General features: G+C 43.5%; 2 protein-coding genes across 7 annotated transcripts in view; both read right to left on the bottom strand.

The window, feature by feature from the left end:
• ITGA9 (integrin subunit alpha 9) overlaps nucleotides 1-37,257 on the bottom strand; it is a 247,024-nt gene extending 209,767 nt beyond the window's left edge. The window contains exons 1-5 of the mRNA XM_084902785.1: nucleotides 36,788-37,257; nucleotides 21,807-21,934; nucleotides 20,320-20,426; nucleotides 14,541-14,664; nucleotides 521-588 (exon numbers count right to left, since the gene is read on the bottom strand). Of these exons, the coding sequence (XP_084758911.1) occupies nucleotides 521-588; nucleotides 14,541-14,664; nucleotides 20,320-20,426; nucleotides 21,807-21,934; nucleotides 36,788-36,978 (618 nt within the window). The 5' untranslated portion in view covers nucleotides 36,979-37,257. The remainder of the gene's footprint in view (nucleotides 1-520; nucleotides 589-14,540; nucleotides 14,665-20,319; nucleotides 20,427-21,806; nucleotides 21,935-36,787) is intronic.
• Nucleotides 37,258-69,140: 31,883 nt separating this feature from the next.
• On the bottom strand, nucleotides 69,141-143,194 carry GOLGA4 (golgin A4). 6 transcript variants are annotated; one of them, XM_084902764.1, is made up of 26 exons: nucleotides 142,151-143,194; nucleotides 135,355-135,444; nucleotides 131,320-131,418; nucleotides 127,156-127,221; nucleotides 123,592-123,906; nucleotides 121,381-121,428; nucleotides 118,979-119,035; nucleotides 116,250-116,348; nucleotides 115,773-115,902; nucleotides 114,675-114,862; nucleotides 114,301-114,384; nucleotides 112,110-112,257; nucleotides 102,494-102,672; nucleotides 99,790-99,918; nucleotides 98,640-98,795; nucleotides 92,476-96,698; nucleotides 91,872-91,993; nucleotides 91,207-91,337; nucleotides 88,708-88,821; nucleotides 86,450-86,470; nucleotides 86,199-86,267; nucleotides 83,910-83,985; nucleotides 81,226-81,329; nucleotides 76,287-76,373; nucleotides 72,891-72,953; nucleotides 69,144-69,826 (listed from the first exon to the last, which is right to left on the bottom strand). In XM_084902764.1, the coding sequence occupies exons 1-25, from the start codon at nucleotides 142,220-142,222 to the stop codon at nucleotides 72,924-72,926; spliced, it is 6,837 nt and encodes a 2,278-aa protein (XP_084758890.1). In that variant the 5' UTR covers nucleotides 142,223-143,194; the 3' UTR covers nucleotides 69,144-69,826; nucleotides 72,891-72,923. The 6 variants fall into 6 exon arrangements, with proteins under 6 accessions (XP_084758891.1, XP_084758894.1, XP_084758890.1 ...); XM_084902765.1 differs by lacking the exon at nucleotides 72,891-72,953 and having other exon boundaries at nucleotides 69,141-69,826; XM_084902766.1 differs by lacking the exon at nucleotides 114,301-114,384.
• Nucleotides 143,195-144,179: the final 985 nt, after the last annotated feature.

Genomic DNA, 144,179 nt, shown 5'->3' with positions numbered 1-144,179 from the left:
AAGTAGCGACGAAAATAATTTTATGGTTGGGGGTCAGCACAACATGAGGAATTGTATGAAAGGGTTGCGGCATTAAAAAGGTTGAGAACCACTGCTCTAGGCCCTCCCACTTCCAAATCCCTGGGCACACCAGCCCACGTAGCCACTCGCACAACAGGACCATCCACGGGTCGTCACCTGCTCCTGAGCGGACAGCGGGTCCCTGACCCCTCCTGGGACACTAGGCCTCCCTGGAGGAGGGACGGACACAGAAGTTGCACCATCCGAGCACTCGCAGGGGCAGAAGAGAGCAGCCCTGGCCCATGGCAGGGTGGCATTTCAAACCAATGGGGACAGGGAACCATGGAGCACACAGTATCAGAACCACCCACTGTGCATTTTGGAGAACAGCGGGGTTCATTTCCACCACGTAGCGTCAGCAAAGAGAAACCCGGGTGCATTCACGATCTGCGATCCTCCCGTCTGTGAAAGTGCTGGGAGGAAATCCAGGCTACAGTCCTCGGACGGGGGCGACACCCACCTCGGTGAAGAAGCCTGCGATCCCGGCCTGGCAGGAGCCGTGCTCTTCCCCGTACTTCTTCTTGTACTCTGGAGGGGGCGGGGGGGAGAGAGAGAGAGAGAGAGCAAACCACAGCCTGGTCAGTGTGTGCCCGTCGTGTGTGGGGCGGCTGAGCTGGCCACTTCCCCGGGTGCTGCCGCGGGCTGGGCCCCGGGCGGCCCTCCAGCCCGAGGCAGGGCAGGGAAGTCTCCGGAATCCGGCCCGACCGCGAAAATCCAGCCTCTGGTGCCATCGGGGAGCACGGCTGCCAATGCCCCAGAGGGTGTCCTCACGTCAGGGGGGGGGGGAGGGGGGGGAGGAGCAGCAGCCATGGGGATGGAGTGGGAGGCGGGTGACAACGACCTCATTAGCTTTAGGAAGGACCCAGAGCCCCAGCAGGAAGGAGGAGCTGGAAACACAGCCCACACTGGAACGATGTCGCCCTCCCGGCGTGCAGACGCCCAGGCCTGGGAGATACAGCTGGAGGCAATATGGTTTCCTCCATCCAACCCAAACGGGCCACAGAGCGCCCAAGTGCAGAAGGAGGGGACCCCGCACCTGCCCCGGGACCTGTTCCGCCGTCACTGGTGGCGTGTGGTGACCCTATACACTGCCAGCCCGCTTCCCTTGTTCCGCACAAGGAGATGGGGGATCTCTCTCTCCATGTCAAAAGAAAACCAAAGGACGAGCGCTTTCCTCCCCACTCCCTCAGTTCCCAGCGCTCCCCCTGCCAAAGGGGGCTGTTTGAGTTCTAAGTTGGCAGGAAAAAGCCTTTAGCATGTTCCCGGCCCTGTGTTCGCTGTGTCGATTCATGCCACGGCCCATACCCTTCATCCCTGAGAGCCCGTATCGCCATTGACCCGCTGACAGGTAAAAACCCCTGAGGCTCAGAGAGGTTGCGTGAACTGCCCGAGGTCCCACAGCAAAGCCAAGATTCCACCCCAGGAGCGGTAGGCTCAGAAAGCCACATGCTTTCATCTCTGCGGACCATCCAAGGTTTTGCCAAGCGAGGGATTGCACAACAGCCAGGAAGCAACCAGCCGTCTGCACTCAGGGCATGTATAAAGATGCAGAGAGATGGAGGGATGTTCAGCTCCGATGACTCACATGAATGACAGGTGACCCTGACGTCGCCGGACACTGGCTCGCCGCGGCCCCTGGGCACCCTCGGGTGGGCGCCATCCAGCAAAATAGCCCAGGGGACACCCCCCTGCCCTTGGGCTCTAAGTCTCTGGTCCCATGAAAAGCAGTATACTTACTTTGGAAACTTTTCTACATAAACACACAATCTCCTTAAATCTGAAACAAAATAAATAATACAAGGGAACAGGGCAGCCGGGATTGCAAAATAGTGCCACTTCCTGCAGCCCAGCTCCGCCGGAGGAGGAGGGGAAGGGCCCTGGGGACACGTCCAGAGTAATTCACTTCCTAACAACACTCACCGCAGCGCCTGGTAACATTTTCCAGTAAGTGGCCATTAACCGCTGCTCAATTACAACGGAATGTCAAGCGAGTTACTCGTCCTCCCTGCAGAGGGCTAAGCATGCTCCTCGCTGGGATCTGGTAACCAGGAGAACTCAGCAGGCCTGCCCTGCCCGAAAGCAGCCCGGGTGGCTCAGCGGTTGACCACTGACCTATGAACCAGGGGCTCGCGGTTTGATTCCCGGACAGGGCATATGCAAGGGCTGCGGGCGGGCTCGATCCCCAGTGTGGGATGTGCAGGAGGCAGTTGATCAATGATCCTCTCTCACCGTTTTTTTAAATTTATTTTTTTATTTTTTTAATTCTCTCTCATCATTGATGCTTCTATTTCTCTCTCCCTCTCACTTCCTCTCTGAAATCAATAAAAATATTTTTTTTAAAAAACGCCAACAAAGTCACAGATAGGTCCTGCATCAAGTTGTAGGATGGCAAGAAACAATAAAAAGTAATCATAATCCCTACACCCTATGGCACAGGGAGCAGAACACCCGAACCTGCAGAGCTGTATGAAATCTAGAAGCTCTGGAAAACGCAAACTCACCCGCCGACGCTGGGGGCGAAACACCCGCTGGTCACTCCCGGACAAATAAAGCAGAGAAGGAAGCTCAGATGCCCCCACATGGAACACAAGGACATGCAGGCCACCAGTTCGGCCTTAGGAGTTGACAATAGGAATAGGGACCACGTGGGAATCTCCCACGATTTAAAGAAGAAACGGGTCTCAGGGGCTCTCCAGCGAGAGACGCTGGAAAGCGGTAGGTAAGAAAACGTCAGCGAATCTTTGCCTCGTCCCCACACTCCGTGCTGGGAGCGGACCCAGGGCTGGTTCCTGACGTGATCACAGACATCCTGGGAGCTGGGAGGACCCCGCTCCTGGCCCCAGAGGAAAGGACATCAAGGAGGCAGCGACCAGGCACCCTCATGAGCCAGCTCCTGGCTCCCCGAATGAGGACGTGGCTCATCAGAGGCCGAGGGCCAGGCTCTCATAGAGAGCAGGCACCATCCCACAGTCTGTGATGGTCTGAAACCCCAGGGACTACACCTGCCCTCTCAGGATGCCGAAAACAAGACTCCAACCACGGGGGCCTCCTGACTGGACCCCATCCTTCTCCATGAGAACACAGGCAATCTTCTGACCTCCCAGAATCCTGTGTGACCCCGGGGTCAGCCCCTTACTTTGGAAGAGGGTCACCCCGTCCAACCCCACAAACTCTGGCAGGGAAAGGGGAAGTTGTAGCAACTCCAGCCTAGGAAGGCTCGACGGATGGGACCCGATTAGACAGCTTCTCAAGCCAAGCCTCCCACAGCCTTCCAGAACCCTCCTCTGCTTCTCTGTCAAGGTGGCCTTGCAGGTAAAGGTACAGGAGACCCTCTCCTCCTCACAAAATGTGTCTCTTCATCTCATGTGTCTATTCAACACAAAGATGAGTCCATTCATCTCAGCGCCCCCAACACCAGCCCTGTGCCAGGCACCTGTGCGTGCTGAGGACGGGGTGCATACGTACCGTTCCGTCCCACCTGACACTAAGCACCTGAACCCCCAACCTGCTTCAATTTGCACCTCTGTCATCTCCCCCTCCCCCACACCCCCCATACACACAATCTTCCAGCCCTGCCTCCTTTTCTCTTCCAACCTGTCAGGCTCCCTGACCTCCACCCCAGCCCTGATTGGAAAGGAACTGCATTCTGGGTACCAGGCACCCTGGGTTCTCCCCCTGGAGCCACAACAACTGCAGAGGTCAAAGCTGAGGGTGGTGGGGGCAAAGCAAGGACCTGCTGGATGGACTGTTCGGAGCTTCCCAAACCTAGCGTGGCTGAGCCCACTGTAGTCCCTGCCCGGCCCCAGGCACGACCCTTCACGGACCCCCAAAACCCAAGAGGAGCCCCCAAGCCACAGCCGGGACGGCCCAGCTAGGGAGACCAGGCCCACGGCGTTGCCTTGCCTGGGCCCAAACCCATCCTCCGTAGGCGAAGTGCTCCCTCTCAAAGCCACACCCTCTGAAGAACTGGCCTGAGCATCCTTCGCAGACTTCAGAGCTGTCCCTCATCCGTCACGTCTGGAGAGGCAGCCTGCTGCCACGTACGGCCGCCCGAGCCCCAAGCTCTGGTCCAGCCCAGCCTGCTCCTTGGCAGTTCAAAAAAAAAAAAAAAAATCTCATTTTTCGAGCCTGCTGGATAGTCAGTAATCCCGAGTAGGTGAGGAGCGGCCTGAGAAAGCGCTTTGGACAGGGAACAAGGCCACACACAACAGGTAAGCGGACCCCTCAGGGTGCCATGGTGACCAGCAGCAGTGGCCGGAGGCACCAGGCACTGGACCGCAGCACACATCAGTCAGTTTCACTTTTCTGAGCGCTACTTCTGTGCATGAAAGATACCACTGTTACCATAACCTGATTCTTTCTTTTAAAAAACGGCATACAGAGGTCAGGTGGAGGTCTCTCCCTCATGCACTTTCCAACTGTCCACGCACAGGCCTGGGATCTGGGCGTGCAGACCCACCTATGGGCTGTGCCCACATCCTGGAAAACTTGCATTTGGCTTGCCTCGCCCCCATGAGGCAGGAAAGCCTCTCCCACAGAACCAGGAGAAGTGGGGGGGAGGGAGGGCATGGAGATAAGGGGCAGCGCGGGCAGGGCGTCTACAAGAGACCCCCCAGGCCACACGCCCTGCCATTGAGAAGTGCAGGAAGTAGGGGTGGAGGGTGGGGTGGGACCTTCAGTCTCTTGTGTTCCCAGGAAGAGTTTTTCCTGCGCACACACAAAGGCTGGGGGCCCCCCCCGGGGGCTGCTCCCTCCGGGGCTCGTCCACTCAGCCTCCACGTGCCCCCAGGACATGGCCGTGGGGAACAGAGCGGGCATCCCCCTCGAAGCTGCGAGGGAGAAGCCAGCTCGGTAGGCCTGCAGCGCACAGACGCTGCAGCAAATCGAAGGCTGTGGGAACTGAACAAAAAACTGAGCAAGTCGGGGGAACTGAACCGAGGAAGCAATAGGTGTGGTTGACCGAGGGGGCCAACGCCTGGGCTGGAGGGGCTGGGACAGATTGGAAGGCGGCTCTCGGCTGTAGCCCGGTCTGAATTACGGGGCCTGCGTCACCTGAGTTGATGCATGAAGTTGTACGTACGGCTCCTCATTCTAAAAACGGCAGAATTCCCGCTTGCGTAGCTGCTGGTTTCACTAAAGCCCTGTCTAAACAGAAGGCAGTTCAGAGAGGGGGGGAAAAAATGCCCGGTTCCAGACATTCACAACCCATACAGCTCTCTGCCAGGAGCTTTTGAATTTTAATTCGGTCAAGAATAAACTTGGGTGGGGTCCCTCCCTGCACTCTTCCCAGATGCGGGTGGGATAAAACCAATCCCTGGAAAGATCAAGATTTATATACGGAGGAATGTATATCCTTCCTACCGATCTCTCTTCTTGCTACCCATCTGAGCACGTTTCATCTTTCAAAGCCAGTCTTTTGAACACACCACACTTTAAAATTATTTTTTCCATGGTTCCTTAGCTTAGCCATGAAATAAAATATCAGATTTTAAAAATATACAGTTTTCCAGTTTTCAATTACTTCTGGGTGGGTTTTTTGTTTTTTGGGTTTGTTTTGTGTGTGTGTGTGTGTGTGTGTGTGTGTGTGTATGTGTTTTTGCTCAACTTGAGAGTGAAAACAAGGTAACTGACAGACAACCATTTAGAAGACAGCGACGCTGGGCAGATAGCTCTCGTACTAAGAAAGGCTAGGCCACCTACAAAACTGAAGAGAACACAGAACGAGCCTCCGCTGGGAGGGACCACCATCTAAATGGAAAAAAAAAAAAAAAAAAGATCTAAATAGCTAGGTTGGAGAGGAAGGGACAGCGTTTTATCCAAATAATTGACCATTAAGCTATGGCGAGCATTAACTGCAAACTGCAATAACGCTGGAAACGTACAATTACGTGAGGAAAAAAGAGGCTTTGCGAGGGGAAGTGATCTTCAGGGGATGTCTCTAATTCTAATCCCAGCCATGCATTTTACAGATGAAATCACCGTGGCTCAGAGACAGCGAGGCGTTTATTTGAAGCCACACAGCTAATTACCTCCGGCGGGGATTACAGAGCAAGGCTCCTGCCGGCCCATCTCTCCTTCAGCCGCACCATCATGCGTCACAGGGCGAGTGTCCGGTGGTAATATTCCTATCTTTAAAAAGAAAAATTTCCCCCCACTGATGAATGGATAAATACCATGTGGGATATACGTGTGTTGGTGTGAGGCCGCTGGGGTGGGGCTAGACCAGACCTCGGTTCTGCAGCCTCAGTACTTGGTACTTGAGTTCTGGGTAGGAACGAAGGGGGTCTAACCAGCCTGAGCAGCACCGTGCCGGGGGAGGGAAGGCCAGGCGGGGGAGGTCCAGCGATAACCTAGAGGAGGAAAGACTGCCCTGGAGGCGGCGGGTTCTTGTTTTACCCAGTTTTGCCCGTTGCTAGGCACCAGGGGCTTCCCACCCTAGTGGACTTCTGTCCCTGCCCAACCGTTCTTGCTCTGATCTTGTCCAACTGCCTACCACACATTCAGGGGAATGTTATTCAGCCTTAAAATGAAAATGCTACCACGTGCTACAGCATGGGTGAACCCTGGGGACATCACGTAAAGAGAAATAAGCCAGGCACGAAAGGATAAAGACGATTCCACCACCAAGAGGAGGTCCCTACTGTAGTCAAGTTCATGGAGACAGAAAACAGAATGGCAGTCGCTGGCGGGAGGGGGATGGGGAATTCTTGTTTAAAGGTTCAGAGCTCCAGCTTGGGAAAACGTCCTGGAGATTAGTGATGGCGGCTGCACAACAATGTGGATGTACGTGACGGCACAGAATCACACTTAACATGGCTACAATGGTAAACTTTAAGGTATTTCAACAGGTAAAAAAAAAAAAAAAGATTGTAGTAATGTTTTATAATCTTTTTTAAAGAGTTCCTTCCACCCAGAATCTAATAACACATTTTGGGCAACACTCTACTTTAGAAGGAGAAACTAGCAACTTTACAGGCACATCATAATATGCCTACATTCAACCTACTGTGTGTTACAGACTGAATGCTTGTGTACCCCCCAAAATTTGTATGTTGAAAGCATGCCCCCCAATATGATGGAATCAGAAGGTGGAGGCCAGGAAGGTAATTGGGCTTAGATGAGATCATGAGGGTGGTGCCCCCGTACATTGAGTTAGTGCCCTTGTAAGAGTCCTGAGTGAGCTTGCTTCTCCCTGCTCTCCACCGGGAAGGTGTGTGTGTGGGAGGGGGGGGGGGGGCGGGGGGGGCGGGGGGGGGCACTCAGATAAGAAGACAACCACCTATGAACCAGGAAAGCGGCCCTCACCAGGCACTTGCCAGAGCCTTGATCTGGGACTTCCCAACATGCAGAACTGGGAGAAATAGTGCTTGTTGTCTAAGTCATCCAGTCTCTGGTATTTCTATCATGCAGCCCAAAGTGACCAAGACTGTGCATTGTGTAATTTTTCATCCCTCCAAAAAAGTGGCCCTGAACATGAGACAGTCCTTTTCAGTGACAACTCCAGCTTTGGGAAGAAAGTAGAATTCACTTCCTTCCCAAAGCTGGAAACCTATGAAATCACTGTCACTAACCCATGGAAAGTCAAATCACTGTTCAGAGATTAGAGCCAAATGTTCAGAGTAGGAAAGATGCAGAACACAGAGCAGACCAGCCTCCCAGGAAAATTTTATCGGGCCCCTCGCACCTGCAGCAAGGCTTGGAAAGTTTTTAACGTAGGATCCTAAACCCTCCTAAAACAAAACGATGGCAAAAGAATAGGAAATTTCTATCTGCCCTCCTCAGTGATCACACAGAAAATCCATGAAAAAAAAAAAATACTTCGAACTTAAAAGCCAGCAACCTTTCCTCTGCTTCAAAAGACCACTGCCTTCTTCCACCTCCCTAACTCTTAGTTTTCTCATCTGTACAATGGGGGTAAGAATATGTACCACAAAATGATGTGACTGCTCAGTAAGAACATACATGTTAAGTACCTAGCACAACACCTGGCACTTGATTAATGATAGGTGAATCTGAATCTATTAGTTTCTCTGAGAGGAATAAAACCTTATACACCCATCACACGGATATGCAAACGTAGAAGAGGCGACTCCTAACATTTGGACAGCCATAGGGAAAGGACTGATGCAGTGTAAGCAACCAGTAATTCTACACAATGTATGGACACATGTTTGACGTATCTTCATACATAAAAGCCTTAGTGACCGTTACCACTGAATGACCAGAAGACCAGTCAACCAGTCGCTATGATGTGACTGACCATTAGGGGGCAGACACTCAATGCAGGAGCAGCCTCCTCGTGGCTGGTCAGTGCGCTCCCCCTAGCTGGGCTCACAGCTGGCAAGCGCAGCTGAGGCAGTGATAGCCTCTTCCAACTCCATGGTAGCACTACCAAGCAGTGGCGGCAGGCAGAGCAGACTCCTTCCTGGCCACCTGCCGCTTGGTGCACTGCTACAGCCCTGTGGGGTCCTGGATTGCAAGAGGGTGCAGGCAGGCTGAGGGACCACGCCCCTTCCCTTGCACAAATCAGTGGCTTATATTTGTATCCAAGATAAAAATTCTTGGCACCAAAGGAAAAGCTCTGATGGGGCTCCCTGGACCCTGAGAGCCACTGCCAGAGACTTGGCCTCCTCCTCCAGACCAGGCTATCCCCGCCAGCCACCCTTCCTCTCTCCCCCTCAGGGTTCTTTTCTGCCTTTACTGGCCCTGATTCAGAACTGAGTCTTTTTCATTATTTTTTAAACGAACTAATAAATATTAAAGATATAAAATGTAAGAAGTAATGGAACATATAAAGTGAATTCCTCTGTTAGCCCAATATTTCTTTTTTTTTTTTGACATGCAGTATTTTATATTAGTCTCTGGTGTACAGACCATCATATAACGTATACAATGACGCCATCCCACCCACAATAATCCTGGTACCCACCGGGCACCACACACAGTTATTATCCTATTGACTATATCCCCTATTCTGTATTGTATGGCCCCCGTGACTGTGTTGTAACTACTGCTTTGTGCTTCTGAGCCCATTCTCTCTTTTCACCCAGCCCCCAAACCACTTCCCCTCCGGCACCCTCAGGCTGTTCTTTGTATCTAGGAGTCTGTGTCTGTTTTGTTTGTTCCTTGTTTTGTTCTTAGGGTTCCACATACGTGAAATCCTACAGCATGTGTCTTTGTCTGACTTATTGGACTTAGCATAATACCTTCTAGGTCCATCCATGTTGTCACTGATGGTAAGATTTCTTTTTTTTTTTTTTAAGGCCAATTAATATTCCATTGTACATAGGTACCACTTCTTCTTCACCCAATGGTCTACTGATTGGCACTTGGGTTGCTCCCATACCTTGGCTATTGTAAATAAAGCTGCAATGAACATAGGGGTCCATCTATCTTTTTGAATTAGCGTTTTGGATGTCTTCAGATATATATCCAGTCGTGAAATTCCTGGGTCATAGGGGGGTTCTATTTTTAATTTTTTGAGGAACCTCCACACTGCTTTCCATAGAGGCTACACCAATCTGCATTCCCACCAGCAGTGCACATCCTCACCAAAACTTGCTGTTTATTGATTTATTGATGACAGCCATTCTGACAGGTGTGAGGTGACAGTTCGTTATAGTGTTAATTTTCATTGCTCTTATGACTAGTGACTTTGAGCTTTTTTTTTTTTTTCATTTGTCTATTGGTCACCTGTATGTCCTCTTTGGAGAAGTGTCTATTCAGGTCCTCGTGAGTCTTTTTTTAAGAAAGACTGGCAAGGAAAGAGTCTCAAAGTGTGACTTGGACGGGGCAGGGCCTCAGGGAGTTGTCAGGATGGAGCTGGTGGAGTTCACTGGGCTAATTGCATCCCTTTTTAAGTGTTTGCTATATTTACTTAAATGAGTTAATGTTTATGAAAACTCTTTGGAAACCATAAAATCCTATGTAAATGTAGAGTTCTTTAATACAAATTTGTGGGGGGCGGGGCGGTTTCCCTTAAATTTTAAATGGATCAACTTAGACTTATCTACAAAACAAACACAACAAAACAAAAACCTCAATTGCTTTTCATTTGTAAATGGACCTTGATTGATTTTTATCCCCTGGGGAGCCAGAGCTTCCAACATTAGAAGGGAGATTTAAAAAGACCTTCACATCTGAATGGTGATCTATTTCCTTCCCAAGAAGGGATCACTGTCCTTGGAGACACAAAATAAATTGGGAATAAAAGGCCAACATGGCCACACCCTGCTAATAAATTGGTACAAAAGCCTTTGGAGACAATGGGATCATTTGAAAGCACAGTAAAATGTGATAAATTCAAACCCCAACAACTCCAAACTTGAGAACATTATATATGTGGCATGAATTAAACTCTAGATTATCTACTAAAAAAAAAAAGAGAGTTTAACAAGCAAATCAATGGTGCAAATATTTAAGGCATGGTCATCTTTTCAAGAAGTCTTAGGATCATTTTATCAATACCCAGCTTTCTAACCTCCATTACCCATGAAAGCAGAATCTGCTAGATTCCTTCTGCGAATGTTTAAGAATACTATTACGGTAGTGAAAAGTCAATTAGAAAATCACATTTACTGAATGCTCACTCTGAGCTAGGAACTGTGTTAAGCACGTTATATGCCTCAAATACCTCTTAAGCAGGGCTTGACTGCTCCCATTTTACAGGCCAAGGCACTGAGGGTCAAGGGCTTTGCCCAAAGTCACCCAGCCAGAGCGTAGGAGCTATGGGCTAAATCACAGGAATAAGTCAGCGATAAAGCCAGATTCTGAAAGTAGGTCTAATATATACTGGCACCCTCATTATGTTTGTCAGGGTTTAATCTGGAACACTTTTTGTTAGTGTAATTGAGCTGCTCTCAAATTATTCCATATTAGTGAAGCCGTTCTATCACCATAAAAAGATGACTTTTTTACAGCCCCACTCTGGCCAACCTCCAGCTTCCTCTCAATAGGTTCAAGGATGAAAGAAATCTCTGTATCTGATTTTATCAATGCACTGACGACCTTTGGGAGTCCTAAAATATCACGACTTGGCTAATAGCGGCTCATACTTTAGAGAGCTTGCTCTTCAACTTACAAGGTTTTCGCCATATATGTCATCCCACCGACCCTCTGGGCTCCTCACAGATTCTGATGAAGCCAACCACAGATGGCGGTGACGATGCTGTGCGTGTATCGACCGTGAACTACATGGTCTGACTTAAAGGGCACGCTCCACGCATATATTTTACTTTGCCCTAAATTCGTTTTTTGTTTCCTATTCCCTCTACATTTCCCGGTTCCAAACAGGATATTCTGATAGCATTTCCCACCAACCCAGAAACAGGAAGCACCTGAAAAGTCATGAGAAAAAGGCCCTTGTGCCAAACCAAAGACCAATTTTTTAAGAATTCCAAAGTCTGAGGCATTTGGACAGGTGCCCACACACTTAGAGGCTTTCCGTAATTAAACCAACCTCGCTGCCCTCCGAGGAGAGCGCAGCGAGCCCTAGCGGGACCCGCAATGAGGCCACAATTACAGAACGACGTGTGGTCTTCCTGGGTCCTTCCACCTGAGCTTCCTCATGATCCTCCCCCCCGCCCGCCCCCTACCCAAGAAGTAAACGCAATGGAGCCATCACAGCACCCACTCCCACCGAGGGTCCAGCCACAGGCCGGTGGCCACGGAGCCAGAAGCAGCGAAGAGCAGGTCTGAACAAGCATCCCACCCCCTTCCGTGGTCTTTCTGCTATTCCACAGGAAGTGCACCTCCCTACCCTGCACCTCCCCCCGCAAGCCATGACCACCATTCTTCTTCTATGCGCCCCACCAGACTGCAGACTCTACATAGGTCTCGGTTTTTCCAGTTGTAAAATAAAATAATTCTGCTCTATTGCCAACTTGAACTTGGATGCAGGGTGAGCCCTTGGGGAGAGGTGCCCGGCATGGGATCCTCCGCCCCGCAAACAGCTGGCTCACTTCTGAAACATCGTGTTCCCTCTCTGTTCTCCCCTGTAGATGGGAAACTTCTTACCAGCTAAGACTAGGGTTTTACCTAGCAGGCACTTAGCACAGAATCCAACTTAATAAGCTTACCTAGACTAATTAAGGTGACAAACTAGTCACCTCATGGTGATTGAACAGACACTTGCTTGGTATAAAAAAAAAAAAATTAGCCTATAATCTATAATAAAAGCACAATATGCTAATTAGACTAGGCCAGCTGACCATCCAGATGAAGCCGGGGCTTTGAGGGAAGCCCGGGTCCCAGGTGCCAGAAGGAAGTGGGTGCCGGCAGCCGGGGGAAAAGAAGGCTTACTCTTGCACGAATTTCGTGCATCGGGCCTCTAGTATGGTATATTAGCACATGTATGCTTAGCATATAGTGTATCGGCATATACATGCCAGGCAGAGTTCCAAGAACTGACAAATATTAACTCAATCCTCTTGACAGCCCTTTGAGGGGGGGGCTACATGCAAAGACGTTAAATGACTCAACTGAAGTCACACCATTCACAAGTGGCAGAGCCCGGGCTTGGACGCTGGCAGCCGGGTCCCACTTCTGTGCCCTTGGCCGCCACAGGGCTACTCTCCATTGTGTGGCACAGGAGTCACGGAATGGAAAGAAAAACTTGGCCTGGAGGAAGCCACCCCACTTCTCTAGACCTCAGCAGAGACGGCTGGCCTAGGCGATATCGGGAGGGTCACGGCGAACTCCACAGCACTTCCGCTGTTCCCGATCGCGCTGCGGTACCCGCCCGGTGAGCAGAGAGCTTGCGTCACCGAGTGTTTCCACATGAAGAGGAAATAACGGTTGCCCTCAGAGCCAACAGAGGTTTGGTGTGGACCACAAAACAGCAAGGAAGATCCCCAAAACCAACAGAGCACAGGCAAGCGCTCTCCATGAGGCCTGCGTGCCCCACCCCGCCGTTCTAGTCTTCTAGAGAAATCTGAGCATCTGCCACCCCTGGCCTCTCATGTTCTGTTCAATCCCCTGTTGTTCTAAGGGGCTGCTCCTCTACCCCAACACTCCCCATCTCAACCCCACCCTCTTACTGCTCCTGGTCTTCCTTCACATATACACATACGTACACACACACACACGCACACACACACACACGCACACACGTGCGATCCCATATCCTAACTCATTCTTTGATCCCAGAGGCATACACTGGGCAGGCAGAACACAGTCTTGACCCATAATTTTTGTATTTATACCACCTATCCCTCCCTCTTGACCCATTATAGGATTATCTATTTTTCAGATAAGGTTTTTCTTCAACAGGGGCAGTACAGAGATAAGTAGGGTCAGAGGTCCGTGTGCCTGCATGGCCCCGCCAACTGATCAAATGCTGGCATTGGGGAGGAGGCTCATCCTCAGGGAAGGAGAGAGTCCGTGCCCCCTGCAGGGGCCCTGCCAGCTGCTCTGCGGAGCCATGTCACAGAACACCCTGCTCGGGCCACCTGAGTCCCGTCAGGGCCTGGAGGGTCCCCGCTGAGGCAGAGAAATGCAGGCGTCCGGTGTTTCTCGGCACTCTCGTTGGTGGCCACGGAATCTGAAACCTGGGGAAACCCAGGGAGGCCCAAAGGAAATGAGGACACAGGTGCATCAAGACTTCTGTCCAAACAAATAAGTTCGGGGGAGAATTTAAAACACAACAGCCGCCGGCCTTAGCGAGGAGACAGGTGCCGGCTCCCTCAGAATGAGGCTACGAAAAACGTGCGTGTGCAAGCTCTAAGACTGAAGGAAATGACAGTGTTTTCTGCATCCCTACAGCCGAATTCAACTCAACTGAATAATAACTGGCCCAATGGGTGCCCAGTGCCCAGCCGTTTGAAGATGCTAAGCAGGGAGCCTGAGGAGGCGCTATTTCCTTCCAAGACCCCCCGCGGCCCTCCAGGGAGCAGCTGTAACACTGGGCTGAGGGTGCGCCTGATTCTCAGGCCTCTGACAGGGTGCCCGGAACAGACAGGAGGCAAGTCAGACTTCGGATGCGATGAAACTGAATCCCAGGAAACCTCTGTCCCCTGCCTCAGGCCGTTTGTCCATGGACATGGCCAGGAGTATGCCAGGAGCCTACGTCCATCTGGGAGTGTGGAGACTCTCTGAGCCAACCTCTGACTTGTCAGGCGAGGAAGCAGAGGCACAGAGGCAGAAAGCGAGTTCCCCAAGGCCACACAGCATCTGGCAGTTCCAGGAATCCAAGAGTTCTCTCTGGCGCCGTGGCTGGGACCGGGTGAATTTTGATCTCAGAGACTTCATGAAGTGTGGCAAGCACCGGGGGCTCCGGGGCAGAGATGGGAAGGCCAGGCACAGCCCGGAACCACAACCCCCTTCTCACTCTCATTCCCTGGGCAGGACCTTGGCACCAAGAGGCCATCTGGGCCAGAGTGCTGCCCTCCTGTTCGAGTTTGGAAAGCTGGGGGACATGCTGGGTGGGAGGGTGTTCGGGGCACCCCATGGGCAGACAGAGAGGGAGAACCCAGAGCGCTCACCTTCATAGCAAGGGATCAGCGTCCTGCCTTTGGCCTGGAGGTTGGACGGGATGATGTAGCAGAAGCCGTGGGGCAGGATGTGGTCTGTCTCGTAGAAGATGTTCTTCCAGCGGTGGGCACAGGCCTGGAGGACAGAGAGGGGTTCAGAGCAGAAAAGGGACTCCCCAGAGCCCAGTTGTAGGTGAGATCGCTCCAGGAAACACCGCTGCCCGCCAGCCTCGCCACGCTTCATCCCTCCAGGCCACCTGCCAGGGGGACCCCGGACAAGGCCATCCTCTGCCCAAAGGCAAACAGGACACACTCAGGGAGACGGGACACCCGAGTTCAGCCACACAGGCCTCTGGCCTTATGACGTGAAACTACGTAAAATGATCTCGTTAGTCCTTGTACCACAAGCCATCCTCCTCCTCCCCACGGGGTACCATTTCATACCCATAGCCCAGTGGTCTGCAAACTGCGGCTCGAGAGCCACATGCGGCTCTTTAGCCCCTTGAGTGTGGCTCTTCCACAAAGTACCATGGCCTGGGCGAGTTTATGTTGAAGAAGTGGCGTTGGAAGATGTTTAAGTTTTAAAAAAATGTGGCTCTCCAAAGAAATGTCAATTGTTGTGCTGTTGATATTAGGCTCTGTGGACACATGAGTTTGCCGACCGCTGCCTCGGACCATCTCTCAATAGACTGAAACGATATGGTCCAAGGAGCTATAAACGTGTATCGTGAAGCTCATCACTCTATTTCCACTCGGTAACTGATTTATTTGTGTGTGTGTGTGTGTGTGTGTGTGTGTATTTTAGTTCTGACTCAATGTGGATGGCTTGCAAACTGAATCCTTTATCATTGTCGAATTCCCCAGTACACCCTTTCCATGTCAGTGTACGGCCGGAGCGGAGCCCGTGGCGGCCAGGGCTGGCCTGTCTCACCGAGTTTCGGGGCCGGAGGGCCTGCGGCGAGGGCGGGTGTTTACTGAGCAGCATGCCCGCGCTCACCGGGAGGGGCTTGCGGCCCTGAGTGTCTAGTTTATGGCCCCCGCGTGTGTTTTTTAAGATCCGTAAACTGTTTATGGAGGGATCTTAGGAAATTCCTCGAAGATCCAAACACTGTGTTTCCCAGTAAACGGAACGAAAATTAAGGCATTCCGTGAGGTCAGCGAGCCAAGAGTCAGAGGCAGTGCGCGTGCAGGAAAAGTGCCTCCGAATATAAATTATGGAGAGGACTGTTTAGCCCCGATTATCATTATATATACACACACGTCAGTCCGACCCCAGCATTTGAAAAAATTCCTAGACTGTCTCCAAAGCATTAATAACTCCATCAATCTCTCCGAACGGGCTCTGCTGGGAGGGAGGCAGGGGCAGAGGCAGGGAACATGAAAGAGCGCTCCCTGCAAACAGCAAGGCTTGACCCACTCGGACCCCCGTGATCCTAGCAAAGTGGGGGAGGGGCTAGCACCCCCCCCCCCCATCTTACAATCTTGCACATTTCAAATTATAAAGATTGTTTTTCCTCCAAAAAAGAATAAGAGGAAGAAGATGAGCATTCTAATGCAAAGGCCTTTTTTAACAGTGCACCCTTGCCGGGTGTGTGTGTGTGTGTGTGTGTGTGTGTGTTTGGGGGGAGGGGTATTGGGAAATGGGGGAGTTACTTGGCTTCCAGGGATGGCTCAGCCACAAAGACACCCAAGTCCCCGCCTCCTGCACATGCATCTGTGATCCCCAGATGGCCAGATTTTGGCCAGGCCCTCAGGTCTTACCCCCGGATCACTGAGAACCATGGCTGAGGGGAACAGGGCCATGATGCCCCAGACCCCCACAAAGACACCCCCAACCCCCTCCGAGGGAAGAAGGTGTGGCCTCGGGGGCACCAGGGTGGGGCCTCTGGGATGCTGGGCACGCCTTCTGAGAACGCCACCAAGTGAAAACGCCTCAAGGTGCACAGATCATCGATGCACTTTCCGGCATTCGGGTTAGAGCTCAATAAAAAGCTCACGTATAAAAGAATCAGGAAATGGTATGACAAAATTAAAAAAAAAAAAATAGCCACCCTGTGGCTTTGAAAAAAGAGACAGATGACACATGGTAAACAGATAGGGGCTGCTCTGGCGTTTGGGAAGGAAATGGCAAAGAGAGAGAGCCGAGAGCAGTGCTTCCACCCAGGAGCCATCTAGACGCTTCCAGTGTGCTGTCTGAGCCCCAGAGACGCCTGGGAAGCAGGTGCCAGCCGTGCACTCTCTGAGCTGCCTCCCAGGCCCAGGGGAAGCGTCCGTGCCTGGGCTGCGTGTGTTGGCAGCTGCAGCAGAAAGGGATTTCCTTCCCTGGGTCTCAAACCGCCATCGGCACCCCGAGTGGGGGGTGAGAGTGGGGGGCGGGAAGGGGCTTGCCTCTGATCCCCAGGCTGTGGTCACACCCGGTCCTGCTTGTCCCTGGGGAAAACTGGCAAGGACAACAACACAACAACACCTGTGAGCTGGGCCTGGCAGATTCTAAGCCAAGGGCCGCCAGCAGCGTGGCCCAACATCCAAGGTCTTGCCAGGGCTGGCCACTTTTCACTGAGACACTGGACTCCCTGTCAGCTTCCAATTCCCCATCTGCTCTTTACCCTGAAATCAGCACTGAAGCCATTACACACACACACACACTCACACACACACACACACACACTCACACTCACACACACACACACTCACACACACACTCTCACACCCACACACACACACTCACACACACACACACTCACACACACACACACACACTCACACACACACTCACACACACTCACAAACACACACACACACTCACACACACTCACACACACTCACACACACTCACAAACACACGCACACTCACACACACTCACAAACACACACACTCGCACACACACTCACACACACACTCACACACACACACTCACACACACACTCACACTCACACACACTCACACACACACACTTCAGCTCTCCCGCCTCAACCCCAACCTCAGAATCCAATATTATGCTCCTTGTCATGGGTGTCAGGCCCGCACCCCCAAGTACCATCTGAGTTCTCCAAACGTGTTTGAATAAAACATAGCTCCCCGATTTCAATTTTGAGATAAATACTTGCCTCCAAGAAAGCTTTGGCAGGTAGACTTGAGACTGGATTAAAGAACGGGCATCGACGTGAGAGAGACATGAATTGGTTGCCTCCCTCCCAGACGCACCCCAAGGATCAAGCCTGCAACCAGAGGTACGTGCCCTTGACAGGAATCAAGCCCAGGAGCCTTCTGTCCCCGGGCTAACGCTCTGTCCACTGAGCCATGCTGGCCGGGGCTGATGCTGTGTTTTTGACAGGAAAAGCCGTAAGGAAAAGGCTGCTGTGGGTGCCCGCTCCTTCCTCAGCACCCGCACACAGTGGCTGGTGGGATGGGAGGTGCGGTCATTGTGTAGATTACAGGGGTCTTCAAACTATGGCCCGCGGGCCACATGCAGCCCCCAGGGGAGTCTGATCCTGCCCGCCAGGTTTTTTGGGCAGTGAGCGCAGCCAAGGTGTTACAGTAGGAATTAGTAGTTCATATAGTCCGGCCCTCCAGCTCTCTGAGGGACCGTGATCTGGCCCCCACTTTAAAAAGTTTGAGGACCCCTGGTAGAACATGAGAGGAACTGCTCCGCGGGCAATGAACTAAGTGGATTCTCAAGGCACAGGGACCACAAACGCCCAGGTCTGCCTTCACCGCCTCCTTTGCTAAATCTTCCCCATAGTCCTCACTGCTGGGCACGGCCACTTCCCAACACTGAGTTGCAGTAACACATATGCCCCTGGCATCAAGCTCTCAGCCCCACAGAGCTCATCCTTCCGTGGGGAGAGTGGATGCCGTCACAGGAGCAGCCTCCGTGGGCTCCGGGCTCCCTCGAGCATTGTGTGCCGTGTGCCATCCGGCCACGCCTCTCTGTCGGAATCTCGACCTCCAGGCCACCCTGAGATGGATCTGCTTCTCCCTCCTTCCCGGAGGAAGGCGACAAGCTCTCTGGCCCTCCTGGGGCCCGGTGGTCCAGCCAGGGTCAGACCGCTGCGGCTGGAGGAATGTAGAGGCCGGGAGAAGGTCCAAGGCGGCCCATGACAGTGATTAAAGGACTAGAAACCAAGACAAACAGCGGGGTTGGGGACCCTCCGCAGGAGCCACGATGCTTTCCGGCGGGGAGGCCTCGCGATGCTGGCGACAGCATCCAGCTGCTCCCCTTGTGCTGAGAGGGAAGGCGGAAGGCAGATGAATGGCCTCGGCCATGGAGAAGTTTAACACGAAAGTGGCCCCAGGAGAGAGGACGGAAACATTCTGCCCAGGTCCTGAGGGAGAGCCTGGTTCCCCTGGGATAAGACATATGTAAAATCACACTGATAGCTTGTGGCCCAGTGGGAGCCCTCCATAACTGGCAGCTAGAGCTATGTCTCCCTCTTGGTAATATGCTTCTAGAACAAAGAGCATTGGCCATGGCCAGGGTGATTAGAGCGTCCTCTCACCATTCCAGGTTGCAAGTTCGATCCCTGGTCAGGGCACATATAAGAATCAACCATGCCCTGACCGGTTTGGCTCAGTGAATAGAGTGTCAGCCTGCGGACTGAAGTATCCCAGGTTCGATTCCAGTCAAGGGCATGTACCTTGGTTGTGGGCCCATCCCCAATAGGGGGTGTGCAGGAAGCAGCTGATCAATGATTCTCTGTCATCAGTGTTTCTAACTCTCTATCCCTCTCCCTTCCTCTCTGTAAAAAAAAATCAATAAAATATATTAAAAAAATAAAAAAAGAATCAACCAAAGAATGCATAAGTAAGTGTAACAACCAATCACTGTATCTCTCTCTTTCAAATCAATAAAATAAACATTTAGAAAATAACATGTATTTCATCCTATATAATAAAAGGGTAATATGCAAATTATCCCTTCCACCGGGAGTTCGATCAGGAGGCGGGGCCAGCCCACCAACTGTCTGGGGCCCCTCCCCCTGACCACCCCCCCACTGATGGGGGCGGGGCCAACCCTCCAACCTCCTGTGTCCCCTCCCCACAGCTGGCCTGGCACGATTGGCCCAGATCAGGGCAGGCTGGCCAGACCCCACCTGTGCACGAATTCATGCACCAGGCCTCTAGTATAAATATAATGCTATGCAGGAATAAAGAGGAGTGAACTCCTGCTAAACATAACACGGATTAATCTCAGAAGTATTATTCTGAGTGAAAGGGGCCTGTAGACACAAAAGAGTGCACATGTGGGGCTCTGTGGATACACAGTGGTAGAAAAAGCAAAAGTAACCCACGGTACCACCGTGCATGACGGTGGCTGCCTCGGGTGGGCAGGAAGCTGACTCGAAGGGAACATGAGAGAACTTCTTGGAAGGACAGAAACCATGTTTGTTGTGCTGCGGGGAGGGGGGTGTTACACGAATGTGTACAATTGTCAAAACCCAAACTGTAATCTTAAGATCTGTGCATTTTATGTACATTATAGTTCAGCTTAAAAAGACACGCACAAATATTTATGAGCAAGATTTACAAAGTACTTTTCCCACACATTTTATTTATGTTTCCGCTGCCACATCTCTGCTCCCTGGGACAGACATTCTTATCGGACAGATGGAAAAAAATAAAAAGATCCGTCATTTCTTCAAACAGCAGTCCAGTGTAGGCAACCTCGGAGCCATGCCCCGGTCGCCATGCCACCCAGCTTTCCTGAGAGATCCAAGTCACTCACACTCAGAGTGCCAGCCCTCCCAGCAGCACCACCCCCCCCCCCCCCCACTCCTGGGAGGTCTTACCAGGATTCGGCCATCAGCCCTGGGCTGCCGGGCCAGGCTCACCCCCATCCACTCATGATCCCGGTCTTCCCGACAGGTCTTTCCGCAGGACATTCCTCGATGGTTCCCTGGAGGAAGAAGAGGAAAACCAGGCCTGGGCGAGGGGAAGACATCTGCTGGCTGCTTTTCCAAGGGCGGTCTACCCCTCAAATGCCTGCCACCAGCTCAGGAGGAAATAAGGGACGCACAATTCCCCCGCTATGCATGCTGGGTGATCCGGCCAAGGCTGTTTGCATGGCAAGATGCTCTTGACGAAGGAGGCGGTGCCCCGACCCATGTTCTGAAGCAAGCTCCACAGTGTGTTATGCCTCAGTAACAAGCAAGCAAGCCCACCAGGCATTTGGAGTGGCCCTAGAGAACACCAAGGACACCTCTCCTTTCCTGCTGAGGAGAATCATGGCAACACTTCATTTAGAAACACCAACAGTCAGAAGCCCTAGATGGGAAAGGACTTCGGAGAAAGTGAGAAGCTGGAGTGATTATAAAAATAAACTAGAGGTCCGATGCGCAAAATTCATGCAAGAATAGGCCTTCCTTCTCCCAGTTTCCGGCACCAACTTCCCTCCAGCACCTGGGACCTGGGCTTCCCTCGCAGCCCCAGCTTCATCTGGAAGGTCATCCAGAGGATGTCCGAAAGGATTAGCATATTACGCTTTTATTATTATAGATAACTCCTACTTATTGAGTGCCTACTGAGTGCCAAGTACAATTCTGGATAGTCGCCTCTATTATCTCACACCATCTTCTCAAGATAATACTGTGAGGTAGGCAGGCCCCTCCGTCCTCGTGAGGAAACCGAGGCCGAAGAGGCTATGGGACAGTCCCAGTAAGTCCCAAGTAGTAACTGGCAGAGCTGAGCTCTGAACCCAGGCCGATCCATCTGATTCCACTGGATCCGAGTGAGCTTTTAAACATATCGACGGATCATAGCTTTCCCTATTTAAACATAAACCCTAAAATGGATTTCAATGGCCTCTCTCTTTATACACGGGATGACACCCTAACCCCTGCCCCCCGCCTGCTGGGCCCTGTGTGAGCAGCCCCAGCCTACCTCTGCCTCTACGCTCTCCTGCTCGCCACTCCAGCCACACACCCCTCTCTGTACCTGAACATGGCACCTGCTCCTCTGCTTGGAGGTTCTGCCTCCCACCTGCCCAGCTGACTGTGTGCATCTTTCTTATCAGGTGTAGATCCAAGACCACCTTCCCTCTGGTCTTCTTGCTCTAAGTCTTGCTTTTTAATGTCTCTTTTGCCCACTAATTTGTAAGCATGGCAGGGTCTTTGTTCTGATGCTTAGAAAGTAATAGGTACTCTCTTCATGAAGGAAGGAAGGAAGAAAGGAAGGAAAGAAGGAAGGAAGGAAGGAAGGCCGGCCAGGCCGCCGGAGAAGAAAGAGGGAAGAATGAGGGTACAGAGCCCATTTCCACTTTGCCATCGATGTCACCCACCTCGAGCCATGTCCAGCTCAGTGCACCTCCGGTCAGGGTTGGTGTGGATGCGGCACTTAAACACAGCCCCCGGGGACTTCACAGACGTGCTGTACTTGGACTCAGCCTTCGGTGCGCCCACAAGGATCCTGCACATCGAGAAGAAAGGGCATTCTGTCAAACCCAGGGCCAGGAAAGAAGAGGCTGACGGTTAAACCCGTATCCGGCCACGGGCGGGCGGTCTGAATGCTCCCTGGAAAGCCATTCCCAGCATTGGGCTGTGCTGGCGGGGCCAGGAGGGAGGGCCTCCCTCAGCGAACCTGGTGGATTGTCTCTCGGCACATTGAGAGCATACGTTTGGTGGGAAACACATATAACCATCCAACAGTGCTTATCCAGAATCCATAAGAATGCCTACAAGTTGAGAAGGAAAATACAAGTATCCAATACCATAACGGACCAAAGACTTGAATAGACACTTGATGAAAGACCATAACCAAGTGGCCAATAAACACATTTTAAGGTGCTCAACTATAGTTGTTATCAGGGGAATAACTAATGAGCTATCACCACACACCTACGAGGAGGCTAAATCCAAAAAGACCAAAAATACCAAGTGCTGGCAAGGAATTGGAGCCACGGAAACCCTTGTACACTGCTGGTGGGAGTGTAAATCGTTAGAGCCATGTCGGAAAAAAATTCAACAGTTTCTAATAACGCCACATATGTGCCCAGCCTGGGACCCAGTCATTCCATGTCTAGGAACATGCCCAAACGAAATGCAGGCACATGCCTACCAGGAGACAGGTACAAATGTGTTCACGGCTGAATATGTAAAGGCCACAATTAAAGAAGCCCAAAGGGCGGGGGGGGGGGGGGGGGGAGAACGACACACAGGAAAGACGTAGGCATAGGGCGGGATGACAAATGCATCCAACTCAAAGCATGGATGCCGTCATCGGCATGCAAACTGGGCAAGAACGAGGCTGTATGTCCTTCGTCTTGAACGGAAAGCTGCCTTGGGAACGGGCCGACCCCCGCAGAGCCCGTCCCTGAGGGAGGAAAAGAAGACAGACGTGCCAAGAAGACGGAAAAGACACATGTGGGCCCACGTGGGCACGGAACGCAGGGGAACAGCAACCAGTTCCCCTCCAGATGTTACAAAAACGATTCTGACCTACGGCTTCATGCGTTGTTTCCGGAAAGCAGTCAACCGAGGAGCGAGGGCAGAGAAGACCAAACAGGCCCCGTCAGGTACGGCCTGTGCTGAGCCACGAGCCACTTGGAAAAAGAACGTGTGCGATGGGACTGCAGACAAAACCCATGCTGATGTTCCAAGAGCAGAACGCTCCAAGCCGCTCCTCGAGGCGAACCCGAGCTGCTCTGTCTCTCTGGCGGCCTGGAAAGGGGGTGCGATCTCCCCAGCAAGCTTGTGGGCACACTGTGAAATGGATCAGCACCGCTCACCTGGGCACAGAGGGCACTACCCACCAGGTCAGTGTCTCCCAAACTTCTGACATATGCGTACCCCTTCTATAATTCTCATAACGCTGAGTACCCCTGGTACTCATGAGATCGTAGAATTAGGCGCAGCTCAGCACAGTGCAGTGCATATCCCCACCAAACTCCGGTGCAACCCATACCCCCACCAAACTCTTCCCGTACCCCTGGGGGTACACGTACCACGCTTTGGGAAACACTGCACTAGGTCATTTGTGGAAAAGGCTGTATAGGGAAGAGTGACCCCCGACAGCCTCCCTAGGGACCCAGCTCCCCTCACAGTGTCATCTTGAGGTGTCGGACACTCATGCTTCACCCCATCCTGGCCTCAAATGGCACTGCCTTCCCCCACCCCCCACCCCGATGAGAAACAGAAGCCGGAGACCCTCAGACGGGCCTTCAGCAAGGCCGGCAGACATCACCAAGGACTCCCACGCCAATAGACTCAGACCCGTGTCATGTTCATGGGAAGGCATGTGGGTCTCATCTTCATTGCCCCTGCCCCGACCCCTCCACACTCAGGGGGTGAAGGACCTCTGAGGAGGCAAGGAGCTGGGGAGACCACCCCCCCAACCCCGCTTCCCAGAGCGCTTCCGTCAGGATCTGTCCGGGACAGGCTGTGTTCTGTTCTGTGCGCAATCAAGTCACACCCAAGCTGCCCCACGGGCCCTCAGTGACACACAGGGGAGCTGCCCCTCCCGCTCACCAGGGTGGGCCACAGCTGCCGAATCTCCAGGCTGAAGCATGTTCCCAAACAGACCACCCCGCCTCTGTCACCCGCGCAGGAGCACTCTGGCCGGCTCTCGGCTGCTCTGGCCGGCTCTCGGCTGCTCTAACACAAATGCAGGATGACACAGGTAGGGATCAATTCCCCACCCCCCCCCTGGCTTCTGGGGCTGAGCTTAGAGCCCTGAGGGCTGCTCTCCATATGGCCGACCCTGTTTGCAAAGGTGAGAAGCATTAGCAGCCTGGATAGGGGGTGCTATAGGGGGTACCTATCCAAGCCGCTGAAACACCCACGCCTTCCCACGCGTCCGCCTGTCGGATCTGGGCAGCATACCCTGCCGCCACCGCTCGGAAACCCCAGGGGGGCGGGGCTGGGTCTAAAAATTCCTACCGACTCCAAATGTACATCCGCGCCCCGTGAATAAACGCCACTTGCAATTCGTTTGGCAAGAATGACAAAAATTAAACACAGGGAGAATTAATCTCCTACAGGGGCGGGCTGTTTCTTAGGCGCCTTCCCCGACCCCCTCCAATGGCACTGGAACCCTGCACATTTCAGACGGTGCCTCTGCTCCCAACGCACAGAGCGAACGGGATCGCAGGCCATCCCAGCGGGAAGGGACCCTGGAGGGCTCGAGCCCAGGCACTGCTGCTCTCTGCCAGGACCAGTGAGGGAGAGGGGCAACGCTTACGTGGAACTCGAAAGTGGAGGATGGACCGGCTATATTATCTTTCCCTTCCAAGTCCGAGGTACGTGATGATTCTAGCAATAGCTGATCAAAAGCACTGAACCTGGCGTGGCTCAGTGGTCGAGCATCGACCTATGGGGAGGTCCCGGTTGGATTCCTAGTCAGGGCCCATGCCTGGGTTGCGGGCTCGATCCCCAGTAGGGGGCATGACGAAGGCAGCCAGTCCACGATTCCCTCTCATCACTGATGTTTCTCTCTCTCTCTCTCTCCCCCCCCCTCACCCTTCCTCTCTGCAATCAATAAAAAACATATTTTAAAAAATAAAGTAAGTTCAATGTATGTGTGTGTTATTTTAAAGCACTGATAACAACCCTCTGGTTCCAACGCCGAATCAGCTGCTCGGATGAGAAAGGTTTCCCCAAGCCCCGTGTCATGGGAAATGAAGCGAGAGATCGGGAGCGTGTGCACGCACACGTGTGCGCCCGGCTCGCAGGGGTGGTGGCACGGTGGAGCGTGAGCCTGTATCTCTGTGTTTACAGAACATCGTGGCTTCCTCCGCCTGGCGCTGCTCTGTACCCAGGCTGCGGGCCAGCAGGGCTGCGGCGGCGGCCGGCCAGCCGATGAGCTTGTCTTTTCTGAAGTGGGTTCAGCTGGCGATCGGCCAGGCTGATCCCGAGAGATAGAGCCAGCGCGATGGCCCAGGATTCGGGGCAAGCCGCTGAGGAGATGCCATGTGCTCTTTCTCATTATCCTACGTTACGGAGAGACATCCCAGACGCTTCCAACATCCCCCCAGACCCTCCTTGGGACTCTGACAAGACAAGACGTTTCTTTCCTGTGTGCGGTCGTCATACGAAAAGGCCGGAGTGTCCCGCACCCGGGAATAAATCATCGGGCTGGCGCTGACCTTTGCCGGAGGCTCCCGGTGTGGTCCCCCGCCCGGCAGCACGGAGAGCATCTGGGAGCCGGATGGGCGTGCGGCCTCTTGGGGCCGCGTTCCCGGCCCGCTCCATGGGAAGGCACTCGGGAACAAGCTCTCCCTGTGACTTCCCGCCTAAGGGGTGCTTTGTACCCAACCCCCACCCCGATGACGCACAATCCTGTCCCCTTGAAGCCGGTCCGAACAGAGGACCCTTGAGAAGCCAGGCTTCCCTCCTATGCCGTCCCCGGGTAAAGATGCACCCAAACTCCAAAGGCACGGTGGTCCCCTCCTTCCCTCAGACGTCTATCACATGTGTCAAACACACGGCCCGCGGGCCAAATCCAGCCCGCCAGGCCTTGCAATGTGACCTGCACCGCGCTGTCATCACTGCACTCCGCTGTCAGTTTATGACATTGTCAGTTTATGACTGTTCAGTAAACCATTCGGCCCGCGATTTAGGCTGGATTTTAGATTTTGGCCCCTTCTCTGATTGAGTTCGACACTAGATCTCTGATCGCGAGGACAATGGGCACGGGTTGGGCACGCGGAGTGCGCAGGTGCTGGGCGAGGCTCCCAACGGCGGAATCTCGCTGAATCTTTCACGGAGACCCTGTGGGCGGCACTGATATTCGCCCCGTTGTACCGACGGGGAAGCAGGTGGCCAGAGACGGTCCCGGGACTTGCCCACGCCCACTTAGCGTGGTGGTAAGACGCCAAGCGGTAGCACGTGCCCTCGCCACGCCCGCTGCCCGATTCTGCCCATCCTATACCAGCCAGGAGGAGGAAAGGGGAAGCCACAGGGGTCACGTGTCCTCTGCGATGCCAGCTGCTCACCCCAGTGACCTGCCTGAGAAAGCCCAGGGGAGGCCCGCAGGTGAGAACTCGGGCGGGGAAGCCTTTTCATGCCCAAGGACAGACTGGCATGGGAACAGAACGAAGGCTTTCTCCTCCCCATCGGGGGGACCTCCCAGCATCTCCTCGGAGGTTCGCACCTCTCTTGGAGTAGTTCACGCACCGATTGAACCATGTGGGCCCGTCTGTCCACCAGCCAGCTCCAGGCATGCTCGCGGGGTGTCTGAGTGTTTGCTCAGGTCAGTCCTGCCGGGCAGGCAGCCCCTGTTAGAAATACTAACCCCATTCACAGGGAGATGGCGGGTGACCGGGCTGGATCTGAACCCGGGGCATTGGTGCCCCCGACTCCCTCCTGTTGCCGTTTCGATGCCCTGGGTTTTTCCAACACGGCAGCTTCCTCAGTCAGCCTGTGTGTGGTCCAGCGGGCAACAAAGGCTCCAGGACGGCCGCCCATCCTGCTCTGAGCCCGTCCGTCCCTCACATCCTGAGGGCGAACTGCAGGTCCGGTGCCTGGAGAGCAGGTGGTGGAGAAGGGCTGAGCCACAGCTGCCTCCTGGGGAGGCTGGGAACCGACAGCGATTCCCTCCCTCCCTTCCTCTCCCCTCCCTCCCTCCCTCTCCCCTCCCTCCCTCCCTCCCCACAATGCCACGGCGGTGCTTCTGCGGGTGAAATCACAGCCAGATCCAGGACAGCAACTGGGGATTCAAAACCTTAAGCCCATTAGGGCTGCTTTCATGCATTTGATCCCAGAGCCAAAGCTTCCCCAGGGACCCACGTGGCAGTGATAATTCCATTGCTGCGCTCACCGCACCACACGGAAACCCCAGGAATCCCTCCGCACCCTCCATCAACGGAAAACAGACAGCCTCAAGCACAGGGAGCACTGCCTCTGAGCGTACAGAACGATTCGCTCCCAGAGGGAGAGACTCCCCTGGGCCAGTGCTTGCCAAATGGAGGCGGGGAAACCTGAGAACCTCAGAGGCGCCTCTTTTTACATCCGAGGACCCTGAGGCTCCGGGTGTAAGCAGGACAGCTGCTTTGAAGTGTTTTATTAGTTTTAAGAGGAAGAGAGAGGGATAGAGAGTTAGAAACATCGATTAGAGAGAGTCATCAATCAGCTGCCTCCTGCACACCCCCCACTGGGGCTGTGCCCGCAACCAAGGTACATGCCCTTGACCAGAATCGAACCTGAGACCTTCCAGTCTGCAGGCCGACGCTCTATCCACTGAGCCAAACTGGTCTCGGCTGCTTTGAAGTGTTTTAAACGAGTAACACCACCTGGATGCTAAGCTCCAAGGACAAGTGACATGTAAGAAGCACCAGGGCAACACAGGATTCCAATGCTGCCTCTGCCACCGACAGGCTGTGTGACCTCAGGCAAGTGTTTTAACCATCCGGGGCCTCCGCCGTCTTCCTCTGTGAACCAGAAGGAAAATGTACCTGATAAGCATTCTTGTAAGGTTTAAGCACCCAGTACTGGGTACCAAGGGTACATTCAAAGAAGGGTTGAGAACGCTGGGCAGGTGGTCAAAAACCTTGGCACCCAACTCATCCCAGCTCCACCGCCTGGCAGCCCCAGGAACCCACAGAGCCTCCATCTCTTTTCTGGGGTGCGAGCAGAAATGTACCCGTTCCGTCCGCTGAGGTCACAGAAATCCAGGAATGGCGAGGGCACATTCACCACTGGCAGCAGATGGTGCCAGTAACCACGATTCTCCACCCTTCCGGTACCCAGGCCCTTCCCAATGTGACTCTGCAGCTTCTTCCATCAAGAGGTGAAGTCTGCCCTGGCCGGTTTGGCTCAGGGGATAAAGTGTCGCCCTGTGGAGTTCAATTCCAGTCAAGGGCACATGCCTGGGTTGCAGGCTCGATTCTCAGGGGGGGAGCGTGCAGAAAGCAGCCAATCGATGATTCTCTCTCATCATGGATGCTTCTCTTTCCCCCTCAGCTGTTAGTTTATATTAATAAAATTAAAAAAAAAATAAAAAAAGAAGAAGAACATGGGCTGGCCCTGCACTTGCACTGGCCAATAGGAAGTGACAGGAGGAACAGCCCGGGCTCCGAGAGACCGGGCACATTTCAAGTGCCCTCCTGGCACCCTGTCCAGCCACCATGGGTACAACAAGCCCAGACTGCTGTGGATGGCACACACAGCCATCCCCGCTGAAGCCTCCCTAGACCCGCCGACAGATCATCCTGCCCAGAAGCTGACAGCAGATGCACAGTGAGCCCAGCGGAGAACGTAAGAACCACCCAGCTGAACCCAGTCTAACCTGCCAATCACAGAATCAGGAGCTAATAAATGGTGACTGGTTTAAGCCGCTGGGTGTTCAGGTGGCCTGTTCTGCAGCAATACTGTGGTAATAGAAAACAGACACACCATCAGGCTAGGCCAGTGGTCGGCAAACTAACTAGTCAATAGAGCCAAGTATCAACAGGACAACGATTGAAATTTCTTTGGAGAGCCAGACTTTTCAACCTTAAACTTCTAACGCCGCTTCTTCAACATAGACTCGCCCAGGCCGTGATATTTTGTGGAAGAGCCACACTCAAGGGACCAAAGAGCCGCATGTGGCTCGCGAGCCGCAGTTTGCCAACCACGGGGCTGGGGCATGCCAACCCCGAAGGGAACTAGACAGTGGTACCTCCATCGCCAACCATTGCTCCTGGGTCCAACCCAAGCATCTGACTCTGCAGCTCAGAGCTGTGGCTAGTGCTCCCCCATCTTCCCAATCGCCTTTCCTTCCCACAAAGGAATCTCACTGCCAGCCGGGACCACAGGTCCACGGGCTCTGACATGAGCAATGCAAAGTGAGGGGGTTGGGGGAGAGAGGGTAGAAACAGCCCCAAAGAGTCTGCCAGCTCCTCTCCAGCTGTGTGACCCTGGGCAAGTCCCCAGACACTCACTCCCTAATCTCTAAAACAAAGATAATAATGAAAGCAGGGACCCCTCCCAGGGCAGTGATGAGGCACAAGAGGCAAAGTGTGGTGGGGAGGGGCCATGCACCCAGGATGCTCTGACTTTAGAGAACGGGGTAGGACCCTTCAGGTGTCAAGGCCAAGAGGCACCTTTTCTCCCCCTTAGGAACCAGATACCTTGGGCAGGGACTTGGTGGGCTGGTGTGTCCTACACGATGCTGACCCTGCTCCCGGGTTTGTGCCCACGGCAGCACATGAATACCAGACGCTAGGACAGGGGTGGGCGGGCCACCCGGGCTCAGATAGAGGAAACCAGATCTTGTAGGTTGATCGCTGGGGCTGGTTGGGCTGTGCACGCCCCCTATAGCTCTGCAAAGCCTCCGACTGGCAAACGGGAGCCATGCCCAAGGTCCTCCCAAAGATCCCATAAGAGACCACCATGCCTGTGGCAGCACTTGGCTCCTCGTCCATGCTCAGCAAATACTATCTGATGGGATCATTCATTTTGACTTTTTTTTTTAAATATATCTTTATTAATTTTTTAAAATATATTTTATTGATTTTTTTACAGAGAGGAGGAGAGAGGGATAGAGAGCTATCGTAGAATCGTCATTGAGAGAGAAACATCGACCAGCTGCCTCTTGCACACCCCTTACCGGGGATGTGCACGCAACCAATGCACATGCCCTTGACCAGAATCGAACCTGAGACGTTTCAGCCCACAGACCGACGCTCTACCACTGAGCTAAACCGGTTTTGGTTCATTTTGACTTCTTAAAAGTCACAGCGCAACGCCCCGGAAAGCAAGTGATTTCTGAGAACACCACGGCTGCTTTGAATAAACGTGAAAACTTCTTCCCGGGACAAATCACAATGGGTGTCATCAGGAGGAGACTGTTTCCAGCCCAGCAGCAGGTCCCCGGAGAACTAGCTGGCCGGAGCCCGGCCCTTCGCACCCTGGCCCTCCGGGCTGGGCAGGACTGGCTGAGAAAAGTCTGTCCTCTGGCCTTGGGAGGGGCCCGCCCAGGCGAGCCCAGTGCCTCTGCCCCAGCTGGTTCAGCACCAGCTCAGAAAACAGCACCCTGGCCAGCTTCGGGATCTTCGGGGAAACTCCCCGGAAACACCACAGGATGCTCTCTGGGTCCTCTTGGCCTTGGGCCTCATGAACCCATCATCCCTTCCTGAGAGCTTGAGACAGCAGGCTCTTGGGGGGCCAGTAAGAACCAGGAACCAGCCCTGGCTGGTTTGGCTCAGTGGATAGAGCATCAGCCTGCGGACTAAAAAGGGTCCCAGGTTTGATTCTGGTCAGGGGCACATGCCTAGATGGCGGGCTTGATCCCCAGTAGGGGACGTGCAGGAGGCAACCCATCGATGATTCTCTCTCATCATTGAGGTTTCTGTCTCTCTTTCCCTCTCCCTTCCTCTCTGAAATCAATAAAGATATATTTTTTAAAAGAAGAACAACAACAACAATCACCAGGGACCAGACCTGAGAGTTTGCTTCCAGCAAACCCAGATGGGGAGGTGGGGCCTCCCCCGAGCCCCAGAGTCAGCAGGCCACAGAGGCTCAGCAAAGAGGCTGTGAGGAGACAGCTGCCAAGCTATTGCTAGCATCTCCTCCATAAAATGGGGCAGAAAGGCCCACAATCCCTCAACGTGTTGCCTTCCCAGGAGTCTCTCTTCTGCGCCCCCCCCCCAACCACCTGTGCCTGCCTGAGGACGAGCCCCTCCCCATCGGAGCCCATAGCTTATATTTTGCCTGAGACGCGAGACTAGAACCCACCACCTTCTCACCCATCAGCCTGGGAGCGGAGTTTTCATTCCTGAAGCCCTGCCCCTTAGCACGGAGCCTGTGCTCCAAGGTCTGATGGCTGGAAAAAGAATTCCGCCACTTTGGCTGCACACTCTACATCAGGGGTCTTCAAACTACGGCCCGCGGGCCACATGCAGCCTCCAGGGGAGTCTGATCCTGCCCGCCAGGTTTTTTGGGCAGTGAGCGCAGCCAAGGTGTTACAGTAGGAATTAGTAGTTCATATAGTCCGGCCCTCCAGCTCTCTGAGGGACCGTGATCTGGCCCCCACTTTAAAAAGTTTGAAGACCCCTGCTACATCTTCACTTAGATTTAATACACAAATACACCAAGTGCTGGTGTTTCTTTTACTTATATCACCTTTGGATCTTTGGCCCTTTAAGACTTAAGTCATTGCTCTAAAGCAGCACCCCACCCCACACCCCACCCCCCCACCCCCAGCGGAACGCTCTGCGGTGATGAATAGACGCTCCCGTGTCCCATCCCAAACGGAGGCCGCCGGCCGCGTGCGGGCACCAAGCCCTTGCCATGTAGCTGGTGCGACGGAGGAACTGGGTTCTTCCTCTTCTTTGGCTGACATTGATTTTACTTTAAAATTGCAATCTATCTGGCGGCTGGCAACTGTGCTGGCACATGGCAGTGTGCCTTTGAATGCCAGTCCTTTGAAGGCTCAGCCCCAAGGCAGAGCGAGGATGTCATGTGCTCCTTGGCTCTGGACTGCCCCCTCGCCCTCTCTGAAGGATGCTCTGACATCCTTCACAAAGCAGAAAGCCGGCCCGTCTGTCTTCCACTTCCAAGCCCTCGCCCTGTGCCCGGGCACAGCCGCCTAGCCGTGTCCCGAGAGATGGGGCAGGAAGCACGTGGCCAGAGAGGAAGCCGGTGCACCCAACCAACTCCAGGGCGTCTGGAGAGGAGGGGAGAGGAGGGGAGGGGAGGGTGGGCGAACCCCACTCTGGGGGCTGGACGCCAGCCGGGCTGCGTTTATTTATATCACAGGGTGTTACAGTTGTCTGTCCTGCAGCTGAGGAGCCCACCCATGTCTGCGGGACAGAAGTCGGCTTTGTCCGTGTCCCTTGGCACCTCACATGGTGTTCAAGGGGTGCAGGAAGATTGGGGGTGGGAGACACGGGGAGTGCACGGGGAGACACCCTAGGGTGACACTGCAAAGGAGGAAACGGAGTTGCCTGCAGGTTTGCATCCAAAACAGATACAAGGGACATCTGTGACACAGCCCGGGATATTCTGGTCCCCTGGCCACTGGGACAGCACCCATGCCTAGAGCATGGCCAGAGGGTCCCCTCAGCCAAGCTTGTGGGGAAAGGAGGGGTCTGGGCTCGGCTCCGATGCGCTGTGACTGCAGAAGCTGGCCTCGGTCCCCAGGGCTGGGAAAAGCGAGGTCACATGGCCTCTCCTACAGAGATTCAGGACCTTCTGGTCGGCGACAGTTTGAAAAGAACTGACAGGACTGTTCTGAGTGAGGAAGCAGGGCTCATTCTGACACACACACACACACACACACACACGCACGCGCGTGCACACATGTGCTCCGTGATATGTATCTAGGAAGGGGCTCTTACCCCCACGATCCCTCAGCTCTGCCCCTGCAGAGGCCTCACTGCCCTGTACCCCTCCACCTCAAACACATTCTTCCCACTCCTCACCCTACACACAGCCAGTCCCGCTCCCTCACCAACATACAACCAATCCTTTCACCCATGAAAAGGTGTTTCATCAGCATGAAGCAAACTTACTGACTCACTAATATTGAATTAAGAGGCTAAGGAGCACCCTCGCTGGTTTGGCTCAGGGGATAGAGCCACAGCCTGCAGACTGAAGGGTCCCAGGTTCGATTCCAGTCAAGGGCACACGCCCAGGTTTCGGCTTGGTCCTCAGTAGGATGCATGCAGAAGGCAGCCGATCAATGATTCTCTCTCATCATTGATGTTTCTATCTCTCCCTCTCCCTTCCTCTCTGAAATCAATAAAACATTTTTTAATATATTTTATTGATTTTTTTACAGAGAGGAAGAGAGAGGGACAGAGAGTTAGAAACATCGATGAGAGAGAATCATCGATCAGCTGCCTCTTGCACACACCCCCATCGGGGATGTGCCCGCAACCAAGATACATGCCCTTGATCGGAATCGAACCCGGGACCTTTCAGTCGGCAGGCCGACGCTCTATCCATCGAGTCAAACCGGTTTCGGCAATAAAACATTTTTTTAAAAAAAACAGCTAAGGAGCAATTTCCTGTCAAGAAGACAGACACTAAATACAAGGCTTAATCAACAGCTGCCTTTCCGTCTCCATGGATTCTTTCCCCTTCCGTGCCCTTTGTGACGATCTGTGACCATTCTAGGCCCCCTTCCACGGGTGGCTGAGCCTGTGCACTGTCCCGAGCAGCCCTCGGGTAAAAACTCCCAAACTCCAGTGCCACGTAAGTGAACGCATTTCTCTCAGGCATTCGCTTTTGCTTCGCTGGCGCTTGGGAGATGCATAGAAAATGGACTTCGCATCTCCCTTCCTCTCTGACCCAGCAAGTCTAAGCCCAGGAAGGCAGTCAGAGGAAGTAATTACGCCGCAAAGCTTTAGTTACAAGGATGTTTACCCCCGCTGTTGTTTATCATCGTGGATAACGGGAAACAACTTACACGGCCCTCACGCGGGGCTGAAAGATGCAGAGCCCAGGGACTGACTACCTGGGAGGAGGTGACCAGCCACCAGTCGCTAAGCCACTCAGCCAACCCCAGGGCTGAACGTTAAGGTAGGGATCTTGGGCCGGTCTCCTGTCTGCAGGGCCTGAATCCTATGCATGGAGGGTGACACCGTTCATTCTGAAGGAAGGACATTCATCCAGAATTATGAGCAAAAAAAGGAGGCCCGGGGCCCTGGCAGGGGCCTGTGAGTGTGAGAGGCCTTCGGTGGGGTTTTCATTCGCCTCCTGGTGAAGTCCAGCCTCTAGGGCCGTGGTCGGCAAATGACGGCTCAAGAGCCACATGCGGGCGGCTCTTTGGCCCCTTGAGTGTGGCTCTTGCACAAAATACCACAGCCTGGACGAGCCTATGTTGAAGAAGTGGCATTAGAAGAGGTTTAAGTTTGAAAAATTTGGCTCTCTGAAGAAATGTTGATCGTTGTCCTGTTGATAGTTGGCTCTGTTGACCAAAGAGTTTGCCGACCACTCGGGCTAAGACAAAGACCATCTAAGACAAACCTAAATCAGTCGGGGGGAGAGGAGGGAGGAAATGAACTGCTTCAAAAAGATCTCGGGCCGAAACCGGTTTGGTTCAGTGGATAGAGCGTCGGCCTGCGGACTGAAAGGTCCCAGGTTCGATTCCGGTCAAGGGCATGTACCTTGGTTGCAGGCACATCCCCAGTAGGGGGCATGCAAGAGGCAGCTGATCGATGTTTCTAACTTATCTCTCTCCCGTCCTCTCTGTAGAATATCAATAAAATACATTTTAAAGAAAAGATCTCGGGTTAGTTGATACCTTAACAGCCTTAGGGATGGCAGTAGCGCCCTTCGGTTTCAGGAGCAGAGAGGGCACTTGAGCGACCAGCAGCCTGGCTGTGGTGGGTTCGCACGGGCCCCTGAAATATCTGGCCCATGCCCCATCTCCACTGGCACCACAGCTGCGCACCAGCGCTCCCGCCCTCTGCCATTCACTCAGGCGCCGAGTTGAAATGTATCCACACCACCCAGCTTTTCTTCCTCCCCTTCTTCAAACAAAGCAGGCTCAGCCCTCTGCATCTGTCAGATCAGCTCTGGGCTCCCCACCCCCTGAGCTGGCTTAGCCCTGTGGCCCATCCAAATGGCAAGAGGGCCTTCGTGCCTCTTCCCCCAACGGAGCCGTTTAAAGAGCTTGAGGAGCTCGGAGCATCCAAGTCCGCACCCACAGATGCCCCAGAGCCCTGGCCCGCCTCTCCCAGGGCCCCCCTGCCTGGAGAAGAAGCCCTTCTATTTTTGACAGCTCTCTCCGCACGCTTTGGTGCCAAGGGCGCACCCAGGAGTCCGTGTGGTATTCTGGGGTGTGTTCGTTCTCGTTCTCTCTCTCTCTCTCTCTCTCTCTCTCTCTCTCTCTCTCTCTCTCTCTCTCTCTCTCTCGGCTTCTGCCTGGGCTGCATTCTCTAGGACAGCCAAGTGCCCCTCTCCGAGTGTGGAGGGGGCCGTGGGGAAGGCGCTCAGCCTGCTTTGCTTAGGGGAGGGGTGTTGGCACAGGCAGGGAAAGGCAGTCTGGCCTTCCATCCCACACCTGGGGCGGGCGGCAGGGAGGGAGACGTGAAACGGGACAGGAGCCACACTCGGACTTAAAAGCACAGCTTCTCTCAGAGGCAGCTCTTGAAACCGCACGCCTGTGAGTGGGCTGGCTGGTCACGGAGTCCCGGCTTTTCCAGGAATTCTGCGGACTTGATCTGCAATCCACTCTTTTCCACCAGCCTCGGACCGATTCGGAGCAGTGATGCTCCGGCAGAACTAACTCTACCTGTGGCGGAGAGCACACGCCACTGACCTTGCCCTCCCAGGCTCCTGCTAAGGATGCTCACACCGGGGGGAGGCCCCCCATTAGGGCATGACCTTGAACAGGGGAGCTATCCCTGGGCCAAACTGGGATGAAGAGGTGCCTCGGACCGCTTCATTCCCTCTTGTGCAGGGAAGATGGTGAGGGAGGGACCAGCCTCTCTTCTGGCCTCGCCCCGGGGGCCTGTACACCCAGGTCTGCACCCCTTAGCTGGTGGTGCTTAACCCGGGAGAGTTCCCACCCCTTGGGACTCTTAGGGGGCAACTGGCCTCCTCAACCTCTCCAGAACCACATCCCTCTGAGACTCCTGGTGCTGTGTCCAAGTCAGAGAACCCATGTGGAATGAGGCCAGCCACCCTGGGACTTACCCACCAGCCCTCCTGTCCCTGTCATCACTGGGGTCCTAGACCCTCCTCCTCCTCCCCTGCACCCGGACCCTGTCAGCTCCCTCTGCAGCGAGCCTTTGTAAGGGAGGAGGGGGCCTCTTGGCTCCTAGATGCCCCTGGGGTCTCAGACACCCAGGCCTCCGGGGACCCCTCCCCACCCCAGCCCCTCACCAATGCGCGCACGACCTGCTGCCCTCCCGTGGCAGGGTTACTCCGCTTTCTGTGCGTGATGTAGCGGGACAGGCTTGACTCCAAGCCGGGGAGAGATGGATGGGGTGTCACCAAGAGTTGCCCGAAACTGTGGTGCCAGAACCGAGCCGGGATGCCTTGGGGATGCGAGCCAGCCAGCGGAGGGCAGAGGAGCCAAGTTCCTTTGCGAGGAGAGAGTGGAGTCTGGCCGGGAGGCCAGGGCGGCTCTCCCGCACCCTCCCGGCTGGGTCCCCGGGGAAGCGCCCGGCCCGGCTCCCTCCGACCCCGGGCGCCCCGGGGAGGTCCAGGGGCCCGGGGGCCGGCGCCCTCCCTCCTCCCCGCCGTCCCCCGCGGCCGCGCGGCGCGCAGCGGAGACATTTAAATCTCCCCCGGGGCGGCGGGCGGCGTGGAGAGGCCGGAAAGGCGGCGGCGGCGGCCGGGACCGGGGCCGGGGCTGGGGCGGCGGCCGGGGGGGAGCCGCGGGGACACTCACCAGCGCGTGCTGTCGTGGACGTGCTCCAGCACCGCGTACCCGAAGAAGGAGCCGGCGGCGCCCTGGAAGCGCACGGGGCGCTGCGGGTCCAGGTTGTAGGCGCCCGCGGGGGTGCCCGCGGCCACCAGCGCCAGGAGCAGCGCGCGGAGCCCCCCGGCGCCCCTCCGCGCCGCCGCCGCCGGGCCGCCCATCCTCAGCGACACCGCCCTCCCGGCGCCCGGCGAGCAGGGCGCGGAGCGGGGCAGCGGGAGCGGGGCGGCGGGGTCCGGACGGCCGGAGGCTCCCGGGGCGGGAGCCGTGCGCTCGGACGCGGGGAGGCGCGGAGCGGCGCGGGGCCGGGGCTGGGCCGGGCGGACGGGGAAGGCGAGAGCACGGGCGGGCGATCGGGGCGGGCGGCGTCCTCGGTCCGGCCGAGAAGTCTGCGCGCTCCACGAGCGGGTCCCGGGCCGGCGGCTCTGACTGCGGAGAGGCGCGCCCGCCGAGTGGGCGGCGGGGCGGCGGGACGGCGCGGCAGCGCCCCCTGCGGGCCGCGGGCGCACTCGCACCTCCGGGCGGAGATGGCCGGGACACCCGCCAGGCGCCTGGGGCTGCCCCACCTCCCCTCCGCGCCCTGGGAGGCCACCCTGATCCTCCCCGCAGCGGGGAGCGGTGCTCCAGCCGCGCTCCTGGGTCCCTGGGGGTGCCCCTCGTCCCCGCTCAGCCTCGCGCTCACCCAGGACCGCAGGAAGCCGGGAAGGATTGAGTGTATTCCAGCCTCGCCCATCTGCTGCCCCTCGCTCAGCGGTGAGATAACCTGCAAGAGGCAAGCACTCCAGAACCGGCAGCTGTTGTGGATAAAACAGTAGCCACGGAGGAGTGAGAAGAGTACTCCCCCCCTCCATACACACACACACACACACACACACACACACACACACACACACAGTTATCTTCACCTGGTCTCCTGTACCTAGAGCCTTGCCTGGGAGCCAGCTGGTCCCACTCCAAAAACTTTGAATCAGAAGCAGAAGTTTGGGGGGAGGAGGTTCAATTTCCACAAAGTTCTTAAAAGGTAAGGTAGTTAAAAAAAAGGTTAAGACCCACTGATCTAAAACACACTCATTTCCACCTAGCAGTGGTATCAGGTGAAAATGGTTCTCCTAGCCCAGTGTTTCCCAAACTTCTCTCATGATGAGAATCACCTGGTGGAGTTGTTAAAACACAGATTCCTGAATCCCAACTAAGAAGTGCTAAACTAGAATTTTTGAGAACATATAGGTAAAATTGCATACCTAACTTAGTGCTCTGTATATAACATCTGTCTTAGTGCACTAGTTAAGTATACAATTTTACCTATATGTTCCCAAAAATTCTAGTTTAGCACTTCTTAGTTGGGATTCAGGAATCTGTGTTTTAACAACTCCACCAGGTGATTCTCATCATGAGAGAAGTTTGGGAAACACTGTCCTAGCCTTTGCTTTAACAAAACAGTAGCTCCCCAAACCGGCTGTAGGTCGGATCCTCAAGCCATCATCATTTAAAAATACAGAGCTAGCCCAACCGGCCTGGCTCGGTGGTGGAAGGGGGACCTGTGACCCAGGAGGTCACGAGGAGGTCACGGTTGGGTGAGGGCACATGTTCCAGTTGCAGGCTCGATCCTCCCGTAGGGGGCGAGCAGGAGGCAGCCAGTCGATGAGTTTCTCATCACTGACGTTTCTAGCTTCCTCTCCCTTCCTCTCTGAAATCAATAAAACATATATTTAAAAATACAGATTTAGCCTTCACCGGTTTGGCTCAGTGGACCGAAGGGTCCCAGATTCGATTCTGGTCAAGGGAGTGTGCAGGAGGCAGCTGATCGATGTTTCTAACTATCACTCTCCCTTCCTCTCTGTAAAAAAAAAATAAATAAATAAATAAATAAATAAATAAAATAAAATATAGTTTTTTAAAAACACAGATTTACAAACACCTCTCTGGGTCAGAATCTCTGAGGCGGGAGCCCGGGAATCTGCATGTCAGATAACTCTCCGCGCCTTGCTGAGCAGCGGGTTTCAGGAGCACTGTCCTCCGGGAGAGATTCCGAGTCCTGCATCGTGTTCCTGGACATGGGACCCCGCAGACATAGGATCTGGCCTCGGGTGGGAAGGATTCATTCCCAGCTCTGACCAGCTGTGTAGTCCTGGGAAGTGCATGACGCAGGGATGCTGATAAACAGATACACCTATGGATGGGCTTTTCTAACGGGAAAACTCTAACCATTTGTTAGTTATTCCCAGAATCTGACCTCAAGTGTGAGCTCCATCTCCCAGTGGCCAGAGTAAGCCTCCTTACAGAAACTCCACCTGAAGTGTGTGTGTGTGTGTGTGTGTGTGTGTGTGTGTGTGATGGAATAATTCAAATCTGACCATACAGAATGCAGACTTGCTTCGTAGGGATGTGCCTTTTTTTTAAAAAAATGAACCTCTTGCCGAAACCGTTTGGCTCAGTGGTAGAGCGTCGGTCTGCGGACTGGGAGGTCCCAGGTTCGATTCCCATCAGGGGCATGTATGTTGGTTGTGGGCACATCCCCAGTAGGGGGTGTGCAGGAGGCAGCTGGTCGATGTTTCTCTCATCGACGTTTCTAGCTCTCTATCTCTCTCTCTTCCTCTCTGTGAAAAAATCAATAAAATGTTTTTGTTTTGTTTTTTTTAATGAACCTCTTGTCCAATTTTCTAACTGAAATGACAACCAACTGCTGGTTCTCCCTTTATTCTCTCATAGAGAACTAAGCTGAAGGTTTTCCCTGAACCCTGGTGGTTGAAGACGAAACAACATGCAGTATCAGCTCACCTATCATTTGCTTTTTCCAGAATCTGCTGTCAGTCTCCCTAAGGCCATGGTCGGCAAACTGCGGCTCTTGAGCCACATGCGGGTCTTTGGCCCCTTGAGTGTGGCTCTTCCGCAAAATACCACGGCCTGGGCGAGTCTATTTTGAAGAAGTGGCGTTAGAAGAAGTTTAAGTTTTAAAAAATGTGGCTCTCGAAAGAAATGTCAATCGTTGTCCTGTTGATAGTTGGCTCTGTGGACTGAGTTTGCCGACCACTGCCCTAAGGCAAACCTGACTTCCCTCCGTGATGGTTGGGAGAACCCTTGCCCTAACAATGCAGAAGGAATGAGAGACTTACCCTCATCCCTCCCCACCCCACTGCACAGAGGAACAGTAAGTAACCAAATGTCCCCACAGACACAATGCTGATTCTTCATAAGTCTTGAAAAAGCCTTTCGGATGAGCTGGTCTGTTTTTTTCCCTTTTCCTTTCTCTACCAACTGTTTTTTCCTTGTCAGTCTGTACATTTCTGTCTGTCTGCCTCGCATTATTTTCTATATGCTTACATCCTAGGTCCAAGCTAGGTACCTTCATAAGGTTCTTCATGCAAGCTGAAGGTCTCGGTAATCTTTATGTGTAGAATATAGCTCTTCACTTCAGAAACCTCAAGTGACAGCAGGAAAATGCACGCAGTTCTTCCAGTTCAGAAGCCAGGGACGAAAGCATTTGCAGGCCCTCGAGGGAGCCGTACCTTTGCCAGAGACGTGTTCCTGGCGTGTCCTCCCCGTTGTGTCCAACAGAAAATGCCGAGACCTCCCTGATGGAGCTTCCCACACATCACTCTCTTGCACCTCCCTCCCTTCCTCCTTGCGAGTGCTCCCCTTTCTGGGCTCTGCCTGAATGTTCTGGGGGGGTGGGGGGAGCACCTCAGTGGCGGTCTTGACCTTAGCAGTGACTAGTGGCACCCAGTCTGCAGAGAGAGCTGTCGAGAGGGCAGCGCCAATGCCGCCGTGAGCTGACCACAGCCCACTGCAAAGCAGGAGCATCGCGATGTGTCTGACACGTTTTACAAGTCATGTATGTCACTTACCCACACCATCTTCCATTAGGGAGCTACAGTAAGGTGACCAGACATCCCGATTTTTAACAATTTGTCCCGCGGCCCGTGGCGTTTTAAAAAAGCCCCGATTTTTGGGAAGAACCTTTTGGACTTTTTTAAAACGCCGCAGGACTCAAGACAAATTGTTAAAAATCAGGGCTGTCCGCCAAAAGCAGGACATCTGGTCACCCTAAGCTATAGGCCGAGGCTTGGTCTCGGTTCATGTGAGGTCCACAATCCTCACCCAAAACTCTCGGGGCCAGATATGTTGCTGAATTCAATTCCCCTCTCCCCCCCCCCACCCCCCACCCCGAGAATTTCAAGAGAGTAGAGCATCATCACCATACATTTTACTACACCCAGCACATGAAATAAACATAGAAAGAGGTGGCAACATGCGTGACAGTTCACGCTTGTGATCAGCAGAATAATGGGTCCCCCCCCTCAAAGATATCCGTGACCTCGTCCCCAGAACTTGTGAATATCTAACCTTACAAAAGGGATGTCAGAGGTGTGATTAAATTCAGGATCTTGAGGCAGGGGGAATGCTCTGAGATATCCAGGTGAATCCAATGTAACCACCAGTGTCCTTCTAAGACAGTGTTTCCCAACCTTCTCTCATGATGAGAATCACCTGGTGGAGTTGTTAAAACACAGATTCCTGAATCCCAACTAAGAAGTGCTAAACTAGAATTTTTGGGAACATATAGGTAAAATTGTATACTTAACTAGTGCTCTAAGACAGATGTTATATACAGAGCAATAAGTTAGGTATGCAATTTTACCTATATGTTCCCAAAAATTCAGGAATCTGTGTTTTAACAACTCCACCAGGTGATTCTCATCATGAGAGAAGGTTGGGAAACACTGTTCTAAGAGAAAGAAGGACAGGTGACAGAGCCCGGGAAGAAGGTGTGAGGGCAGAACGATGGGACCACCAGCCAAGGAAGCAGGCAGCCTCCACACCCTCGGCGTCGGCAAGAAAATGGATTCTTCTGAAGGACCCCAGGGGCTCAGGAAGGAACTCGGCCTTCGCGGCCCATTCTACTCTCCGACCTAAAACTGCAAGATGATAAGTTTGCCCTGTGTGACGCCACTAGGTTTCTGGTAATTTGTTGCCATAGCAACAGGAAACAAATACAACCCTAGAGTAGTGGCCTATCAGTGTGGGTAAGGCCTTACCACGAAATGTTTTTCAGAATCTTTTCTACTTTAGAATTGTGAATCTTGCCTCACTTTTTAAAAAAATTTTTTTTAATTTAAATTCTTTGATGTTTAAAGTATTACCATAATGTCTCCTTTTCCCCCATTGACCTCTCCCCAGCCACTCCCACCCAACACAGGCCCTCACCCCACTACGGTCTGTGTCCATTGATTATGCTTATATACATGCAGATAAGTCCTTTGATTGATCTCTTACCCCGCCCCCCTTACCCTGCCCTACCTACCCTCTGAGGTTTGATGGTCTGTTCCATGCTTCTACGTCTCTGCATCTATTTTTGTTCATCACCATCCTCGCTCTATACTTGGGGAAAATAAGGCACAGAGAAGTTAGGCAAAATATAGATATTAATAGTAAAAACCTCCTAAGTTTTTTTATAAGAGTAAAGTAAGATAAAGGGTATATAGCACAGCACAGTATGTGGCACACAGGAAATATTCTATAAACTAGAGGCCCGATGCACGAAATTCATGCATGGGGAGTATATCCCTCAGCCCAGCCTGCACCCTCTCCAATCTGGGACCCCTTGAGGGATGTCCGACTGCCCATTTAGGCCCAATCCCTTTGGACATGCCTCTCACAATCCAGGATTGCTGGCTACCAACTGCTCACTTTCCTGCCTTCCTGATTGCCCCTAACTGCTTCTGCCTGCCAGCCTGATCACCCCCAAACCACTCCCCTGCCAGCCTGATTGATGCCTAACTTCCCTCCCCTGCCAGCCTGATTGCCCCTAACTTCCCTCCCCTGCAGGCCTGGTCACCCCTAACTGCCCTCCCCTGCAGGCCTGGGTCCCTCCCAACTGCCCTTCCCTGCAGGCCCGGTCGCCCCCAACTTCCCAGCTTCTGCTGGCCTGGTAACCCCTAACAGCCCTCCCTTGCAGGCTTGGTCGCCCCAAACTACCCTCCCTTACAGACCTGGTCCTTCCCAACTGCCCTCCCCTTCTGGCCATCTTGTGGCGGCCATCTTGTGTCCACTTGGGGGCAGCCATATTTGACCACATGAGGGCAGCCATCTTGTGTGTTGGAGTGATGGTCAATTTGCATATTACTCTTTTATTAGATAGGATATTAACTGTTACTCATTCTTTAGAGTACATTCTAAGACTTATTTATTCAGTTTTATTTTCCAGTTCACTAATTCTCTCTTCAGTTGTGTATACTCTCATATTTTACCAGTCCTTTGAATTTGTAATTTTCATCATTTACATTTTTTTAATCTAAAAAATTATTTTAAAAACATGGTCCTTCTTTTAAAAACTTCCTTGTCCATTTTCATAGTGTATTGCTCCTTAATCATACTTCCAACTCTTCCTTAATTTCCTTAAATAAATAAGCTTGTTCATGTTCTGTTCTGCCTCTGCTAATGCCAGTGCCTACAGCCTGAACGATTGCTCCTGCGTTTGCAGTCTCTGCCTATTCTCTCTCCACAGTGGCTTGTTTCCTGTGTGTTATGTAATCTTTGGCTGTGAGCTCATGTTCCTTGGAAATTTATCTTTGTTTAGAATATGCTTCTCAACAAATGACTTGTCGGCCAAATATACTGCCAGTTGCCTGGGGCACTGCTGTTTTACCACAACTTTAACCTAAACTTCTGGCTTGGATTTTCTTCTGCTCACATGTAGCATAGCACACTCATGGTTCAGTATTCTCAAAGGATCCTTTTTCCTTTTATGTTTTCTTCTTTTTCTTTTTCATTCCACCAATTGCCAAGGGGGCCCAGACAAGGAAGATTTTTTTTTTACCACATCTCTCTGTGAGGCAGGTGTTATCCAAGTTCACCCACAAAAGAGGTTCAACTACACCCAGGCTTGGTCTGTTGTCCCCTGCATGTGTCAGAGCCACTTAAATCTAGACATGCCCAAGGTGAATGCACTCACGTTTTCTCCTCGATGAGTGTGTGCTTTTTTCATTATTTCTGGCCTCTGAACATTTACTTATTTCTTGCCAGCCTAATAATCCATTATTCATTTTTATGTTTTATTCAGCAATTTTTAGGTGTTTTGTACCAGGAAAGGTTCCCAGATATCTGGCATTTATTTCACCATATTTCCAGAAAGAAAACCTCGCTGGTTTTCAAGTTACTGAATAGCCTAGCCATGCTCTGGAACCCTTCACTTTACAAGGAGGTTTTATGTTTGTTTTGTTTTGTTTTTAAATATATTTATTGATTTTTAACAGAAAGAAAGGGAGAGAGATAGAGAGCTAGAAACGTCGATGAGAGAGAAACATCGACCAGCTGCCTCTTGCACACCCCCTACCGGGGATGTGCCCGCAACCAACGTACATGCCCTTGACCGGAATCAAACCTGGGACCTTTCAGTCCGCAGACCGACGCTCTACCACTGAGCCAAACCGGCTTCGGCAAGGAGGTTTTATGTGATCTCACATCCCAAAAGAAGAGCCGGAGTGTGTGTGGGCTCTGGGAGGTCAGTGTGATGTAAAGAGAAATCCTTGGACATGTACTCAGAGTCTTTGGAATGGAAGGGTTTATAGCAAGCATGTCAAACTCTTGGCCCACGGGACACATGCAGACCACAAGGAATATTTTTGCGACCTAGCCAATATAACTGTAAGAAATGTTTTTGTTTTTGTTTTGTGTTTTTGTTTTAATATCTTTTATTGATTTTTCACAGGGAGGAAGAGAGGGATAGAGTTAGAAACATTGATGAGAGAGAATCATAGATCAGCTGCCTCTTGCATACCCCCTACTGGGGTTGTGCCGGTAACCAAGGTACATGCCCTTGACCAGAATCAAACCTGGGACCCTTCAGTCCGCAGGCTGATGCTCTATCCACTGAGCCAAACCGGTTTCAGCTGTAAGAAATGTTTTAATAAAAATTTCATAACTTAATTTTTACAATATCCTGTTATACATAACTAGAGGCCCGATGTACAAAGATTCGTGCAAGAATGGGTCTTTCTTCCCTTGGCTGCTGGCATCACCTTCACTCTGGCCCAGAGCCACCTTTCTGCCTTCCCATGCTGCCCAGAGCCCCAGAGCTGCTGGGGCAGTGTGGAACACTTGTGTTGTCACCATGGCAATGACACAAGCGTCCTGCCCCCAGCTGCTTGGCACCTGAGTATCCAAATCAGCCCACCATCTTTGTTAGGTTAGTTTGCATATTCACTCCTGATTGGCTGGTAGGCATCAGAAAGGTACAGTCAATTTGCATACTTCTCTTTTTATTAATGTAGATTATTAATAACGAACTACAATGTTTGCTAGTGACTGATTACTATAATCGTGCTGCATTCATTTCCCTTACACACCTTACAGGCCGATGCATCATTTCTCTCCACTAATACCAGCAGTGAATATTTTAGCAGCCGATGGCATGTCATTAGTCTTATACTGACTTGTTTGGTGTGCACAACAGGAAATATTTTGCTTTGGAGAACAAGAAAAATGGGTTTATTTGCATTACCTTTATTAATTGATGCAGTTCTTCAGTATCTGGTAAGAATGTTCAAGAAAAAAATATAAACTTTAATTAAGATGTTCTATTATTTTATGTTAATGATGACTCCTTTATTTCAGCCCTTTGTATTCAGCATGTCTCTATCGAAATAAAACTACGTTCCTATGAAAATTGAAGCTTTTGTGTTTTTCTGGCCCGCAGACACTTACACCTTGTTTATTTGGCCTGTGTTAGCCCGTGAGTCTGACATGCTTGGTTTATAGGGCATCCTCACTCTTCATGGCCGCAGCTCAGCCACCCAAAGGACACCTGCAGGAGGACTAAGGGTATGGCAGTGAGGTCTTTTCTGTGTTTTTCTTTGTGTGTTTTTTTCACATGCATTAGATTTATTCCCTAGTTTAAACTCTTTCAAGCAGTAAAGATAGTGAAACACAACTATCCCTTCCAATTCCGCTGTTCCTAGAGCCAACATGGTGCAGTTTCTCAGCATGCTTCTAGAAATATTGTGTGTGTGTATTCAAGGAGAGGGCTTCTCTATACACACACTAGCATACACCGCACGTTGTACCTTTTTTTAAAGCACAGCAACATGTTAGAATCACTCTATTCATATGACACGTTGTTCTAATGGCTTCATGGGTCTCCATCACATGGATTGTCACTGATTTAAACAACGCCCCCTCTTCCCCACCTTCCCTTTTCCACCCTTCCCCCCTCCCCCTCCCACACACACACTCCCAGCTAGGAGACACTGTTGACTGTTAGAAATAATGCCCCTGAGAACATTCTGGTACCTGTATCTCATGACCACAGGTAAGTATTCTGTAAAATAAATTCCTAAAGTTGGGATTCCTTAGTCAGGGGAATGCACATTTTTATTGTTATGGAGATCACTAAGGTGCCGTGCATAGAAGTTGAATCAATTTGTAGACCCAATAGTAGTGCATGAGGATGCCTGCTTCTCAGGGCTCTTAAAAAAAAAAAAAAAAAAAAAAAAAAAAAGTCTATTACAGTTGATGTTCAATATTATATTAGTTTCAGTTGTATAACATAGTGGTATGACTTTGTCTTGTTCATTTAAAACTTCAAACTCATTTGTTTCAAAGCTTTCCTCTTATCCCAAGCTCGATGGCTGTTAGGATGGACTTTGGAGGTGGGGTGTGTGTTGAGGGTAACTTCTCTCTCACACACATTCCCTTCCCTGTGCCTACCCCTCTGGTGTTGGGGTGAGGATGAGTGAGCACAAAAAGGATTCATGTAGCTTACATGTGGACTAGAGAAATGGGTGGCCACCTAAGAGATCCTGCTGCCGAGGACTGAGTCCCCCACAGGCCCACAGGCACTAGTAATTCCTTGTAAGACTTGGTCCCTCTGTTGTCACCAAGCTGGTGGCCTCAGTCTACATTTCTCTGATGTACGCAGCCCTGCCCCTATAATATCATCATCTCCCAATAACCCCCCCAATCCATATTCCATCTTCCGTCTGTTACCCCAACCTGGGTCTAGCAATATGGTAGAGATACCCCTAATTCTCAGGGAGTGGAACCTCAAAGGGACAATTACTGCCCTTCTCCAATGGCTGTGCCCCTTTTCAAATTCATTCCTATTCTTTCCTTACCATCGCCCTCATCTCTACACTTAGCATAGCTTAGCATAACTAAGGAACAGTATGTATCACCTTCCTCTTCTTATAGTCACCTAGAAAATGTGTGACCAATTATATTGAGAGTCCCTTCCATAGATTCCAGGGAAGAAAATCCCTCAGTCCTCCCCTGTGGGCCAGGAAGAGAAGAAGATAGACTATCTTCATAGACACTGCACTCCCACTAAATGTTCCAGTCCCCCCCCCCAAAAAAAAAAATTAAAAAAATGTAAGGCCCACTAAGCCAGAACATCCTCTCTAGCTCTTGGGGCACACAGCATCTCTTGCTAACATTTAGGTCTTCTTTGGAGTTAGCCCTAAAGAACTCAACAACTTGATTCTCAACAATGCACAGTCACACGAGCCTGTTACAGAAAGATGGTGTACAACTTAACATGCCAACAAGAAAAGACACCCATAGTATACGAAGCTGGGAAATGGAGGTTCCTTAACAACATGCCCAGATAAACCGAAATATGCACATTTTCATGCCTCTGGGTGTATACATGCACATAAAAAGAAATTTACTGCATAAAATGTTAATAACCATTATGATTGAGATTATAGGCTGTTCTTCCCAATAGATCTATCTATCCACCTATCCTTGTGTACAGTCTGAATTGTCTACAGAGGCCAGCAGGGAATGTAGAAGATGCTCTATCCATAAGGCCAAAGCTCTCATCAAAGTGAAAGCCAGTGAGAAAGAGGGTCATGGATTAAGGGCAGTGCACACAAAGCTGTCTGCCCACCCCCCAAAATTAAACAGGAACTTGACCTTCATGCAACAGGGGAAGAAAGTGGAGCCAAAGGCTCTGGCCAGGTGGCTCAGGTGGTTGGAGTATCGCCCTATACACCAACAGTTCTCGGGTTAGATTCCCAGTCAGGGCACATACCTAGATGATGGGTTTTATCCATGGTTGGGGCATATAGTACGGGAAGCAACTCTCACATTGATGTTTCTCTCTCTCCCTCTCAACCTTCCCCTCTCTAAAAATCAATAAAAATATATCCCTGGGTGAGAATTTATTTTTTTTAAAAAAACAAAGTGGATCCAAAGGCCGCCCACATTATTCATCTATCCTGCCTACAACCCTGTCTTCTGTCGAGGGGCCAACACCCATTTCCGTGGGGGGACTTTGCCAGCAGAGGTAAGGAGGAGACCAGCCAACACGTGGAAAAAGTGGGCACTAGCCAGGCAGCTCCCCCCGTTATTAAAGGAGGGAGAGAAGAAGGAAAAGGGCCAAGAGCATTCACACACCCGATAATCGTGCTGTGAATGGGAGAAGCTTAGCTAAAAGCACTTCTTGATGCCAGTTCTTCAGAAGTTACCTGACCTTATTATTATTTTTTTTTTTATGTGAGACAAACTACATTTCCACATGGTCTTGAAATCCAGGAAGTTCAGGGGGAGGGCAACTGCTATCACCAAACCTTCAACTATAACAGCAGGCAGAGATTTAAGCAAATACTTTCCCCCTGAAGTAGTTCCTAAGCCAAAAGTCCAGCCATTATTACTAGCTGCAACGTTTCCAACCTGCCTCCACGCTCCAAAGAAATGCCCACTCCCTCCTCCCCCACCAAGGTTCAGTGAAAGGGCTTTAAGTAACAACCATCAATGTTAGACTGGGTCTGTACATCACCACACCAAGTTTAAACACACTCCCCACCTCAATGTAAGGACGAAAGCTAGCATGCCACTTGTTGAAACACAGAAATTCCTAAACGGGTGATAAATGTGGACTCTGGCGCTGAGAATCCCAATGCAGGGGGCTGCCAGCTGCCTTCGCTGGCGAGGCCTGCCGTAACAACCACCAGGCAGGCTTACACCACAGAAACGAACTCCCTCACAGCTCTAGAGGTGGAAGTCCAAGACCAAGGTGCCCTCAGGCACTCCCGTTAGGAAGCAGGCAGCTACCTCCTCGCTGTGGACTCACCTGGGCTCTTCCAAGTTCGCACCCCTGGAGAGCCCACTGGTGCTCAGGTGTCTCTCTTCTTAAAAGCCTCACCCAGCCCTAACCAGTTTGGCTCAGTGGATAGAACATTGGCCAGTGGGCTGAAGGGTCCCAGGTTCGGTTCCGGTCAAGGGCATGTCCCTTGGTTGCAGACACATCCCCAGTGGGAGGTGTGCAGGAGGCAGCTGTTTCTAACTCTCTATGCCTCTCCCTTCCTCTTTGTAAAAAAAAAAATGAATTAATTAATTAAAAAAAAGCAATAAAATATATTAAAATAAAAATAAAAGCCTCACCCAAAGACATGCTTAGAGAAAGGGAGAGAGAGGTCCGTTGTCTTCTGTATGTGCCCCAACAGGGGATCGAACCCAGGTACACCCCCTGCTGGGAATCGAACTGGCCACCTTTCAGTGCACAGGATGATGCTCAACCAACTGAGTCACACTGGCGGGGGCTCAGCTGCCTCTTCTTGTAAGAACACTAATCGTATCAGATCAGAAACCCCCCCTCCCTTTGACATCATTTAATCTTAATTACTTCCTTACTCAAAATACTAGCCACACTGGGGATAGGACTTCCACATATGAATTTGGGGGTAGGGGCGGGCCCACATATATGCAGTCCAGGTACTAGTATGTGATCAGAAGTTCCTCAACCTCTCCAAGCCTCCATTTCCTTCTTTGTAAAGAGAAACGGGAGTCTGAGGGCTGCTGGGAGGACTGGATGAGAGGAGCCCTGTGAAGCCACTGGTAAACAGTAGCAATGGAATGCCATCGGTGCTGTGCTATTTATGTCGCTCTTGTTTCCAAACAGCGGCTTCTATTTGGAGTAAACGAGAGGAGAATGCATAACAATGTTCTTCAGGTGGCTTCGTTTTTGAGTCGGCCCTGTCAGAGCCTTCTTTGGCTTACACGTTCAAGGCCAGGTGCGCCATGTGGAGGGCTGAGGATGGAACCATGGCCCAGCGGCCAGGACCTCGTCCTCCTCCTCCTCCTCCGCGGCCACGCCAGCTGGGCTCCTTGGGGCTCTCTCCACAGTCACTTTAGCAAATGCCAAAGCTCACTGCACCAGCTTCCCAGATGTGACCCGTCTGTGGCTTCTCCTGAAGTGTCTCCCTTAAGGACTTCCTTAATTAACTGGTTTCTCGTGGACTTCCTTCTCTGTCCAGAGAACAGTCCAGGGGAGGAAGTGGATGAGAAACCAGTAAATTACAATCTGAAAGACATTGAAACAGGGCGGGAAAGGTGGGGGGAGCGGGGCGGGAAAGTGATTTCAGAGTACAGAAGGAGGGTTCTTGTTTTTTGGTTTTTTGCCCGGGCAGCTGATTGATGTTTCTAACTCTCTATCCCTCTCCCTTCCTCTCCATAAAAAATCAGTGAAATATATTTTTTAAAAAAGAGACTTTGTATCCAATATATATATATATATAAAGAACTCTCAAAACTCAATGAGAGCCGAAACTGGTTTGGCTCAGTGGATAGAGCGTCGGCTTAGGGACTGAAGGGTCCCGGGTTCGATTCTGGTCAAGGGCATGTACCTTGGTTGCGGGCACTTCCCCAGTAGGGGGTGTGCAAGAGGCAGCTAATCGATGACTCTCTCTCTCATCGATGTTTCTAACTTGCTATCTCTCTCCTTCCTCTCTGTACAAAATCAATAAAATATTTTTTAAAAATAAAAATAAAAATAAAACTCAATGATAAAAAATACCTCAATTAAAAAATATGCAAAAGATTTGAACAAACATGTAACAAAAGAAGGCATGCAGATGGTAAACAAGCACAAAACACATACTGAATATTATTGTTTGTGAGAGAAACACAAATTAAAATCATAAGAAAGTCTGATACCACTACTTACCTGTTAAAAAGGCAGAAATTCTTGCAAATGATACCACTGATAAAGGTTTAATCTCCAACATCTACAAACAGCTTATACAACTAAATAAAAGGAAGATAAATAATCCAATTAAAAAATGGGCAATGGACCTAAATAGAACATTTTCAAAAGAAGACAGAAGGAAGGCCAAAAGGCACATGAAAACATGCTCAAAGTTACTAATTGTCCGAGAGATGCAAATCAAAACAACAATGCGGTACCATCTCACACCTGTCAGAATGGCCAACATCAACAAATCAACAAACGACAAGTGTTGGCGAGGTTGCGGAGAAAAAGGAACCCTCGTGCACTGCTGGTGGGAATGTAGACTGGTGCAACCACTGTGGAGAACAGTGTGGAGTTTCCTCAAAAAACTGAAAATGGAACTCCCATTTGACCCAGTAATCCCACTTCTAGGAATATATCCCAAGAAACTAGAAACACCAATCAGAAAGGATATATGCACCCCTATGTTCATAGCAGCACAATCTACAATAGCCAGAATTTGGAAACAGCCTAAGTGTCCGTCAGCAGATGATTGGATCCAAAAACTTTGGTACATCTACACAATGGAATACTATGCGGCCATAAAAAATAAGGAATTCTCATCATTTGCAGCAAACTGGATGGAACTGGAGAACATCATGCTGAGTGAAATAAGCCAATCAATGAAAGAGAAACACCACATGACCTCACTCATTTGTGGATAACAAAGAGCATTATAAACTGATGAACCAAAAGATAGATATAGAGACAGTAAATCAACAAGTAGACTGTCAAATTACAGCGGGGAGGGGAGGAAGATCTGGGGGAGATAATAGATCAACCGAAGGACTTTTATACATGCATATAAGTATAACCAATGGACACAAAACTCTGGGGAGGGAGGGGATGTGTGGGAGGGAGGGTGGGGGGCAAAAATAAAAAAATCAATAAAATATATTAAAAAAAAAAAAAAAAAAAAAAAAAAGGCAGAAATTCGAGAGCCTGGCTAGGAGGAGGGAGAACTCCCATCCCCTGCTGGTGGGAATGGAAATGGTGCAACCGACTTTGGAAAACAGTTTAAAAACTGACACATACCTGGCCTATGATCTAGCCATTCCACTCTTAAGTACTTATCTACATGAAAAGAGAGCATAGGACATACAAACATTTGGTCACCATTGTTCATAGCAACTTCATCTGTAATAGCCCCAAACTGGATAACAACCTAACAGCCCCTCTGCAGATGCATAGAGGAGCAAATTGTGGCCTATTCATACAAGGAGAATTCCACTCAGTAATATAAAACAACAAACATGGAATAACAGGAATAAGTCTCAAAATCAGTATGCTGAGTAAAAGGAGACAGACAAAAAAAAGAGAGTACATATGATTCCATTTATAGAGAACGCTTGAAAATGTAATCTGTAGTGACAGAAAGCACAAGGAAACCCCTTCCAGTTTTCCAACGTTATGATGGATCAAAACCACATTTTGTCTCATTTCTAGAGTGAGAATCAGACACGGTGTCAATGGTTGTCTGAGATCAAGGGTGAGAGGCACGGGGGGGGGAAGAATTGCAAAGGGGCAGGAGGACACTTTTGGGAGTAACGGATATATGTTCACTATCCTCATTGTGGTGATGGTTTCACTGGGTATCGACATATCTCAAAACTTACCAAGTTCATGGCTTAACTACATATAGCTATGGGACAGCAATGCTACTTCAATAAAGCTATTACTGTGTTAATATAATAGGTCAGTGTTTCTGAAATGTATTGGACTATGTCTCTTCTATTTCTTAGCATGTCTTTATTGATTTCAGAGAGAGGGAGAGGGAAAGATAGAAACATCAATGATGAGAGAGAATCATCCATCGGCTGCCCCTTGCACGCCCCCCACGGGGGAACGAGCCTGCTGCTACTTGGGCATGTGCCCTGACCGGGAACTGAACCGGTGGCCTCCCAATTCATAGGTTGATACTCAACCACTCAGCCACACCAGCTGGGCTGACCATGACTCACGTTCCCTGTTCATCTGTTGTCCCCAATTGCAGAACCATGGCACGCATATGCAATGAGGCAGACCTAGCACGGATCCACTGTCAGGCTGGCTGTGTGCCCCTTCAGTAAGCGATTTACACTCTCAGAGCCTAGCCATTCTCATCTGTAAAATGGACCCATGGCCAGGATGAAAGCAATGAATGCCTGCCACAGAGAAGGGTCTTACAATCTTTAGTCCACTCACCACCCTAGGAATCAAATCGGCCACCCCTATTGTTCTCCCCATCACATTCATTTTATTTTTAACAAAGGAGTCCAGCATCCGCTCATCTTGAATCCAAGGGTCCCGGGGGAAAGACATTGACATGCTCAGCACTAACCTGCGGGCCCATCTGCTCTGCATTAGCCGGCCTTCCTGTTTGTTATTCCTGGTGTTACATCTCCTCCGGTTCTTGTGTGAAAAGCTGGACACACAATAACCTCTTTATCACCTCTTCCAAATCCGGGCCTGTTGGGGGACGTTTACACCTTTTGCCGGTTGCCATTGTCTCCTTGCGGATTCGGGTTTCTGCAAAAGGCTGTTGGAGCACTTCCCGGAAAACACTCGTGTGTGATGTGGATGCAGACAAATAGCATCAAAGGATGAACGGAGATGTCGTTGGAATGAGGCCCTCCCCACACAGGCTCTGTGTCAGGCACCGAGGCTCCGGCTGGCCAGCCCCTCCCCTCAACCTCTCCTCTTTGGGGGTAGAAATAAAACAATACCCCCAAAAAGACATACAGAAATACGTCCATGTTGGGGTCTAGAATAAAAAGCACACATACCTCTGTAAAATAAGTACAGCCTAATAACCATATGGGTTACCATTCATTGAGTTCTCTTTGCCAGCCAGGTTCTGCTGAGTGCTATTTCATTTATCCTCCCAGCAAACCTGTGCGCTGGGTATAGAGTCAGGGAGGTCTCTTGTAGTCACAAGTGACCGGCGAGGCACCTCAAACTGATGCAGAATGTAAAAGAGCACAGACCCCGTGCAATTCCTCGGATTCTCTCCTTCAACCACAGGTCCAGGAGCCTACCCTCCAGACAGCCTTCACAGAACACAACCACACACACCTGCACCGCAGCCGCATTTTAATAGCCAAAGACCACAAACAACCCCAGTGGTCACCAGTAGGGGTCTGGTTGCATGAATTACATCAGGCAATGAAATTCCGTTTTAAAACGTTTTGTTGAATTGATTGGGGTGACATCCTCTCTAATAAAAGAGAGACATGCAAATTGACCGTACCTTTGCTACACCCACAAGCCACGCCCACCAGCCAATCAGGGTGAGCATGCAAATTAACCCAAACAAGATGGCGGTTAATTTGCATATCCAGGCCAGAGCGAAGACTGAAGACAGCTTAGAAAGAAGCCACGTGCTGCAGAAGGGAGCGAGGCTGCTGCGGAGAAGGCAGGGAAGCAGGCAGGGCAGCGGAGACCGCAGAAGGAAGCCCTGTTGTAGGAATCTTCCTGTAAGGGGCCTCTTGTTTATTAATGAAGTGATATCGGTTTCAGATGTACAGTTCTATAATACATCATCTGTATATTGAATTGTGTGGTCATCACCCCAAATCAAGTCTCCTTCCATCACTCTTTATCCTCCCTTTACCCTCCTCTACCTCCATCTATCCGCTGGTAGTCACCGTACTGTGGTCTGAATCTATGAGGTTTTTATGTGGGTTTTTTTTTTTTTGTGTGTGTGTGTGTGTGTGTGTGTGTGTGTTTTCTTAATCTGTTTTAAGATAGGAACAATTTAGCAAGCTTGTCTGCCAGTGGTAAAGATCCAGTAAAAAGGGGAAAACGGGTGACGGCAAGAGAGAAGGCCTATTGTATCATTTATAAGATGAGGGACATGACATTTGGGAGGCAGTGAGTGGAGGCTGGAACAGTGACTTGCCAAGGTCACTGGCAGGATGTGACCCGCACCGCCAGGCCGCCGAGCCCTCCTCTGCCCATAGAGGGCTGCAGACCCGGGACCGGCCTCCACCACAGCCGCCTACAGCTGGCTGCCTCAGAGGAACAATAAAGCAATAAACCCCATTCATCAGGCCGAGGGATTAGAGATGAATGGCTAAAGCCTTGCCAACAACTCCAGACCTGACAGCTGACCGGGGAAACCAGGAGCCTCTGAAGCACAACTATGCCTTTGAGGGCTTCCACAAAGCCTGTTTGGAAGGCTGGTCACAGGGCTCACAGCCAGTCCTGGAGCCCAAGGCCAGGGGCGAAGGGACCCTCAGGCCCACCGCTGCCAGAAACCAGATACAGACGAAGAACCCATCACAACCGGAAAATGTGCTGCCCTTGGGTGGAGGCACCTCTGTCCTTTCTTGCTCTCCGCCATGGGATGTGTCCTCTGGCGCGGTGGCAGAGACTCAGTAAAAATGTGGTCTGAGTCTATGAGTTCTTTGTGGGTTTTTCCTACTCCATTACGTGCACCTGATCGAACCTGGTTTACTTGCAGCCTATATCACTCAGACACTTAAGGCCACGTGTTCAGACCAGAGGTTCAAGCTTACAAGTCTAGCTGTTGGATATAACTGTGCTGGGAGGCTCTGCCTTCCAAGCTGGGACATGCGCATGGCCAAGAGAGGAATGGGTCCTCTCATTAGTCCTAGTCTTGACCCTGTCCAAATGCTGTGGCCCTTCTCCACACAGCACCCTCCAAGCTCGTCAAGACCATTAAAAACAAGGACGGCTGGGAGACAATGCACAGACGGCGATAAAAGCAGTGAGGGGTTCAGGGTAGATCCTCCAACAGAAGAAGGGTATCAGTGAAAGACTAGGGAAACACAAGTCCAGTTCAAGCACGGCACATGCATTCATTTGTAACCTGTGACGGCGCCAGGGTTATGGAAGCTGTGAACAACAGGAGAGACTAGCTATGCAGACCTGTGCACAAGAACCCTGTACTCACTATGCAATTGTGCGGTAAATCTACAATTATTACAAAATAAAAAAAATTATTTTGAAAAATGTAATTAACAGCTCTGGCCAAATAGGGTCAGTGGTAAGAGCATCAGCCCAAGGTCTAGTTTGTGGGTCCAACCCGTAAACAACCACTCGGTGAGGGTGGAAGTGGGTACCAACCCTCAACTACCATTGGGTGAGATTGGGAGAGGATTCCACCCCTCAACAACCATTGGTTGATGTTAGAAATGGGACCCACAGCTCAACCACCATTGTGTGAGGTTCAAAGTAAGTCCCACCCCTCAACAAACATTGGGTGAGGTTGGAAGTGGGTCACACCCCTAAACTACCGTTGGGTGAGGTGGGGAGTGGGTGCCAAACCTCAAATACCATTGGGTGAGGTTAGAAGTGGGACGGCCACCTCAAAAACCATTGGGTGAGGTTCAAAATGGGTTACACTACTCCACAACAATTCAGTGACATTGGAAGTTGGTCCCACCCTCAAATATTATTGGCTGTGGTTGAATGTGGATCCCGCCAATCAACAACCATTAGTTGAGGGTGGAAGTGGGTCCCAACCTCGAACCCAATTGGTTGAGGTTGTGAGTGGATACCGTCCCTCAAATACCATTGGGTAAGATTGGCAGTGGATCCAACCCCTCAACAACCGTTGGTTGATGTTGGAAGTGGGACCCACACATCAAACACCATTGGGAAAGATTCAAAGTAAGTCCCACCCCTCAACAACCAATGGGTGAGTTTATAAGTGGGTCACGCCCCTCACCTACCATTGGGTGAGGTTTGGAGTGGGTGCCAACCCTAAATTACCATTGGCTGAGGTTGGGAGTGGGTGATGCCCCCATTAACCATTGGGTGATATTGGATGTGGGAACCACATCTCTACAACCATTGAGTGAGGTAGGACATAGGTCCCGCCCATCAACTATAATTGGCTGAGGTTCAAAGTGGGTCCCACCCCTAAACAACCATTGGCTGAGGTTGGAAGTAGGTCCAAAAGGCAGGGCACAAATTAAATACAGAAATACACATCTTTCTGACCAACCCCAACCTTTAAGGCAGACCTTTTGACCGGACCCACCTCCTCCTCACCCAATCTACATTCAAGAACTGGGGCCAATTGCCTCATCCCAAAGCACTGACCCCCCTTTGCCTTCATCCAATTACCAGGAGGCACTACGTCTTTCTATCCCAAAGATCAGACTGTGAGACGGAAATCACAGCAGACCCTGGCATACACCACAAAATTCCTAGTGACAAACGCCAACATCAACAGGGACACACGGATAAATCGTGTTGGTATCACGTGCCTTACTCTGTCAATGAGCATGCTCCACAAATGTGGTGCTCTTCTCTAATCCCCATTCTAATATAAGGAAAACATCAGAGAATCCAAAAGACATCCTTCAAAACATAGGACCAGCACGGTGCAGCCACGCACGGCCGTTACAGAGGGCGGCTTGAAACGCTTGGAAAAGACAGACAAGAGAATGAAAGCTGGGTCTCAGTGGGATGCGTTTCCTGAGAGACAGCACCCAAGCCCACAAGCCGAGGCTTTCTTTTGTAGCAGATGCCACGAGGCAAAGTAGGGACTTGGCCAAGATGTTTACAACATTCTCAAGTGCTCCCATCCTACTCCATTATATGCACCTCGTCTAACCTGGATTACATGCATCCTACATCACTCAGGCAATTGGGGACACATGTTCAGACCATAGGTTCAAGCTTACAACTACCATTGGGTGAGGTAGGCAGTTGGACCAGCCCCTTAACTCCCATAGGCTGAGGTTGTCAGTGAGTCCCGCCCCACAACCCCCATTGGGCGAAGTTGACAGTGGGTCCCGCCCCTCAACCCCAATTGGGCGAGGTTGAAAGTGGGTTCTGCCCCTTAACCCCCATTGGGCGAGGTTGAAAGTGGGACCCTCCCCTCAACTCTCATTGGCTGAAGCTGGCAGTGGGACTGGCCCCTCAGCTACCATTGGCTGAGGCTGGCCATGGGACCTGCCCCTCAGCTACCATTGGCTGAGATTGGCAGTGGGACCCTCCCCTCAACTCCCATTGGGTGAGGATGGCAGAGGAACCCGCCCCTCTACTACCATTGGCTGAGGTTGGCTGTGGGACCAGCCCCTGTACTACCATTGGCTAAGGTTGGCAGTGGGACGGGCCCCTCAATACCATTGGCTGAGAATGGCAGAGGAACCCGCCCCTCTACTACCATTGGCTGAGGCTGGCAGTGGGACAGGCCCCTCAGCTACCATTGGCTGAGGTTGGCCGTGGGACCCGCCCCTCAATACCATTGGCTGAGAATGGCAGAGGGACCCGCCCCATAACTACCACTGGCTGAGTTTGGCAATGGGACCCGACCCTCAACTACCATTGGGTGAGGTTCAAAGGGGGTCCCACCCCTAAACAACCTTTGGGTGAGCTTGCAAGTAGGTCCACAAGGCAGGACACAAATTAATTACAGAAATACTGATCTCTCTGAACAACCCCCACCTTTAGGCACAGCCCTTTTTTACTGGTCCCGCCTCCTCTTCACTGCTCATGCCCAGTCGACCCTCAAGGAACGGGGCAATTGTGTCATCCCTAAGCACTTTCTCCCCGCATCCCCGCCTTCCTCCCACAATAGGTTCGCACTATGTGTGTCTCTCCCAATGCTCAGACTTTGGGATGGAAATCACAGCAGGTGTACAGTGAAGACTCTGGCAGACACGCCAGGATCCTGGTGACCAAGGCCAACATCAACAGGGACCCACGGATAAATCGTGTTGGTGTCGCGTGCCCAATGAGCATGCTCCACACATGTGGTGCTCTTCCCTAAACCCCAGTCTATTAGAAGGAAAACATCAGAGAATTCAAAAGACATCCTTCAAAACATAGGACCAGCCTGGAGCAGCCATAAATGGCCCAGGGTGGCCCTTAGAGGGGGCGGCTGAAACGCTTGGAAAAGACCGACAAGAGAATGAAAGCTGGGTCTCGAGGGGATGCTGCTTCCTGAGAGACAGCACCCAAGCCCATAAGCCGCGGCTTTCTTTAGTAGCAGATGCCACGAGGCAAAGTAAGGACTTGGCCTAGATGTTTACAGCATTCTCAAGTGCTCCCATCCTACTCCATTCCATGCACCTGATGAAACCTGGGTTACCCGCAGCCTACATCACTCAGTCAAGTGGAGCCACGTGTTCAGACCATGGGTTCAAGTTTACAACTCTAGCTGTTGGAAATACTTGTGCTGGGAGGCTCTGCCTTCCAAGCTGGGACATGTGCATGGCCAAGAGAAAACTGGGTCCTCTCATTAGTTCCGGTCTTGAACCCGTCCAAATGCTGTGGCCCCTCTGCACCCTCCAAGCCCGCGAAGGTCATTAAAAAAAGGATGCCTGGGAGACAATGCACATATGGCACTAGAAGCAGTCCGGGGTTCTAGGTAGATCCTGCAACAGAAGAAGGCTATTAGTGAAAGACCAGGGAAACACAAGTTTATAGTCGGGTTCAAGTTAGGCACCAGCACTCACTTAGCTGTGTCGGCGCCGGGGTTATGGGAGCTGTTAACAACCGGACAGACAGGCAGTGCTGACCTGTGGGCAAGGAACCCTGTACTCACTATGCAATTGTGGGGGGAAATCTAGAATTATTCCAAAATTTAAAAAAATAAAAAAATTACTATTCAAAATGTAATGAACAGCTCTGGCCAATTATTTTCAGTGGGAAGAGCATCAGCCAAGGACTGGTTTCTGAGTCCAACCCCTTAAAAACCATTGGGTGAGGTTGGGAGTGGGTCCCGCCCCTCAGCAACCATTGGTGATGTTGGAAATGGGACCCGCCCTTCAACTCCCATTGGATGGGGTTGGCAGTGGGACCAGCCCCTAAACTGCCATTGGCTGAGGTTGGCCGTGGGACCCGCCCCTACACAGCCATAGGAGGACGTTGACTGTGGGACCCGCCCCTATACTACCATTGGCTGAGGTTGGCAGTGGGACCGACCCCTCAATACCATTGGCTGAGGTTTGCCATGGGACCCACCCCTCAGCTGCCATTGGCTGACGTAGGCAGTGGGACCGGCCCCTCAACTACCATTGGGTGAGGTTGGCAGTTGGATCAGCCCCTTAACTCCCATAGGCTGAGGTTGTCACTGGGTCCTGACCCACAACCCCCATTGGGTGAGGCTGGCAGTGGGTCCGGCCCCTCAGCTCCCATTGGCTGAGGTTGGACATGGGACCCACCCCTCAGCTCCCATTGGGTGAGGATGGCAGAGGGACCCGCCCCTCTACTACCATTGGCTGAGGTTGGCTGTGGGACCAGCCCCTATACTACCATTGGCTGAGGTTGGCAGTGGGACCGGCCCCTCAATACCATTGGCTGAGAATGGCAGAGGGACCCGCCCCTTAACTACCACTGGCTGAGTTTGGCAGTTGGACCAGCCCCTTAACTCCCATAGGCTGAGGCTGGCAGTGGGTCCTGCCTCACAACCCCCATTGGGCAAGGTTGAAAGTGGGTCCCACCCCTCAACCCCCATTGGGTGAGGTTGACAGTGGGACCCTCCCCTCAAGTCCCATTGGCTGAGGCTGGCAGTGGGACTAGCCCCTCAGCTACCATTGGCTGAGGTTGGCCATGGGACCCGCCCTTCAGCTACCATTGGGTGAGATTGGCAGTGGGACCCTCCCCTCAACTCCCATTGGGTGAGGATGGCAGAGGAACCCGCCCCTCTACTACCATTGGCTGAGGTTGACAGTGGGACCGGCCCCTCAATACCATTGGCTGAGAATGGCAGAGGGACCCGCCCCTTAACTACCATTGGCTGAGTTTGGCAATGGGACCCGCCCCTCAACTCCCATTGGGTGAGGATGGCAGAGAAACCCGCCCCTCTACTACGATTGGCTGAGGCTGGCAGTGGGACAGGCCCCTCAGCTACCATTGGCTGAGGTTGGCCATGGGACCCGCCCCTCAACTCCCATTGGCTGAGGTTGGCAGTGGGACCGGCCCCTCAATACCATTGGCTGAGAATGGCAGAGGGACCCGCCCCTTAACTACCACTGGCTGAGTTTGGCAATGGGACCCGACCCTCAACTACCATTGGGTGAGGTTCAAAGGGGGTCCCACCCCTAAACAACCTTTGGGTGAGCTTGCAAGTAGGTCCACAAGGCAGGACACAAATTAATTACAGAAATACTGATCTCTCTGAACAACCCCCACCTTTAGGCACAGCCCTTTTTTACTGGTCCCGCCTCCTCTTCACTGCTCATGCCCAGTCGACCCTCAAGGAACGGGGCAATTGTGTCATCCCTAAGCACTTTCTCCCCGCATCCCCGCCTTCCTCCCACAATAGGTTCGCACTATGTGTGTCTCTCCCAATGCTCAGACTTTGGGATGGAAATCACAGCAGGTGTACAGTGAAGACTCTGGCAGACACGCCAGGATCCTGGTGACCAAGGCCAACATCAACAGGGACCCACGGATAAATCGTGTTGGTGTCGCGTGCCCAATGAGCATGCTCCACACATGTGGTGCTCTTCCCTAAACCCCAGTCTATTAGAAGGAAAACATCAGAGAATTCAAAAGACATCCTTCAAAACACAGGACCAGCCTGGAGCAGCCATACATGGCCCAGGGTGGCCCTTAGAGGGGGCGGCTGAAACGTTTGGAAAAGACAGACAAGAGAATGAAAGCTGGGTCCGGGGGGGGGGGGGGGGGCAGGGCGGGGAATGGTGCTTCCTGAGAGACAGCAACCAAACCCATAAGCCGCGGCTTTCTTTAGTAGCAGATGCCACGAGGCAAAGTAAGGACTTGGCCTAGATGTTTACAGCATTCTCAAGGGTTCCCATCCTACTCCATTCCATGCACCTGATGAAACCTGGGTTACCCGCAGCCTACATCACTCAGTCAAGTGGAGCCACGCGTTCAGACCATGGGTTCAAGTTTACAACTCTAGCTGTTGGAAATACTTGTGCTGGGAGGCTCTGCCTTCCAAGCTGGGACATGTGCATGGCCAAGAGAAGACTGGGTCCTCTCATTAGTTCCGGTCTTGAACCCCTCCAAATGCTGTGGCCCCTCTGCAACCTCCAAACCCAAGAAGGTCATGAAAAAAAGGACGCCTGGGAGACAATGCACATATGGCACTAGAAGCAGTCCGGAGTTCTAGGTAGATCCTGCAACAGAAGAAGGCTATTAGTGAAAGACCAGGAAAACACAAGTCTATAGTCGGGTTCAAGGAAGGAACCAGCACTCACTTAGCTGTGTCGGCGACGGGGTTATGGGAGCTGTTAACAACCGGACAGACAGGCCGTGCCGACCTGTGGGCAAGGAACCCTGTACTCACTATGCAGTTGTGTGGGGAAATCTAGAATTCTTCCAAAATTTAAAAAATAAAAAAATTACTATTCAAAATGTAATGAACAGCTCTGGCCAATTATTTTCAGTGGTAAGCGCATCACCCAAGGACTGGTTTCTGAGTCCAACCCCTTAAAAACCATTGGGTGAGGTTGGGAGTGGGTCCCGCCCCTCAGCAACCATTGGTGATGTTGGAAATGGGACCCGCCCTTCAACTCCCATTGGATGGGGGTGGCAGTGGGACCAGCCCCTAAACTGCCATTGGCTGAGGTTGGCCGTGGGACCCGCCCCTACACAGCCATAGGATGACGTTGACTGTGGGGCCCGCCCCTATACTACCATTGGCTGAGGTTGGCAGTGGGACCGACCCCTCAATACCATTGGCTGAGGTTTGCCATGGGACCCGCCCCTCAGCTGCCATTGGCTGAGATCGGCAGTGGGACCCTCCCCTCAACTCCCATTGGGTGAGGATGGCAGAGGAACCCGCCCCTCTACTACCATTGGCTGAGGTTGGCTGTGGGACCAGCCCCTGTACTACCATTGGCTGAGGTTGGCAGTGGGACAGGCCCCTCAATACCATTGGCTGAGAATGGCAGAGGAACCCGCCCCTTAACTACCATTGGCTGAGTTTGGCAATGGGACCCGCCCCTCAACTCCCATTGGGTGAGGATGGCAGAGGAACCCGCCCCTTAACTACCACTGGCTGAGTTTGGCAATGGGACCCGACCCTCAGCAACCATTGAGTGATGTTGGAAATGTGACCCGCCTCTCAACTGCCATTGGATGAGTTTGGCCATGGGACCAGCCCCTATACTACCATTGGATAAGGTTGACTGTGGGACCAGCCCCTATGCTACCATTGGCTCAGGTTGGCAGTGAGACCGGTCCCTCAATACCATTGGCTGAGAATGGCAGAGGGACCCGCCCCTTAACTACCATTGGCTGAGTTTGGCAATGGGACCCGACCCTCTGCTACCATTGGGTGAGTTTCAAAGTGAGTCCCACCCCTAAACAACCATTGGGTGATATTGCAAGTAGGTCCACATGGCAGTACACAAATTAATTACAGAAATACAGATCTCTCTGACAACCCCCACCTTTAGGCCCAGCCCATTTTTACTGGTCCTGCCTCCTCCTCATTGCTCATGCCCAATCTACCCTCAAGGATTGGGGCCAATTGTGTCTTCTTTAACCACTTTCCTCTCCCTCCCCCACCTTCCTCCCATTACTGTGCGACCCGCCCCTCAGCTACTATTTGCTGAGGTTGGCAGTGGTACTTGCCCCTCAACTCCTATTGGCTGAGGTTGGCCCTGGGACCAGCCCCTCTACTACCATTGGCACTATGTGTCTCTCTCCCATTGCTCAGACTGTGGGATGGAAGTTATAGCAGGTGTACAGTGAAGACCAAGCCAACATCATCACGGACCCACGGATAAATCGTGTTGGTATCACCTGCCCTGACTCTGTGCAATGAGCATGCTCCACAAATGTGGTGCTCTTCCCTACACCCCAGTCTATTATAAGGAAAACATCATAGAATCCAAAAGGCATCCTTCAAAGCACAGAACCAGCACGGTGTAGCCACACACGGCCCAGGTTGGCCCTGAGAGGAGGCAGCTGAAAAGCTCGGAAAAGGCATACAAGACAATTAAAGCTGGGTCTCGGTGAGATGCTGCTTCCTGAGAGACAGCGCCCAAGCCCACAAGCCTTGGCTTTATTTTGTGGCAGATGCCACGAGGCAAAGTAAGAGGTTTATCAAGATGTTTACAACATGCTCAAGGGTTTCGATCCTACTCCATTACATGCACCTGATCAAACTTGGATTACCTGCAGCCAATAGCACTCAGGGAAGTGGGGCCCCTTTCCACACAGCACTCTCCAAGCTTGTTAAGGTCATTAAAAACAAAGTCGGCTGGGAGACAATGCACAGATGGGGCTAAAAGCAGTGTGGGGTTCCGGGTAGATCCTCCAACAGAAAAAGGCTATTAGTGAAAGACTAGGGAAACACAAGTATATAATCCAGTTTAACTCGTTAGCTGTGCCGGCGCCAGGGTTATGGAAGCTGTGAACAACAGAAGAGATTAGCTATGCAGACCTGTGCGCAGGAACCCTGTCCTCCTATGCAATTGTGGGGTAAATCTAGAATTATTTTTTTAAAAAATAAATTCTAAGATAATTAACATCTCTGTCCAATTAAGTTCAGTAGTAAGAGCATCAGTTCAAAGACTGTTTTGTGGGTCTAATCCCTCAACAACCATTGGGTGAGGGTAGAATTGGGTCCCAACCCTCAACAACCATTGGATGATGTTATTAGTGGATTTTGCTCCTCAACAACCTTTGGGTGAAGTTGTCTGTGGGCCCCACTCCTCAACAACCATTGGGTGAGTTTGGAAGTTGGTCACGCCCATCAACTACCATTGGGCAAGGTTAGAAGTGGGACTTGTCCCTCAACAACCATTGGGTGAGGTTGGAAGTGAGTCACGCCTCTCAACTACCATTGGGTGATGTTACAATTGGGATGGGTCCTTCACCAACCATTGGGTGAGGTGGGGAGTGGATTCCACCCCTCAACTACCATTGGGTGAGGTTCAAAGTAAGTCTCACCCCTCAACAACCATTGGGTGAGGTAGGAAGTGGGTCATGAGATGGCACAGGCAGCATGGTTGGCAAGGGCGGACAATACACCACTCCTATAAAATAGGACCATGTGAAAACCAAAGCCCGAAGGCCACTCATCTACTGAGCTGGGACCTAGCGCACTTTCCTGTGGCTGCAAGTCCACAATTCGGGGGGGTGACAGGATAATGTGGGCTGCTCTAGGTTATGTCCCACCAGCATCCCCCCAAGTGGCCTGGTCCTCTGTGCCTGGAACAGAGGTAGGGAAACAACGCCTCCTTTAGGGACTGCTGTGAATGCGCGGACAACTCCTGGGTGGTGTTAGCACCTGGCCTGGGGGGGGGGGGGGTGAGTCCTCCTAGTGGCCCCATGTCACAGGATGGAGTTCTTCAGAGCCTGGACTGTCCCAGGTGTGGACAATTCTGCCGATTCTCCCCTCCGCACTCCCCTCCCCCACCTCAGCCCCAAATCACAGGCCCGGACTTACAACCTGAGAATGGCCCAGCTCTCACAAGCCAGATGCCCGCTGGCGGGGCCGTGGCACAGTGAGGGCATCGCTGGCAGACTCTGGGGGCCGGCTGGCTGTGGTGTGGGCAGAAAGATGCCACCAAGGTGCCTGTGGTTCTGAGCTGACCTGAACCCAGTACATCAGAGGGATCCAGGAGGGAGAAAGGAGTGCATTGGCCGCGGATGCCCCATGGCCGCCGCCCCGGCTCCCCCGCGCATCCCTCTCTGCTCCGTGGCCCCCCGGCAGGGACCCTTTCTCCTGCCCGGCCGGACCCACGCATACTCCCGTCCCCGCAGCCAGGCGGCAGGAGCGCGGGGGCAGAGGGACGGCGGCTCGGTAGGACGGTCGGACCCGCTGGGGGAGTGAGGCCCCCGGGCGGGCAGGCGGTGAATCCCACCTGCATAGACAGCCCAGCTCCACAGGTGCCGGGGGCTCGCCCTCCCGCATGTCCAGTCATCCCCGCAGCCCCTTCCGTCCGCCCGGGAGTCTGCCTGCAGCTCGGGAGCGGCAACAAGAACCAGCATCACCACCTCCGCGCACTTCACGCGCTTCCCACCGCGCAGCCCCGCCCGCCCCGCCCGAGACCACCCCACCCCACCCCACCCCCACCCCCACCCCCGGCCGCGCGGTGCGGGGAGGTGGGCGGCCGGCGCAGTGGAGGGCAGAGCCTCCGGGTCCCCCCGGCTCCTACCTCGCTGGAGTCTGGATTCTGGATTCCGCGTCCTGATTCTGGTGCAATGACCACGCCGGTTCCTGGTCTGGGCGACGGGTACCAAGCGAGGTTCCCCTGGTGCCAGACCGCCGGGTCCCGTTGAACAAGCTCCGCGCCCGCGATCGTGGCTGCAGCCTCCGCAGCGCCGACAGCGAGCTTGGCGAGCCGGGCCGGGCCGCGGCCTCCCGTCTCCGTCCGCCTGGCCCCCGCGGGCTTCTGGACCCTGCTGAAGCCGGGCTCGGGGACTTGGGGACTCCGGGCCCGATGAATAATGGAGCAGCCCTTCCTCCCTGGGTCTTTTTCTGTCCTTTCAATAGGTCATGCATTCCACATTGGTTGAGAAGTTTCATAAAACCTCTGCTTTTTCTGAATCCCGGGCCAAGCTGAGCAAATCAGATGGCTTCATGCATTAGGTCTTAATTAGGTACACACACACACACACACACACGAGCACATCCAGCTTTGCAAGCTGTGCCTTGTGTTCAAGTGAAGGAAAATACCCAGCTATGTCCCGGAGGGCACTGGTTCAGCCAGGCCCCTCGGAGGGGGTTGTTGGAGCTGCCCTGGGGGAACGGGCTGGTGGGGAAGGCCCATGTGACCTGCACCCCCGCCTCCCCAACCCCCCACCCCCGCCCCCAGCAGTTGTATTTTGGTGCGGGGCTTCCTATGGGAGGAGCGTCCTCCTGGCCTATTTGAAGCCAGGCTTGTCCGGAGGGTCTGCTTTGCCCAGTGCAGTATGAGCAGAGGGGCACGCGTCACTCGCAGGTGGAAGTTTTCGGAGCCCCTGAGTTGTTTGCCACCCTCTTTTCTCTGCCTCTGGGGCTCCTCTTTCAGAACAAAGCAGCAGGGCCAGGCTCCAGCCATGCTCCCCGACTCCCAGCCCCCTCCCCTCCCCCCAATTACCTGGCTCCGGATGGAGATGACAGAAAATAGCGACTTAAAGAGCCATTTCCTGGCTTTGAAGTTAACCTTGGGAAGGGCAGTCTGGCCGTGGGATAAAAAGCATTGACAGGGTTAGAACCATTTGACCCAGCAGCCCAGCTTCTATGGATCTAATTATCAGTCTTCATCAAGGCCTTATTTGTGATGCACACAAATTGGAAACTCCCTAAATAGCTACTACATGGGAATCAATTAGGATGTTTGTCATACCCATAGGATGGAATACTATACAGCCACTAAAATCAGGTTTTCAATTTAAAGATATAGAAAAATGCTCATAGTATATAAATAGCATTTGTATTTATTATATCCTTATATGTATTTATTAGAGAATTTGTACCCAAAATATTTATATCATGTGACCCACTTTGGGGGGGGGAGGAAAGAAATAATATACATACACACATACATACAAATAGGGGTTTCCTTCTCAAGACAAATGTAAAACTTTAGACAATAAAAAAAAAGTTCCAGACAGATGAGACCCCAGCACTGAGCACAATGCAAAGCTTTGTCCTTTTCGCTGGAAAAGTAACAGGAGAGAGTGTCAGCCTGCACTGAGGAAAATGAGCAACTCCTGTTCATTCCTGCCCCCACTCCGTGTCTAAAATCCAGCTCGTGCGCTTTCTCCAGGGTTGGCAAACCATAGCCCGCAAGGCAAATCCAGCCTGCCAGCAGGTTTTTGTAAATAGTTTTATTGGAATACCATTTGGAATACAATTAGAACAATTACTCATTCATTTATGTATTATCTGTGACTGCTTTTGTACTGCAGTGGCAGAGGTGAGAGGTTATCACAGAAACTGTATGGCCTATAAAGCTGAAGCCATTTACGATCTGGCCCTTGACAAGGAAAAGTTTGCTGACCTCTGCACTCTCTGATATGCTTGTCTGAAGAAATGGGCTAGGGGAAATTGTTGGAAGTTGTATATGGATTTCACTAAGAGTCCCACCTAGGGAAAGACATTATGTCTGTTGTCAGAAATTCTTCAGTGGGACAAAATTTCGCTTGTAAGAAAATCTTGATTTAAAAAGAAAGGAAAGAAGAAAGAAAAAGAGGGAAGGAACAAAGGAAGAAGAGGAAGAAGAGGGAGGGAGGGAAGGAGGAAGGGGACGGAGGAGAAAGACCCTCTTCCCTTGCTGGAACAATAGCCCTCCAAGCAGTCAGCTGTGGACTATGGAAAGACCCCTGGTCATCCACCGGCTCAAGCCCCCACTCTTTACCACAATACAATACACAGCAAGGCTACGGTCCAGACTGTCTGAAACTGAGGCAGAGGTTAGATAATACCTAGAAACTGAACACTGTATTTGCTAGAATATAAAGGGTGTGTCAAGACCTCTGAACAGTTTCATCTCTTGGTGTCCAGAATGTCTCTCACTAAGTTTAAAAAAACTCAGAGTATGGTCCAGTCCAGAAGAGAAAGTGACTCCAGGTTGGCAGACGCATACCATCTAGTGCAGAGGTTCCCAAACTTGTTTGTGCCGTAGACCCCTTGCCATGTTTTTCGGTTTTGGGTAGACCCCCTACTTACCTGATATTGATTTTTTTGTAAATTTCTAACTGTAGTGAAGTTTAGTGTTAAAATTTAATAAAAAATAATGTACCTACTTTTCTCCGGCATTCTCAAACAAAATAACACTGATTCACTATAATTTGTATGATAAACTACCAGTTTATATTTTTTTAAATATTTTCTCAGCACTTTCCTATTCAAGATTCAGGAAACGAATGAACGTATTTTTCTCACATTCATATTTATAGAGTGACGAATTGAACAAGTCGGTGCAAGTTCGCGAAGCTTTGAGACAAAAATTGGCAAGAATGTTTACTGCGCGTATGCTTGTAACAAGATGATACTGGTATATCATTATGTGCAGGTTTTTATCCTACAACTTACACAATTTTATAAACATATATAATAAATTTTTTACTTCATAGGTACTTTTATAAATAATTTATATGTTTTTATATTACTGTATAAGATAATATGATGTAAGTAAATAGGTACTATCAGTGTATGTTGAGATCCACTATCGTAGACCCCCATTTTCATTTCATGGACCCCCAAATTTTTTTTTCGCTGACGTAGACCCCTTGCAGGTTGTCATAGACCCCTGGGGGTCGATATAGACCACTTTGGGAATCAATGATCTAGTGCATACCATCTGTGGCCACGCTAATTTTGAACATAAAAATACTTTCCAAATACTCATCTTGACAAATAGTTCATTATATTCATCCATGTAGAAAATAAGTTCTTAACTATTTTGAAGATTTCAACATAGGAAAAAAAAACACCACATAATCAGAACATTTTATATAGTAAATAAACTTTATTTATCTGTTCTTCCGAGATGACATTGCCAACAGTCACAGGTTTGCATACAATAGTTATGTGTTGACTATTTACAATTTACAGTAGTATTTTTTCCTCTGAAAAATATAAGTACAAAAGCTAAGTAAACAATGAGGTACTGCAGTTTGGATTTCTCGTATGTCATAACTTAAAGAACTAGTCTTCAGTAAATTTCAACAAATCAAACTGGATAAAATAGTAAATTAAATGCTCTAATTTATCAGGAAAAAAAACCCACTAAGTTTCACCTCCAAATGTATTGCACAAGTCTTTTTTAAAAATCACTCTAAAAATAAATAGGAAAGCAAGCAGATCTTTTCAAGAGAGACAAAAAGACTGGAAGAAAGGAACATTTAGTGAGCCCATAAATCAGGTTACCTAAATTATTTAAAAAGTTTTAAATAACACAAAACTCTTCCCAGGAGAAAAAAGAAGAAAGAAAAAAGCTACCACCATTTCCCACTGATACAACCTATTTTAAAGGCTAAATGTGGGCCAGTGTGAGATTTTTCTTGGTCTTTTGGCTACAGGAAGAGCCCCGAACAACAGCTTTTCTCATAGAGCAGCAATGTGCAGCCTTCCAACTTTGCCCAACATGATTCTCCTCATTTCTTCAAGATGAAGACCGAAGCCATGACTGGAAAAGGAAAAGGAGACGAGGATAAAGAAAAGCACACCTTTAAAGCCAACCCTTTGGGAGATTAGTTGTTTCAAGTTAAACTTAAATTATATTCTATGGCCTGGGATTGAAGTAGAAATTTTCTTAGAATTAAGTCCTACCGAAATCATCTAAAAATTAATGTTCTTGGAATGATCTGACCTAGAGACAGCAATCCTGAGAAACAGTGTTTGTAAGAGTGACACTGAAGCTGCAGCCTTCCGCCTTATATTGAATGCTACCAGGTCATAGATAAAGCCAAGAGTCACCATGCTGACTCAGCAGTCTCTCTGGATGCAGCAATTCAGATTGCATTACAGAGGAAAGAGTACCCCCTGCCCCAATGTGTGGTTTTCCTAGATACTGCAGTTCTCAGGGGTGGCATGTGTGGCAGCAAAGGACAAACAGCATTTTGGTGTAAAAGCTATGCCTCACTTGAAATTAACAACCTTAACTTTAAAAATGTAAAATGTTATGAGAAATAAATGCCAAACCTTCCTAATAAGTTGTCTTAAATGCTAAAATCTCATAGATCAAATATGAGGTTTTTAAAAAAGCCATAAAAATAAATTACTGAATAAGACTAAGTAAATGAAACAAACGTTCATATATATTTACTGAAAAGAGAAACTTTTAAAGTCTTCTCAATTTGTAAATGAACTATATAATCCGCTACTTATGATGTACTTCAAATAGCATCATATTCTTTATGAAACTAGCTCAATTATCATGTTGGCCCTAGAAATCTAGATAAGATAAGAAAAAAAACTTCTATTTAAATTCCCATGTCAATTATTATTTCAAAACCTCACTTAAGCTGTGGCAGGAAAAAATTCATGCATGAACCAAAAACGAATGTCAATATCATGAAAGACAAAATGGCTGGGAGGAGTTCTCCAATTTAAAGAAGAGACTAGAAAAACATGACAATCAACGGCAATATGCAATCTCTGAATGGATCCTGAAATTTAAGAAATTATGGAAGGTATTTTTTCAGACACTGGAAAAATGTAAGTATTACTACATACTAGATAACAGTATTATGTTAATATTAAATTTCCTGAGAGTGATTATTGTATTATGAGTATGTAAGAAAAGCCTTTGTTCTTAAAGATATTTGCTAAAATGTTAGTTTATGTTTGCAAGCAACTGTCAAATGTTATAAAGGGGGAATACACATGGAGAGAAAGAGTGAGAATGAGAGCAAGTGAAAAAATTTGGCAAAGTGTTAGTAATTGGTGAATACAGGTAAGGGTATATAAGTGTATATTATACCATTTTGCAAATCAAACTAAAAGTTGAGGAGACAGTCAATTAATCAATCAATAGAAATGCTACACAGTAATCATTTTCAGTGATTAATGATAGTACTTAAATGCAATAATATAATAAGCATGATGAGATATTTATATTATTAAAAAAGGAAAATTTTCCCTAGCAGGTTTGGCTCAGTGGATAGAGTGTCAGCCTATGGACTGAAGGGCCCAGGGTTCGATTCCAGTCAAGGGCAAATGCCCGAGTTGCGGGCTCAAACCCCAGTGGGGGGCGTGCAGGAGGCAGCCGATCAAGGATCCTCTCTCATCACTGATCTTTCTACCTTTCTCTCCTTCTCCATTCCTCTCTGAAATCAATATATTGATATATATTTCCTTTATATATGAAAATTTAAGACTTACTGAGTTTGATATGAAATTTACATGACCAAGATAATTCTAGGTAATCACTAAGGCAAGTTAATTGATATATATTAAAATCAAAATGAGCCTCAAATGTAAGCAAAAAGAATTTTTAAAGCTAAGCAGTTTTTTTTTTTAAATACTGTATATTGGAATTTTAAACCTTGATACTGTTAGCTGAATACTAACCAAATTAACAATCATAGGAAGTCTTTAATTGTAATTAAGTTTATTAATTGTGATCAGGTTATTTATGATTTGTGAAAATTCTAGCTAAGTTTGAGGTAAAAATGTTCTCTAAATTTTAGGGGCTGCTAAATCAAGCTAATTGCATGAATAATATGTGGAGGTAATTGAAGGAATGTTGAAATAGTGAAGACAGTTAACTTTTGAAATATTTTAGATGCCTCTCCTTCACTATAACAACATGAAATCTATATAATAAAAACCTAAGCGACCATTATAGTGGAAAGATCAGAATGACGGGTCGCTATAATGCTCACTGACCACAAGGGGGCAGATGCTCAACACAGGAGCTGCTCCCTAGTGGTCAGTGCGCTCCCACGGGGTGTGTGTGTGTGTGTGTGTGTGTGTGAAGGTGGGGAGAGAGTGCCGCTCAGCCTGAAACTGGGCTCACGACTAGCAAGCACAGCAGCGGTGACAGGAGCCTCTCCTACCTCCGCAGCAGCGCTAAGGAGCAGTGAGCAGTAAGGAACAAGGGGTCACAGACTGCAAGAGTGTGCAGGCTGGGCTGAGAGACCCCCCCCTCCCAGTGCACAAATTTCATGCACTGGGCCTCTAGTTAGAAATAGCCATCTTCAATTAAAGCAGGCTGCCTAAGGGTCTCCACAGGACAAATGTGTTATTTTGTTGATCCCAAGAAGTAATAAAACTGCATTTATTTTTAAATCAACTTTACTAATTTTCATTATTTCAGACTAGCCTTGACCCTAAGTAAACTTTACAATATTTTAAATTCTGGATTGTGAAATATATCACTTCATTTTTACCTAAAAAATTATTTTTCATTTCTTTCTTATAATCTTTATTGACTTCAAAGAAAATTCTTGGAAATTAAAAAACTAAAATGAATATAGAATGCATAAGTACTTTTTTGGATTCTTTAACAAAATTTCAAAAGAGCAATTCTGAAACTTTCAAGTACTATCTAAAAAACTAAAACTCCCTAAAATTATATAATCTTACTGGTGGAGGTGATTGTTAATCTATTAAAGAGAATTAATGGAAAACACCCAAATTAACCCATAGCAAAATCATATATTCATTAAACAAAAAAGCAAAAGAATTCCAGAGAAATGGTTAGTATCATGCAACACAGAAGACACAAGACATTAATCTTCACTCACCACATGCTAACTAAGCACAGACTGTTGGTTTACTCAGAAGATACCACTGCGAGGTGAAGTATACTACAAAGCCAGGGAAAAAAAGCTTATTGGGTTAGTTTTAAGACTTAATATAAAACATAGGTTATATGTGTATATGAGTTTCAAATGATTAATCAGATTCTACTTAAAATTTTTCTCAAATCAAGGAAGCATAGACTAAGTATAAGGAATCTGTAATACCTCCCCTCCTATTCTAAATATAACAATATGTAACTGATATTTTTACTTGTAACTTTAATTTAAAAATTTAAACAACATAATTAAAAATGTACTTCCCATTTTAAGTACATATTAATATGCTACATTAGAGTATAATTACTTGTTTTATAAAAAGATGTATTTTATAATTTCATTGAAGTACACATTCAAATTTGATTTATATAATCTCAGTTGGCCATCAAAAGGTTATGGGGAAATGTTGATGGATATGACTACAGTATATCTATGTCAAATTGTCATTTCAAATGTATGTCAATTTTATCACTGAGTAGTTCTCTTATAATTCAACAGTACATCAGGAATAGTTTTAGGAAAGATGACCCATCCCAAATTTAAAGAGACCCAATTTCAGCCAAATCTGGTTTGGCTCAGTGGATGGAGCGGACTGAAAGGTCCCGGGTTTGATTCTGGTCAAGGGCATGTACCTTGGTTGCAGGCACATCCCCAGTAGGGGATGTGCAAGAGGCAGCTGATCGATGATTCTCTCTCATCGATGTTTCTAACTTTCTATCCCTCTCTCTTCCTCTCTGTAAAAAATCAATTTAAAATATTTTTTAAAAATTAAAAAAAAAAAATAAAGAGACCCAATTTCAGCCCTTGCTGGTATGGCTCAGTGGATAGAGCGCTGGCCTATGGACTGAAGAGTCCCAGGTTTGAATCCATTAAAGGGCACATGCCCTGATTGTGAGCTCAATCCCTAGTGGGGGAGCATGCAGGTGGCAGCTGATCAATGATTCTCTCTCATCATTGATGTTTCTAACTCTCCTTCTCCCTCTCCATTCCTTTCTGAAATCAATAAAAACATATTTTTTTTAAAAAGGGGGACCTAATTTCAAACATAGTTTTAATGCAGCAACCTTCTGCAGTAAATCCTATGTCCTGTTTTAAGATTGTCATAACCCGCCAAAACCGGTTTGGCTCAGTGGATAGAGCGTCAGGTCTGCGGACTGGGGGGTCCCAGGTTCGATTTCAGTCAAGGGCATGTACATTGGTTGGGGGCACATCCCCGGTAGGGGGTGTGCAGGAGGCAGCTGGTCGATGTTTCTCTCTCATCGATGTTTCTAGCTCGCTCTCTCCATTCCTCTCTGTAAAAATCAGTAAAATCTATTAAAAAAAAAAAAAAAAAGATTGTCATAATCCAAGATTTTTAACTAGCTTCCTGATTTGCTTTAAAAGAGCATCAGGTGTTGTTTATAAAATCTGAGTCTATTCTTGGATAATGTGACCAACCTTAGAAGTACCACTTTACTTATTTATTTATATTTAATGTGAGGTTAGTAAAAAGAAGCAAAATCAAAAGGCAAACTAGAAAATATTTGCAACACATACAACACAATAAGGTTAATATACTATTGGAAAACTTGCAAAATATATGTTATGGATGCTCCCCTGGGTCTATGCTTGTAAGTATTGAAAAACTGGACACCACCTAAGTGTCCATGAATAGGAAACTGGTGAATTAAATTGTAGGACAGCCATATAATCATAAAACCAGCCATTAAAAAGAATGAGGTAGAACTATTTGTAATGAGGTAGCATAATATAAAAATAGAGTAAATGGAAAAAGCAAGCTGCTGCCTACTCTCATTATTATGAAATAATTAGTGATGAAGGAATAATTACTAACATACTAACAAAGGTTAGAAAATCTGGGACAGTCACCACACAATAAACAACAATGGTCGTGGCGTGGTGACACAGCTGGGGGCTGAAGATCAGGAAGGCCTCCCCTCTGTGTAATGCTTCTGAACTGTTTACAATGTGTTTTGACGACAACTTATTACATAATTATTTTAAAAATCAAGAGTAAAACTTTTAAGATTATAAATCAATATTTTACACGTGCAATCTCTTTCACTATGCATTGGTTTTATGGGTTAGAACCAGAACAAATTGCTGACCATTACTGAAAGGGAGATTTGAGCTCAAGATAAGCAAGAACTTTTCTAAGACACACACAGTCTGCCTAGATAAGGTGAAATGCTTTGGGAGATAATTACTTATTGGTTTAGTCCTTCTTTCTGGAATAGTCAAATATAGGCTACCCCATCACTAAGGAGAAGATCTTTTCTTGCTTCAGTGAGGAGAGAAGAAAAAAGAAGTGCAGATCATGACCAGGGCAAAAAAAAGTCAGGCATGGAGAATTTTGCATAACTTATAAAGTGTTTGTTCCAATTTAATCACAGCTGACTTCACACAGGGTTTCTAATAATTTTGTTATTTACATTTCTCTTATAGGATATGTCACAAGCTCAAAAATGCTTAAATTCACACGGCCAGTGTGGTTCAGTAGTTGAGTGTCAACCTATGAACCATGAGGTCATGGTTCCATTCCCAGTTTTGGGCTGAATCCCCAGTATGGGGTGTGCAGAAGGCAGCCAATTGATGATTTTCTCTCATCACTGATATTTTTCTCTCTTCCTCTCCCTTCCTCCCTCTGAAATCAATAAAAACATATTTTTTAAATGCTTAAATTCTTTCACTCAGAATTACTGTATATTTGAAATCAACTAAAATAGAAGAACTGCAATCTATAAAACATCATTATATACTTAATGATTATATCAGAAAAATCCCTTTTCTATCCTTCCTATAAATAGCCCAAATTCTGGAAATCCAATATAGCATATATGGGCGTCAACCTCATATTTGCTATTAAATAAGACAGTTCTTTCCTTAAAGACACCCATTCACATATCTGCCCTAAATTAAACTTTCTTATTGTGGATTTACTCTCATTTTCCAGATTATAGTATAATAAAATAAAATAAAAATTATTTCTTTTACCAACTCAGTCTTTGTAAATAAGACAGAATAGAATATAAGTAGACTAGAGGCCTGGTGCACAAAATTCATGCATGGGTAGGGTCCCTAGGTCTGGCCAGAAATCAGGGGTGATCTGTGGGGCAACCGGCAAGAAGATCGGGGCCCCTGCTGGCACCCGCCTTGGCTGGCATGGGGCCTGCAGGCTGGGGGCAGCTCCTGTGTTAAGCATCTGCCCTGGTGGTCAGTGCACATCATAGCAGCCAGGCATTGTGCCAGTTGTTCTGCCGTTCAGAAAATTTGCAAATTAGGCTTTTATTATATAGAATAAGACAAAGTCATCTTCTATTAGTAACCTCTTTTAAAGCTTACCATTAGTCGAGCATCTTCTCTTTCCAAAATTTTCTGAGTCTGATCATCAGGGAACTTCAGTACAGTGGTTATAACTTTTGCCATGGTCTACAAGAAAAGCAAGAGATGATGACTAATAGATGTTAGAGCAGAAGTCTTGACCCATTCTGACATGTCTGCTGGTGGGATTCTAAGTGCTCTCAATGGAAGCCACGACCAAAGAAGTATGATGTGAAGGTATCAATCAAGGAAATAACAGCCAACACTAGAACTTCAATTTCAAAGGACTCCTCAAAAAGTCTGGCTGACATTATTTTAAGAAGATACAATTACAATAGCATGAAGCTATATAAAGCTCTAACACTGTTGGCCCTTTGTCTTATTAATATACAACTTTATTACTCATTCATTTTATAAGGCTTTTTATTTGTAGAAATCTATCTATTAAGTGATGTATTGCCAATACATATGCTCTAAATAATCAGAATTAGATACTCCCAAGTTCAGCTTTAACTAAATCACATCATATATCTCATAAAAATGGGCTACTGCATGAACATGAACATGCTTAGTAGGTATTTTAAAACATGCAGCACATCAACCTAATAGAAATACAAATTACATTTTAAATAAACACAAGATGTTTTGTTTGGTCGAAAACATGACGAATCAAACAGTACATATGGTGGCTTGCAAAACAAGATAATAAATTGTGCAGATCTAAATAAATATACCGTAAGTCAGACTGTCACCCATAAGCTCGTGGAAAATTCTCCTCAAAGGTTGAAATTCCCTATTTTGTATCAAGATGAGATGTTTTGAGGGAGACAGAGAGGAAAGAAGATACCACTTATGAAATAAGTAGGATAACAAGTTTAGACCTTACATACAGATTCAGGTGCTAGTGCTCTCCTGGGGATTCCTACAGAGAAGGGGAGAATCACCCAGAGAACTGACTCTAACATTTCTTGTTTATTGCTACACAGACTAAGTAAGTGTGTGTATGTGTGTGGAGGGGGCCCAGGAGGGTGGTTGGGGGTGGAGGAGATAGACTAGATTTCAGAGGAAAAGATGATGTAATAGAGTTAACAAAAAATTTGGGGAACTCACATTATTACAAAAAAAAAATTAAAATATTAATTTCTTTCCTTCCTTACAGGAAGGAAAGAAATTAATATTTTAAAACTTCCTATTATGTGCTAAAGCCTAGGCAAGGCACTTTACATATTTCTACATACTTATTTCAACTAAGAGATCAGCTAATAACACAAACCCCAACACAGCAAGATTTTAGTTCCAGCCCCCTTCTTTCTTTTTATTTTTTGTCTCTGCCATTTTGATGATCAAAAAATATACCACTTAAAACAACTTAGTTTTTGGAGAATTCCAAAGGCATTTTACAAAAATCCTTATCCTTTAAATTATATTGGTAAACTGAAGTCTAGAAATGAAGCATAAATGTGGCAGGAAATAGCAAGAGAAATATTAAGTAGTAACTATTTCAATATTCTTTTTATTGACACTCTGAAGCAATGTTAAGTGTTTTCTGGTATATTAACTATAAAGGCTGTTTTTAAGAAATAATAAAAATTTTAAATTCAGTAATTTACAGTTACAAGAATTTAATTTCAATAGCTTATGAAGTTCAAAGTACCCCAAAGTCCATTTATATTCATTATGAAACCACATATACAAGGTACACACACGTCTGTCAAAAAAATAAAAAAGCTTTGGCTAGTGGCCCTTCACATTTCTAAGAAATGGGAAATGGGAAATCCACCTCTAAATTCGTCAGCAATTTCCTCAGAATTTGCAGCTGATCATCCAGTAAAGGCTTTAAGCTCTTCTCTTCAAGCCAGAAAACACTAATGGAGAAGCCCACCTCTCTGCCATATCTCGGGAAAGAAGCCAGACTGTCTACTCTCTGTACAGTATCCTCAGGATCTGGGAATAAAGTTTAAATGAGCCACCTAGTTTGGAAGTGGCCTTAGTCAGATTTGCTTTAGGGAGAGACTCCAATAAAAGTTGGGATGAAAAACAATTTCTATTGAAAAGGAGAACAGGTTGAATTTTAGTATCAGTAGTAGCACAAAGGATCAAACTCAAGAAAATGAAAGTGCAACAACAGAAGAAAGAAAGGGACCATACTTAACTTCATACTATAAGAAAGTGTGTCTTACATGTGGTCTTAAAAAAAAAATCATTTGCCTCATGAAACTAACTAAAGATACTGTGTGCAAAGGCAAATGAAGAAATACATAGGGTGACAGACAGATCCTGCTAGACAAGAAACAACTGCAAATGAGAATCAAATTGCAGAGGCCAAGAGGATTCTGGTTTATTTTAATGTCATAATCTGGTCTCCATTTCAAAATCTTTATTAATGTGTAAAAATTAGAAAAATAGGCCAAAAATATGTCTAAAACAACTTTGATCTTGTCAACCCCTACTCAAAAATTTCCAGGGCTATCCTCCAATATCTCCAGGTAAAATCTGAAAGCATTCTAGGCCTTTCACATTGGGCAGCCTTAATAAGCAAGTTACTTCCACCTCATAGATCCAGTGTTTTAGTTAGACCAGAATACACGTCTTCAAAACCCACCCTCAATTTCCTGCCTTGGACATCCAGTCTAGGCTTTCCCTCCTATCTGAGCTCATTTAAAGCCCAGTAGGCACACCTGCTTCTCCATGACATTTTCCTTGGCCTTCCCACCCTGTGCTTATCTCATTCTGCATCACATTATGCTTCACTGAGAATAGCTCCCCTTTCTTACGACTGAAGGTCCCTGACTTATAATGATTCAACCTAAATTTTTCAGCCTTATGATGGTGCAAAAGCAACATGCATAATAAGTAACATCAAATATTTAACATTTTATTATAAAATAGATTTTGTGTTAGATGATTATGCCTAACTGTAGGCTAATGTAAATGCTCTGAGCATGTTGCTATGACATTCAGTAGGTTAGATGTCTTAAATGCATTTTAGACATGATAATTTTGACTTGTGACAGTATATCAGGAAGTAACCATAAGTCAAGGAGCATCTGTATATGGTAATCTCCTTAAAGTTAGGGATGTCGTCAAATTTCACCTCCCTATCCATCCTGGAGATAAGCTAAGGGCCTCAGATACTAAGTGCTGAATAAATATGCAGTAAACTAAGTTGAAAATCTACTACCAATTTTCAATATTTACCTCTAAAATGTGAATGCAGAATGATAGACTACTCAGCACTTTAGGTGACTAGAAAAACGCCCTGCATGCTGAAGATGAAGAGTAGAGAGAATACTCCTGGACCGGGATTCCCAGCCAGGTACTAATTGGGGCATCCTTGAGGACATCCCTCTCGGCTGTCTCCCAAGTCACAATCTAAAACTACCTGCAAAGCCTTGAAAATACAAGCTTAGACATGGCTGAACTGGCCCTGCCCCAGAATATGCCTTATGTCTGTGCTGGGTCTTTCTTCAGAAGGACTTAAACGCTGTAGAGATTTCATCCCATATATTTGCGCAACCTCCAAAAGAAATAGGCTGGGGCCATCAGTCTCTTCATTCCACAGACCAAGAAAAGGTTAAATAATTTATTTAGCCACAACACTGGGATCATAGTTTTAAATTCACAAATGAACCAAAGTTGCTAAAGTTCTGAGAAACTTTTTTTTTTTTAAAGACATGCCTTTCCCCTTTTCCTGCAATAATAACAAGACAACATAAACTGTCTACCTCACCTCAAACTCAGGCTACAATCCAATGAAGACTTAATAAGAGAAACTTATATTTCACTAGCTTTGTTTTAATAAGTTTAAGAGAAAACTGGTTTTAGCTACCCTTTGAGTTAAAAAAGAGTCCTTAGGAAACAGAGACACTGAATCACTATGAATTAATATATTCCTCCTGTGATAATTTCAGACTCACAAGAGTTATTATTTTACTTTGAAACTATTTGATACAATGAAATGAGATTTCTATAGGTATCAAGGACTCAAAGGACTTCCAGCCCTATATAACTCCTAGTGTTTAGCTGGATCTACAATCCATATATTCATAATATTATTTTAAGAGTTTTTCTTATGCCCTTACATTTCAGGTTTTTAAATATGTTTCAAATCAATCCCTGAACTGGCTTAGCAACCTATGACTCAGTAAACCCCACAGACATAAATTAAAACACTATTGCTTCAAAGAATAGAAAACTCATTGTTTCATTCTCGGCCAAGGTATACAGACAGTGTACAAGTTAATGTAAGTAAAAACTTGAAACAATATCAGAAAAAGAAATTGCTTTAAATGGAAAATTTTGTTTGAGAAAAGACTCAGAAATTTTCCTAAATGCATTCAATTCAATTTAAGATATATTTACCAAAAGTCCAATATAAGGATATTTTAAATGCATTATAGAGGAAATAAATACGCTCAAAGACCTTACAATAAATTTTAACATTCTAAAAATCAAATCAGCCAAGCATTATTACTCATATAATGTGGTAATTTTTAAATGATCAATATTCCTTATATGAAGGAATGATTTTTTTTTACAGTGACTAATGTAAAATATTTGTAAATATCCCTAAGTAGTCAGTCTTAATTATGATCATTTCCAATACTTCCACACTATCTTAAGCTACCCTGAAAATGAAATCTGTTACTCTAACTGTAAGATCCTAAGTAAAAAATAAAAATAGCCACATGTTTCACAAAGTATTAAGTTAATGAAATCCTAAGTTTTAGATTTAATATCATCCAACAGTATTTTTTTAATTAATATCTTATAAACATAAGAAATATAAGCAAAATCTGCCAATTAACTTCTGTGACTTAAGAGCAATAACACAGATACCTGTCACCTACTATTAGCATGTATGTCCTGTTAATAGTAAACATATGGAATTAATATGCATATTAAAAATATATTTCCTTTTAAACTAAAACACATGCCAATCACTAAATATGATTTATACCTTAGTCTCTCGACCCATCATGTACTCAAAAAGCACTTTTCGCAAATACTCAAACTCAGTAGGTTCTCCAAAGAGTGAGACATCAGTACGGTACAAATTGCCACCTGTGAAATAAAAAACAGGTCAAATTGTAAAGACAAAACTAGATAAACTTAGAAAACAGGCAAACTAAAAAAACAACTACACATATTGAATAAAGAGATGCACTTCTTGTATTAATTATATTGTATTGCATGGTATTGTATTGTGTATACATGAAGCATTCCAATTGGTATTCTTCCCTTGTAAGAGAAAACAAAAATTATTATATTTCTCACATTTTTCCTCTTCCATCTCCTCCTTCTCTTTCTTTTGGTATGACAATTTTAAAAGACTATACAAAGATTCCTTAAATCTGACTTATTGTATTATGTGACTTCAGCTATTCTACAATGATGATTAAAATTTAAAATTAACAATCACTTTTATTTTATTAAGAGTTTAGTATCTCAGAATAGTATTCTAGTTTTCCTAATATCCCAAACCAAAAACCACTAAGTTAAAATCAAGTTTTCAAAACTGTTTTTGAAACACAGGGTAAGTAACATAACTTGAAAATGCATGAAACATTAATGCCATTATAATGATTTTCAAATATTTTGATTCAACATCTTAAAAAGACTGCCATAAATAGTTATAGTTCATTTGTATAAGCTCTATTTCAACCTGAAAGAATAGAATACAGTTCAGACAAACTTTAATCTAATAAATTCATAATTATGCATTATGTGAAGTCTATACTTGCATCAACTTCCAATAGTATGGCACCCTAGATAGTCTGAAAAGCACTCTGCTACAAGGAACATCTAAATGCTGCATGAAAACATTCTAAGATCATAGGAAAGCCCTACAGGGATAGAAGAACACAGAAAAATAAAACCACAGAATTAATGGGAAGGCAAACGGGAATCTGGGAATTCCTGGACAGTAAAAGCCCATGTTAAGAGTTTTATCAAGCAGCTGAAGACTAGGGGAAATGTTCTGATGCTTTAATATATAACAGTGGTGCCCTTGGAAAAGAACAGTGAGATAGGAGATTAAAGAGCAGCACAGGGCGCCTCAAAGGTATACAGCAATGTTCTAGATGGCAGATTCCTAGGTGTTAACTACTCTCCCTACTTGATATTTACATTGCATGTATGTGTATGTTTAGAATGCTTCATTTTTTGAATTAAATTTATTGGGGCGACATTGGTTAACAGGATCATATAGGATTCAAGTGTACATTTCTATGACACAAGATCTGTATATTGCACTGTGCGCCAACCACCCAAAGTTAAACCATCTTCCGTTACTATATATTAGACCCCTCACCTCCCCTCCCCACCTTAATTTTTTAAAAGTATATATTTTTAGAAGACCCAATTCACTCAAACCACGCTTTACTCAGGAACCAAATAATGATAATACACTATTTTCTCTTCAAAAAATAATGTGTTTCATCCTTCTAGATCAGTGATTTTCAACCTTTTTTATCTCATGGTATGTATAAACTAATTCCTAAAATTCTGCAGCACAGAATTTTTGCTGATCTGACCCCCAAAAAAGAGTATAATTTTGATTCATTCACACTGGAAAGCTATTGTTGTGTTGGCTGTTGTCATTTTTTTATTCAACAGACTAAGGGAAAAGAGGTAAGTGCTTCCAGCTAAATAGTTAGGTACTGCATGTTTTAAAAATTCTTGCAGCACATGGGTTGAAAATTGCTGCTCTAGATCAACAAAATGCAAGAGTTCACAATGTTTTTCACTTTTCAGAAAATAACTGATTTTATTGTTTTAAATGTTAGATTACTTATTTATATCTATTTTCCTAGAGAAGCAATTAATACTTTTCCCTGCATGGTAGGCACTCATTTTGCTCTTACTCTTCAAAGACCCAGCATGGTGAAGAGATGACTGTGCATATTCAACCAGACGACGTAGGTTGTTGAGAGGATTAAATGAGTTGATACACAAAACCTATTTTATAAAACTGCATGGCACTTAGTGTTATACCTATATGTGTTGCTTATTAAATAAACTATGTATGATCATTTTATAACTTTAACTGAGAAAAAAAATTATGTATGAAATCCTTAAGTTGAAACTACCAAAGAGAAGCAGTCCTGTTTCTCTGCACTGCTGAGCACTGACTCAACAACTCTATGCTAAAAATCACATATGCTGACCTAACTGGAGCAACTGATCTTTGAAGCAGGAGTCTTCTCTGCAGTGAGCTATAGGACACTTCCTAACTGGTTTTCCCTTGTTTTTAAATAGCATTTTGGAAAGAATCCAAGGCAAGTCCTTATTTAATTTAATTAAAAATTGTGTTGTATTTCCTTAAATCCTGGTTTAAATTGTAGTAATTACATCTTTATTGTAATAGTAAAAAACAGAAGCATGTAAAATATATAACTGTGTATGCCTACATGTAGTGGATTAGATAAATGTTTGCACACATACAGAAATCTGGAAAAATATACATAAATTGTCAACGAGGTCCATTTGGGGAATGGAGACTAAAGTAGAAACTTACAGTTTTACTTATACACTAAATTTTAATTTTAAACAACAAATATGCATTAATTTTGTTTTAGACTCTGCTATTCTTTCCTTATGAAAAGAATATGAGAGAGATCATATGAGAGAGATCATTCTTACCTTTGTAAGGTGTCCCCACAGTTGTTGCATATACGTTCTTTTCATATTTCTTCAAACGATCTTCTAAATTGTGAATCTAAAAATAACAAATATTTTCATCGCATCATAAAATTCACATGGAGACCAAATTAAAAAAAAAAAAGGCTGCTGTATCCACTAGATTTTTTTTATCCCCAAAACAGAATATAGAGAGATAAAATACAGATGATTTCTTAGCTATGACACCGAAAGCACTAACAAATATTACTCAGCCATAAAAAGGAATGTAATACTGATACATGCTACAACATGGATGAATCTTAAAAACATCACGCTAATTGAAAGAAGCACAATTCAAAAGACCAAGTATTATATGATTTTATTTATAGTAAACAGAACAGGCAAACACATAGACTCAGAAAGCAGATTAGAGGTTGCTCAAAGGATAAGAGACTTCTTTTTGGGGTGATGAAATGAATGGTGTTGTGAATGAACGAAATGTCAATGAATTGTGTGCTTTTAAAAATGGTTCAAATGGCCCTGGTCAGTTTTTCTCAGTGTTTGGAGCGTCAGCCCTTGGACCAAAGGGTTGTGGATTCAATATCCAGCCAAGGGCATGTATCTCCAACACAGATTCCCTCCCCTTGTTGGGGCAAGTGTGTGAGGCAACCAATCAATGTGTCTCTCTCACATTGACGTCTGTTTTTCTACCCCCCTCTTATCCTCTCTCTCTTTCCCCCACCTTCTTCCTTTCCACTCTCTAGAAATCAATAGAAAAAATGTCCTCGAGTCAGGATTTTTTTAAAAATGGTTCAAATAGTCAATGCTGTTATAGTATTTTATCACTATAAAAATAACTAATATAAAAACTGTTGTTAGGACAGTTTGAAGATTTGAGGATGGTAAAAAAGAAACGTTTAAAGCAATAACCTTGAGAATAGATGAGAAAAGTTATAGTACTGAGAACCAGAAAAAAATAATGTAAAGCTGGAACTTAGTCCTCAAATAGCGTTGTTTTTTTTTTTGGTGTGAATTTTATGATGTGATGAAAATATGAAACAACGTTGTTTCCTTCTTGTTATAGCATTGATGAGGAAAATATTCATTTCCTGGCGGGGCCCACTGTCTGTATGGAGTTGATATATTCTCTCCATGTCTGTGTGGGTTTTCTTTCCTCCCACATCCCAAAGATGTGCACAGTAGGACTGTCTACACTGTCCCAGTCTGAGTAAGGGTGGGTGTGGGTGTGAGTTGTGTCCTGCGATGGAAGGGCATGCCTCAGGTTGGTTCCCGCATTGGGCCCTGAACTGCAAGGGCAGGCTCTGGCCACCCACAACCGTGAACTGGAATAAGAGGGTTGGAAAAGAATTTTACTTGTTTTTATTAATCTATCTTAAATATATATAGCTTACATTTATTTCAGCTTTCACTATTCGAAGTACTTTGGGTCTTTAGAAGTTTGGTAATATTTTTCTGATCAGAAATATGCCACAGCAACTTAACTCTTATTTAATCTTATTTACTAAGATTAAATAAGTAAAACTGATTTCACTAAATGTCATTTTACTTAAAGTTGCACGAAAACCCATTGAAAATGTTAAGTGATAACTTATTATACCTATCTTTATAAATTTAAAAAATGTATATTATGAAAATTTTCAAACATATTCAATACAGGAAGTATAGTACAATTAATGCCCATATATCCATCCATCACCTAGTTCTAATAATTATCAAGATTTTTATATGCTCGAATTTTAAGAAAACTGGAACATCCTTAAAGATTCAGCCTTCAAACTTAGCCTGCTGATCTGACTCACTATTCCTCCAGTTTGGAAAAAGACCACTAAAGACCATGCACCACAGACACACATATAGTGGTATTTCTATGTTCTATGCATCCTTCTAGGTGTACACACATGGTCCTATTTAATTCAAATTACTGGATAACATGTGGACAAATCATAGTGAGTCAAGATAATCTAGCTACTATGAAAAAAGTAATAAAGATTGATGTCAGTGTGTTTTCCCTCTAATAAAAGCAAAAATAACTTTTTCAGAACTTAAGTTATTACAATTTAAACACAAATTTGTATCTGAAATGTTAAGCATTAGAAATAAGATGCAAATGTTCTTGTTTAAGTATATATAATCATTAATTTAGAGAGATATCTTCTATAAATGTAAAACAAAATTGCAAAGCCAACTATTAAATCAGTTCTTTTTTTAATTAGTTAAAAGAGACCCAAGTACATACTAACATAAATTAAGGAAAGTAGTTCAAATAAAAGGCACCAATTAGACCTGTACCTGTTCTCTGAATTCCTGTTCTTTCAACTTTGAGTCACTGATCAGACTAGTCTTCTGTGCTAGTTGTGTCTGAAAGAACAAAAAAATCATATGTGAAATGCATATGGGTTTCATCACTGTCCAGACACTTTTCTGTACTGCTTGGGAATTTGAAAAAATTAAAAATAGTCTCTTCATGTTTTAACTTAAAACACAGAATGCTCCTGAAAATGTACTACCTTCAGTGAAATTCAATGAAGATTTAGTCTTACCTGTAGCTCCAATATTGTTGCCTGAAAATGGAAAAGAAAAAATGAGTGTATACAATGACATTTTTAAGAAACAATAAAATAGAGTAATATGAAATTACAAGGAAAAAAGAATTCAGTGTCATAGGCTTGAGAGAGTGGTCAGATTTGAAATGAGGTTGCCTGATATATTTGCTTTTAAATCTGGTCTATTTTGCTATACAAATTATTATATTGTGAATATACATAAACATTGGTAAACACAAGAAAAAAACCTGAAAGGCCACTCTTGGAACTTCTAACAATGATCACTACTTAGCAGGGGAGGTGTATTATCTGACTCTAACAACAAGAATATATTCAAGTATTTGTTTATATAATTTGTAAAAATTAAACATATTAACATCTATCTGAAGCATATAGGCCCTTTAAGGAAACATCTAAAAAACTATTTATGGGAATCCACTCTGAGCTATAATCACAAATTATTTTTCATTGAACTCAGTACTGATAAGCAATTCAAGATTTCACAGAAACAACAAAAGATGCTCAAGAAGGAAGAGGATAAAAACTTATGAAGATTAAATTTAAAAAGGTATTTCTTAGAGGAGGAATAGAAATTAAGACTATTTTATCTCCTTTCTTATGACACAAGGTAAAGGACTCAGAAAACCTGAATATTAATCTCATAATCTTTACATAATCTATGGCATCCCAACACAAATCAAACTGTCACTATATGTAACATGAATACTTATTTTGATACCAAAGAAAAGAACATGTATTCTTATAAGAAGTAATATTTTATAGCACCTGATTTATTCACATCATGATCAAATGGGGGGGGGGGGACTAAAACAACTCAGTAGCTATTAAAGAAACAGAGAAAAGCCCATTTAGCTTGCTCAGTGCTAATAAATAAGATATAGGTACCAAATGGCTCAAAATAGCAAAGCCCTTTATCCAGGCTTCTTCTTCTCTAGTTTGGGAAGGTTATCCATGTAAATGGTGTGGTAACTAACATTCTGTAATGAATTATCTATAACTTTCAACAATGAAGACATGAATAGCACCTACCTATTTTCTCAAGGCCCTCATGACAGTGCTATGAAAAGACTATGCTGGATGAGAGAATATTTTCGGAAGCAGAATGGTACACTGACAGGATTCTCAAACTCAAGTCTACTTGCCCTGTGAGTGTACATTATTGGGGCGCACAATGGGACAGGAAGCCACAGGGTAAATATGGCTCACCTTTGATAGAATCAACTTCACTTAAAGACAGGGACTGCCCAGCCAGAGTGGCTCGGCTGGTTCACCATTGTCGGTAAACCAAAAGGTTGCAGGTTCGATTCCTGCACAGGGCACATGCCTAGGTTGTGGACTCAATCTCAGTCAGGACATGTGCATGAGGCAGCAGATCAATGTTTCTCTCTTTCCCTCTCCCTTCCTCTCTCTAAGCATGTCCTCAGGAGAGGTTTAAAAAAAAAAAAGATTGGAATTATAAAAATGCTTTGATACACAGTACCAGATCTCTTTGAATTCAGTCCAATATTTCAAAATAATCCTATTACATTTGTATCTGACCCAATAACCAAGGCGAAAAATAGGAAGTGTTGTGCTTTTTTTGTAGAATTCACCCAAGGATATATTGTTATTGATATTTAGAGAGAGAAACAGAAACATCAATGTGAGAAAGAAATAGCAATCAGTTGCCTCCCATACACACCCTAATGGGTATGTGTCCTGACCGGGAATTGAACCTGACATCTTTTTGGTGTACCAGAAGATACTCCAAACAACTGAGCCACTCAGCCAGGGCAGGAATTGTTTTTCTTAGTGGTATATAACTAAAAAAAATTTCTAAGTGACTATAAAGCTATACTATAGAGTAGCATTAAAATTCACATGAATTTTTAACTCAAAAATATAAACACTTAAAATTATCACACTTCCTATAGAGCATTTTAGCTACACCTCTGGACTATGGGGTTCACTTTCCTCTGCTGTTTTTTCCAATGGAACAAGCTGAGAAGTACTAGTATAACCAAAATAGCTAGGCTTTAAGTCTGGCAGGTTGAGTTTAAATTATCAATATAACATTGATTGTGTGAGCGTGGACATTTTATTTAACCCCCTTGAGCCTTAGTCTCACTGTCTATAAAATAAAGGCCAGGTTTTTGTTAGGATTAAATGAGGTAGGTATGTGTGTTAGGAAGGAAGTCAAAAAGTGGAAATGACATTTTCAAGAAATGTGTGACGCCAAGTCCTGTTCCTCTCACTTGATCATTGCCAGGGTTTTCTTCCTGCTGCAGCCTTTGCTGGTATTTCTTCTGCAGCTCCTCAAGTTGAGTCTGCAGGTCCATTACTTTTGCAGTCATTTCTTCTTCACGAGCCTTTAGAATTAAAAAAAAAAATGTTAATAAACATTAAAAAGAACACAGAGAGACAACACAGTATAGAGAAAACTACCTCTTGTAGGAAAAAAAACGCATAAAACACACCTAAACATTTTTGAGTCACATCTGTGCTAAAGAACATTTGGAATTGCAATATTGATCAAATTTAAGTAATGATGACAGGACAAATGTCTGCTAAGTAAGAGTCTAAACAGGAAAAACAACCGTAAATAGGTTTCTGACTTAACAGATGCTGACTTGCCAGAACCAAGGAACAGTCTCAGAAACAAGTAAAACCAGATAGGCCCCATGGCACAAAATAAGGCAATGATCCACCATGGGATACACGGAAAATCTAATTTTAAATACCGCTTGTCATGAATTTAAACCACCTGAAAAAGAACGAACCCCTTCTCTCAGCAGAAGCAAAGCAGGGAATCTCCTTTAGCATCTCCCCAGAGGCACACTTTAACCTAGTCACCATCTAAATGCCATTAACCAGAAACTGCTGTATATACTTCACTGCCCAGTCTTGGGATTGTTTTCATTCTGCCATTGCATACCCTGCGTGGATGGCGTAGCCTTACTTGAAAGGATCATCTCTTAGCTACTTATTCAGCTAGGCCCAGATTTTAATATGACAATTAGCTATGTGAAAACATATTGATACCAAAATTTAATTCATATGTAATTTTTATACTGATTACATGTTAACAAGGTAACATTTTTATATAATTTATTAAAATATTAAAATTAAATTCTACTTATTTCTTTAATGTGGCTACTAAAACATCTAATTACATATATGACTCATATTTGTGGTTTGCATTATATTTCCAATGGACAGTGCTGGTCTAAGACACAGGAAGGGACTTGGGGGAGAGCGAACCCAATTCCTTTGCCACCCTCCACTTCCTGCCCAATTGCTTCGCTACTCTAAGCCCAAGGCTTGAAGGACCATTGCCTTAATTTTCTGTAATAAACAGATTTTCAAGGATTAACCATATCAAAGGCTAACTTCTCTTCCTGCTCCCTAACCCCTCATCCCTCTACCTACACATTTGTTACGACCTAGAAAATCTACCTTCTGCTACCCCACACATCCAGAAACAGAGAAGTTCACAAAAGGGGGTAAAGCTGTGGTACAGTTTACCCCCTGCAAAGTGCTCATGAAAGTATAAGAAAATGTGAAATTATTCCAATCTTTTCATAATGAGATCTAAAGCTCAAAAAGTATAAAAAGGTGGCATTTATATATATGTGTCATACCTTGGAATTCCAGCCTTTTCAATTACATTAAAAATTATTATAATATATTCCTGGCTGAGACCTCTGTTGCTGCCATAATCCATTGAGACATGATTCTCTGATTTATGCATTCTTAATCACAAATGGTTCATCAAATAAAGCTTGGAGTAACTAAATAATCTGCAACCCCCAAAATAATAATTTACATCGTGTTACAATTTAAAATGTTCTGGAGTCCCTCACTAGCATTCATAGCTTATCTTCACACACAAAAATAACAATGATAATCCACAATTAGTGGAATAAGCACATTGAAGTATTCTTCCACTAAATATAAAAAAATCTGGCTGATGCACTCCATTTCCCCCCCATCTTTTTTATCCCTTGAAACCAACAAAACTAAACAAAAACAAAACAAAACAAAAACACGCATGTAAATTGGGTAGGGATGAAATAAAGCTAACTGGCTCCTCTGAAAAGATCCCAGCCTAGCTAAGTAGCCACACTAAAATATACATTTACACTTTATTTAAGCACAAGCTCTCATTGCTTAGTCTAGTTCTCTCACAATTTAGCCTAACTTTGGGAGAAAGACCACTAAGAGAATAATCTTTCCTTTAGTAACTCTATTGCTTCAATACCTGCCAACAGGGCTATACTTTTTAGTTACCAGAATTTGATCAGGAACTATAGTCTTGGCAGAAATCAATTAGACTCCTTATAAATCTGCATACAGTGTAGAAACACAAATTTGGATAATATTAAACCAAGAAAACAGCCCTACTGGTTTAGCTGGATAAAGTGTCAGCCTGCGAACTGAAAAGTCCCAGTTTGATTCCCTTAAAGGGCACATGCCCAGGTTGTGGGCTTGATCCCCACCCAGTGAGGGACTTGCAAAAGGCAGCCGATCCATGATTCTCTCTCATCATGGATGTTTCTATCTCTCTCCCTCTCCCTTCCTCTCTGAAATCAATAAAAATATATTTAAAAATAAACAAATAAGAAAACAAATAACAAACGTCTACATTAACACATACACACACAATTGGAAATCTGACAGCCCAAGCCCAATCTTCTTTAGCACTACCATGAAATATCTTACAGCTAAATTTCAAAATAGAGAAAATAAGGTACATCAAGGATTTCTTCGTATCTTCTAGCTGTTCTTTTTAGATCATCTTCTTTGTCTGCAATTTTTTTATATAACTGATTTGTCTCTTCCTGATGGTTTTCCAAAAGTTCAGCCTCCACTTCCTGGGCTTTATCTAATAATTAAAAAATGGACACACACAAGAAAACACATTAGGTAAGAATTAATATCTATGTCCCAATTTTAGTAAGAATCCAAGTTCCAAATAAAATTTTATAAAAATCAACTGACCAATGTGCCCTTCTCACAGAGCAGATGTGTCTTTACAAGGCAATTAATTTGCTAATGCTTTCAGGTTCACTTACCTGCTCCTCCTCTCAGTAAGGCAAGCCACAGCCAGGCAATAAAAGTTCCCATTACAGAACTATCTTGGGCAAGAATAATTTTTCTCCAATTTAATTACTTAAAGCACTTAGCACAATATGAAAAGACTGAGCTTACATTACAAATAGTCTCTGCTAATACTGATTTGTTCTTTTTTTTATTATTATTAAATTATTATCTGATTTGTGTACATATCTTATCATTGCCGCCCCCCCTTAAACATCCCCTCCCTCCCTAGAGTTTTGTATCCATTGGTTGTACTTATATGCATGTACACAAGTCCTTCGGTTGATTTGTTCTTTATTGAATTTAAATTTTTCCTTACCGATGGTTTCTTTTAGAGTTGTTTCCAGCTCCTGTTCCTTTTGTGCCAGCTGTGTATGGAACTCCCTCATCAGCTGTTTCAACGTGGAATTGTGCTTCAATTCAAGATCTTCCTGCTCCTGCCTGGACAACAAAAATACAAGGTTAACAAATGCCATGCAAAAAAATAAGCTGTAAAGAGCTATCCAGAACATACAATCTGATCTCAGTAGGGCACACATGAGTGTGTGAGTCTGTGTATGCATGTGTCAGTATGTGAGTGCAAGTGTGTGTAGGAGTGTGCATGTGTGTCTATCACAGTAAACTTTGGAAGGATATGTAAACTATGATTATCTCTACAGAATAGTTGTGGAAATATGAAATTTTTTCTGTTCAACTTAAAATTCCTTGATCTTACAGGAAAAATAAAAGTTTTTCCCCCTAAATGAACATGGAGAAACACTGCCTCTGCCTGGAATTGTTCTTATTTCTCCTCAGTATTTAACTTATTTGATTTATTAATACTTCAGGTAGGTGAAACTTAATTGTATTAGGCACAAAAAGGGGGCTTACTTAAGAAGGACTGCCTTAAAAATATTCGTATTTATAAAAAAAAAAAAACTTACTTGATTTTCTCTTCCATTTCTTGTTCATGCTCTTTCCTTGTTATATCCAATTCTTGCTGATGCTCCTTCCGCAACATTCGAAGATCTTTCTGCAACTTCACAATCTCCTTGCTCAGCTTCTGCTTCTCCTGCTCTGCCGCTGCTAATTTAAACTCCAGGTCATTGTGCTCAGTCTCCATGTTACTAAGCAATTTGGGTTGGACCACATGAGATTTGGACTTTTCTTCAGCACTTTCTTCCAAAATGTCTGTGGTTTCATGTTTTCCATCCCTCTGTTGTTGCAAAGCCTGTAGTTTTTCATATTTTGAGGTCAACGCTTCCATTTCAACTCTACGTTCTTCCTTCTCTCTTAGTAAGTAGGCATCCAGCTCTTTTATCTTTTGCTCCAAAACCTGGCAGGTTAGTTCCTTCTCCTGGAGGGTTTTCTGGACATTGTCAAGCACATTTTCCAAGTTTTGCTTTGCCCCTATGTTATGTTTACCTCCTCCTTCTTCCATGGAATATTTTCTTTTTCCTTCAAGTTCTTCTTTAAGATGATTAATCATAACTTGATCCTCGTGTTGCTTTGTTTCAGCATGCTCTAGCTTTATTAAGAGCTCCTGGTATTTGCACTGCATTTCAGAATGAGAAGAAATGGACTCTTTTTTTTCCTCCTCTAGTCTCTGCAATAGTTTTTCTTTTTCGATTAAATTTCTTTGTAAAACACTGATTTTTTCCTCACATGCCTTCTGCACACAGCCTTGGGAATCTGTTTCTTCTTGCTCAGTACATGCTGCCACATTTTTTGCTGATCTGGGTACAACTGGTGTTTCTGACAGTGGTGAACTTTCCACTGATTTAAGTTTTTCCTCCAATATGTGAATTTCTTTTTCTCTTTCCTGCAATTTTGAATTTAGCTCACTCAAATGGCTTTCCATATCTTTTTTATACTGCTGTTCTTTCTCTTCCATTTGAGATAATAACTGCTTCTTGATGGAAGCAATTTTTTGTTCAGCTTTCTTCTTCAGTTCTGCTAATTTTGCAGCACTCTCTAACTCAAGTCTATCTTCCAATGCTTTTAACGCCTCTTCTTTGCTTTTCACGCTTGAGTTCACATGTTCCAATTCTTTCTTCTTATCTTCAAGTTCAGATTTCATGAAAGCCACTTGCTTTTCAAGTCTTAAGACCTTTTCTTCAGCTTCTTTGACCCTGTTGTCCTTTTCTTCTCCTAGCTCTTGACTGTGCTGAAGTTTCTGAACCATTTCGTTCTGTTCAGCATCCTTTTGTTGATTATAAGTTTTAAGAACTTCATTTAAGGACTCAATTTCATTTGTTTTCTGACTAATATGTTCCTCTAATTCCACAATTCTTGCTGTTTGAATTTTTAACTCAGTCTCTAAATTACACTCCTTTTTCTCCATCTTGTTATTCTTATCTTCCATTTCACCCTTTAAACATTCAAATCTTTTATTTTGTTGATCAAGGTCTTCCTTCAATAAAGTTATCTGCTCATCCTTTTCACTGGCTTCCTTTGTTTTTAACTCAATCTGCACCTGTAATTCTTTAATAGTATTTTGATACTGTGTAAATTTTGACTGTGCTCTTTTCTTCCATTCTGAGAATTTGTTAGATAAGTGATCTACCTGTTCAAGAGCAGAAATTTTCTCTTTACTCAGAGTTTCAACTTTCAAAGATAAATCTTGCACTTGATCCAGCAGTTCACGCTGTTCCTTATCATGTCGCTCACTTAGTGATGAAATGGCTGCATCTTTCTCAGTTAAACTGATACTGTTCTGAAGTTGAGCATTCAAATCAGTTAATTGTTTATTAAGACTACTGATCTCAGATTTTTTTTCTTTAAGCTCTTCCTTCATCAATGTGACAGCATTGATGTTTTCTGATAACTCTTTCTTCAACTGTGTGATACAAGACTCTTTTTCGGAGGCAGCCTGCTGCTGACTGCCACCCTCCCTCTGTAGGGCTTCTTTTTCTGTTACAAGACCTTCGATATCGGCCTTCATGCTCTTGATTTGATTTTCTTTTTCTTCTAACTGGTGGGTAGCCTGTTGAAAAGAACTGTTGAGTGTATTTTGCTCTTCTGTTAGCTGTCTAAGCTGTGCTTCTAATTCAGAAACTTTGCAAGTTTTAATTCGTAGTGCCTCCTTAACTTTAGTTGTGTGATGTTGACAATGGGAAATTCTAGAGAGAACTGCATTAATCTTATTATTACTGAGGTTGATTAGTTCATTTGTTTTAGCTTGTAGTAAGGCTTCAGTTTTCTTAGCATAAATATCCAGCTGAGCTGCTAGTTCCTCAGACAGGTTTTTGAATTCCAAGCTTTTGTCTTCTAGGTTTTTCTTACTTCTTTCATGTAAAGATCTTAAACTCTGAAATTCTTCATCTGTGGCCTTCAATTTGTCAGTCAACTCAGAAACCTTAAGCTTATCTTCTTCTGACAGTTTCTTCAGTTCGACTACATGCTCCTGAAGAAAAGTATTTTCCTTCTGAGAATGCTTCAAGTCACCTTCCAGCTTTTCAAGTTGCGCTTTCAGTTTCGTTTCATTTTGTGAGAGAGAATTTGTGTGAGAAGACTTCTGGTGGACTTGTTCCTGTAACTCCTTTATTACTGTATCCTGCTTACCCCCTTCCTCCTTCAGCCATGCTATCTCCTTGCTCATCTCTTCCTTTTCACACCCAATTATGAGGATCTTTTGCTTCAGTTCTGCTACCTCTTGTTCTTTTTCCTGTAACTGGATTTCATGTTTCTCCTGAAATTCTTCAGCTTGCTGATGAAGTTTCTTCTCCCAAACTGAGATCACATCATTGAGTTCTCGCCTATGCACCTCAGTGAGACTTTCTATTTGCTCCCTTTGGTTTGTTTCTAGTCTTGACACTGCATCATTGATTCCAGCTGAGTTAGCTTGTGCCATTTCCAAAATTTTGGCATTGAACTGTTTTTCTTTCTGACTAAGCTCTAGAGCAGTATTTTCAAGCTCTTTTTTAAGCTTGGCTTCCTGATCCAACAATTTCTTCTTTAACGTTTCTTGCATCTCCTTTGCTTTCTGCTTAATTTTTTCCATCTTTTTTTCTTGATTTTTAAATTTGGTTTCATATTCCTCATGCAAAACACTAATACTGTCCTCCTTGGCCAATAATTTCTGTTTGAGTGTTTCGATTTCTTTGCTCTGTCCTTCTCTCATTTGTAAAATTACATTTTCTTTTTCCGTTAAGATTTGCTTTGTCTGTTCCTGCTCTATATTACTGTCTTTAAGTTGGGACTCATAGAGTTGGGTTAAAGATTTTACTTTTTCCTCCATTTCACTATTCTGTTTTTCAAGTTGCTGCCTTAAATCTTGCACCTGGATTTTGTGAGTGTCTAACTCAGTACAAACATCTTTCTTTTGTGTTTCAACGTCAGCTACCTGTTTTGTAAGAAGAGTTCTTTCTGCTTCCAAATCCAACAACTTCTGCTGTAACTGGGCCAACTGCTCCTCATATGCTTTTGCCTGCTCGTGTGTGGTGCTCTGGTGCGACTGAAAAAGGTCCAGCTTAGCAGAGGCCTGCTGGAGTTCCTTTTCTGACTTTTTAATATCTGCCTCTAAACTCTTCACGTGAGCCTGATGCTCTTTCAAATGGTTATCCTTTTCCTTCAGTAGAAGCCCAAGTTGATTAATTTCATCTTTCAATGCCTTCTCAGTTATCTGGATAGACATCTCTTGCTCTTTAATAATATTATCAACTTGCTGCTGGTGATGATTTTTCTGTTCATCCAACTTGGCCTCCAATTCCTGCTTCACTTTATTTGCCTGATTCTTTAGTATAGAAAGTTCCTCTTCTAGCTTGTCACGGGCTTTTAACACTTCTGACAGTTCAGAGGATAATGACTCCAATTCTGTTTGCTTCACATCTAGCTTTTCTAATGTCCTTTCATTCATCTCTTCTATGTGGGCCTGGAAGAGACTCTCTTTGTCTTTCAACAATGTTTCCTTTTCCTGTTCATACTTTTCTCTAAGTTTTTCCATTTCAGTCTGATGCTGTTGCCTTAAGTTTTGGAGTTTTTCAGTCCAAAGGTTATCCTGCTGATGCTGCAGACTTTCCAATTCTGTCTTGTGTAATTCAACCATGATTTTAATTTCTTCATTGTGCTTATTTTTTTCAGCTTCCAAATGAGTAACCAAATCTTGTGATTGAATATTACTTTCTTCTAAGCTTTTTTCCAAACAACTTTCTAATTCAAGAATTCTCTGTTAATAAAAACAAATGTATTTTTATTAAGTACAATCTTATTTATCAGTAACAACACACATTACCTGATGTCTACACCTATTTAAAGATTAAAATTTAGATAAGTAACTCTACATATCAAGAAAGAACAATCTGTGCTCAATTCCTAAATGAATTACATAACAAAGAAAATATTCTATTTTAAGCCCAACTCATAATTCCAGACTTTTTCTACCTACATGGATAACTATTTAAATGACCTATATTTCAAGAATATTTTTAATGGATAGTCAATAAGAAATAAATTATAAAGTAGATAACAATAACCGTTGGTAGAAAGAAGGGTATTTTTTCCGTGTTTTTTTAAGACCTATAATATTCTACTGCTTACATAATTTAAATTTGAAAGATAAATAACATATATTATTTTTCAACCCCAAAAATTATTATTCAGGAGATAATTTGAAAAAAGAAGAAACTTATACAAATTTTACCAAAGATTACTATTACCTCATTAAAATATCAATCCTGACTCTGAAAGAAAAGGAGTTAAATAAGGCAGAGCCACAGAATGTCAGATAAAGACTTCAGGAATTACCAAATCCAATCTCTTCATGTAACAGATGAGAAAATTAAGGTAACCCTAACCGGTTTGGCTCAGTGGATAAGCGTCTGCCTGCAGACTGAAGGGTCCCGAGTTCGATTCCGGTCAAGGGCATGTACCTTGATTGCAGGCACATCCCCAGTGGGGAGTGTGCAGGAGGTAGATGATCGATGTTTCTAACTCTCTATCCCTCTCCCTTCCTCTATGTAAAAAAATCAATTAAAAATATTTTTTTAAATAAAATTAAGGTAAAATTAATTTTCCAAAGCTACAAATTGGAAGATCTAGGCTTGAGTAACCATTCCCATCCATCATGCCATCTATATAATAAAAGTCCAATGACCGTTATGGCGGAACAACCAGTCACTATGATGCGCTGGCTACAGGGGCCACCATCAGCACACCACTGTCAAGCCTGATTGTGGTGGGCCGGCCAGACCTCACCCATGCATAAGTTCGTGCACTGGGCTTCTAGTCTTACATAAATGTTGGAAATGGGAAAATAAAGCAGTTTAGAATTACAGGTAAGTGTGACTGTTTCACTATCTAAATCAGAATAAAAAGTCTAAGTAAATGACATCAATTTACTCAAAACAAGGTGAACATTTCATATACTCCTGAGGGATGGGCCCAAAGGCCTTAAAAATGTGCACATTGAGACATATATACAAATATGTTTATTATAAAGCCATGTTTAATATGGAAAAAACTTAAATGTTAAAGTGGGGCATTGGGATAACTAAACAGTGATACAAAGAATAAATTATGTCCAGGACATGACTGAAATAAAGCTGGACAGGGAGGAAGGTACCTACAAAGTGAGGCCAATTCCTAAGGACCAGGGTAAGTACGCAATGGAGTGGAGATGTTAGCAGAGTCTGAGTGCAAAGCATCAGCCCGAGTGGCTGACAGTACTGCAGCCAGCTATAGGCAGCATCTGGAGCACCCTGCAGCCAACATCAAACCTCTCCCATTAATAGCTATCACTATCAAAAATCAAGTGCATGGCCGAAACCGGTTTGGCTCAGTGGATAGAGCGTCGGCCTGCAGACTGAAAGGTCCCGGGTTCAATTCATGTCAAGGGCATGTACACTGGTTGCGGGCACAACCCAGTAGGGGGCATGCAAGGGGCAGCTGATCGATGGCTCTCTCTCATCGATGTTTCTAACTCTCTATTCTGTATCTCTCTCCCTTCCTCTCTGTAAAAATTCAATAAAATATATTTTTTTAAAAAATCAAGTGCATGTATATGCAAATCTAACTCAGTAAAACAAAGCTTCTCTACAACTGGAGAGAGAACATAGTTCTCCTATTCAACAAATTTGAGCTCTGGAACCTGAATATTATATAAACTTACAGTTCTGTAAGTCTCTGCTTCTTGCTGAATGTCCTGAAGTTTATTTTCACTCTCTGTGAGGATTGCTTTTTTCTGCAACTCTAACTCTTCCAGGGCCAGAGATTCTTGCTGTTCTTTTTCATGGGTGATCTTCAAATATTCTGATTGACATTTTTCCTGTGCCAAAAGCAAAACCACCTTAGACCCACATAAATCTTCAGCACTCCCAAAGTCCTTCTATACAAATCATACATTTCATTTGATCTGCACAGCAGCCCTGTGAGGTAGGCAGTATCATCACCTCTCTTCCCATGCTCTAGTCTACAGAAACATGCACTGTGCCTTTTCCAATGTGGTCTGGCCAGTCTTTGCCACAATTACTATTAATATGAAAAGTCTTATTCCTGTAACCCCACTACATCTACTATTTTTCCACCACTTAAAATGTTGTGGAAAACACTGCTGAATGTGAAAGATCACACAATTGCCGCTACCTCTTCTCTGTGCTCCAGAGTTCCCTTTTTAAACTCTAGGCAGAGAAACTAGATTATGAATTTATGTAATTTTTGAGAAACAACTCTTTATAATAGCAAGTCCAATATGAAAAAACAGTCAAAATCAGAGGATTACATAAGAATAGATGAATTTTCCCGAGCTGGTTTGGCTCAGTGGATAGAGCGTTGGCCTACAACTGAAGGGTCCTGACTTCTATTCCAATCAAGGGCACATGTCCTGATTTCTAATCAATCAAGGGCACAGGCTCGATCCCCAGTAAGGGGCACACAGCAGACAGCCGATCAATGATTCTCTCTATAATTGATGTTTCTATCTCCCCCTCTATTCCTCTCTGAAATCAATAAAAATATATTTAATTTAAAAAAATACATAAATTTGAACCATAAAATTCCTATAAAAGCCTACATAATTATTTTCGATGATCTGGGTTCTTTTACCTTCTCATCAATCCTGAAAAGCTTCTTCTTTGATTGATCTTATTATTTATCAATATTCACCATTTGAAAAGCTCTGACAGCCCCTTTTCTGCCTCTGTCCTATCTCTTCTTGACTCAAAGGTCAATACTGCCAGCAGTCTGACCCTGGAAGCCAGGGGTAAGGAGATGACAACTTATAATGCTGTGAAGATGACCTATAGCAAAAACAAAATACTTACAAGAGCTGCTTTCATTTGCTCTTGAAATTCCCTTTCTTGGGTCTGAAACTTCTTGGTCATCTCCTGCTCTTTGTTGGCCAACTCTTCTTCATGAAGCTTCTGTAGTTTAGCAATTTGTTCTGAGGATTTCTAAAATCAGCCAGATAGTTAAAATGAAACATCCAGAATAAAATATGTAACTGTACAACCAAATAATATTGTTACAGTAATTAATTTTCAAACTACAGCTTTGTAAGAAGAAAAAATAAAATACTTCCCATATAAATCAAGTCACCAAAGTCACAAGTTCAAAGAAAAATCAGTAAAGTATTGCTCAATTAATATTGCTGTTGCAGTAGTCAGTCCTGTGGGGTCAATGCCCCTTTTCCACATCTTGCAGGGATTCCTCACCAACTGGGAAGTACAGTAGAGGAAATAAGGATGTTCCCAGAGATGGTGCTCCAGTACAGTCAAGCTACCCAGTCTGCACCAATCTAATTATGTCTAGCTTTCCACACATGCACTATTTATCAAAAACGATGAACCTTGCCCTGGCCATTGTGACTCAGTTGGTTGGAGCATGGTCCCATACACCAAAAGGTGGTGGATTTGATTCCTGGTCAGGGCACATACCCAGGTTGCAGGTTTGATCCCTGGTTGGGGGTAACTGATCAATGTTTCTCTCTCATATCCACGTTTCTCTCTCCCTCTCTCTCTCTCTCTCTCTCTCTCTCTCTCTCTCTTTCTCTCTCTCTCTCTCTCCCTCCCTTCCTCTCTCCCTCCCTCCCTCCCTTCCTCCCTCCCTCCTTCTCCTTCTCCTTCTCCTCCTCCTCCTCTTACTGAAATCAATGTTTTTACAAGCTACTGACCTTCTTTCTCTGACAGAAGACTTAATCTTATACAAATATGAAACCTCCCCTAAATAAATATTTTAATATAATCAAATAAAATTACTAACAAATTAGGATGAGGGGTCCACTAGACAAAATAAAAATGTAAAAAAAAACAATACTCTTCTGAAAAATAAGAGCAATAAGAGGAAGTTATCAAATAGAACATATTATAAACTAGAATAATTATAACCATGTAATACAACACAGGGTCAGGAAAATCAGTGGGATAATAGAGAATCCAGGGAGGAAAAAACCCATATATAGCATTATAATAATTCAGTATGTAATAAAAATAGCATGTCATGTCAGAGGTAGAAACATGGATTCTTTTAAAAAGTGATTTGGAGACTATTTAGTAGTGATCTGGAAAAAATTAAAATTGGCTCCCTACCTCACTCCTTATACTAAATAAATTCCAGTTGGACCAAAAATTTAACCATAAAAAATAAAAACATATAAGTGCCAGAAGAAAACATAGAATTTTCAAAAATGATCTCAAGTAAGAGCCTATTTTTAAAGGACAATAATCCAATAGCATTTTAAAAAAGGAATAATTTCCACATAGCCAAAAACAACCAACAACATAAAGTCAACAAGTGAAAAACAGGGACATTATTTGGATAACAGCATCTTATATCTGAACACATAATCCCTACCATAAGTAAAGAGCGTCTATAAATCTGTAAGAAAAAGTCCAAGAACCTAATATGAAAATGAGACAAGGATTTGAACAGGTAGCTCTAAAAGAAAAACTACAAATTCTTTTTAAATATATAAAAATGTGTTTATCATACTGGTAAGAGATATGAACATTAACAATATAATTATATCTCTTTTTTTAACTAATGAGCTTGGAAAGATAACAAAGTTAGGCAATACCATCTTTGTGTAGGGGGAACATACTCTAACACATTATATAAACTGTCCTTCATGGAGTTTGCAACAACTATGCAATAATTAAAAAATAACATAAATCTCTGCCTAATATTCCATTTCTAGGGAATCTACCCTGAAAAAAATATATATGTGATCAGATAAGAATACTCATCTGCAACAGTGAAAAATATACTAAGCATCTATTAGCAGATGTCTGATTAAATTGTGAGACATTCATATAATAAAATCCAGAGCAGTCTTTAGAACAAATGGGCATTATTGGCCTAGGTGGTTTGGCTCAGTGGATAGAGCGTTGGCTTGCGGACGAAAGGGTCCCAGGTTCGATTCGGTCAAAGGCACATATCTTAATTCTATTCATCGGTGTATAGAAAAGTACTACCAGCAGGGAATTCTTAGGCTCCTCAGACCCTGGTCAGAGGCAACCAATTGATGTGTTTCTCTCACATCAATGTTTCTCTCTGTCTTTCCCTTTCTCTTCCACTCTCCCTAAAAATCTATGGAAAAATATCCTCAGGTGAGGATTAACAAAAAAACAAAAATTGATTAATTAATTAATTAATTAAAACAAATGGGCATCATTATCAATTACCAATGATAAAGAATAATTTCCAAGGCAGATTATTAAGTGAAAAGGCAAAATATAGAGCAGCATATATAACATGCTATCTTTTGTACTTAAAAATTAAAGAGAAGATTTTAAAACATAAAAGAGAAATTGTATGCAGAGACTACCTCTGGGACGTATATTCAAAAAGATATAAGCATTTCTCTGTCGGAGTGCTTTTTTCCTATATCCTGAACATCTTGAAATGGTCAAGTTCTAAAATACAAAATAACTCTTCTTTACACTCAAAGATTGTCAGAGATTGTCAGAAAAGCATAATACTCAAATTTTCTAATTACTGTAGCCCATTTCAATCTAAGATTATTCTTACTTTCTTTACATCAACAACCTCCTGTTTCACCCGACTTAATTCCTGTTGAAGACTGGTGCGTTCCTCCTCACTTTTTCTTTCAAGAGCTTTTATTTGTTCATCCATTTCTGCCTTCATTTTTCTCCGTGATTCTTCTGTTTTTTGGGCTGTACTCAAAGCTTTTTCAAGTTCCTCAAAAGCTATAATGAAAACAGCAGAAAACAAGTATCTCAAGAAATACTATCATTGAGTTGAAGTGTTTTACATTCAATTTAAAAAACTAAGAGCAGCAGAAGCAGGACAGGTTAAAAAAAACTCATCAGTGTTTAAGCCAGGAGATACTTCTGAGTGGTTGAACAAAGCCGCAAGAAATGTTGTCACTGAATCCAAGTTGTTATTGAGTTCTGGATTAGGATCGTACAACTGTGTATATGAACTGAAGCTCAGAAGTCTGAACCAAATATTTAATTACTAATGTTCCTCACGCTGCCCCCAATTGCCCTTATGGATAAGAAACTCAAAGGCTTATATCTACTTCTGTAATCGCTTCCTTTGTTTGATATGCAGTTATCTATTATCAATAATTAGTTAATATTATTTATTCACTAGCACATTTTTAATGTAAAAGTTATTCTTTGATGAATCTTACTCTTAAAAACCTGTTAACAATATAGTAAAAGAACAGAATGTTATAGTTTTTAACATATACTGGCTGAATCACATAATTAAACAATGGATTTTGAAATGAAACCTACTTCCTATATAAATTGTGAACTAGGAACATTAACTGGAAAACTTTACCTAATTCATCAGTGTATAGAAAAGTACTACCAGCAAAGAATTCTTAGGTGAAGTAAGTAAAACTTCAGGGCCTGCAAAAAACAAACATCTAGCCTAGAGTTTAAGGAAGCCAAACAGCTCACCCAGATCAAACAAAATTAGATGTGTTGGGTGCAACAGCTGGGTAACTTGGCACCAACAATATGCATGTATGTATATTTATGTATATGTATATGTGTGTATGTACATGCCCATATGCGATGTATATGTATGTACATGCACACACACTCTCTATTGGCATAATGATACCCTGTAAAAACGTACTGCTTTTATTATTCTAGATTATTTTCTTTAGCCTTCATAGAATAGAAGACATCAGACTTTTCTTTGCCACTGAGATGGACTATAAATAAAACATCAATTAGTAAGACAGGTTTTAATCCTATCAAGAAATGTATGTCAGGGGGGATAGTTCATTGACATACATAGGGCATTTTTACTTCCGATGGTATAAGAAATGTGGAACTTTGATCTATGGCATCTCTGGGGAAAAGTCCTTTTATTAACCACACATAGCTTAACAGAGAGTGGTTTAAGCACAGCAAGTTCATACCTAAAGGTAGAATCTGTTCTAAAGCATTTTCTTAATAGCAAATTGCATTAGTACAGAAAAAGGCAAGAAAAAGGCTCAGTTCAACTAACAACTGGGAAATATAATTTACATTGCTTACCATTTAAACAAAAAATTCTCTAGACAACCATGTATCTTTGATATAAAAACAAATCTGATTTATTCATTTTATAAGTCCAAAGCATAAAACTAATGCTGACACTCTAAATTTCAAAGAAACATTAACTAGCTGAAATTATTTTTAAAGGTTCCTATACTAGTTTTACTGGTATTTGTATGCCAACAGCAAGATGATAATTCTTAAGATATAAATATGTTAGAAAATAAAGTATTTAAAAGATAATGTTGCCAAAACCAGTTTGGCTCAATGGATAGAGCATCAGTCTGCGGACTGAAAAGTCCTGGTTTTGATTCCGGTTAAGGGCATGTACCTTGGTTGAGGGTACATCCCTGGGGGGAGGGGGGCGGAGTTGGGGTTTTGCAAGAGGCAGCTGATCGATGTTTCTCTCTCATCGATGTTTCTAACTCTCTATCCCTCTCTCTTCCTCTCTGTAAAAAAATCAATAAAATATAGTTTTAAAAATTAAAAAAAAGATAATGTTGTCTTTGTTTAATTTAGATATTCCTTTACTATAAATTCTTTACTATAAATCCTGGCCAGTGTGGCTCAGTTAGAGCATTGTCACAAGGTTGCAAGTTTGATTCCTGGTCAGGGCACATACGTAGATTGCAGGTTCAATTCTGGTTGGGCATGTTTCTCTCTCACAATCGATGTTTCTCCCTCTTTTTCCTTTCTCTCTGCCTTCCTCTCTTTAAAATTAAACTAACATATCCTCCCCTGAGAAATTTATTTTACAAATTCTCATATCAAACATAAAAAAAGTCTCTTACTACTAATAAGAAATTTCATTTCCTAATTTCTTAGAAATCAAGTAAAGTGATCAATTATGGGAAAGATTCTGTAAGAGTGCTCACTGCTTATAAGTCCAAAGCATAAAACTAATGCTGACACTCTAAACTGCTTAGTTTGTGCTGAAGGTTTAAATGTGGAAAAGGAAAACATGAAAAAAGAATGATAACATTTTTGAATGTTTGGATGTCATCAGCCTTCCTTCCCCCTGATGCCATCATTGGCTTCCCTCTGGAAGGTCATCCGGAAGGACAGCAGATCTAATTAGCTGTCCTTAGATCTAATGCTTTTATTATTATAGATACCTAGAGATCTTTTTTTTTAAGTTTTCATTTATTTCAGAGAAAGGAAGGGAGAGAGAGAAATAGAAACACTGATTGGCTGCCTCCTGTATGTCCCTTACTGGGGATTGAGCCTGCAACCCAAGCATGTGCCCTGACCGGGAATTGAACCAGCAACCTCTTAATCAAGGAACAACACTCAACCACTGAACCATACCAGCCAGGTTACCTAGAGATCTTTTAATTCAATATCCTCATTCAAATGCAAGAACTGAGGCACCAATTTTTTCCTCAGATGATAAATCAACTTGAATATATAGGGCTTGATGGTAAAACTTTAAAGTTGTATTTAAGAAACAGCCCTTACCTTGCATTATTTTTAAAAACTAAGAATACTGACATTGATCAAGTTTAGGAGAGCAATAATATATTTTACTAAACCAGAATTTTTGGACCTTGCAATTACTGATGGCTTCTAACTCAACAAAATGTATCATGTTATACCTCAAACAGATACAAAAAAAACTCAACTGCTTTCCATTCTCATCCTCCTTTACAAAAATGGCATTAAAACACATTGCATATATCCACATATAGGAAACATTTTTCAAACCCATTCAGGATTCTACACTGTATCACAAATGAAGCCACCTCCTTACAGGAAGTCTGTCTTCAATAATGAATCCCATTTCAATGCTGAAGGAGGATACACTGAGAGTTTACTTACTAACCAGAAACATTTCGCTTTCTGATGTTGCAAAAACCAGGTACAATAAATTGGTGTCCCAAATGAAACTATGCTAGGACTTTAATGTGAGAGTACTAAAGAAGTATGTTCTGAACATCTACATAGTTTATCTTGCAATTGCCAACGAAGGACAAGTGAGTGGAGAGAATGAAAGCATACATCGGCACAGCTGACAAGTCTCTGCCAACATGCAAGTGCTCAGGAAAACCACGGTCACAACACACACCAACGGGACGCTAAGCACAAACTGCCACCGAATGTTGCAAGAACACACTGTGTTCTTCCAAAGCAAAATTCAATGTATCTCAGGCAATTTTTATTTTTAAAAAACTTTGAAAACATTTCTGGCAAAAATTTTATGGTTCCTGACAAATGAAAAACATGGGGGCCTTTTATTGCTAGCTCCTCACTTTCCACTTCGGATGAGGTTCATTCACATCTATGGGAATTATAAAAGAGACAAATGCTCACTGCAAGAGTTAAGTGAGAATTGTTGGCAGCAGCTCAATAATCCAACCATTCATTCATCATATATTTTGGATGTCTGCCATCTGCCAACCATATGCAAAGCACTGGGTGACATAAAGAAAAATTTTTCACACACACACAAAAGTTGAAGTAGTAAAAAAGAGAGAGAAACAAAAGAATTAATCCTTAGGAAGAGGTAGGAAGAATGTGGCATTTGCTTTTGCCACTTCACCACCTTTTCCTGTCCTTATCCTTGATGGCCTTAATAACCAACCTTCTAACAAAAGCCAGAATTCTGAGATTCCAGGCAGCATTACCGTTTGTTGCACTGTTCCAGAGGAACAACAAGAATAACAAGACCCACTTCTACTCCCACTATAGGGAATACACAAACATGCAGAAATGAGGAAAGGTTGCCAATCCCTCAATGGAATGTTAGTCCTAAAATGCTGATTGAGAATATCAGAAAATGAATAAGTAAGCTAGCGTCTAAGTCTTTATCCTACTTTAAAAAAAAATTTTTAGAGCTGCAAAATGCATGTGATATTAAACTAAAAAAACACAGATTATACTACAAAATGAATAAAATGTGAATTAACAGAAAAGGCAACCAAAAGAATTTTTATCAGAATTCCCATCTAATCATCAAGACTTGTGAATAAAAGCAAATCTAGCCGAAACCGGTTTGGCTCAATGGATAGAGCGTTGACCTGCGAACTGAAAGATCCGGGTTCAATTCCGGTCAAGGACATGTACCTTGGTTGAGGACACATCCCCTCAGTAGGGGGTGTGCAAGAGGCAGCTGATCGATGATTCTCTCTCATTGATATTTCTAACTCTCTATCCCTCTCTCTTCCTCTCTGTAAAAAATCAATAAAATATATTAAAAAAAAAAAAAAAAAAAAAAAAAAAAGCAAATCTAATGGCAGTTTTCAAAGTGTGATCCAAAGATCCATGGGTCCTGAGACCCTTTCAGAGGGCCTATGAGGTCCTCCCTTTTCCAAATACATATCTACATGAGGGGAGATTTTCTTTATATATTTAAATCACAACAGAGTAAATGCAAAAAGATATAAAATCTATCTTCTATTAAGCTAAGTAATGAGATTAGTAAAAATATAAAACAAGGCCACTTTTCACACAAAATTTTGTTTTGGAAAATATAGGTAATTTTCATAAAAGTATTTAACTAATATGTATTAGGCTTCTAGCTGTTATTTTTAAATAAACTAAACAAACATTTTTAAATTTCTAATGCAATAAATATCTCACTACATATAACCCACATAAACAAAAGTTCTTTGAAATCCTCAGTAAGTTGTAAGAATATAGAGAAGTCTATAAAACCAAAAAAATTTGAAAACCACTCTCTAGAATTTAACTGAAAATAAAGTAATATTACCACCCAATGGCCCAATCAGACACTGCAATATTTATATACAAATTGGGGCCTTTGGATATTTAATAACATCATATGTACAATGGAGATCTAGTTTTTAAACCACTTTCCAAACCGCATAACATTCATTCTGTAGATCAATTATACTTCGACTTTTTTAAATGTATAAATCAGTACAAAATTTCATGTACTTTATATTAACCTTATAGATTTATCTATCAATAAACCTTAAAAACATTGGTCTGATCTTAGAAAAACATTAGACTAAAGCTGAGTAAATGAAGATACAATTATGTAGCAAAGAAATGTGTTGTTCTGCTTGCTGATGCTTTCCAAATCAGTGACAGTGCCATAAACAAGTGCAGGGTAACCATGACTACCTAGATATATGGGTGCATAGCTACTACTGTAGAAATGTGTTGAGCGCCTACAAATGAATAAAACTCTAATTCCATTTAAAATAACACATTTTTCCATCAGATATTCATTTAGTGCCAAAATATGTAACTTAATCTAACATGGCAGACTTAACTGTACTTTAAAGCATAATTTTATTTTATTTTTTTGCCTGAGAAACATGGAATTTTCTTTGTAAGGCTTATCCTAAGCACCATGATAAGAAAACAAATAGCCCTTACCCCAATCCTGTTCATACAAGGCTTGGGAAAGGCAGCATGATTCACTTATTGGCATGTGTGGATGCACAAAAATAAGATGTTTTGTGAGACTTAAGACTCCAAGAAAACTGTTACATAAATTATCAAAAACTAACAAAGCACTTAAATACACCTGTGATTTTTGTTTACTATATAAATATGCATAAATCTTATACATTATTTAAATATGTAAGCTCTATTTTAAAGGGTCTTTCAAACATCAAATAAATACTTTCTCCTAAATGTTTTGGTGTATCAAACCTATACTATACAAATTAATTTTAAAAACTTATTTTCTACACAAACACAACATGGCAATAAAAAAGCAAAGGATGTCATAAGCTAATCTAAGTTTTTAAATGCAGCCAATCATATAAAACACATAACTTCAGCAAAGACAGGTGCATGAAAGGGAAACAGAGCTTATAAAGATAGTGGATTCTGGAAACTTTCCTAATCCAAGCAGAATATTTTATTCATCTTGCATACTTGTAGGCAAGGACATTTTAAAGAAGGAGTAAGAGTTACCATTCTGATGTGAGTTCTCTTTTTAATTGGCTTTATTTAAATTACTTAAAGATAACTAACAAAAAAGACTAAAAGTCTATAGGAAGAATTAACCTTGAGAAAAAAAAAGAAATATGAAATGGGCTGTATCACAGGATTTAGTATTATTCATAATAGCAGAAACTGAAAATAATCTAGACATTAATCAGTAGGGAAATGGTTAAGTAAATGATGTGCATGCATTCTGACACAGCCATTAAAATGTTAGTATTTTAGCAACATGTAAAAGTACTCCTAATATAATATTAAGTGGAGAAAAAAGGAGCATGCAAATTTGTATATACAATATGATAAAATATTATTTACAATAATATAAAAATAAGTATTAGAAAAAAGACTAAATGTAAGTGTACTGAAACAGCAGTGATATACTTTCATTTTTTCTTTTTTCCAATGTTTATTGTAATATCCTGTATTAGTAACTAGCCAGCTACCCTCACCTCATATCCTGGTTGAAACATAAACACACACACACACACACACACACACACGCACAAGCACACGCACACACACACACCATACACACACACACACACATAAGACCTAGTGTGAATATTAGTAGCATTAATATTCTGTACTGGTACTGTATTGAAGAGATAATCTAGACAATTGTAATAATACCTAGCACCCATAAAATACAGCATTATGCACTAAAGCTAAATCACCAGACTTCTGTAAGTTTAAAAATCTGTTTACTTAAAGATATGACTATATGTTCCTAAGTGGCGTCTAGAAAGAAATACCATCAACAGTTGTAGTAAAATGCTTATAATAAATGAATTTATTTGGCTTTTTTTTTTTTTTTTTTTTTTTTTTTTTTACCAAATAAAGTAAATAATTTTAGCAGGACAACAATAATATAGTATGATACTTTAAAAACATGCCTAACTATTCCACTAGAAAGTAAAGTACCATAGGTTGATATAGCATCCTAAATTAGGCATGTCACCATGTTCACATAGTCTCAATATTTTATAAGATTGTCCTTTTGAAAAATAATAAACATTCCAATTTCCTTTGTCCTCCAACATATGGAAGGCACTACAGTTCATCTAGAAAAACTAAGAATTGACTGTTTTCCACTAAAAGTATGGGAAATGTAGTTGAACCAGTTTTGACCTCCAGAATAAGCAAGCCAAAGAAATTAGTTGTCTACTAATATCTACATGCCAAAAATTATTAAATATATCAGTTAAACTTTTTATAGTTGAAAATACATAGTACATTTGTATTCTTTGGTAATTATTTTATGTAGATACTAGAGGCCCGGTGCACGAATTCACGCATGGGTGGGGTCCAGTCGGCCGTCCCCAACTGGGGGGGATGAAGGGGGACCAGGGGCGGGACCAGTTGAGGAGAGGGGTCACGGGGGGTTGGCCAGCCAGCCCCACCCCCTGGTTGAACTTCTAGTTGAACTCCTAGTAGAGGGGACAATTTGCATATTAGCCTTTTATTATATAGGGCAATTTACTTCTAAAAACCTGAACTGCATGCCGAAACTAGTTTGGCTCAGTGGATAGAGCGTCAGCCTGTGGACTGAAAGGTCCTGGGTTCGATTCGGTCAAGGGCATGTACCTTGGTTGCGAGCACATCCCCGGTAGGGAGTGTACAAGAAGCAGCTGATCGATGTCTCTCTCATCAATGTTTCTAACTCTCTATCCCTCTCTCTTCCTCTCTGTAAAAAATCAATAAAATATATTAAAAAAACAAAACAAAAAAAAACCTCAACTGCAAGCTTTAATGTTGTTATTGTTTCCTTTTCATGGCCAGCTCTTAGGTATTTAGCCTTTGAATTTTAATTCTAAAAAAAAAAAAAAAAGACAAATATTTAACAGAGCAATTGAATTCTCTAAGAATCAGATGATGTTCACAGACTATTTTACAGAAACTCTACTTCCTTTCAAAGACCTTTTCTTACATTTAGCACTAAGTTGGAATTTTTTGTCAGTTGGCATATCCACTTTATATGTAAACTAAGAATCACTTTATATATGAACAATTCAGTTCAGACTCAATTATGACCATTAGATGAAATGCAGTTGGTGTCCAAAACTAGTTACCATAATAGACTTAAAAGGCAGTATCTTCAGTGTAAAATAAGTCTGTTATAACATTCTATCACAGCCCTCAATAATTATGAACCAAAATAAAATTTTAAATATCTATAAAAGCACTTATAACTGTGGTCAAAAGACTTTCCAAAGGGAATGTCTATTAAATAACTTTGTCTTAATCCTATCTTTATTAATTAATTTTTAATATTTTGATAGTACTATTAACAGAAAATTTTCTCAATTTACAGGCTATCAATTATTTATCATATTTAAAGACAAAATACATCTGAATTTTAAAGAAGAGGAGGAAGACTGTATTATTAAAAAGGTGAGTAGAATAGTTATCTGGGTAATTTTTATCCCACATGTGAATTATCTACACTCCAGTTTCTACATTTCTGAAACTGCATCCTGGGAATCAACTCCCCACCAAATTCAAAGACCCTTTTTTTAAGTTTTCATCCCATCTCCCACACTTCTGGAAATGACTCTGATATTCCCCAAAAAAAGTGTAACTTTCCATAATTCCTATGACTTCTTGGTACCTTTTTAAATTGATTTCTCTCTGCTAAACTCATCCCTCTGGTTAAGAGCAGACTCTGAACTCAAAATGCCTGGAATCAAAACCTGACTATACACTTACTCTCTGTGCATGAATGTAAGCAAGTTACTTACCTTCTATGTTCTTGCATTTTATTATTTGTAAAATGAGAAGAATAATAATAATACCTGCTTCATAGGAATTGTGATGATTAAATGTAAGTGCACACACAGATAAATACCAGTGAGGCATTTATAATAGAGTCTTGCAAAAATAACTGTTAGCTATCAGTAGGATCAGCAGCGTATACAAAGTGGGTATATTAATCAACTGGAAATCATTCTGCCACTGGTTTTACTACTGCCACTGCCTTTACTACAACTGTAAAAATCTCATCTTTTAGAGAAACCAGCCTCTCCTACGTAAATAATCATAGTTTACCATCCCCTGCCTCCTCCCAGGAACAGCCCAGTGTCTTATACAGAGTCTCTACAGTTAAGCATTTCTGTCAATCTTTAATTTTTCTAAATGTTGATTGGAAAAGTCGCACTTTACATGACTTTTGAGCTCTAACATAAAATGAATAACCCCTGAGTTCTTACCAGCTCTTTCAGACTTTTCTTTCTGCTCCCGTAATTCCTCTCCCTGGGTAGTCATCTGTTTGATGCGACTTCTAAGTTGAGCAATTTCTTCTTCTTTCATCTCCAGGGTTTCATGCATCTGCCGTTTTGTCTCTGCTATTACCATTCCCTAAACAGAAGGGCAGACTCTAAAGTGTTTGCATAACAAATCTGCATTATCAATAGCATGTATCAAACTTATTTTAAAAGGCAGAAAACAAAGTGCTTCTTAGTAAATACAGCGTAAGAACTTTTTTATTATTTTATAAACTGAAGTTTGTGTTTTTCACTATATACTACACTGTCTACTGCAATAACTTTGGTTACCTGACTTATCAGTGTATTTTTATTTACTGATATCAAAATAGAAAGCTTAATCTTTTAAGTATTATAAACATATTTTAGTTTAAAAACTTATTTTATAATCTTCCTATGAATGTTTGCCATATTTCCCCCGTCTTAGTAAACAGTTTATAATGAACAAAATACAGCCTTTTGTATTTGGCTCAGAGTCATCATGAACTATAATTATGAATCTGCGCTATAACGTGGAGAAAGCCTCGGAGGCTGCTGAGTGTGTAAGGTTACTGCTGCCACACTGAGTGGACCAAAACTGCAGTATAGATCTATCTGTTTTTTCTCTTTCCCCTTGTGAAAATCTATGTATCCACCGCTAATTCTTATTATGTCAGCGAGGCACCTCCATTCCTCCAATTTGCTAATTGCTACTGTCTTCCCACTCTTGAGTAACCTACACAAGAAATGAAGGTCACCAAGTCAGTCATCCATGACTAACAAAAAATGGGATGGTTTAACTTGTCCTTGAAAAGTAAGATTTTATGACAGCTATTACCTTAAGAAGATTATTACTTTACTTCCAGGGTTTGTAAACCCCTGTTAATGTACGACTCTTCCAGATGGCTAATTAAATGGACAGATAAAAACCAGGTAAGTGAGGCATTATTATATAAAATTTCAAAACAAAATCATGGCCTTCAGTTTCTTCAAATTACCAAATCACAAAAGAAAAAGGAAAAAGAGAAAGAGGGCAGTGAAACCTATAGATTAAAAGAAGTTTTAACAATCAATCACTTGCAATAAAAGAATCTTATTTGAATCCTGATTCATAAAAATGGAAAAATAATGTATGAGACAAAAGGGAAATCTGAAACTAACTAGTTAATTGTATTAAAAATTTAAATTTTTAATGTGATCATGATTATGTGGTTATATTTTTATAAAAAAGAGAGTCCTTTACTTTTAAGATATATTAAAATACTTGTGAAAGAAATGATAAGGTTTCTTGGATTTGTCCCAAAAGGTTGAGGATATGGGGGTTGGGAATGTACAAATAAGATCAGCCATGCAATGTTAACTGTTGAAGCTGGATGATGGGTTCATAGGAATTCATAACATTAATCTTTCTTCTTCTGTAAGTGTTTTAAGTTTTTCATAATAAAAAGGCTTTTTTTTAAAGTGGGCCTTCATACATTCTATAGAGTAGAATCTAGCAAAAATGATATTATAGAATGAAAAGATTGCCAATACATTTCAATAGAATGGCTCTGACATGTTCTTAATTGCATAGCTCCTGTAGCTATAAAACAGCATATTAAAGAAAATGGTGGATGATGTGTAACCAACTGGGAACAGCTTTTTAAAAAGGACCCAAGAACTTGGGACTGAAAGAGTTAAGTCAAAACTATTTTCCCATGAATTTTTCAGTTGTCATTGCTGCCAAAGCTACAGCTGCAGCTCCAACTCTACACTACCAATCTCATTCTATTTATGCTAATTATACATTAAACTTCTCTCTTTTTTAGGCAATTTATCTAAAAGATTATTCTGTTTCCATTTTATTTGAAAGACAATATTTTATCATCCACATTTAGCAATGCCTTAATTATAAATAACTTTTCTCTGAAGCATGTTATATACTATAAATAAATTTCTTTTGCAACAATTATTCTAATCTATAAATCAAAATACTGAGACCCAGAAATCAGAGAATCAGCTTCACATGACACAAAACTAATGCTAGCAGTTATATAAATCTAGAAATAAAAACAAAAATATTTTTCACGGAAGCAGCTGCAATAATTTTGGAAAGCAGCGGTCTGAATGCTTCCAATTGCTTCCAAAAGTGCATTTAGTATCGTAAGTATTGTTTTACCTTATCTTGTTCAAGCTGTTCAATTAAGTTCTTTGCATCACGTAACTGAGTGATAAGTTTAGTCTTCTCAGCCATATGAAGCTCCTAAAAATTTTAAAAATTTTAAAAATTCATTTCCATCTCTAATAAAGCTTCTCCTTATATGAGAACTCTAAACATTTTATCTAATTTGGATACTTCTCATAGTCTAGAAGAAAAGTACACAGGATGTCTCAAAAGGATTGTAACCGAAATGAAGCCCAGAGCACTTGGGTGCCCTCTCATGCTGTTTACAGGGGAAGGGAGGAGGCTTTGCAGAGGAGGTGCAGGCCACGCTGGGGCCTGTGCATCTAGCTTGATGGGGCTATGTGAAACAAAACTCATTTGCTCTTTACCTTAATCTTTTCTAGCTCTTGAAGTCTTTCATCCAGTTGTTCCTGCAGTGCTTCTTTTTCACTGGTTAACAGTGTACATTGTTCCTTACGTGACTGAATTGTTTGCTTACAACGCTGCAGTAGGTTCTCTTGACGCTTAACTCTTTGCTGAAGTATTTCCAATGTGTTAGCAGAAGCTCCATCTTCAACTAATAACAATAAAGCAGCACAGCAGGGGCAGTGAGTAAGGAATATGAGGGCTTTAGGAGTTAATTCTGTTTGTACATAGGACTGTCCCGACACTCTGCTATACCCTAAACCAGACCAACAGAGAGAAGCTCCCTTCCTTTATCTTATCTCCCATCCCAAAAGGATTAAGTATTCCTTCCAATGTATTCTAATCTCTTCCAGAAGAGTTCTGGTAAGTACACCTTTTTCCATTCCCTTACATTTATGAGTGAAGTTTTCACACTTCAGGGGAATTTCAGGGCCCCTTACCAAATGGTTGCTCAGACAGACACCTACTGTGGCTCTGGCTAGACTAAAAGTTTATCATAAATCTCTTGGAGACAAAGAGCTGGGAAATAAAAAGTAGAAATTTCATTGAATATGCACCTCAAAGCCTCAGAGAGTAGGGAGGACTATACATGGATTTTAAGAAAAAACTTAAGCTACTCTTTTCCAGTTAGATAGCAAATAGGGCAAGAAGAGACATGTGTGAATGCAGAAATATGTAAGTAATATTATTTTAAAAATAATAAACAATTACATATTCATTCATCTTGAGTGGAACTATCCTGTTTATATGAAAACTATTGTTATCAATAAAACAGTATAAAAAATAAAAAAGTATAAGCTAATAATTTTATTTCAATTATAATGAAAATGAGGTGCTACTACTCACAGACTGTCAAGTCTTAAAACAATTACTTTCTCCTGGATATCAACAAAGAACAGAAAAAACAACAACAAAAACTCTTGCATCTTCCTGGAAATGTTAGGATCAAGAATACTTTACTTCTATCTCGGCCCATGTCTAATAGTTCATATCCTAGACCTAGAGTCTTGCGACACCCTCCTCTGATTTTTAAATTAACGTTTTGACAAGATGAAGCTCACCTACTGCCGCTACATCATTCTCTGCGTTTTCTTCAGTGACGCCTTCAGCCTGTGGTTCCATTTGAGGGAGTGGTTTTGTTAAATCAATATTCATGGGGCCATTTCGTAGCCGTTGTTTCAGCAGAGAAACCTAAGAAAAATGTGCTTCTTTAGAAAAAATAAATGATTCAAAAGAAAATATAGCAGTAGTACTTTCTTTACAACAGAGAGGACAGAGTAAAAGATACTCTTTTTGCTATACCAAGGGAAACAATTAAAATAAAAGGTTTACTCCCAACACAGTTCATTTTTTGTTACTTTCAAGTACAATATATCACAGCTAGCCAAAGGATAATAAATCAACAATTATCCTAAAAATTAACTCAGAAAAAGGAAAGAATTTTTTAAAATACCCCCATTTTTAAAAATATCTGGAACCTATTACATATCCCATCAATACTCCTTTTATTTTTCTTTATCCAAGTTTCACACTCTTACCTGAGTCTGGAGAACACTGATATACTGATCTTTTTCCTCTAAAGATGCATCAAACTCCTCTTGGAGGTGTTTCTTTGCTTGCTGGTCCATTTGGAGCTCCTAAAACAAAGGATTTTATAGGTAGTTTTTAGCATAAAACAAAAAATACAGACTTGAAGTTTTCAAAATTTAAAAACATAGTCTGGAATTGCATTCCTCTTAAGATAAGGTATCAACAACAATAATTAAAAGATAATCAGCATTTAAAACATTAGTATTTAAAAAAAAACATTAATATTTACACCAGCAAATAAATTTTGATCCTTCAAGAATATGAAGATCCAAGAATAATATTTTGTAGTTGTAATGACTGCTGAATTGAGGATTAAAAAAAATTACTGAGAATAAAAAAAATTCCTGAAACTACTACTCAAAATGCTGCTTTCTTTAGGTCCTTAATGAGCCTTCCTAACTGAATCCAATGGTCTTTACCTCTGTGCTATAGCAGTCACCATAATGATCTCCTTAATGTACCTGCTTTCCATGGCTTCAGGGCTCCTGTCTGTATTCCTGTCTCTTACAGTTTCCTCTCTGCCCTTCCCTGATTCCATTGGCCTCTATCCCTCTGGGCTCAGTCCTGTGTCCTCAGTGCTTTTCCCTTACACTTAGTCCACTGGCATGCTAGAAGCTAACTTCTAGAACAATTTAGATATCCCATCAAAACACCTCTATTTTTCTGGGACTCCTACTTTTCTTACCTCAAATCTTCCTCTGACTTGATCCATCCCTCACACGTTGGCTATAAATTTTTCCTCAAACAATATTTTTAAGGACTTATAAGCAGCGCCCTCTTCTTACACTGTTTCAAATTTACTAATTCTCAAAACACTGAAGTACGAACTGTCCTCTATTCCCCATCACGCCCACAACGCCCAAGATTTCTAAGTTCATTTACTAATTTTTCACTAAAGACTCCGAGCATGACCTTCCCTCACAGTAGTAGTTTCCTAATGATGGTCTTCTAGAACATGTCCAGAATGAAGTTTTCATGAATCCAATGTGAAATACGAAACAGAGGTCAATGTAGAGAGTTTTTCTTAGATCCAAATCTTTTATTTAAACAGCTGTTATTTTATTCTAAAAATATGTCCTTCCTAACTTTTTATTTTAAAAAAATCTTTATGAAATAATGAAAACAGAAGAATCTGGTTCCTTAATATCCACACTTGAAGAAATAAAAGCAGCCCTATGACAATTCTCCTGTCCCCCATTTCTGGAAAGAACTGGAGATCATTTTCCAGCCCATAAAATCCACAAGTCTGGAAAGAACGGTCTTCCATGACTTTGCACAGGCCAATCCTTTAGTCTGGAACGTCTGCACTACAATACCAGGCTCTGTTACCCGGCATCCCTAACAACCCATAAAAATACCTCAATTTATACTATGGTTTTCAGATTTTGAATGTTGTTGGTTTTTTTTTTAAACATTTGAACAACTTGACTATATCCTTAAAAAAAAACAAAAACTGACTAGTGAAGATATTTTTTCCATTGATTTTTACAGAGTGTGTAAGGGAGGGGGGGGGAGGGAGGGAGGGAGGGAGGAAGGGGGAGGGAGGGAGAGAGAGAGAGAAACATCTATGTGAGAGAGATATTGATTGATTGCCTTTCATACATGCCCTGACAGGGACTGGGGATTGAGCCTGCAACTGAGGTAAATGCCCTCAGTTGAAGATTAAACATATATATAATATTTTTACACATGGTGATAAAACAAAAAGATACAACAAAGTACCATAAAAGACAGGATAATAGTTACTTTTGAAGAAAGAAAGGAAACTGTGATTGGGTTAGGAAACAGTAAAGTGTTTTTAAAGTAACTAGAAACATTCTATTTCTTGACCTTGCTGGTGATTATAATAGTGTTTACCATATACTGTACATGTAAGCTATATATATTTTTAGCATGATTTTCTATATCTGTTTTATTTTATTATTAAAAGATTTAAAAATGTTGATAAGTGATGTAGCAGAGATACAGAATGCTATTCTCCAACCAATATAAGCCATTATTGTCCATCCTTTTCAAGACAGGACAGAAGCAGAAATTAGTAAAGCATTATTTCAAATAATAAATATTTGCCTGATTTCTAATATGTCACTGTAAATATTACCCCCCAAAATTACAATAAACAAAATGTTTATTTTATTAAAAAGACTGTTGGTTAGGAAAAATAAAAAGAAGCCAAAAACACCTAATAAAAGGGACAGTTTAGCCTTGAAAGTTGCCACTGACTATTAATGCAGGTAAATGATATTCTATTGTTAAGACTCCTATTTCACTAACTTCACCAACAATATACAGGCTGTAACAAAAAAATCTATATACACTTTAACAGCTGATAGCCCAATTTTGAAAATGAAATATATTTTAATAAACACTGCATATCTATAATATATAAATGAATACACACACACACACACTCACACTGAGTGGCCAGGTTATTATGCATTCAGATATCATAATAATCTGGCCACTCAGTGTAATTATTCAAAGTATTACTAATATAGCTGTGGAAAACCACGCAAATAAAAACTGTAAGAATTGGCCCCTGGTTTTGTAGCTTGGGTTGGTTAGTTATTGCTATAGCTACTGAAGTACATATGAAACTATCACAGCATGTACAATAGTTCTGATAAAAACAAGAGATTTAATTACTATTCTCAAAGTACTAATCACTACAACTTACCTCTCTTAATTCAGAAATTCTCCGAAGTGCTTTATCCTGGCTCTGACTTAATATACCCTTTAATTAAAATAAAAAAAATAAAGTTGGGTCAAACAACTGCATGACATAGTAATACAAAGCAAGTACAAAAGAATTATTTTTATATATTTTATTGTTTTTTTTACAGAGTGGGAGGGAGAGGGATAGAGTTAGAAACATCAATGAGAGAGAAACATTGATCAGCTGCCTCCTGCACACCCCCTACTGGTACATGTCCTCAACCAAGGTACATGTCCTTGACCAGAATCTAACCTGGGACCCTTGAGTCCATAGGCCGACGCTCTATCCACTGAGCCAAACCATTCAGGGCAAATAATTATTTTTACAATATTACAACTGTTTATCCAAAAATAACCTGAGGGTGGAGAACAGGACTGAAAATCTTAAGGATATAACCATGTTGAAAATCTGTTAAAAAGTTAAATTATGATGCGACAGAACTGTTCTGCATCTGGCTATGGTAGTGATTACACATATCACATGCAAACCACAAAAGTCAATTCTACTATAAGTTAATTTTAAAAATAAAAAAGGTTGTTTACGTTAAATCAAATTCCAAATGCAATTCAATTTATTTCATTGTACCCTATAGTGGTACAATGATTGGTCAATTACCAACCTGTTTAAAAGGGGTTTTTTGTAATTTAAAAACTATATTAAAAAAAAGAAAAGCCTAGCCAGTATGGCTCAGCAGTTGAGCATTGATGCATGAACCAAGAGATAATCAGTTGAATTCCCAGTCATGGCACATGCCTAGATTGTGGACTTGAACCCTCGTAGGGGACATGCAGGAGGCAGCTAATCAAAGATGTTTCTCTCTCATCTATGTTTCCATCCATCTACCCCTCTCTCTTCCCTTCTCTCTAAAAATCAATTTTAAAAACATTAAAAAAGAAAAGTCCAGGAGAAAACTACAAAGAGAAATACAGACTGCTGAATTAGTCATCATATATAAAACTCAAGAAGCTAAAAGAGTAATAATGAAAGATGAAGTGATTCATCCTTTCCTGCAAGTGGGAAAAGAGAGAGGACAGGAAACAGGAGCTTTTCACTAAATTTAAAATTAAACCTGAAAAGTTATGGAAACAAAGTAACTGTATATTCTTGTACATATATATAGAGAGAGGTGAAGAAATGGGGTAATTTGGAGCTTCACTGGTGCGTGTAGATTAATAACAACAAAAAACAGAGATACAGATAGGCAAATGTTTTACTTTATGGTCCAGAGAGTATGACTGGGTTGTATTTGTGGGGCCTGGTGAGTGAATAAAACAAAAACCAAAGGCTTTTTCCATATAAAGCTATAAGCACAGGTTATATTTGGTATAATATAAAACTGTTAAATGCAGGAAAATGCAGTGCATTATTTACAAGCACCCGCTCTGCCATCTAACTACCAGGAAGGGATCCCAGCTCTCCTCCCTATCACTCACAACGTGTGTAACAATAAACAATTGTTATTCCTCAATTTCCTCACAGGAGAGGTTTAAGGACTAAATACACCATAATGCCTGGCACCCAGTAAGAGCTAAATAAATGTTAGGTAGTATGAGCAGTACTGATAATAGTGGTGGCAGTACTTACAGTTTTCATTTCATTGGGTCTACTGAAAGGATGTTTGTCAATTTAATAAAGAGGTTTCTAGGCATGCCAATATGGGCATGTATGGAGATGTAGAAAAAAGGCAAAAGTTACTGCGTTTTATCTCTAACACTCTATATTTGGGACTTAGTGGTAGAAATACATACACCTAAAAATAAAAATCTATAGACAATTCATAGAAACACAAACAAGGAACTCACAGAATTGTGAATAAGATGACCTTTTGAGAATGAATTTACGTAATAATAATACAATGAATTAAATCAGAACCACTCCCCCCAGCTTGTGTGGCTCAGTGGTTGAGTGTCGATCTCTGAACTAGGAGATCACAGTTAAATTCCCAGTCAAGGCACATGATTCCTAGTAGGGAGGCATATAGGAGGCAGCCAATCTATGTTTCTCTCTCCCCCACTCTTTTTCTCTCACTCTAAAATCAATAAAAACTTATCTAAATCAAAAATTTTAAAAGATGCAACCTGCAAACTAAGATACTAGGAAACGTGTAAAAGAGCAAAACATGCCTTAAAGTGAAACCTCTGAAGCACTTTAGGGATCAGAAACTGAAAGATACCCATCCCTTCCATGTAAGACCACTGGGATCCCTCCCTCTTTCTCTTTATCAAATCTCCAGTAACAGTAAAGCAGATTAAATACTTTAATCATGTGATTATTACAAGTGAGGATAGAGCTGTTTTACTATGAGATCCTTTCTAATTTTAGCATTATGTATGAATCAATATCATAGCCAATAAATCACTTACTTGTAGCTTTTTCTTCTCTCTCTGAATAGTCTGATAAGCTGTTACAAGCTAAAATAAAGAAAAAGTCATCAGTAACATGTCATTACTAAATAAATGCAATTAATTATTCTAAACTCCACTAAAGCATCTTGTTATAAAAGTCAAAAATAAATCAATCATAATAATTCTTTTACATAACAATTCAACCTAGTTAGATGCATATACAGCCAAACTAAATAACATAGGAAATATAGTTCTAAAAATTAAAAGACTCAAATCTATAAAGATAATAAATCTCCTTTTGATTTCACCTTAGACACGTACTTCTTTAAATATGAGGACCTAATTCATAGGTTGGAATTAAAGCCAACTTGCCTAGAGGCTGAAGACAGCTCAAACAATAGTCATAGACCAGTACCATCAGCAACAGCATCTCCTGGGAGCTTGCTAGAGACTGAAATTATTGGGCCATACCCCAAACTAACTGAATGGGAATTGGGGGAGGAAGAGCAAAGAAACACAGGATTGTGTGTTTTAACAAGCTCTCCAGGTGATTTTTTGTTTGACCATTGATCTCTAAAAGTTCCTTGTGGTTATAGGACCTGTGACCATGGCTGTGTAAAAATCTGATGAAAAGAACTCATAACCAACAGTTGAAAACTGCTTCCTAAAGAAATGTTTAGCCGAAACCGGTTTGGCTCAGTGGATAGAGCATCAGCCTGCGGACTGAAGGGTCCCGGATTCGATTCCGGTCAAGGGCATGTACCTTAGTTGCGGGCACATCCCCAGTAGGGGGTGTGCAAGAGGCAGCTGATTGATGATTCTCTCTCATCGATGTTTCTAACTCTATCCCTCTCTCTTCCTCTCTGTAAAAAATCAATAAAATATAAAAATATATATATATATTAATTTACTGTTTCCCCAGCTTTGAATTTAAAAGCCATGAATAAGCTAGTGAAAATAATATATATTTAAACAAACAAAAATCAAGACCATTAATTACTTTGATAGAAATAAAAAATAAGTTTTAAAGGGAAAAGTTGCCTGACTTCATAAGTGCCTTCTGAGATATATGGCTTTCCTGCCCTGTTTACATCTCTGGGTTCCAGCCAGCCTATAGCTTCTAGCCTAATAATTCCTTCCTAGTTTGCCAGTATTGTATAGTTTAAAAAAAAATACTGTGTAGCTGGGTCCGGTCTGGCTCAGTGGATAGAGCGTCAGACTGCGGACTGAAAGGTCCCAGGTTCGATTCTGGTCAAGGGCATGTACATTGGCTGTGGGCATATCCCCAGTAGGGGGTGTGCAGGAGGCAGCTGGTCGATGTTTCTCTCTCACTGATGTTTCTAACTCTCTATCCCTCTCTCTTCCGCTCTGTAAAAAAAAACAATTAAAAAAATAAATAAATAAAAATAAAAAATACTTTGTATATTTCACCTAAGGGTTTTTGTTCTTTTGGGCTGCTGTGTAAAACTACCCAGATTGTAGCCATAATTGGAAATAGAAGTTATGGCTAACTTTACATACTAACTTTGAATTTTATTATTCATTAGTTAAAATTAACTACAGAGCTGATTTACAAACTACTAAGACAAACTGTTAGTCATTATAAAAAAATATGATAAGCCATAGGCAAATTGCTGTAGAAAGGTTTTCCTTAGGAAACATTGTTTCAACTGCACAAGATGGGGAGAACTAATACAATTCAACCTGAAGGGAAGATGCTGAAAAGAGAGATGGGCAGCACTACTTCCTTGCTTAGACCAGAGAGTGCCATCCTCAGGGGGATAGAAGTTAAAAGATTCATTTGAGGCAAAATTTAAATGTAGGTACAATGAGAGTGAAACAAATGTGTCAGAAAATCAAACTACTTAAAACATAATTGGGGTCTGTAATAATGAAAATGTTGCAGCCACAGCACTTAGATGAACAAGGGAGAGGATGTGAGGAGGAAAGATGAGGAACTCTGCCCTGGGCGACCAAGCAGAAAGGCAGAGCGTGAGAACTAGAAGGCTACAGACAATAAGCTCCAAAACTTTACTAAGAGTCTTGCCACAAAAGACCTAAAACCCTAAAAGTCTTTAACTAGATATTGCCAGAGATTACCCAGCATTAGTAGCCAGCATTTCTAAGGAATTGAGTTTTGCCAACCACAGGTATAAAAGCCACACAGTAGCATGAATTAGAGAACAAGGGGAAGAAATTTTCCTTTAGGCAGAAAAGGCATGCTCCTACCTCAGAATATTTCCCTTTGTAGCTATTCAACCTTCGTTCCATTCTTCGCAACCACTGAATCAGCTGCTCTTTGTTGAGGCTGTCGAAGTTCCCTAGCGAATCCTCAGCCTCGCTCTCCATATCAGAGGGTGGATCAAAGGTGGCAGCAGAGAGGTCCAGGTCAAGTCGATTCAGGGATTCTCTGGAAGACGTTCGTACCAAAGACTCTTTTGAAGAAGATCGGAATAGAGATTCCTTTAGTGGACTTCGAAACAAAGACTCCATGGAAGGCACCCGGAGTTGGAGTTTCTGTGCAAAAGTCTGTGTGTCACCTGACTGTAACCAAAAACCACAGAATATGTGGGTTAAAAATACACATTTAGACTTCTATTATTCCCTATCAACAGCAATAACCTATTAAAAGCTCTAACATATTCAATCAATTTCCCTGACATTTAACATAATACATTGTTTTCTGAAAAATAAGAGACACCTGGTTATTTCTGAAAAAGTGCTGGACCTGGAATCAGAGGACTGGGGTGTAGGTCCCAGGTCTGTCACCGAGCAGTGGAATGACCTTCACTAAGTCACTTCCTTTCAGTCTGCACATCTGTAAAAAAGAAGGAAGCCTTCTGTTCTCTTGTCTCAAATCGCTTACCTACAAATCTGCCCCTGTTACACTGTCACCAATAAGATGGTTGCAAGAAGGGAGGGGGTGGGAATATGGATGAAAAAGGTGAAGGGGAATATAGTCAATAATATTGTACACAACAGTTTAAGTGAACTGAACTTTTCTCAAGACTGAGACTGGTTGAACGAGATATATAACAATTTACCAACCGAATTCCAGGGAAGTTTCAGAAGAGGGAACTATGGGGATTCAGAATGAGTTACCCCAAGGTATGCCTCTGTGCCTCTGTGGTATGCCGACTGTTTTGAGCTAAAGGCAACTTGAACAGCAGGCCCAAGAGAAAATTCTACCTCTCCCTTAACTACCTAGAACTTGAATTAGGAGTCTTGCCCATAAGAGATTATCAGATAACCTTTTTTGACCTATCCATAGGGCAGGACAAACTTCTGTTTACCAAGCATTTTCTCTTCTTCTCATCCTGCAATGACCCTGTGAAGCCCCCCCATGGTCCTCTCCCTCATTCCTAGTTCAGGATGTCTTATATGCCCATGTTTCCTTTCTATCTCTGAACCTGCATGAGAGGTCTCGGGCTCTCTCATGTATGTGGGTCCTCATACACATGTATGTATTACATTTGGTCATTTTCTCTTACTAAAAATAAATTTAAAAAATAATAATATTGTGATAAGTTTGCATTGTGACAGACGATTATTAGACTTAGTGTGGTGATCACATTATAAGGTATATAAATGTTGAATCACCATATTATACACCTGAAATATATACCAACTACAAATAAATAAATAAACAAATTGCACCCCACCTCTTAAAAACAAAAAACAAAAAGTAAATATTGAGAGAAAGCGGCATGAATACATAGATAGGTTTATGATAAAATAAGTACGGTGAAGTATGAATGATAAAATCTAGGTGGAGGAACAAAACAAAAAAATAAAAATAAATCTAGGTGGAGGGTATATAGCTATTCACTTTAAAGTTCTTCCAACTCATATATGTTTGAAAATTTTTGTAATTAACTATTGAAAAATAAAAAGGCAGCATTCAAAAACAGCAACAAATAATTTAAAATGCAACTTTAATACTGTAATTTATTTTATATTTAAAAATTCATACATGGTTATCAAAGATCTGAGTTTTATAAGTCTGTTTGAAGTAAAAGGTCAGCTCTACGCATTCTCTTTTGGAGATAAATGAAGAATCAATTTCATAAGCTATTATAAACTGCATTAAACAATTTAAAATTTAATGACATTTAAAAGAAATTTTTCTAAAATACATACTTTTCTGCCTTCTTAAATAAGGACAATGAGTAAACCTTTAAAACGATGTCCATGCCACAATTATTATATTGTGTGCCAAAATTATCAATTTACACAAGATGTCCTACCCAGTATCAAGAGGGTCATAGATAGCTATGCCTTATGAATTCCTGGGCTTGTTTTTACCATCTCTTCTAGCTTGGTATAAACTCCGATTTCCTGCTGCTGTCAAGATGTCCTACCCCCTTCATCCACATACACTGTTCCGAATTTGCTAACAACCAATAACCAATTTGTCAGAAATCTGTTTAAAGGTAAAGAGACTCTAAGTGAAACTATCACCTTGTTATGAGAATTAAAAGAGAGAGTATGAGTGTGTGAGTGCGTGTGTGTGTGTGCGTGTGTGTGTGTGTGTGTGTGTGTGTGTGTGTTAATAATGCCTGACACAGAGTAAATACTCAGTAAATGCTATTTTATTTTTTAGGAAAATATTTGTTGTTGTTTTTAAAGAAAGTTCAAAGCCTTTAGTGAGCCTTACTTTCTGAATATCACCCATGTTCATTATTTAACTTAATTAAAACTTAAGTCTCTCCCAAGTGGTTATCTTTCATTTTACTTTTTGCATTTGTAACTGTATTTAGTCTTTTTAGACTATTCTATAAGAGAAGGAAAAAAGTATTCCAAAAACTATTCTTTAATAGTATTCCTTAAAGATCTTTGGATCTGTCCAGTACCATATTATACATCTGATATAGGTAGATTGGTGCCTCTCAATTTTTACCCTTATCTCCTGGCACCTAAAGAAAATGATGTATTTGTAGAAGACTTGGGATTTAGTGAGGATGCTGCTCAAGGCCAGAGTCCTCAAGCCCAGGGACTCGGATTATGGCCAGAACCTTATCAGCCTCCCCAAAGGATCTCACCTCACAGGTGACCTTTTCATGGAGTTTGGGAAACTGTAATTTATACATTTGCTAAACAATAGTTTAGAATGTTTAGTCTACATAATTTAGTTCATAAATCACTGAGGTCATAAATTATATACATTAATGCTCCAGATTCACAAAATTAGAAATGTTCTTTCCCTACAAACAGACTCCTGAGAATAGCCAGGTCAATGATAATAATCATCACTAAAGCCAAAGTAAAAAAATGTTCATTTCAGACACTGCCATCATTTTTATGTTTTTCATGAAATTTTTCTTTTTTTGGAAGGAGTCAAAAGAATGTCACTCAGCCCCAATCTCCAAATAACTTTTGAGTATCAAAGATAACCTAAATTCTCTGCATTAGCACATTTAAGAGCAAAGTTTAAAATAAGTTTCATTTATTTCATACTAATCCCCTTTCAAATTATGTAACATGACCCATCTTTCAATATGACTTCCTCTATTTTCTTTACAACTATAAAGTCAGATTCCTTTTTTCAAAATGTTTACTATTTACCACCATTAATTTTTTAAATGAGTAATAACAGAATCTTATATGACTGGTGTATATATATAAATCACTTACATTTTTTTCCAAGAAACCATCAACAAACCTGGATTTACCACACATGTTGTATCAAATGTTTGGACATCACTGTTCCAATGTAAAGTCGAATGCTACTAAAATAGATTGACCAACACTCTGAAAGGACTTGCCATTTTTTAAATAAAATGAATAACATACCTGGGGAGTCACCAGTTCACTTCCATTAATACTGTCCGGAGATTTTGTGGCTTGGAGAGTTACATTCTGAAAAGGACAAAGAAACATTGTAAAGAAAAGGAAAAAAAGACTAAAGTTTTAAAACTGTTAGGAACAAAGGCCAAGTATCAAGCCCTATTAGGTACATTTATCAAATAAAATTAGTAATTGTTCATTTATTAGAATGTCTTCATGCAAGGCAAAACTAGTATGGTAAGTATTTTAGAAAATTCATTTTGCTGCAATATATATAACTAAATAGCAAAGATTAGTATGTAGCAAAACTTATTTCAAGCTAATCGCATACCTTTCCCATTATAATGTCCCCAGTTTCCCCCCCCTCAACAAAATTAACATAAGGGTTTCAATTAGCTAAACTCATTCAAACAGAAATCTATCCAGAAAAAGAAATATCAATAGTTCCCTACAATAAAAGAATATTCAAATTAAAGTTATTTAGGCTAAGCTCTGAAAATTATCTTGGTAACAAGAAATACAAATGCCTCAATCATTTGAAGCCAACAATATAAATGACATTGTTGTGACAATTTTCAGAAAAACTTATAATTTAAAATAATCTTATTCCACATGTGAATGTTTTAATTTTATCCTGTTCATATGACAAATGCTCCAAATTAAGCAACATTCTGCTGATTACATCATACTGGCATAGGTTCTATGATAATGGATGAGATTCTTTGATATTTAAAATTCTACATTGCATTCATAATACACTAAGTAGCTAACTGAAATTACAGCTTTAGAAGTAGCTCGTGATAAAATAACTTAATTCTTTAAACAAAAGCATTTGACCAAATCCTAGCCACTACCAGTATGTTTCAGTAACTTGGTCTTTGAATAGCACATTTTCCCTATAATTCTACAGCTGACCAAGAAAAGGTCAAATAACTGATCTTATTTATTCTAAAATACAAGTGAAGGCACTCAGCTTTGCAAAAAAGAGTTCTCAAATTTTTTAGCTCTCATTAGGTATTTGATACTAAGGAATTGTTAATTTTTAGGTATGATAAATATATAGTGGGTCTATATTTTGTCTTTATCTTTTAGAAATATATTCCAAAACATTTAGATGCAATAATAGTTCTGAAATTTGCTTCAAATAATCCAGTAGGAATGAGGTGGGGATAAGCTGCATGTACGGAGAGGCTGGTAATGGTATCGTTGGGAAGTGGGAAGGAATCCTAATAAGATGGGCATGAGTTAATTGTTGACACTGGTAATAGACACTATAGGAGAAAAAGAATTCTTATACCACTATTGCTACTATTTCCACTTTTATAATATGTTTAAATTTTTCCCTAATAAAAATGTAAATACCTATTCCCTCTAATGTAAAAAGTTATCAAATTTTACTAGTCCAAGACATTTTCTTAAAGTTAGACAGGAGAGAAAGGTTGAAAGAACTTAGTAATTAACTTTTATCTTCCTGTTCTCTGCCATTTCAAAGAATTAAAAGTTGTATACATGGTATGTATTTGTATAACATCACAAGTAATGTTTTCTAGCCCTAAAAAATACTACAAACTATGAAATAAAATAAAAAACACACATTTTATAGGGATCAATAAATCTCTCAGTCAATCAGTGCAGTGAAAAGCAATAGTTAAATTATGCAGAAAGGAAATGAAAGAACTCCATAAGATATATAGGTTAGAAGAAACAGTGGCAAGAGAGTCCATATTCTATTTTAAGTAAATTTCTTGACACATGATTGTAGTCCTTACAGAAAAAGCTATTCTATTATACAACTGCTTGAAATATCACCCTATCAAACACAGCATAACATTTAAAAACCTTTCCTCCCTGTGTAATATTTCAGTTTCTATGTTATATCATATATCTAAATATAAAAAAGACAACTAAGGGAAGTATTGGCCTATGTTCCCCTGAAATTTAAATTAGGAATCTTTAGAAGCAAAATTAGAGATTTTGTCACTACCTGTAATGCCTTCTCTATTTCTGTCCAACAAATGCCCTTTTTTAATAAAGTTTTATATGATTTGCCTGAAAGACTAACACATTCCCTACATCTGTATTTTCTTGTATTAAGCCTTAATTCCTGTGTATTGTAAGTATACTAGCATGTTGATATTTTTATCTACATATTAACTTATAAAATCTTGGAGAGCAGATAACCTTGCATTTTTGTCTTGGTCCCAGGACCTAACTAACATCTTGAGGATTGGTAGAACAGGTTCAGTAACTGCTTTTTAAATCCTATACAATACTTCCCTCAGTGAAAGAAGACTTCTGAAGGCTTTCTCCCACACAAAAGCCTAAAGTACTAGCTCAATACAAGTCAATACTCAACAGTCATCAATATTTTCTTCTGGAGGCAATTCCTAGATACAGGAAAACTCTTCTGAAGAGCATTTAATTTAAAAGCACACACAAGTTCCCTGCCAGACTTGTGTTCAATTATATTTTGTTCAATATTTATTGGTTGCTGAGCACTAAGGATACAATAATTTTTAGAATTATAGGTAAAGATTCGTATTTAAAAAAAAAAAAAACTAAATTAAGGAAAAGTCAACAGCTGGTGAACTCCTAATATAATGAATTAGGCCCTCACTAAATTCAATAACCTAGGTTATGCTATAGTTTCCCTTTGTTATGTGGGGGAAAATAAGTTTTTATCTGAACAAAACTCAATTTAAATAATATTATAAAGACTTTTAGTCTAGTTAAATTACTTCTAATGCCTTCACTTAAAATTTTTTTAGCATTTCTTTCATGATAGGCTAGGACTCCATACAAATTACTTTTATGTATTTACTAGAGGCCCAGTGCACGAATTTGTGCACAGGTGGGGTCCCTTGGCCTGGCCAGCAATTGGGGCCAATTGGGGATGCGGGTAGTTGGCCAGCAGGGAGAAGAGCTGTGGAAGGTTAGCTGTGGGAGCACACTGACCACCAGGAGACAGCTCCTGTGTTGAGCATCTGCCCGCTGGTGGTCAGTGTGCATCATAGCAACCAGTCAATGCGTCATTGGTCATTCAGTTGTTCATTTGCTTAGGCGTTAATATATATAGATGGAAGTGGGCCTAGAAGAAGCTCTTCTTTAAAAAAAAAAAAAAAAAAAAAAAAAGTCTCTATTACTATTACATGAAGTGTAAAGAAATATCATTTTGTTTTTAAATAAGTTGGTAATTTATCTTTAACTGGAATTCCTGTGTCCCTCTCAAACCAGTTTTGAAAATAGTGAGGTGTTACTTGTAGCCAGAACCAAGGAGACCTTTTTCCCGAAGTTCCAAGCGAAGGCTTCACCAGAACTCTGAGCTGCTTTCTTTTCTAAAACCAGGTTAGAATGTAGTTTAGGATTGCTAGTGGCTATATACAAACCAAGTCTTTCCTGGCTGCAGGGATTAGTACAGAAATGTTCCAATTTCATCACCAGCTTAATAAGTTCAACCAATTCTCATTGTTTAAAAAACAAAACAAATAAAAAAATCAGTCCTAGTTCAATGTCCAATTTAACACCAAAAGCTACCTTACTGAGCAAACACCTCTAAATTTTAATTTGCTAAATTAAGAAATTAGATACTTGAAGAAAAAAGTCCACTTTCCCAAAATTATATACAAGACTCAAAATTATATGAATTCAGTCAGTTGAAAAATAATGAGATCATTATTTTTTAGATATTTAATACACAGAAAATCTGTCCTCTCCCAAAATAAGATGCAATTATTTGTTACCATAAAATCAACTTACCTACTAAGTGTTATTTAACTATGGATTTACACAAATGCATTTTCCCCCTAAAAATGTGCGTCACATTTCAAAATATTCTTGGCCACCACCACAGTTTTCTAACAATGCATACCTTTTTAATCAATGAACAAACATTCCCTAGGAAGAAAACTTAAAAGAGTTTAGATCAAGTGAAAGTAATCTTCACTACATTAATGAAAAGTGTTATTTTGTTGCTGTTAAAGAGTTACCAGAATTCACACCAGCCATCAGAATTCAGCAATTTACTCTTATTTTTTAAAGCAGGGTTAGCAACAGGGCACTGAAGATGCTTTGAGAGATGGTAAGTGACAAGCAACATGAGATTTGCTTCTAGAATTACCGGATTACTTATCTTCCCACAAAGGGAATGCAGAAAGCGGTGGAAGGACTCACCACACTGTCAGTCTGTGTTTTAGGCTGTTTGGAGGAATCCAAAGCAAAGATAGTATACTCAGAGAGAAAAGCAGGCTCTGCTATCATCCCGGCTAGTAGCTGTCTCACTCAGTGTAACAAGCAGATGAATAAAAATAAAACAAATGATGAAAAACAAATCATAAGGGCATGTTGCAAAGTTTTCTCACCACACAGCATGCACAACACTATAATGGCCTGGCCCTGCAGCACCACTACTACCACAGTGGCTGGGAAAGGTCAGGAATGGAGAGGAGTTGAACTATTTAGGATCTCAAAGCCCAACTTTAAACAACTTGCTTATTGGCATATAAATAATATATACAACAGGCACCACAGCACAAAACATGTCATTTGGTATAATCAACCGAAGGACTTGTAGGCATGCATATAAACATAACCAATGGATACAAGACACGGGGGCAAAGGGGGTGTGAAAGCATATGTGAAGGAGGAGGGGTAGAGGGGAGGCTGGGGAGATGTCAAGGGGAGAAAAAGTAGACATATGTACTACTATTTGTAATCCTTCAAACAATAAAAAAATTTTTAAGAGACTATATCAATTAGAACAATACATGATAAAGAACCCAAAGCTTTAGCATAAAACAAATACTGCACCATTCATTTTTATACATTCAAAAACAGAGCATGGAAATTTCTAAGACACATAAAACTTTGATTTTTTTTTTTTTTTTTTTTTTTGAGAGAAAGAGAAAAACACTGATTTCTTGTTCAACTCATCCATGCATTAATTGGTTAATACTGGTTGATTTTTATATATGCCCTGACCCAATATCAAAACTGCAATCTTGGTATATTGAGACAATGCACAAACCAGCTGAGCTACCCAGCCAGGACCAAGACATATAACACTTTAAATAATCATTTATCTGTACTTATACTCAAAAAGTTTTCTCCAAGTCTTGGCCAAGTAGGTCAGTTGGTTAGAGCATCATCCCGATACACCAAATGTTGTGGGTTCAATTCTCTGTCTGAGGCACATATAAGAATCAACCAATTAATGCATAAATAAGTGAAACAACAAATTGACATCTTTCTCCCTCTCCCCTCACTCTTTCTCTCTCTCTCCCATCCCACCTTCTCTCTCCCCCTCTCTCCAAAATCAATTACAAGTATTCTCTAATACACACAGAAGAAATTTTGAAACTGAAATGTATAAGTTTTAAGGATAAATTCTATAATATTAGTTCTTTTGATTCTCTTCTGTGTCTCAGTTTTCTTTCAAAAACAGTACAATACACACCAAAATAGTAATAATCATAAATTAAATGTATAATAGATTATAATTAAAATGAACTTCTTGATGGTGGAGGTTATACAAATATACACAATAAAACTGCATAAAACCACACACACACACACACACACACACACAAACACACAATCTATATATAGGAAAGCCTAAGCGACCATTCAACCAGTAACTATGACAAGCACTGACCACCAGGGGGCAGATGCTCAACGCACATGCATGGAAACATGGAACAGACTGATGAATCTCAGAGGGAAGAGGGGGAGGGTGGGAAGAGATTAACCAAAGATCTTATATGCATACTAGAGGCCCAGTGCACATATTCGTGCACCTGTGGGGTCAGGCCGAAAGCGGCAATCTGACATTCTCTGAGGGGTCTCGGATTGCAAGAGGATGCATGCCAGGCTGAGGGACCCCACTGATGCATGAATCCTTGCACCAGGTCTCCAGTGATACGTATAAAACTGGTGAAATCTGAATAAGCTCTATGGATGTCACATAATTTACCAATGTCAATTTCCTTGTTTTCACAGTATACCATAGTTTCGCAAGATGTAACCTTTGGGAGATATTGGGTGAAAGGTACACAGGGCATACCTAAAAAAAGTTTTGTAACCTCCTGTGAATCTATGATTATTTCAAAATACAGTTTAAAAAATCCTTTGAAACATTAATTTAGCAGCTAATGTGAGTTATATTATCTATTATATTATATATAATAAAGAACTTATATCAGAAAATAAATATCTACAGTGGGATGGGAGGGGGTTAATGGGAGAAAACAGGGAGACATCTGTAATACTTTCAACAATAAAGATAAATTCTTTAAAAAATAAAATATACAAAAGGAAAAATATAAATATCTGCAAAAGCTTAAGAGCTTACACTTTTCATCTCAGTACTATAGAGTTATGGGTACTAATTAGAGCCTTTACCAACTCTTCATCTGGTCCTATAATAGAGACCATTTAATAGATAAGGCAAATGTTTTTTAAGTCATTATTTGTGTTTTTTTATGTTAACTTGTTTTCCTTGGGTAGGATTCAAGAACTAACTTTATACTAAATCCTAAAATTTAGTATTAGTACTAAAATATACTATTATGCATGTTTGGCTCTTGAGAATCATCGATCCAAGTTTCTACTCTTGCTGAAAGTCTACTATCCTGGGAACTCAGCAAGCTTTGAATGAATGTTATTTTAAGTTAAAGGCTATACAAATTCAATTTTTTAAGCTTCCAAAATTAATTTTTGAAATGAAGTCACTCTTGCCCAGACAAGAAAATAACTTAAAATTGCAAATTTAAGAATATATTTGAAACTTTAAGAGAAAAACACAGCCGAAACCGGTTTGGCTCAATGGATAGAGCGTCGGCTTGGGGACTGAAAGGTCCCGGGTTCGATTCCGGTCAGGGGCATGTGCCTTGGTTGCGGGCATATCCCCAGTGGGGGGTGTGCAAGAGTCAGCTGATCGATGACTCTCTCTCATCGATGTTTCTAACTCTCTATCTCTCTCCCTTCCTCTCTGTACAAAATCAATAAAATATATTAAAAAAAAAAAAAAAAAGAAAAACACAAAAGCTAATTAATACCCACTAGAGAAAAATATGTTGACCAAACATTCAAAAGGTGCTGCCAAACAACAATTTACATTCTGGCCCCATAGCAAAGCAAATTACATTAAAATTAGTTCCCACTGACAGCTACCTCCCTCCAGTTGTCCTGGTCAATTGCTTCTTATGTTCATGAAAAGTCCCACTAGCATCAACTCTCAAATATTCCTCCCAATAAAATTCAACCTCAACTCGATCTCTTTCAAATTGTTCAAATTCTGATCTAATTGTGTTAAAATTTTAATTTGGCTCTTCCTCACTGAGTTGAACTTAGTGACTGAAGTTGTACTTGCCTAAACATTGATGAAGCTACCTAAAAACTCATATTACATGTGTGTTGAAAGTTTTTAATCTATCCTCCATGTCTCTTGCTCTTAGGAAAAAAAATTTTTTCTTAATCTCTCTCTCTGTGTGTTTTGAGTGGGACTACTTGGTATTCTTTTAGAATTCCCTAATTTTCTCTTGAACTGGGACTGGTGTGTTTTATTTTTACTTATATTTTTATACTTTCCTTTCATTAGTAGCATTTCTACTTAGTTCTTTTTCACAACTACCTAGTCCAGTTGTATCCCCCCCCCCAATTTTCTGTTCTTAAGAAAAGTATTAATTCATCTATCTTATTAAAGATACTTGTTTTAAAGTCTTTTCCAAATTGCTCTATTTTTTTAAAAATATATTTTTATTGAATTCAGAGAGGAAGGAAGAGGGAGAGAGAGATAGAAACATCAATGATACGAAAGAATCATTGATTGGTTGCCTCCTGCACACCCCCGACTGGGGATCAAGCCCGAAGCCCAGACATGTGCCCTTGACTAGAATCAAACTTGGAACCCTTCAGTCCACAGGCCAATGCTCTATCCACTGAGCTAAACCAGCTAGGGCTAAATTGCTCCATCATTTTAATTTTACCTGGTGTAAATTTATATCCCAATTCTTGTTTTTATTGGCTGCCTTTTTAGCGTTTGTTTTGTCTCTAAAAATCAATAAAAATATTTTTTAAATAAAAATACACCTCAGGACTAAAAATTGACCTATCAAAATAATTTTCCATTTTGTTATCAACAGTAGCATTACATTTTAAATTAATAAGTTTCTTGTGAGAGATTTATTAAAGAAGAAACTTAACACTTACCTCTCTATTGGGTGTACCTTCATCAAATTGCTCTGTAAATGAAGATGTCCTGCTTCTGGTTCCTATTGGTGTTGAAGAATTGGAGGAAGCCTAGATTTAAAAATTATTGCACAAATTAGACATTGACTAGTACACTATGTGCTGAGTAATCATTCTCTCAATCCATGATCAAAGAACCCAGGAAAAGGAAAAGAGCAAATACAAGAAAACAGGAAAGGATAACTAACACATAATCAACTAGGAAACCCAGGCCACCTACTGGGTCCGTGGTCTGACTCTGCTAGCAACCAGAATTATGATCTTAGCTAAATTAACTTTTAGAGGACTATGTGTCCTCATCTGTAAAATAAGTTTGTGATGGTAAAATAAGATGTAGTATTAGAGAAAACTAAAACCAGTTGAGGAATATATGAAAACTCTCTGTATTATCTTTGCAACTTTCCTGTAAGTTAAAATTATTCCAAAACAAAAAGTTCATTTAGCCCTGGCCCATCTGGCTCAGCTGGTTGGGAGTTATCCAGTGCACCAGAAGGTTGTCAGTTAAACCTCCAGTCAGGGCACATGCCCTGTGGTGGGCTTCATCTCCGGTGCCGGTGCCAGTGCCGGGACGGGGGCATACAGGAGGCAGCCCATATTTCACTCTCTCCCTCTCCCTTCCTCTCTTTCTATAAAAATCAATAAAACTATTCTTTAAAAAAAAAAGTTCATTAAAAAAATGCAATTGTTAATTCCATCTTTAAAGTGCCTTCCAGACCTAATACGCAATACTATGAAACGCACAAGTAAGCATCTCTCTAGTAAAGGGCCTTGCTTTCAGCCTACCTTACACACTACAGCTGGACAGTGAGAAGCCAGGCCATTTTTTTTCACTAACTAAAGTTATTTTTTTTATTATTTTTTTATCATTATTGCTGAAATGATCACATGCCCTCTATTTCCCCAATTGACCTCTTCTACTCCACCACCCTATTGTCAGTGTCCCTAAGTGCTTATATATACATACAAGTTCTTTGGTTGATCTCTTCCCACCTACCCACCCTCCCCTGCCTTCCTTCTGAGGTTCCACAGTCTGTTCCATGCTTCTATGTCTCTGCTCAGAATGTCCACAAGATGGTACTATTACAACTCCAAATTAATCTATAATAAAAGCATAATATGCTAATTAGACCATACGTCCTTCCAGACGACCTTCCAGAAGAAGCTGCCATGGCAGGGCGAGGCAGAGGCAGCTGCTGCCGTGGTGGGGGCTGAGCCCCTTGCACAAACTTCGTGCATCGAGCCTCTAGTACAAAATAATATTGAATGTAAAGTGATTGCAAAATAAAATTTTTAAATAATTAAATTTTTTTAAAAGACAGGTGTCCAATAAATGGTGTTAAGATAAATGACCATCTATATGGAGGGAGAGAGACATCAATCAGACCCTCACTATATTTTTGAGGGCTATGTATCATCCTCTATAAAATATTAAGCTATATTAGAACTTTAAATGATCTTTAAAAATTAAAATATGAAAGAATATATGAGAGTATATTTCTATAATCTCTGAGTAGGACAAAGATTTTTATGTCAAAATCAGAAATCAAAAGGAACAGTTTAATTGGGAGGAGTGGGAAACTACCAAAAAATATGGCAAAAATTTAATATCTATTTTTTTTCCTAAACAGTTCTTTAACTCCCTAAGTTAAAACTCAGAAAACCACTGACCCAGTCTTCTTTGCACAGAGGGCAGGTGACTAAAGAACACACCCTCATGAGTCAACAGTGAGTGATGTGAGGAAATAAACATTGAAAACTAAAGTGCACCAGCTGAAGAGTATGGAGAAGGCTTCATGTAGTTGTACACAGGAGCTTGCAGGGGAGACTCAATGCTGCTGCCCAGCTGAGGCAGCTCCAACATTCTCTTAGTGCAGCCCCCACGTATGGCTGGGCATAGCAATCAGCCCAGACTTCCAGGCCATCCTGGAAATCTATAAGCTACCAAATATTCTTTAATACATTCCTTTCCTGTTGAACTAGCTTACAACTAAAAATTCCCACACACACACACACACACACCTTCTAAAGGTGAACAACAACAAAATCAACAAGTGACAGATGAAATTAACTATATGCAGAAGTTATCTTAAGGAATAAGACATCCTTTTCCAGGATAAAAACTGAAACAGTAACATCTTAACATTTTAAACAAGAAAATGTTTGAATGTGAAATGAAGCGAAAGCCTAACCAATGTCTTGAAATGTCTAGAAAATATATTACTAAAAGTCAATATTGTGCTTAGAAAATGGGAATGGAAAGCAGTCACTGGATAGTGTTTATCCAGGACTGAGGCTAAAATGCAAATGTTCAGAGCACTTCAGAAATAGTTTTCACTGAAAATTAGATAAATTCAATAAATCCTTCCTACTTCCAGAGCCGTAAATTTCAAATCATGCCGGCTTCATGATAAGATACTTCAAAGGCTGTAGACACGATGAGAGGGAGGAGCTCCATTACTATCTACTTTTAGATGGTCATCTGTAATATCTCCTTTAATAAAAGGACCATTGAAGGGGAAGACAAAGATAGGAAAGTAACTAGAAAAGTACTACAACAAGACTAGAAGGAATAGCTCTTGACCTCTCTGCTGTGATTCCATTATCTTCAAGTAATCTTTGCCTTGATAATTCAGCTTTCCAATTGCCCAGATGCCAAAAAGGGCTACTCCAGGCAGTGACCTTCCAATCACTTGAAAAGTATACCACAACTCTTGAGTTTTAAAAAATGGCACTATGCCCTGCCGGGTGTAGCTCAGCAGTTGAGCATCGACCAGGAACCAAGAAGTCACTGGTTCCATTCCCAGTCAGGGCATATGCCCAAATTATGGGCTCAATCCCCAGTGGGGGGCATGCAGGAGGCAGCCAATGAATGATTCTCTCTCATCATTAATGTTTCTATCTCTCTCTCCCTCTTCCTTCCTCTCTGAAATCAATAAAAATATATTTTTTAAAAATTGGCACTCTATCTTTTTACCATGACCACATGTGAGCCTAATCAGTAACTGAGAGCCTCTTCAGCTCTGGGTAAACTGGCAAAATCAAATGTTGGGATTTATAAATTTGAAAACAAGGCTCTAAAATACACTATCCTCAGAAAAGTAGTACCACCTGGCAAAATTTAGCCTGATAACTTGTAAGTATTCCTGTGGAGTTGCAAGAGTACAGATCACATGAAGGAATGGATGTAACTACAAAGTATAAAACATGCATGAAAAACTAACTGTACTTGAGCATTTATCCCAAGGTCCTGGATCCTTAATGGGTTATCCTCACTTCAAAATATAAAAGGATTTAGATTCATTAAAAATAAATTTGGTCTAATTAGTTTTCATAGCCATGAGAAATTTGACAACAGATTTCTAGGCTATCTGTCAAGAATCCTGATGGTTAAATACAAGCTCACAATATTTTTATTGCCAAATGACTGATTATTATTATTATTATTATTATTATTATTATAACAAAGGCCCCAACTTCAGTATAAGAAAAACCATTTTAGTCTGCAGTACGTAGAATTCTAAGATAATCCCAAATGCCCCTTGCCTTGTGAGTCTGGTGAGATATCATCCCCCTGATTATCTGACCCTACAGAGCAAAAGGGATTTTGTAGGTATATTTAAGGTTATTAATCAGTTGACTTTGAATTAATTAAAAGAAGATTATCTTGATGGGTCCTACCCAATCACATGTCCTTCAAACATGAGTCCAGAGTGCAAAGGCAGAGGCAGAAAACAGAGATGCCCTCCTGCTGTCCTGAAGAAAGCAAATGCCTATGGGGGCCAAGTGGCAAGGAATCTGGGCAGCTCTTAGGAACTGAAAGTGGTCCCTTTCAACAGTCAGCAAGAAATAAGAACCTCAGTCCTACAACCACAAAGGATTAAATTCTACCACAACCATCTGAGTATGGAAGAGGACCCGAAACTCCAGAATAGAACACAGTCTGGACGACACCCTGATCTTAGCCTTGTGAGATCCTGAGCAGAGAACCCGGTCAGACTATGCCAGGCTTCTGACATACAGAATGTGAAATAACTGGGTTATTAGACACTAAGGTTGTGGTAATTTATTGGGCAACATTAGAAAAGTCAACTTTAGCCGAAACCGGTTTGGCTCAATGGATAGAGTGTCTGCTTGGGGACTTAAAGGTCCCGGGTTCGATTCCGGTCAAGGGCATGTACCTTGGTTGCGGGCATATCCCCAGTAGGGGGTGTGCAAGAGGCAGCTGACCGATGACTCTCTCTCATCGATGTTTCTAACTCTCTATCCCTCTCTCTTCCTCTCTGTACAAAATCAATAAAATATATTTTTTAAAAAAAAGTCAACTTTAGAACTAATAAGGCTTAAATGCCTTGTCGGTATATACCATGACTTTTCATTATCCACCATGACTCTACTCAGATGTCACCATGCTGACCTTTTCCAGAACTGCCTTCTTACTAGGATATGCTGCCACAACAGCCTGTGAACACTACCACCATACTAGGAGTACATGTCTCTCAACCCCATGGTAGAGAAACTACATCTACCCTTCAAGGCAAATGTAACACCCAGCATAGCACCTTAGCAGGCTCTATTAAATAAATAAGTGCTCTATAATTACATCTCTTATCTCTTTTGATCCTCACAACCAATCTGAAAGGTAAGCAGGGAGATAGTATCTCATCCCCAATTCCTGATGAGAAAATAAGAAGTCAGAATGCTTATGTGGCTTGTCCAGAGTGCATACTGCAAGATCTGGGTTAGCACACAGGTCTTCTGATACCCTTATCCACTTCCCCAGTATTCTTTAGATCACTGTTTCTCAATTTTTTCTCCACTGGGACTCATAATTAAAATTTTTAACAAATTAAAAAGAAACAGTTCCACACAGGCACCTCTAAAACAAAAGTTTTATAGAACCTTAATATTTATGATATAAGATGCCATATTTTCTGACCTAATTTAGTTCTTCATTAAAATAGAAAAAAAGCTAATCCCAACCCACTTGAACTGCTTTTACCTTTAAAAAAAAAAAAAAAAAATGATAGACCAAAAAATTTCTCCAGAAAGACTAATTAAGATTCGGCCCAGTCAGCATGGCTCAGTGGTTGTTCATCGACCTATGAACCAGAAGGTCACAGTTCCATTAGTTCAGGGCACATGCCTGGGTTGCAAGCAGTCCTGGGGGAAAGGGAAGGGAGAGGAGGGAACGTGTAGGAGGCAGCCAATCAATGATTCTCTCTCATCATTGATGTTTCTATCTCTCTCTCCCTCTCTCTTCCTCTCTGAAATCAATAAAGTTTTTTTTTTAAGTAAAAGAATAAAAATGAAAAAAGTAGAAGTTTTCTAAAATCAAGGGGAAAAGAGAATATTCAAAGATCTGTTTAACAATGAATAAGGAACAGGTTTGGAATTAAACACAGATTAGGGAGAAATATATTAAACCTCACTTGAGGGAAAATTTTTAACCTAGGCCAAAAACAAATAAATCCTCTTGAGTGGAAATTGTTTCTTAAGTAACTGTGTTTTGTAAAGTTAGAAAAGTACATGGTTATGAAAGTAAAATATTTTCTTTTTAAATTTTACTCACTATGTACATTTTACATGAGAATGAACAAGCTGTCACTGTCCTGCACGCCTGTCCCAATGTATTCCAAGCAGTTTTACTCTATGCAAGCTTTAAGTTTAAGAGAATTTCAATTTCATAGTCCAGAACAAACTCAATGCAGTATGTAGTTATACGTAGTTGTTTAATAGCTTTAGTTACATAAGAAAAACGTCTTAAGTGCATTATAAATGCCAAACTAGTCAAAACTCACTCTCTTGTCCAAATTAAACTGAAGATAAAAATTTGCTCAGTCTGGTGAGATTCAGAAAGGCTCGGAAGAAAATTTTAGCAGAAGCACGCATCTCCATTGTAGAGACCATGTTCCGCCGCCACGGAAACACACTTTTCATTGGCGCTAAGGAGAAGGTTCCTTTAAATTAACACGCCCCCCTGCTCCGGGAAGCTGTCATTTCCTGAAGCCACAGCAATCGTGAAAAAATAAACATATCCAGACTCTTTTAGAAGCAGCAGCCAGGTCGTGGACAGACACCAGCCCGGCCGGGCCGCCCTCCACCCTCCACCCTCCCGGGGATCAAGCGAGTTATGCAAAGTGACTAACTCGTGACCGCCTCGGGCGCTGGGCCCCGGCCACGCCGCCGCCTCGCTCCGGTCCCTCCCCGCGCTCCCGCAAGCAGCCCGGCCTGGAACGGCTCGACCCCTGGCCCTCACCCCGGGCCCAGGGCTGGGAATTAGACTTCCGTCTCGAGTCAGGAGTTCCCTACGGGATCCTGGCCCCGCGGAGAGGGGACTTCAGCCGAGAGGTCAGCTACTGCAAGGGACCAGGTTTTCCCACGCCGCCCTCACCCCTGCGACGGGTCTCAGCGGGGTGGGGGAAACCTTCGAGATGGGTCCCAAATCCTGCAAGTCCAGAGCCCCTCTCGCATATTTTCAGGCCGGGATCGGGCATGGGGAGCGGGGGGTAACAGAGGTCAGCGATCGGGACGGATCCGGCCACCCGCACCCACTCTCCTGATCAGAGTTCTGCGGGAGGCGGTACGGAGGGGGGAAGACTCGGATCAGGAATCACTCCCAGTCCGGGGGGGGGGGGGGGACGGGGGGGACGGCATCCTCGGGTTAGAGGTCAAGGGTCACAGAAGAACCTCGCCTCCTGTCAGCCCGGGGCCGGTGTCAGGGGTACGGGCACGGGGGAGACCGGGGCAGCCATAGTACCTGAGAGGAGACCAGCGCCTGCTGGAACTGCTGCTGCTCCTCGCTGACCTTTTGCTTCAGTTTCTTGAACATGGCGCAGCGCGGGGCGGGGGGGTCCTGAGTGTGGATGAGACCTGAGGGGCGAGTGCCCGGGGAAGACCCAGCCGCGGCGGCGACGCCGGTTTCTCAGCACCCGGGGCCGCGGGGGGCCGGGCCTGGCCGCCTACTCCCTGGGCTGGGAGACGGCTCGGACGGTCGTCCTGCGGGTGTTGGCGTCGCCGCCGCCGCGTGTCTTTCTCCTGGGTGCCCCTGGCTGGCCTCGGCCCCCCATCCAGCCCCGGCGGCGGCGGCGGCGGCGGCGAAAACGGCAGCAGGTGAATGGGGTGCCCAAGGCGCCTGCGCGGCCGACGTGGAGCTCGCCCCGGGAGCGCGTACAGGGCGCCGTAGGGGACAAAAACAGGCGCGCTCGAGTGTCGCTGCGAACGCGGGAGCGTATGCGCAGAAGAATCGGGGTTCTGTGCTGCCGCGGCCATAGATGCGCTCAGAGCGGGGCTGGGGCCCATCTGAGCGCTGCCCGGAGCGCACCGGGTTGGGCGCAGAGGGCGTTGCTTCTGCCCTTGAACAGGGCTTGGCGGGCCCGCTGCTGCGAACCACGTGTGTGCGCGTTGAGGTGGGAGAGGGGCAACCAGGGAACCTGCTACGGGCTCTGAAGGACAGTGCACTTGTGTTCCGAATTCACGGTTAGGATTTTGTATCTTCAGTGCCTAGGACTCCTGCTGTTCCCCGGAAAACTACATTCTACAAACACTGAATGTCACTGGGTAAGGAAGTTTTCAATAAAAACTTAAAACCTGAGGTTCAGAGAATTTAAGAATCTCGCTGAAAGCAGCACAGCTTGGACATAGAGTAGAGGCAGCATTTGAACCCAGAACCTTTGTGGCTTTAAAGCCCATAGCCACACCACCACCACACTGCTTCTGGGTCCCTTACTGTAGAGGCTGAGACTCCCGTTAACACGGTTTCTCTGTGTTCAACTCTCTGCTCCCAAACGATCTACCGATTCTTGATTGCAAAAAAATATATGTATTTTATTTTCTACCCGTATAATCAGAGGATTATCCTCAAATGTGAAAGTGCTACAGCTGTGGTGTTCATATGCCAGATTTGCTAACATTTGGATGGGATGGAAGACACACACAAACACACACACACACACTTGGGCTGTAGCAAGTACCAGAGATCCAGAATAGATAGAAATATTTGTATTACCACATACTCTGTGCTAATGTACTTCATTAGGACACTTTGAAACATATTATGTTTTTGTATTTACTTTTGCAAAAGAACACACTATGCATATAAATTAAAGTTATAAAACCATTGGAAACCTCCCATGAAAGAAAGAGCTGCACATCAGTGCCTAAACTTAGATGATGACTCTCCCAGGAATTTAGCCAACTTTTCAGCCTGAAGCTTTTCCTTCAAATAATTTTTTTTCTAACTTTGTTTATATATATATATATATATATATATATATATATATATATATATATATATATATATATATATATATTTTTTTTTTTTTTTTTTTTTTTTTTCAGAGAGGAAGGGAGAGGAAGAGAGAGAAACATCAATGATGACAGAGAATCATTGATCGGCTGCCTCCTGCATGCTTCCCACTATGAATCGAGCACACATCCCAGGCCTCTGCTCTTGACCAAATCAAACCTGGAACCCTTCATTCCACAGGCCCACGCTTTATCCACTGAACCAAACCAGCTAGAGCTCTTATCTTTGTTTTCAATTGAATTCCTCTTGTAGGCAGAAAGTAAGCAAACGAGGGGAAAGTGAGGGGCTGCATTATTATTGCTATTGCCCATGTTACGCACAGAGAAAAAGAGCAAAAAAATGACTTTCCCAGAGTCATCTGATCTGTGGCAGAACGGGAAGCCGACCTCAGGCCTTCCTGCCCTTTTCCTGGCCTCCAACTGAAATATGTTTAACACTCCCTTCTCTTCTGAGACACGCCCTGCTCAATTTTTAACAGTTC

This window comes from Pipistrellus hanaki (assembly GCF_964339955.1).
Source record: "Pipistrellus hanaki genome assembly, chromosome: 13".
In the NCBI taxonomy this organism is placed as follows: domain Eukaryota; kingdom Metazoa; phylum Chordata; class Mammalia; order Chiroptera; family Vespertilionidae; genus Pipistrellus; species Pipistrellus hanaki.
Note: the sequence above shows the minus strand (reverse complement) of the source record. Positions and strands in the feature narration are given on the sequence as shown.

Bases quoted from the DNA above. Each gene is read 5' to 3' on its own strand.
- GOLGA4 (XM_084902764.1), bottom strand. From the start codon at position 142,222: ATGTTCAAGAAACTGAAGCAAAAGGTCAGCGAGGAGCAGCAGCAGTTC. The intron at 127,222-131,319 runs GTGAGTCCTTCC...TGTCCTTTTCAG, and splicing joins AAACACAGACTGACAGTGTG to AATGTAACTCTCCAAGCCAC. The intron at 102,673-112,109 runs GTAAGAACTCAG...TTTTCATTATAG, and splicing joins AGAAAAGTCTGAAAGAGCTG to CTTTTGAGGAACTTGAAAAA.